This window comes from Diuraphis noxia, unplaced genomic scaffold (genome assembly GCF_037042655.1).
Source record: "Diuraphis noxia isolate RWA-SAM2 unplaced genomic scaffold, SU_Dnox_SAM2 contig0003, whole genome shotgun sequence".
NCBI classification, from domain to species: Eukaryota; Metazoa; Arthropoda; class Insecta; order Hemiptera; family Aphididae; genus Diuraphis; species Diuraphis noxia.
The window spans coordinates 47,274,795-47,418,973 of NW_028301713.1; the positions used below are offsets into that span (position 1 = coordinate 47,274,795).

General features: G+C 28.5%; 9 protein-coding genes across 14 annotated transcripts; 4 read left to right on the forward strand and 5 right to left on the reverse strand.

Moving 5' to 3' along the window:
• The first annotated feature begins 13,521 nt into the window (after nucleotides 1–13,521).
• On the forward strand, nucleotides 13,522–16,489 carry Usp14 (ubiquitin specific protease 14). Its single transcript, XM_015520414.2, has 11 exons — nucleotides 13,522–13,782; nucleotides 13,849–14,135; nucleotides 14,207–14,324; nucleotides 14,384–14,556; nucleotides 14,660–14,757; nucleotides 14,823–14,979; nucleotides 15,043–15,108; nucleotides 15,184–15,366; nucleotides 15,786–15,891; nucleotides 15,968–16,156; nucleotides 16,220–16,489. The coding sequence occupies exons 1-11, from the start codon at nucleotides 13,767–13,769 to the stop codon at nucleotides 16,294–16,296; spliced, it is 1,470 nt and encodes a 489-aa protein (XP_015375900.2). The 5' UTR covers nucleotides 13,522–13,766; the 3' UTR covers nucleotides 16,297–16,489.
• JMJD6 (Bifunctional arginine demethylase and lysyl-hydroxylase PSR) lies at nucleotides 16,443–20,320 on the reverse strand. 2 transcript variants are annotated; one of them, XM_015520415.2, is made up of 8 exons: nucleotides 19,939–20,320; nucleotides 19,483–19,536; nucleotides 19,208–19,413; nucleotides 18,990–19,142; nucleotides 18,097–18,293; nucleotides 17,891–18,038; nucleotides 17,380–17,744; nucleotides 16,443–16,719 (listed from the first exon to the last, which is right to left on the reverse strand). In XM_015520415.2, exons 1-8 carry the CDS (start codon nucleotides 20,012–20,014, stop codon nucleotides 16,695–16,697), a joined length of 1,224 nt encoding a protein of 407 aa, XP_015375901.1. In that variant the 5' UTR covers nucleotides 20,015–20,320; the 3' UTR covers nucleotides 16,443–16,694. The 2 variants fall into 2 exon arrangements, with proteins under 2 accessions (XP_015375901.1, XP_015375902.1); XM_015520416.2 differs by lacking the exon at nucleotides 19,483–19,536 and having other exon boundaries at nucleotides 19,939–20,318.
• Nucleotides 20,321–20,503: 183 nt separating this feature from the next.
• Nucleotides 20,504–21,943, forward strand: LOC107170325 (ankyrin repeat domain-containing protein 49-like). Its single transcript, XM_015520413.2, has 4 exons — nucleotides 20,504–20,710; nucleotides 20,974–21,134; nucleotides 21,203–21,347; nucleotides 21,435–21,943. Exons 1-4 carry the CDS (start codon nucleotides 20,578–20,580, stop codon nucleotides 21,629–21,631), a joined length of 636 nt encoding a protein of 211 aa, XP_015375899.1. The 5' UTR covers nucleotides 20,504–20,577; the 3' UTR covers nucleotides 21,632–21,943.
• On the reverse strand, nucleotides 21,340–23,462 carry LOC107170324 (WD repeat domain-containing protein 83). 2 transcript variants are annotated; one of them, XM_015520411.2, is made up of 7 exons: nucleotides 23,330–23,462; nucleotides 23,184–23,277; nucleotides 22,984–23,119; nucleotides 22,699–22,900; nucleotides 22,167–22,299; nucleotides 21,985–22,093; nucleotides 21,340–21,890 (listed from the first exon to the last, which is right to left on the reverse strand). In XM_015520411.2, the coding sequence occupies exons 2-7, from the start codon at nucleotides 23,248–23,250 to the stop codon at nucleotides 21,641–21,643; spliced, it is 897 nt and encodes a 298-aa protein (XP_015375897.2). In that variant the 5' UTR covers nucleotides 23,251–23,277; nucleotides 23,330–23,462; the 3' UTR covers nucleotides 21,340–21,640. The 2 variants fall into 2 exon arrangements, with proteins under 2 accessions (XP_015375897.2, XP_089078393.1); XM_089222267.1 differs by having other exon boundaries at nucleotides 23,184–23,348.
• Nucleotides 23,463–23,622: 160 nt separating this feature from the next.
• Nucleotides 23,623–30,251, reverse strand: LOC107170322 (SLIT and NTRK-like protein 4). Its single transcript, XM_089222268.1, has 2 exons — nucleotides 29,366–30,251; nucleotides 23,623–27,061 (listed from the first exon to the last, which is right to left on the reverse strand). The coding sequence occupies exon 1, from the start codon at nucleotides 29,873–29,875 to the stop codon at nucleotides 29,420–29,422; it is 456 nt and encodes a 151-aa protein (XP_089078394.1). The 5' UTR covers nucleotides 29,876–30,251; the 3' UTR covers nucleotides 23,623–27,061; nucleotides 29,366–29,419.
• Nucleotides 30,252–38,147: 7,896 nt separating this feature from the next.
• Nucleotides 38,148–114,348, reverse strand: Dscam4 (Down syndrome cell adhesion molecule 4). 3 transcript variants are annotated; one of them, XM_089222743.1, is made up of 33 exons: nucleotides 114,093–114,348; nucleotides 82,750–82,920; nucleotides 57,505–57,571; nucleotides 56,959–57,099; nucleotides 56,716–56,895; nucleotides 56,265–56,576; nucleotides 55,909–56,208; nucleotides 55,546–55,839; nucleotides 55,074–55,481; nucleotides 54,854–55,015; nucleotides 54,497–54,790; nucleotides 54,312–54,431; nucleotides 53,323–53,496; nucleotides 53,058–53,208; nucleotides 45,996–46,144; nucleotides 45,787–45,918; nucleotides 45,560–45,727; nucleotides 44,262–44,600; nucleotides 44,020–44,166; nucleotides 43,757–43,912; nucleotides 43,550–43,689; nucleotides 43,183–43,488; nucleotides 42,677–42,797; nucleotides 42,504–42,602; nucleotides 42,242–42,427; nucleotides 40,425–40,727; nucleotides 40,199–40,345; nucleotides 40,011–40,136; nucleotides 39,759–39,928; nucleotides 39,097–39,169; nucleotides 38,679–38,846; nucleotides 38,442–38,613; nucleotides 38,148–38,371 (listed from the first exon to the last, which is right to left on the reverse strand). In XM_089222743.1, the coding sequence occupies exons 3-33, from the start codon at nucleotides 57,557–57,559 to the stop codon at nucleotides 38,218–38,220; spliced, it is 5,847 nt and encodes a 1,948-aa protein (XP_089078869.1). In that variant the 5' UTR covers nucleotides 57,560–57,571; nucleotides 82,750–82,920; nucleotides 114,093–114,348; the 3' UTR covers nucleotides 38,148–38,217. The 3 variants fall into 3 exon arrangements, with proteins under 3 accessions (XP_089078869.1, XP_089078868.1, XP_089078870.1); XM_089222742.1 differs by lacking the exon at nucleotides 82,750–82,920; XM_089222744.1 differs by lacking the exons at nucleotides 82,750–82,920; nucleotides 114,093–114,348 and having other exon boundaries at nucleotides 38,679–38,777.
• An 8,265-nt stretch (nucleotides 114,349–122,613) lies between these two features.
• Nucleotides 122,614–131,543, reverse strand: LOC107168985 (retinoblastoma-like protein 1). The gene is made up of 17 exons (XM_089223824.1): nucleotides 130,894–131,543; nucleotides 130,668–130,807; nucleotides 130,391–130,591; nucleotides 130,110–130,297; nucleotides 129,881–130,041; nucleotides 129,684–129,816; nucleotides 128,499–128,578; nucleotides 128,262–128,437; nucleotides 127,991–128,201; nucleotides 127,711–127,914; nucleotides 127,439–127,619; nucleotides 127,170–127,357; nucleotides 126,676–126,855; nucleotides 126,504–126,618; nucleotides 126,060–126,184; nucleotides 125,805–125,981; nucleotides 122,614–125,264 (listed from the first exon to the last, which is right to left on the reverse strand). The coding sequence occupies exons 1-17, from the start codon at nucleotides 131,041–131,043 to the stop codon at nucleotides 125,091–125,093; spliced, it is 2,784 nt and encodes a 927-aa protein (XP_089079950.1). The 5' UTR covers nucleotides 131,044–131,543; the 3' UTR covers nucleotides 122,614–125,090.
• Nucleotides 131,544–132,818: 1,275 nt separating this feature from the next.
• LOC107168984 (uncharacterized) lies at nucleotides 132,819–135,308 on the forward strand. 2 transcript variants are annotated; one of them, XM_089223817.1, is made up of 2 exons: nucleotides 132,819–133,626; nucleotides 135,080–135,308. In XM_089223817.1, the coding sequence occupies exons 1-2, from the start codon at nucleotides 132,921–132,923 to the stop codon at nucleotides 135,109–135,111; spliced, it is 738 nt and encodes a 245-aa protein (XP_089079943.1). In that variant the 5' UTR covers nucleotides 132,819–132,920; the 3' UTR covers nucleotides 135,112–135,308. The 2 variants fall into 2 exon arrangements, with proteins under 2 accessions (XP_089079943.1, XP_089079944.1); XM_089223818.1 differs by lacking the exon at nucleotides 135,080–135,308 and adding an exon at nucleotides 134,520–134,669.
• Nucleotides 135,309–140,578: 5,270 nt separating this feature from the next.
• LOC107168987 (uncharacterized) lies at nucleotides 140,579–142,088 on the forward strand. Its single transcript, XM_015518561.2, has 2 exons — nucleotides 140,579–141,217; nucleotides 141,876–142,088. Exons 1-2 carry the CDS (start codon nucleotides 140,579–140,581, stop codon nucleotides 142,086–142,088), a joined length of 852 nt encoding a protein of 283 aa, XP_015374047.2.
• The last annotated feature ends 2,091 nt before the right edge of the window (nucleotides 142,089–144,179 follow it).

Below are 144,179 nucleotides of genomic sequence, written 5' to 3' on the forward strand. Positions count from 1 at the left end.
TTTTTAACGAACATTAAAAAATACAACGGCTGTTTCCAGATGACGTCGTTTGGGGCTAAAACAGTAAATGTAGGTGGCAATGTAGGTGGTTTTATGCCAACCTTCAAAATTCAAGGCCAAGTTTACTATAGAATAGGAAGTGTTTTACCTTCGCATGCAAACGAACCATCATTTTTACAAATATATTTTGTTGGTAACGATGAAAAAGAAACGGAACTTCGGTCTAATCTTTTTCCTGCCGTAAAGCCTTGGTTGGTTGGCCAACTTCAAAAAATGCTGCACAACCACAACCAGTACGTACGAGATTTTAAAACAGCTATTGAATGTGTTCCTAAAGGACAGGAATTTAAAGTTGTGATTCATGCCGATAGAAAACCTGTAAATCAACATTACTTTAGCTATTGTATTTGCGTCGTGTCTAGGTATCGGTATAGCAAGTGAATATTTGGTGAGGTCGTCTTGTATTGTGAGGATGTAAGAGTTGTTCTTATAGGACGTGGTAATTGGTCCAACTATGTGCATGAATATTTTCATTACCTTAAATAAATTATACTCAACTCTTGGTATATAACTACTGGTTTTTTATTGAACACATTATAATATTAAAATCGGAATAATGACACACTCGTAGCTCTAAATATTACAGACTGACGATCGTATGAACTCGCACGTCCGCTCACATATACTATGCTGAGTGAGCTTAACCGTGCGGCGCGTGCAGGGGTTCTCAACAATTGAATTTATAACACTATAATTCTAATACTATAACTCAAATTGTATACACCTTAATCTTCATACGCTTATTTCTTTTTGTAATTTTGTTGTAAACTATATATTTGTAATTTATATGTAATTATGTTTTTATTTATTTATTTATTTTTTTTTTTTTTGAACTCCTGGGCAACATGTATTATGTATTAGTTCATGGTTGAGGATTCTATATTTAAAAATCATGTCAATTTTTTTTTTAAATTAAGGAAGGTTTAAATAATAGTAAATCTATCTAACTCACTTCATAAGGATGTCCCTTCATGATTTCATTTATGGTTTATCCCTAAAAATCGATGGGTAATACAGCTAAAAGCTAATATAATACCATGTTATAAATTATTTTACATTTTTCATACTAAAATAAAGTGTTGTCTAGATTATTGTGTAGGCTAAGATGTACCAGATGACTGCACTGTTCAATTGAAATTGTTGACTTGCTAGTGAATTAATTTTTCAAGATACCTTCACATCAAGAGATGATTTTCCGGGACTCGCATTTTAAAGAGATGCTCACACACAAAGGATTTCGAGCTTTGAGATGGGAATAGAAATTTTATAAATTATAGTTATTGCATTTATATTTTAAAAATAACTATTGGTATCTGTGAAAGAGAGTAGTCAAGTCTCCACAATTCGGATTCAAGAATAAATAATAATATATAATAAACACTACAGACTGCAGTGAGTAATCTCCAGTTCATGGTAGGATGATTATTTAGAGGGCATAATATAGCTATTGAAGATTTAAAATTTGTGAGCACAACAATTCAGCAAAGTAATATTTAAAAATAATAAATGAAATGGTGGGTATTTCAGAAAGAAACACAATAATTTTAAATAATTATTATTTAGAGGGTATATGACTATTCAAGTTCAAAAATTGTGTACATAAAAATTAACAAGAGTTAAATTATGAAAATAATTGAGAAAGAAGCTTTTGACACCAGCACGCAAATGTACTGCAGTAGCAAACAATTATACAGTAGGAATACACATTAGGACCGAGGAGGAATTGAGTGTGTAATTGTAGATTACATTAGTAGAGTTCATAGTAGATTGAGTAATTAAAGGAAAAATGACAACTGACAACACGAAGACAGGGACAGGGACAGGGACAGAGAAGGGAAAAGGAAAAGGAAAAGGAAAATAAAAAGAAAAGGAAAAGGACAAGGACAAGGAAAATAAAAGGAAAATGAAAATGAAAAGAAAAAGGAAAAGGACAGGGACAGGGACAGGTACAGCGACAGGGACAGGGACAGATAAAGGAAAAGGAAAAGGAAAATAAAAGGAAAAAGAAAAGGACAAACGAAAAGGGCAGGGGCAGGGGCAGGGGCAGGGGCAGGGGCAGGGGCAGGGGCAGGGGCAGGGGCAGGGGCAGGGGCAGGGGCAGGGGCAGGGGCAGGGGCAGGGGCAGGGGCAGGGGCAGGGGCAGGGGCAGGGGCAGGGGCAGGGGCAGGGGCAGGGGCAGGGCAGGGGCAGGGGCAGGGGCAGGGGCAGGGGCAGGGGCAGGGGCAGGGGCAGGGGCAGGGGCAAGGGCAATACACATTGAAGACTGCATTGTGTAATGTCCAGATCATAGTAGAATGATTATTTAGAGGTCATTATATAGTTACTCAAGGTTTAAAAATTGTGTACACAAAAATGATCTAGAATTAAATTTAAAAAAAAATTGAGAAGTACCCTACTTTGGCGCCCGCAGGCAAATGCATTTCAAGAAGCAAAAATAAGTTTTAAATTATTGAACTTAGGGAAAAAATAAAAAAAAATGTGAAGGGGTGACCTGGCGCCCGCGGGCAAACGCATTTCAAGAAATAAAAAAAAATTTTTAAATTATTGAACTTAGATAAAAAATGAAAAAAAAAATGCGAAGGGGTGACCTGGTGCCCGCAGGCAAACGCATTTCAAGAAACAAAATAAAAATTTTTTTAAATAATGATTGATTAAGAGTAAGAATACAATTGATAAAAATGAGCTTATTCGGGAATGATTATTAAGAGAGCACCAGGTAAACCTTGTTGAAATTATGAAATGAAAAATTTACTTTGTTAAAATGATTTGAAAAAAAATGTGAAGGGGCACACGTGAGCCCGCGGGCAAATGTTTTCAAGAAACAAATAAAAATTAAATTTATTGAACTTAGAGAAAAGAAATTTAACAAAAATGAGAAGGGGTTACCTGGCGCCCGCGGGCAAACGCATTTCAAGAAACAAAAAAAAATTTTAAATTATTGAACTTAGATAAAAAATAAAAAAAAATGCGAAGGGGGACACGTGAGCCCGCGGGCAAATGTTTTTCAAGAAACAAAAAAAAATTAAATTTATTGATCTTAGAGAAAAGAAATTTAACAAAAATGAGAAGGGGTTACCTGGCACCCGCAGGCAAACGCATATCAAGAAGCAAAAAAAATTTTTAAATTATTGAACTTAGAGAAAAAATAAAAATAAAAAATGCGAAGGGTTGACCTGGCGCCCGCAGGCAAACGCATTTCAAGAAACAAAAAATAAAAATTTTAAAAAAAAATGATTGATTCAGAATAAGAATACAATTGATAAAAATAAGCTTATTCGGGAATGATTATTGAGAGAGCACCAGGTAAACCTTGTTGAAATTATGAAATGAAAAATTTTCTTTGTTAAAATGATTTGAAAAAAAATGTGAAGGGGGACACGTGAGCCCGCGGGCAAATGTTTTTCAAGAAACAAAAAAAAATTTAATTTATTGAACTTAGAGAAAAGAAATTTAACAAAAATGAGAAGGGGTTACCTGGCACCCGCAGGCAAACGCATTTCAAGAAGCAAAAAAAATTTTTAAATTATTGAACTTAGAGAAAAAATAAAAAAAAAATGCGAAGGGTTGACCTGGCGCCCACAGGCAAACGCATTTCAAGAAACAAAAAAAAAATTTAAAAAAAAAAATGATTGATTCAGAATAAGAATACAATTGATAAAAATAAGCTTATTTGGGAATCATTATTGAGAGAGCACCAGGTAAACCTTGTTGAAATTATGAAATGAAAAATTTACTTTGTTGAAATGATTTGAAAAAAAATTCGAAGGGGGACACGTGAGCCCGCGGGAAAATGTTTTTCAAGAAACAAAAAAAAATTTAATTTATTGAACTTAGAGAAAAGAAATTTAACAAAAATGAGAAGGGGTTACCTGGCACCCGCAGGCAAACGCATTTCAAGAAGCAAAAAATTTTTTTAAATTATTGAACTTAGAGAAAAAATAAAAAATAAATGCGAAGGGTTGACCTGGCGCCCGCAGGCAAATGCATTTCAAGAAACAAAAAAAAAAAATTATCGATTAAGAATATGAATAGTACAAAGTGCTGTGTGTAATATTCAAAATCTTAAACTGATTGTAATACTGTTATTACGCTAATTCGGCTTTAAAATCGTGTTAACTATTATGGTAATATTAGTCAGGTACCTATGAAACATTTCCTCAACAATATTTATATATTTTCTCCCGTTGTTATGTTTACAATGTCGAATACCTTGATAGTTAGTAGGAAAAGATCATTGCAAAGGTAACGACAGTGATGATAGTCATCTATCATCACATATAGCTTCAACTCACCATAGGTTTACAAATACCTTCCTATGACTTATGTAACCATCTGCTAGTCACACGGGGAAGGCAGTGCCGTAGCATCCTGGATACGGCACTGAGTTTAATTAGTATCAATTTGAGTGGTGTACAACAATAGGTTAGGTTAGGTTAGGTTAGGTAACAGTACCTACTTAGGTATCGCGTGACCAACAGAGATTACCTTGGACACTTTGAATAAAAAGATTCTTAGTTGGTTTCCGATATAAGTGTTTTTATATCAAGTTGATCTATTGATTGTTAACCTCTTAGAACTTAAATCATCCATTAATGGCACCGAACCCTTTTCCAATGTTTTATTTTTAAAATGTAGGATAGGACGGTATATTGTCCACTTTCCTCTACACGTTACTCTATTTTTGCCGATATTAGGACATTGGACCTCTTGTAATATTTTTCACCCTTTTAGATTTTTTAGGACTTCGTCACCATATTCATACATATAGTCATATATCATGTATGACATATTAAATATTGTCATACATTTATATATACATTTTAAATGTGACGACAAACAATTGTTAATGATTTATCTGCCAGTATTGTATCTAACTTACAAGTCGAAGTATAGATAGGGTTTAGTTGACCTATTGATATTATTGAAAACTAAGGAATCTGTTTGTTATCAAATTATGTCTGCTCCGGCCCATCATCACCATGTGGCATCATGATAATTTTTTTTTATGTTTCCATTGTGTCTATAAAAACGACCCTCAACACCAGAAATAATGAATCATTACAATCTTATGATAAATGATCTAAACATTTTTTTTTAATAACGATAAATTCATAAAGACAGATAATGTGTCCAGAAAAAATGTCCATCATTTATAATATATCAAATGGCATACGATTTGCTAATTAATATTCTTGAAATGTTTTAGCATGAATTAAAGTACTTTTTAGTTTATAGATTTAAGCAAAGTAAAATATTGTATTCGTATAATTTGTATTATTAAATAATACATTTTTATTTTCAAAAATAACTCCGGTAACTATGGCTACCTATTAGCATTCTGTAGATCACAGGTTGGTTTAGAAACACGTATGAGCATATGGGGCAAAGCTTCGTCATTAAAAACCCAGGTGGTCACCCATCCGGGAGCTAGTGACGCCAGACGATGCTTGACACACTTTTAAGATTACAGCCAATCACCGCGCCACACTAAGCCCCAATATGCACTTTTTGTGCACCCAATTATTAGGTGTGATTATATTATTTTTGGTATTGCAAGTACATAATATCTATAGTGTTGTGTGCATATAGCAGGCCAGAGGTTAATTTCCTTTTTTTAAGGCATACACTGCATGGTTATGTTTTTTACTGTTCGGTTTGAAGCACATGTAAATAGGACCAGGATTCGTCACTAAGAAGCCAGGTGGTCGCCCATCCGGGAACTAGCGACGTCGGTCGATACGTAACCTCAGAACAATAGTGACCAACGTGGCCAACCATCGTGCCTATGGCCTATCAGGCAGCAAATATACTTTATACATCATATAGAAACCATCATAAATTAATAACATAATTTTCTTATGTAAGATAAAAAAGATTAAAATTACAATACGTATGTTACTTAAAATATTAAATGATGGATATATTTATGTTACAACTTCATATCATTTTTAAAAAAAATTGTCCAAAATCTTTTTTAATTCTGTTATTGTATTTAAATATTATCGTCCTTCTATTTTCATAAGTCAATTAGCTATGGCAATAAAAAAAGTATAAATGGTCTGAGATTCGCTTTTTTAAGGGTATATGACTTGGAATAACATAAAAAGTCAGATCTTTGAGTTATAATATCCAAATACTATTTTATTATATTAATTACAGTAAATATCCAGTCTTGTGAAGACGTAAAGTATTTTAAGAAAAGTATACAAATAATATTATTTATGCCATAATTTATTTTATTTTTAGTGAATTTTATAAATCGCCATCACGCCCTTATATAAAAACTTAATTGTCCAATTGCTGAGTTTATCACTTTATGTATAACTATAATGCTATTATTTTGCATACGGTTACCCGGATATAATTACATATTGACTAATCTACCACAATAATATTAGCATATAATACTAGCAAATCACTTCTATGATTTAAAGTTGTTTGATATTTTTGTTTTAAAGTTTTATAATAATTTTATGTTTTTTTTTTAAAATTTCATTTTTTTTTTTTTTTTTTTTTTTGTTAAGATAAATAAAGCTATAGTATGTTTAGTAACGTTATAAATATATATGAAATTTGTTAGCTTTAAGATGTGAATAAAATATTTGTTTGATTTATCTGATATTATACTAACAAAATATGTAATAACCAAAATAATACTTTTAGTTGGTCTTTTTTATAAGTGCTTAAGTAATTACACTGTCAAGGGGTCAACTTTTATTATTAATTTAAATTAGTAAATTAAGATTTTTTAGTTTAAATAAATTTATGAAGATTGACTTTTGTAGAATGGTGTTATAATAGTTATACATGCTTTTTAAATATTCGTTAAGTTTTGGACGTATAAATCAATGATAGACATAATATCTCAAAACTACTAAAGTACACACTACACTTGGTTACATTTGGCATGATGGCGACATTATATATGTGGAGTGTGGAGTGTAGGAGCAGCGCCATCATAGCCTACATTTTCATGTTATATTAGGTTCTTAAATTTGAACACACTGCTGTACTTGGATACTTAGAATAGTATCTTGTACAAAACTCTAATAATACAGTCAACAATCAATAACCTGGCCAAATTGATAACACTTAAGAAGATGTCAGTGCATTCTGTTTTATCTTTCTGACTCACGCACAACATAACAAATTCTATGTTCAATATAATCAAAATAATTCCTAAAATTAGAGTGAGATGGCTTCTTTTAAAATTTAAAGGTATGATTATTATCTAGAACATCTCATAGGCTCAATTTTATTACTTAGTAACTCGCTCATAAATCAAAATATAGGTACTAAAAAGCTTATGATAAGCCCTAGATAATAATCCAAATATTCTCTTCACTCCAATTTTAGAAATTATTATGATTATAATGAACATAAAATTTGTTATGTTGTGAGTGGGTCAGTGAGAAAAAAAAGAAATGCACTGACATCTTCTTAACCGGCGTAACCAACCTACTCTTTTTATTCTATCCAATAAGTCGAAGGTTGTAAACCTATTGGTAGTTTCAGCCAAAAGGTCGAGTAACCTTTGCAATTCAAGATCCTTTCCTACGTATTCGGCATTGTTAACATAACTAATCTACCTAACTATACCCCCTCTCCCACCCAACCATACTAACCACACACCTTCTCACTCTCTCGCACTCTCTCTCTCTCTCTCGCTCTCTCTCTCTCTCTCACTCTCTCTCTATCTCGCTCTCTCTGTCTCTCTCTCACTCTCTCTCTCTCTCTCTTGCTCTCTCTCTCTCTCTCTCTCTCTCTCTCTCTCTCTCACCCTATCCCTTTCTCACTTCTCCTCTCATTTCACTCTCCTCTTATCACCAACCTTACTCTCATCTTCCTACCTTACCACCCTCCATCACTCTTTACCTCCTTTTCCCTCTCCTTCCACCATTCTAACTATCTATCTCCCTATCACTCTCTCGCATTCTCTCTCTCTCTTCCCCTCCTTCACCCCTATATCTATCTATATCTACCCCCTCTCTCACGCTATCCCTCTCCCCCACTACCTCACCAACCTTCTCTATGACTCCCTCTCTCCCCCTTCTCACAGTCCGTTACTCTATCTATTTATCTCCCTATCCCTATCCATCTGCCCCCTCACACGCCCAGTGTCTATAGTACCTACAGGTCATCGTACCTGATAATTGATGAAAATATTTAAATATCATTAAGGAAATTAAAAAAAATAAAATTTTAATCTTATACCTGACCAATTTCCTAATTTTTATCATGACTTTATTGATAAATAGTAACCGAAATAGTGTTATATCAGTAATTACAATTCAATTAATTGAAAAATTTCTTGTAATGTGTCCTATGATTAAAAATAATATTAAAAAGAAACCTAAGGAAAAATAGAAAAATACATACCCCATATCCTGATCAATATCTACTATAAAACTTCGTTTTTGAAACAATGCATCGTTAACACATTTCTTATTGCTTAATATGATATTTTATTTCCAGTTGTCAAATTTTCTCTGAAAAATAACATATCTGAAATTACTTGCAGTCAGTAAAATGTTCAGCAATATTTTATAACCTATGCGTTTTTGGCCATTACAAATAATCTATAGTTTAAAAACCCGTTTAATGTTAAATTTTTATCCTCTTTAGTCTTTGCCTTTTCCGTGACCCACTAAAATTCGGGTAGAAAAATTGATTAATTATGGGGAAAGTTGGATTATTTTTACTAAAAATAATTTTTCTGACTAGCTAAGTAATTTACTAAAGCATATGATTGGAAATATGTTTGAATGAATTCAGATGGCGTATTTATTAGAAAAACAGAAGGTGAACAACTACTGAAACTTCAATCGGTTGATGATATCTAAGATATTTTTAACGTTGATATTAATAATAAAATTGGTCAGCTTATAGCTCGTTAAAATGATATATCTAAATAATTACTAAGTTATAACATAAGTAAGTAATGTAATGTTGCAATAACATATATTCTTAAATTATGATATTAAATAAATATTTTGTAAAAGATTTATAAAATTTAAATTGTATAAATACAAAGTATATTGAAGACTGGTCTATCAAATCTATCATACCGACCATAACTTTATAGTAGTTGGTAAAATTTAAAGCCAAACATTCTCTTCTATTGTTAAGCACAAAATTAATATTTAATATGTTAATTTGAACTGTATTGGGTAAGGGTAAGTATATTTCATATTTTTTGATTTTAAACAATTCAAGATACTAAAAAATCAAAAAAAAAATCTAAGTTTAATTCCAATAGACATAAATAGAAATATATGTCCTGCATTTAAAAAAAACCTTGTAAAATTAAATACAAGCTTCCTCATAATATATTTGTTTATTATTAGCTTAAGTACACAGAAGAAATTTTCAAAATATTTAAAATTAATTTTAATTTTATTCAATAGCGCTTTTGTTACACAATACAATTTATTTTGGGTAATTTTTAAAAAGCTTATTTCATTATGTAATAAAACGAATAGTTTTATAAATTTGAAAATTATAAAATTATTTATTAATAGCAAAAAGTCACTATACTGTAAAATTTACATAACAGACATGTACTTCACTACTTCCACTGTTCCACTATTTTTGTTTGAGAGCCATTAAATATATACAATATTATACGTTACTCGTCAATAGGTACTGAGTTATATGTATAAGTGAATTACAATAATATTTTATGATAAAAATAAATTATAGGGCTGTCATATAGTATATGATATTATAGTTTAATATAAGTACCATTTTGTTGGTAGAAGTAAACTCAACATACTTTATACAACCTTCTATATTCGGTACCTTTCTAATATATATATGTTACCGGAAATGTTGACAATTTAGGAAATTATGACAGTTCCTAGGAAATTATAACAATTTCTAATAGTGGAAGGAAATGATATCATCGCCTAGGAATTGTCATCAATTCCGTACTTTTTTAGGCAATGTTATCACTAGGGCTCGGATGTTTATGAAATTGCATATTTTTTTCTATTTATTCAATTTAATGCTAACCTAGGTACAAATTTAATTAATGTTTTACTGAATCAAATAATACTATTTTTATTTTACATATTTTTGTGTTTTTATTGGCTAAAAACACATATTTTATAATTTTATTTATTTATATTAGAGTAGTTTTAAGTGCATAAACATACGAGATTCGAGCCCTAATTATCACATATCGGTTTCTTACACGAAAGCATTGGCGATTATGATGTTGCAGGTCATGTGGCTTTACAATGTATAGCTATTATAACGATTAGTCGATAACTATTAACTAACTCGGAACGGTGAGATGCTATATAAAAACTATTATACTGTCATTACTGTCAATGATTGATATCGTTAAAATGGTTGATACATGATTGGAAAATGTCATGGCTATCACATAGGTATCGCATAATATGTTTAACGTACCATCTACGGTCCGCTTAGTAGTGTGTGCCTATCTTCTAAGTGCAGTATTTATTATAGGTATAATTGCAGTTTAGCTACCACGCGATTTTTTCAAATTTTTTTTCGAAACATATGTATTTCGACGAGTTAAGAACAATGATGCAAAAATTAATTTGCGCAAATCGTTATTTTGGAAGTACAGCCTTCCAAAGTTTTCGATTTTAGTTTTAAACGCATGCGCGCAACGACAGCGTGCTTGCTGCATTGCCGCGCGGAAGTCTTCGAGTTTATACTATACAAATATTAGTAATATAAAATATAAATACTTATGTTAGGGTTAGGATGTTTATGACCTTAAAAACACTTATAAATATGCATGCAAATAAGCACAATAAATAACAAAATATGCCCTTTAAAAAAATTAAACAAGTCATTTTAAAATTTTATTTCTAATCCAAAATGTATTTTAAATTATTTTACAACTTTTTTATAACTTTAAACTTAAATACAAATATATAAAAATATGATATTTTGAAATTAAAAACATATAGGTACTTACAGTGAATTCGACACACTATCGCAATCATCGGTCGTAAACTTGATTAATAACGTAGAGTCAAAGTCAAGATAACTATAAGTAATAAAGATAAGTTAATTATATACTACGGGTTTCATATTTTCTAATTTTCGTTAAATGTGAAACCGACTGTGCCTACCTATGGGTTTTTATTGAAGTTATTTTTTGGCGAAATATGCATTTATTTATTATTTTTTGGTTAAATATGCATTTATTCATAAAAATCCCTAAATATGCAAAATTAAATTAAATGCATCTGATTCTATGTCGCACAAAATGAATTTATAACTTGGTCTACAATGTGCACGACTAAAAGAAAAAATATAAAAAAGTCATAAACATCTTAACCATTGTAATTACCCTGTGACCTACTCGAGGTGGTGTTGCATAGCAAGTCGAGGGATATTTTCGATTTGCGGAGCGGAGCGACGGCGCCGAGGAGCGTAGCGTCGAGTGCCGCAAATCGTGTGATCACTGTTCATTCTACGACATAACTTTGATTAGCTATAACTAGGTAAATCGACGTTTTAAAAATGATGGTGCCATAAATATATATAAATATATTTGTGTAACAGATATTCTCAGTTACGGGATAACTAGGTGGATAACGGATAACTTATTATTAAAAGAACATCAAAAGATATTAAGATAAAAATTGTAGGTCATAAACTCATAATGAGTCTGATGAGAGTAGTTTTGTTACAGACGATGAATAAAATTATATTATGTAAAAAAAAAAATAATAATAACAGTTTAATTATATGCATTTTAAAAGTTTAATTATTTCAAAACTAATTGTAATAAACATAAGCCCCCCTTTTAAAAAAAAAAAAATAAGTTCAAAAAATTCAAAATTTAGGAATTTTCGAATTTCAAATCGTTATAACTCAAAAACTAAGTGTTAGCGCAATTTTTTTTTGGCACCATCATTTTTAAAACGTCGATTTACCAAGGTTTCGAAAAAAAAAAATTGAAAAAATCACATGGTAGCTAAACTGCAATTGTTCCGGCAATGATATCATTTCCTTCCGCTATTAGGAATTGTCATCATTTCCTAAATGTCAACATTTCTGGTAACATATAATACTGGTTAAAAATTAAATTAAACGTATTGATTATTATTGACTATTGTAACACGTACTTAGAAATGGAAGTTGAAACTATCTTCTTTCAAAATCGTTTTAAGTGAAGATAAAATAATAAACTATCGAATTCAGGGCATCCATTACATATTTACATCCTACACACTGACAAGGTACACCAAAAAACTTGATTTCCCTTTCGACTTTCCCTGCTTTACAAAATTATTTAATGTTTGATAAATTACAACTTTGCTTTAATTTAAGGTTTGTTTACAGCAGACATCATGTCGTAATATCGATTTATTTAATAATTCAGTTATTATTCAATTTGTCCAAGTCAATTCAAACCCTAGAACTTTACGTTGGACTTTGCAGCGGAGGGGTAGGGTTTAAATATTATAATATTAGGTACTAAATTTTATAAAGTATCGATGAAAAAAAATTTAATTTATGCAGGTTAGGTGGGGGTGTAATACGGCAGTATGCCAGTATGCCTAGATGTACAACACTATATTTTAAACCTAGCCCGACATAAGTACCTACCTATTTAGTTGTTAAAATATATTGTTATTTTACAATCTGGATATTGTGTCGTCATTATTTTTGCCTGCGTATTTTATGCTTAGCAAGCTCGGAAATACATCACCCGGGTAGCAAATTGACCCAACAATAAATATTAATCTAACTTTAAAAAGTAAAATATGTAAGCCCCAAAAGAATATAATATAATCTATTAATCTTACGTATAAATCGACTCTTCGGGTTAAAAGTAGCTGAGCTATTTGTAATAGAGTTCATATCAAGGAACTGCTCTCCTCTTCATCTGTCTTCATTTTACTCTGGACTGAAAGTATCAAATTATTTTATGAAAATAATTAGAGTAGAATGAAGTATGGAATTAAAAAAATTGTGAATCGTCCCCGACAAATGCCGAGTGACGACGATTGACGTTTGCCATAGATAATTTAGATATACGTACTACCTATAATACATCGTCATCGATTTTCAAGTTTATCACTTTTTTGGATGACAAGATTGAAGATACATTTTTATTTCATTTTTCGAAACGGATTATTATTAGGAATATAAATATTATATTATAATAGTACTTATATTATACATCTCAATTCTCAATTCGGAACTCTGCGTGTAGGCTATTAATTAGCTGAAATTAATGTAATAATGTATTAATGTCACAAGTGTATAACTTTTTCATTACGTACGCGTCGTGTTAATGAGAGACCATTATTTCTTGAAATCAACTCTTACTATTTTTTATTTAAAACAGCCGATTTGCTATTTGCTATTTGCTATTTGCCCGGTAAAAATATTCTGAAAGCCAATAGTGGCTGCACTGTGCAATAGTGACTAGCGATAATTTCGTTTGGCCGTTATCATCAATAGATTTGGGCGATTTGGCGTGATGGTCACAAGTGACGAGCACATTTAGAAGTTCTTCACAGTTCTCACGTTTCTAAAATTAAGGGTTTTGAACGTCGTCACGTTCGCTAGTAAACAAAGGCGATTTACAATAGTTAACAGAGTGAATCGTTCGCGTTGTGCTTCATGACAAAGTAGTACAATTGTCGAATTACAACGGTGATAATTATTTCCTTGAACACAGCAACAGAAACTTCTCGCGGAGCGATATGCCGTTATTCACTGGTGAGTAAAACGACTATTCGGTTCTAAAGTCCATAATGGTTAATTCAATATATATTTCTGGTTCAGTGAAGGTAAAATGGGGGAAAGAAGTATACCCAGATGTGGAGGTAAACACGGACGAGCCGCCCCTTGTTTTCAAAGCTCAACTGTTCGCCCTAACTGGTGTCAATCCCAACCGCCAAAAAGTAATGATGAAAGGCGGCACCCTCAAAGACGAATCATGGGACAACATACAGATAGTTGAGGGCCAGAATATACTGATGATGGGCAGCAAGGACGAGGATGTACCCATTGAACCCACTGTCAAACCAGTGTTTGTTGAAGACATGACCGAGACGCAATTGGCTACAGTTGTAAGTCATTGCTCTTTAAAATGTCAACATTATCATAGGTATTAAAACTGTTAAATTTAATTCACCTTTAGACCAATATGCCTGCGGGTCTTACCAATTTGGGTAACACTTGTTATTTGAATGCTACAGTTCAGTGCCTTAAGACTGTACCTGAATTACGACAAGCCCTGGCCGATTTTAATGCAGCATGTGAGTATATAGAAAAGTTTTCTTATTTATATTTTATACATGTTCCTAATCTATTTCAGCATCTTCATCTCTATCTAATTTTGCACCAGCAGAGAAAATCACAATTGCAATGAGTGATTTATATAGAACCATGGAATCTAATCAAACAATCCCCCCTCTTGTACTTTTACAAGTATTACATCAAGCATTCCCCAGATTTGCAGACAAAGTAGAAGGACATTATATGCAACAGGTAAAAAAATATTCATTCTGCTACATCATTTTGATTGTTAATCAATTATTTGAATTACTTATTCAATTATATTGGTAAAATATAAACATTTCAAATTCTTTAGGATGCTAATGAATGCTGGGTAGAACTTGTTCGTATGTTACAACAAAAGTTACCAGCGTTGAAAAATAAAAATAATGATAGGTCGACTACTAATTACAAGTAAGGTTATTTATTCTTTTAAAGAGTGAATACATTATTAAATACAATAATTTTAATGTTTATAGATCTGCAATAGATCAATTTTTTGGTGGGTCATTTGATGTTGAATGGAAATGTGTAGAAAGTGATACTGAAGTAGTAACCAAAACTACAGAATCATTTCTGCAGTTAAGTTGTTTTATATCTCAAGATGTCAAGTATATGCATTCTGGTTTGAAAAATGTAAGTATTATTATTGGAGTTATTTAAATTTTACACGTTTAATATTACTATACCCTATTATAGAGAATGCAAGAACACATCACCAAACACTCTCCTATCCTTGGCAAAGATGCTGTTTATACAAAGACAGTAAGTTTATAATGTATAATATATTAATTTACTTTTGCATATTTCAATAATTAATATTAGTTTACTTCAATTTAGTCAAAAATCAATAGACTGCCAGCATATCTGACTATTCAGTTTGTGCGATTCTTTTATAAAGAAAAAGATAAAATTAATGCAAAAATCTTAAAGGATATTAAATTTCCAATTGAGTTTGATGCATTTGACTTGTGTACCCCAGAACTACAAGGGAAACTTGAACCAGTTAGAAGCAAATTCAAGGTAAAACTATTTCACTTTTATTTATAGAATGATTTTTTTTTTTGTAGTGCCTACACAGTCATTTCAAAAAAAAAAAAAGTAACTTGCTATACTTTTTTGATTTTGGCATGTAGAATTCAAGTTATTGTCAAAATATACAATTTTTTTCTCTTAAAACTCAAAATAGTTTATGTCTAGGTATTTAATACCAGAATATAATTATCAAGTATTGTATAATGTATTAACTTGCATCGTGAATACTGAATTTCTAGTAATATAATTCCAAAAATTCTCAAATTTAAAAGTTAATTTTAATTATTTTCAAGTAGATTTTTTGTGCTGTGTGTACAGAGTACACTTTTAATGTACTACAATATTTTGAAACTTAGCCTATATTATTTTCATTTAATTAATATTATTGCATTATTTATAAAATAAAGGAGTTAGAAGACAAATTGGCTCATGAAAGTGTTAAGCCAACTGCTAAACAGCTGGCAGAATCAAAACAAGAAGAAAAAGCTACAGCCCCATATTGGTTTGAAAATGGTATCATGATAAGCTTATAAATTATAATTCATGATATATGTCTGTTCCTTAACTATTGCTTTAATTTTTTGTATAGATTACGGTTCAAATAACTCTGGTTACTACTCCCTTCAGGCTGTCTTAACACATAAAGGTAGATCAAGCTCTAGTGGTCATTATGTTGGATGGGTTAGACAGTCTCCAACATCTGAAAAATGGATCAAATGTGATGATGATACAGTAACCCCAGTGACAACTGAAGATATCCTTAAATTGTCTGGCGGAGGTAATTAAATATCTTTGTCTGAGTAATATTTTAACACGGATTTTTAATATATACTTTTGGCAGGTGATTGGCATTGCGCATATGTTCTTCTTTATGGTCCAAAACTCTTACCAATGGACACTTCATCAGTATCTAGCTGATCCTGTCAACAATTAGTTTTCTTTTATTATGAAAAAAAAAGAAAAAGTAAAAATATTTCTTGTAAAAATTGTATTTTAAAAAAAAAAGAAAATGAGTTTTTAAAGGAATATGTATATCATTGAAGATTATCAAATAACATTCACAATATTGTCAAAATAATTTATTTAAAATACAGTTTTTTTTATATTGATACTTAATGTTGTTATAAAAATTGCTATTATCATAGTCATAATGTACTTCATAACTTATATAGTCTGCACTTAAGGTTAGTAAACATAAAATTAAATAAAAAAATATGTAAGGAATAGAATACTTTGTTTACAATTAACAACCCTATTTGAAATATAAATTCTTGCAATACAGTTTCTTGACCTTGAAACTTAAATATTTTTAAAATTTAATTCGGCGAAGACAATTTACATCTGAAAAAAAAATTTTAATACATGGTACTTGTATAATGTTAGAACTAGTAATTCATTGACATTAATAAACAATATTCAAAATGAATTAACAAATAATACTGTCCATTTAGTATCAATTTTAACCAAAAAGATAGATTGATGGAAACATTTTATGATAACATAAATATCTACAAGGATTATAATCACAAAATTCTATTTTGCTAACCATGTACATTTAAGTGCAATGTGTGTGTTGTTTAGTTTGTTATTATGTACTTAATATTCGGGTATTTGTGTTAAGTCACTTAAATAGTTAATTGGTGACCATTTGATAAACATACACGCTACAAGTATTATTGGACAAAGTAATTAAATATGATTGTCAAGACGCTTATAATAGTTGTTTAAGAATGAAATTGTCATGCACAGAAAATAATATTTGTTTTTTAAAACAAGTTTAAGGCTAGATTTATTCTTAGCCTATAGAAATTATTTTGAGTTTAGATTTGATTTCTTACAAAAAAATTAATAAAAATATCTTTTACTTCCATAGAAAGATAAAGATATAAATAAAATTGTAATGCGGGTTTTTAAAATTTACAAGAATATTGTAACCATCAAATGTATCATTTTACAATAAGTTATTGACAAAAAAAATGTAATTACAATAATAGAACTAACCTTTTTTTATGTGCATGCAAAGATTCTTGTCCACTATCTTCTTCACTAGAATTTCCATCATCAGAACTGCTAGAACTACTAGAACTACTTGAACAACTTGAACTGTCCGATGCAAGACCCGTATTGTTTTTTAAGTCAACAGAGTCCGCTACTATTGCTAAATCAGGTTCTTTGTTTTTCAACACTTTATACCACTTACGTGATAATTTTGGTCGTCCTCTAACTGTTTTGTGCCATACTACAGGAAAATTTGTACGGCTACAAAAATTTTGAGTTACTGCAATAGTTGTATCCAAATTAAGCACTACATGCCACCATCCACCGGGTACATAAACAGTTTCACCAGGCCCTTGAAGTATCTCTATCTAAATTTACAAGATATATTTTTAATATTTAAGGTAGATAAATATGTATTTACAAATTATGAATAATTTTTTTGTTTAGATGTAAAATATATAAATGTAAACTGTAAAGATACATAAAAATATCAAATTATAAAATCAAAACTAACTGGTGAGCATTCCTTAGGCCAAGTTGGTAACTGAGTACGAGGATAGATGATTTTAAACCAAGTTATAGCTTCATCACGTTGTTTACCTCCCTCAGCTGAAGTGACTTTAAGCAGTTCTTTAGGAGTATGAGTAGGAAACAAACACCATCTAATTGAACATTCCATAATTAATATGCTCATCATAAAAATAATTCAACAAATTTTACCTCTTGTGTCCGGTAATTAAAGAATTCCAGGCACTGGTACCTAATGGGTCTATGTGAATTCCAGTTCCCGATCTAGAAGGACCCATAACAAACCATCTGTATGGAGGTCTTTTTTTTTCACCTGCATATTTAAATAAGTCATCTTGAAAGTATATGGGTATGTCATAATCGTCCAACAATTTTTTTCTTCGGTGATGCTGTATACAAAATGTAATAATTAAATTTTTTATTAAATAATTATAGGTAAATCACAAATTAATAAATTCAATGTGTTTGTCTTGGTTAAAATAATTGTTAAACAGTTGATTTTTATACTTTTTAATTATTTGGCTAGGATATTAAATTTGTTTAGAAGTCTATTTTAAAGAGCTTTAACAGAAGACAATTGTAAGAATTGTTTTCTACATAATTATAAAGAACATAAAGAGGAAGTGTACATGTTGTTAAGGCAAGAAAATTTTTTATTGTTACCATGCTGCATATGATTATAAGAAGCATATTTTCCTTGAACTATCATATTATATATAGCAGAGGTATTCAAACTTTTTCATCCTACGGCTCTTTTGGATGGTCACAACATTTTGACAAATCCCAAATTATTTAAAAATTGAAACAACACACGGCAAATATATTATATGAGTGATAATAACATTAGTACTAAAAATAAAACTTCAAATGGTCACGTGTCACGTCGTAAAGTGTGTCGTTTTCATTTCCATAATGATTGCAAATAATATTTATAATAATTATACAAGACCAGGGTATGAGGTTGGTTTCCGGTGCTTAGGCGTGGTTTCTTTTGCAAATTCTCTAGACGTACAGTTTGAATACCTCTGTTATATCTTATATAGTACAGAGTTTACATGTTAATTGAAAACATAAATATAACTTACATCACCATAACTACTGTCAAATATATACAAAGGACTGTCGTCTTTATTATTATTCATATAATGAACAAAATATTTCATTTTCATCTTAACACTGTATCCTTGATTGTCTTCACCACATTTAAATCTTTGATTACGGTATTTTTTTCCTATTCTCTAATTGAAACAAAAAAAAAAGTTGAAACTATAACACTAAAAATAAACCAAATATTATAATATACTTCTAATGTCCATTTATAAGATGCTCTCCAATTATTTTGTAGTCCTCTTATAACAACTGGTTTATAGGGTCTTTCATATTTCTCCACAAATACTTCGGGACTCACACTTTCTACATCAATGCGATCTACATTATCATGTACTATTGTAAAAGGCTTAAAATTGTCAGCATAACCAAGAGCATGCCATGCATATTTATCACTCAGTTCTAAAAAAAATAAATTGCAAATTGTTAATATCATGCTTAACCTAAGACATTGTATAAACTACAATGTACTCATTGATTTGCTGAACACCATTTTTCTTTTGCTGTTATGTTTTGGTTGATTATCTAAAGGAGCAGTTTTAAATTCAGACAAATACAATAGGTAAATTTTAAACTTTGATAATAATTATTGATTAATAAAGAACAATTATTTTTAAGATTATTATTATTTGTAGACAAAAAATGAATTGTATTCACCAACAAGTAAAAATATTCAAATAATCGAATTTTTTTAAGTGAGCGTTACCTAATTCAAGTTAAATAAATTTGAAATGATAAATGAATAAGCAATAATGTAGTTAAAATAAAAGATCTGTAATACCAATGTTTTAAGTACATGATCGATTATTTTTTAAAAATATAAATTTATTTTTAAAAAAAAATGTGAAGTGTTAAACTGAAACTTTTTATTATAAGGTTTACACATCATTATACAGCTTAGGTATGTTTCTAATTAATTCTCAATACCTGGTCTAGCTTTATTCTTAGCTTCTTGTATCCTCTTCCTGGTTCTGGATTCCGAGCTATTTGAAGAATCACTCATTATGTACTAATATTTAATTATTTTTTTTGCTGCACAAAATTTTTTACTTAAAAATGTACTAAAAATAGTCGGCAGTAAAAATAATTCTAACAATAATAACTTGAGCTTCTGACTGGTATGCGTTACAAAAATGTAATTTTATCTGGATCAAAATACTGTAACTAAAAAGTAAAAATTAATATTCAGATTGTGTCTAATATAGTAATATAATATTAAACATTGTAATAATTGTTATGGTATAACAAATTACAAAAATAAAAATTTGTAAATTACAACTTTTGAGTAATGTCAGTATTGACTATTGAGTCTGAGTTATCAAGTTTTAATTTGAAATAAGAACATAACCTTATATTTTAAGACTTACCTTATCCATATAAGATAGAACAATGCCTTATCGGATTCGATTCAACCACCAAATATGTTTATATATATATATACGTCCGTGCACCAAATTAAACTTAACGGCTTCAAAGAGATTACATTGATAATGACCACGGAAAAAGATAATACTGTTATGTAAATATTATACTATTTTTATTTATCGTGCATAAAATTCTCTTGAAATGTCTGACGAGGAAAACGATCGTTTTGAAGAAGAACAAAGTTTGTTAACTGACAATATTGAAAGTATACCGCATACACCAAGTGCTTGGGAACAAGATATATACGATGTTGATGAAGATCCTGACCCCCATGGTAAGAATATTAACAATAATGTTTGATTTTGAGTCTTAATATTAGTTTGAAAAATGGATGTTGTAGACATTTTTAAACATGTACAATTCTTTCTTAAAAGATTGTTAGTTTTTCTTTTTCACATTCTCACCATTTATTTAATACAATTTGAATTAAAGCTTATTTGATACCGCATAAGCAGTATTAAAATAAATTCAGATTATAAGCCAAACCAAATAAGTAATTTTTTTAATTATTGATATTTTAAATTTATATATAATTAGCTACCCCAGAAAGGAAAATTTTATGGGCGGCTGAACAAGGTGAATTGGATATAGTCAAGTCTTTGGTATCAAAACATACTCACTTGGTTCATATTCATGATAAAGATGGTTATACAGCTTTACACAGGGCGTGCTATAGTAATCATCTATCAATTGTTGAGGTATTCTTAAGATATATCTATTATGTTTATTAAGCTTTCACTTTATTTACCTATATATATATATATAGTTTTTATTGGAAAATCATGCAAATCCAAATGCTCGAACAGCAGATCAATGGACACCATTGCATTCTGCTTGTAAATGGAATAATGTGGAATGTGCTGAAAAATTAATAGAAGCTGGGACTGACATAAACGCTTTAACTAATGGCGGTAATTGTTTAATTACAAATTAATAACAAATATCAAAATATGAATTTATACACATATATCTATTTAAATTACACAATATTTTTACAGGAATAACACCTCTACATTTAGTAGCAGAGTTGGCTGATTCACATGGTCTCCTTGAACTTTTATTGTCTCAACCTAGTATTCAGCCAAACATTAAACTAACAAACAGTACAGGTGATACACCAAAAGATATTACTGGTCGTAAGAGTACGAATGATCGGCTTTTTGAATACTCTGAACCATGTTTCAATTACATATGAATTGAATAATTATTCGGACCAAAGACTAATACAAGGTCCACATGATGCTACTAGTACTTTTTTACTGGGATGTGTACTAATCGAATTGATGGACTGTGTGTATGAAACATTTCCATTAGGTTTTAACTTCTCTATAAGTTTTGCACTGACAAAATCCCAACACCACAGATGTCCACAGGTTGATCCACTTATTATTATGCTATCGTTATGAAATACACAGTTTTCAATAAAATAATCACCGACTGTATGACCTGTGTACCTGTGTTAAACATTATTATATAAATTATAATATATAATATTATCATATGAAAATGTTGTTGGAAACAATTAAAACCTAAAACAAAATGTCATACTCATTTAATAATTCTCCTTTTTGTCTGTCCATTAACTTCAATGTACTGTCTGTACAGCTAACTAATGTGCACATATTGTCTTGTGTTGAACTGATACATGATATTGGCTCTATAAGCATAACATTTTAATATGCATGGTTATAATTTTTAATATAAATTACAAGAATAATAAATTTATTTACTTCCAATAAAATCAGCGTCCAAATTTCCCATTCTTATGTCATAAGTTCTTAAAAAACAATCTAAGGATCCTGTTAGAATTTGATTGCTTGTCACCAAAACTTTAGTAATACTATCTTTGGCTTCTTTTAAAACCTATAATAGTTGTACAACTATTTAAATACAGATCTTTTAAAATTTAATAATTTTAAACATATTATTTTATTTTCTAATTATCATAACTGAGAAAAATAAAAATAAATATTTTATTAGATAAACAAAAATTAACATTTATTTAGTTGTTAAAATTCATGTCTATTATTTTTATACTGGTTTTTAATGTAATCATTAAAATTATAAATAAATTAACTTTTTTGTAAAACAATTTTATTAATTTTTTTCATTGGACTAAAATAATAAGATATTAATTAAGTAATCTACTTCAGGTATATTAATTATGCAATAAGAAAGTTAATATTATGATCTAAAAAATAGCATAAAACTATTAAGAAAAAATAATGAAACTTAGACAAATGGTTGAAATAAATATATTACTTGTATTGGGCTATTATTACGACTTCTAGTATCCCAACAACAAACAGTGTTGTCATTTGATCCTGACACCACAACTGAAGAATCTTCATTATATACAACACAATTCACTGCAGCAGCATGCTGCCGTAATCTGCGTTTTACTCTCCCATCAGACACATCCCATAACACAACTGATTTGTCAGCTCCACATGATGCCAACTCACTTGAAAAAAAAAAGTTTAAATGTATTTGATTTCGTAAATAAGCACTGACATTTTCATCAAAACTATATGCAAATCTAGGCACCTGCTATCACATGAGCCACATGCATCCATTACACAGTCTCCATGGCCAGCATAGGTTTTCAAACATAATTCCTTGAATGGATTCCAGAGTTTGATTTTCTTGTCACTACCACAAGTAAGACAATATTCACCGTCCACTAAATAAAAAAACTACACTCAGCTATACAAAATCTAACAAGTAGTCTCAATAATATACTTTACCATTAAACCTTACAGAGCGTATCGCTCCTTGGTCACATTTTATATTCGATATACATTTCAAATCCATTTCACAGGTTCTTGAAATTTACTGAAACTGAAATAAACAATTAGAACACAGAAACGTCAGAAACTTCGACAATCATTACTTGTTTTGTAAACACGGCGGAATCTTTATTCGTTACCGGTAGCATTACGAGATAAGTTGATAACATGGTTATCAAGAGTAGATAACAATATAATTATTGTCCCTCCCACAGACATTTAATTGTAATATAATTCTATTATATTTATATGTCTATGGTCCCACCTAAACAATAATAAAGCATGACGGTCCCAGTTCACAGACTACTACACAAACTGGATGAGGTACTCTTATATTATTTGCATATTGCATTGTTATTAAGTGATGCTCGCACGGGGAAGATCGCCGTTATGTTGGTTGGTAGTTGGTATACACAAAATGTATAAGGAATAAATGGAATTATATATTTTTTAAAGGTGAAATAAAAGAATAATGACAAAATGATCTATATAAAATAATTTTTTTCGTTACAAACAGAATGTCTAAAAATAATAAAATACAATACATCATAAATTAATATTTACCATAAATACATAATATTATATGATATACCATACTATTTGCCATTCAAGAAAATGGCGGAACCCGGCTTCAACTAATTCCCAGAGTTTCTTATCTAGTTAAAGTTTAGAATTAGAAATCTGTGATGACATCATATAATATAACCTATTTATGAAAAAATACTATACTAGATACATTGATTTATATAACAAATTTTTCCTGGGATTTAAGGACCTGGTTTTATATGATCGGTACATTACTAAAATATTATATTTAATACGTTGGTATAGTTCACCCAGAGCCCGTGTCGCCTAAAAGTTACGTTTAGATGCAGTATACATTAGACATTAGTCAAGATGTTAAAGTTAACATCTGTTTTGTATGCCTTTTGATTTGTATTATAAACATAAATTGTATTGTAAAATAAAGTAGGTATTTATCATAAAAAATATTGTAAATATTGTAGAATTTTACTTAATGTTACTAACAATGGGTATAGCTTTGTTTTATTATTTATAGTGTATAATAAAGAGGATGCTACACCTGCATGTGTTATTCTTATTTACGCCTTACAAGTGCATAACATCGCAAATTTTACACTCAGTATATAACATTTAGCTCCGTTAGTTTAAAATTTAGAATGAATTGACTTATAAAATACAGTTAGAATTATAATCGTTAGTACTTTTTATAACTAATCATTACTCTTTTGTACATTTAACATTACCACAGTATGACTTTCTTTCCACTCAAATATTATTTTTATCAATATGCATATATAAATATTAAAAATCAAATTATATGATATAATATTAAAAATTAAATAAATAATGTTACAGCAATATAGGTACAGAACTACAGAACCACAGAAGTTATGAACGAAAAATATAAATAAATATAGAATGTAACTTTATAGAAATAAAAGGTATGTATAACACAATTAAATTATGATTTAGGATGCATTTTAACAAAATATTGATACAACATTGATTTAAAATGAATAATAAATATTGTAAGTCCATCAAAATACATTTTTAACAATTTTTAACAATTGTTTAAATATAAAATTAAATTGTAATTGTTAATGTATTTTGTAATAGCACCTGTGCTGAAACATTTTAAAATATTAATAAATAAAAAAATAAAAAAACATTGTTAAATAGCGTTAAAATAGATTTCAGTCTTATATTGTAATATATCTATCGTAAATTTTTGAACTAAGATTAAGTTGTTCATTCAGATTAAACTACCAAAAATCGATTAAAAATGAGTATTAATAATGAACACGATTTAAGATAATATACTGGTTACACATCGAATTATAATATAAGGAGACCGTCTAACTGAATCCCTATATTAGCTGTGAAACTACTGACTGGCGCAATCTAGCGATAAATGTATTCAACCGATATATAGAAAAGTATATCTGTATATTGCGGGACATCGTTATAAATGTTACAAAAGTACGTTTTGGATTGTTGAGTTTCCAACTAAATTCTGCTATATGGCGCCAATCAGTAGTTCCATAGCTGATTTGGAGACTCAGACAACCAATACCTCAGCCATCAGTCAGAAGAAAGAGCCAAGGAGAACCGTGAGTCCAAATAATTAAAAACTATCAAAGCATCTTTTCCTTATTATATGTGTTTTTTAGTAAATGTCAAATCACCACTGTGTGATGTAATTATTAAAAGAAAAATATTGTCATCTAATAAATATTTAATGTGTGTATTTCAATAAAAATATTACAGTAGGGTCTCGATTATCCGAACACAGGCTAATCCGAAAGACGTGGTAATCCGAACGGGCTTGAGAATTATCTTATCGCCATAATATGTACATACTACATAATATGTACATATTATGTATGTATTTATAAATAATATTTTCCGGTAATAAAGTTTTTCAATTATGTGGGACAAGGCTACCAATTCATAACGGGAACCAATGTACAAAAAAAAATCAATATTTTAAATGGTAAAGTTCATAATTAATATTAATATTTTTATGTATTCAATGTCTTTTGAAATAACGAGTTTTTACACGATTAATACAAATAAAAATAAAATTTCATATTTTAAATAAAAATAAAATTGATGTTTTTTTTTTAAGCCATAGGTAATCCGAACAAATCGCTAATCCGAACGACCCCTTTCCCCAATCTCGTTCGGATTATCGAGACCCTACTGTATTATTATTTATGAATACCAAAATTAAGAGTTACGTTCATTCATAATCATAAGTATTACAAATTATCTCAATTTAAACGTAAACGTCAATAGATAAATCAATATTAATTATTATATTATTATATGATAACGCGGTGATATTTTAAATACCGTTGAAACTCAAAAGGTTCAACAATCAATGTGGCACATTAAACAAATATAGATTTATAGATACCTAATTAAATAATATTATAAGCTCCTCAGCTGACTTACACGGTTTTAAAAACAAAAACAAACTTAAAGACTAAGTACGCTATCTTCTTCTTCTCTACTAAAGGCCTTGCCTTGTACGCTATACCTATACATATACTATATTCTGCGGAAAATCGATAATTCCGAAGTGCTTGACGGACGCCCGTGGTGGACTAAATAAGTTCCGGTTGGATCGGTGGTTAGTTTCTGGAGGGTGGATGCTGATCGACCGCGGCGTGAACTGAATTCCACATTGACCCACGCTGTTTAGGATGGTGGTGGCCTGAAGTTTCACGTATTACCTGGATCGGTGGGTGCCGACAGTGACGTTATCGGTCGGTGGCACGGGCAAGAAGCACTGGTGCGTTTGGACGGTTGTTCGCACAGCCAGAAGGCTTCTTGTTATTGGTACACGCTCGGCACACGGTTCTATACACCAACAACGAACAGGAACACGATGGCCGTGAACGTCGCCGCCACCGTCTATACTTACGTGCACACCATGATCTCTTCATCGTTCTTGGAGAATTTTGAACCGATGCTGGCACACAATCAGTGGTCCAAGGCGCCATGCAGTTTAACCGATGGTGGGCCAGGGGCCTAGACACGGACACCGTTATCGTTCACTTGCCGACATCCGGGTGAACGGTCGACATGACGTGTATGGCCACGAATAGTGATGACGGTGGTACGAATGTCGTGGTCAGGTTTTGGATGTCAGGCGAGTCCACGGTCCCAGTTGCCGCCGCCGCCCGATTGTTGGGCTTGGGTTGATAGCGTTCGGCACCAGAGCGATAATGTCGCTGCAGCCCAACACCATAGCCGATTCATCCGATTTGTCCGTTGCGAATCCCTCCACCAATACCACACAATACCTACGAAAAACAAACATATATATTATTAAGAACCGGCAGAATAATTAAAATAATTTTTTCTCATTTTAAAAGGTCAGAATTATTTTAAACAAAAATAATATTATAAAAATGAATAAATAAATACTAATAGTTAAAAAAAAATGTATAAAAATCGAAAATATATCTTGGCTATAAATAACGTATAAAGTTGATAACCGAAAGAAAAAAAAACACACATCATTGTAAATACAAATAATATAACACATTCATGATTCATCGCTACAGTCAAAATCTAAAATATATAAAACAAGCCTTTTTAATGATAATTGACATTTGACAACGGTTTTATATTCTCATATTTATAATTTAACAATTTAAAGTTTAGTTCTACAGGTCTTACCCATAAATTATTATTATTATTAATTATTATGTGTGTATGTTTTTTATATTTGTGTTATCGCTGTGCATCGTGTAGACCACGACGACAATCACAAGCTATTAGCTATTGCCTATTATTATTATATTTTGTTAACGTTATCGGCGTGCATCGGCCGACGATCTTGGCCAACCACAACGACAACGGTGACCGTTTTTTATTGTTTTAATGTCTTGTAATTGAAATACTAACCGCCAGTTTTATATTTCATATCTGTCACCATTCGCCAAGTTCGACGCGTGCAGTATGTTATAAAATATAGACATTATTATGCTCAAATGCTGTCATTGTTTACTCTTCTAAATTTACATTCTGACGATCGAATGATAAATCTTACCACTCTCCCATCAATAAAAGATGAGTAAAATATTATTGTTATAATAATGGGAAATTAATGCTTAGCAAAAACATAAAATATAAAATTATTCAGTTTCTTAAGTTTAAATTACATTTATACATTCATATACGCAAGACATTTTTGACATACAGGAAAACTGCAAATATTTCACCCAATATAAAAAAATAATAATAAACCTAGAGACAAATGAGCAGAACCGCATTTAACGAGGGACAATTGCCCCGCGGGTGGCAAATTTTATGGTGTTTGATGGAAAGTGTTTGAAATGTCAAATGAGTGATCATTAGATCTATAATTTATCATTGATTTATGATTTTATAATAAACATAAAATATAATATATGTATATTATAAAATCAATGGATCTATATTCTATACACACGAAATGTATTGTCTGCGGGATAAAGTCGACTAATGCATTCAATTTCGACGTGACCAGTGGTACTCAACAACTGGGCTCATTAAATTTTTGTAATCGTTATAATTATAAATAGGCAATCTATTCGAAATTCCTATCAATGGGCAATTACTGATTTTTTAAACATTCCCAATTATTTATCATCAAGTTTACAAATCTTAATCAAATATCTCGATGTTTTTTTTTTGCGTACTTCACTGAATGAAATAAACAATTTCCATCACCCACTTTCCGAAAACGACGATAACGCAACTACGCAACAGATATAAGGTTGTGTGCGTCACAAATGCACATTGCACAATTTCAAAATGAAAATATATACACCAGGGCTGTAATGCACGTCACTGCTGGGCGATGATGAGTGTGTGTGTGTGCATGCGCAGCAAGCAACGCGCGGAGCTATGTATAACAACTAACAATACGTCATTTACGGTATAATTTATACATCTAATAACTACGTTTATAAATAATTATTTATTTTTGGTATTTTCTGTTTTGATAGCTCATCTGCACACTGAGTACTTGCGTTAGAAAAATAAATCATGAAAAAATCGGTCTAGTAGGACTTTAGAGTTTAGGTATAACTGTCGTGAGAAATCGCCTCATGTTTTAATAATATATATAAAGAATAAAGATAATATTTTATACTATTATGATAAAAACATAAAATATACCAATTTATGACATTTATACTATTGTTTATTATGATTATCTAGTATTCTAGTGACCTATGGTAAATATTTTAAAAAAATTGAACCAAATCGTTAATTCCCATCAACCGTAATTCGTATGGTCTTATTATATGGTTAGTTCGCATTACAGGTGACAATATTTGACAAGTATAGGGTATTTAATGGAGTATTTAATTTTCAGCACCTATATTATACAGTTGAGTGACTTTGTGACGAGTGAATCATTGGGAATGATGCGTGCCTATGATACACGATGACAGTGCAGATGAACCATTCGGTGTAAATAGGTACGACTATAATACAAGACAAGTACATTATACATGTGTAGGTTCAAATACGGTATCGCGGGGTGCATATTGCGTACCTAATATATTATAAATTATAATATTCTCGCTGCAAATATTAATTATTATAATACCGACCTGTTACTGTACGTCGGTTGCAATTCGCTAGCTGATAGTGAAAGCGTCAGACTCTTATAGCGCCGGGCAACTATGGGACGAATTGGATCTGGCTTCGAGTTGAGCAATATTTCTTGGTTGCCGAAATCCTCGTATAATTACTAGCCCGTTGCAGTAGTAGCATATGACCGGCGCTACGACTGTCCAACCTATAGACTGATGCGGTTTCCGTCCAATTGAGCGCAGCGAAAATTTCGTGCCCGATGACGGGTACATCGAAGCGAGCGGATCTTCAGGTGGTACGTTGTCCTCGCCGCCGCGTATCAGCTTGGACACGGACAGATCCTGAAGCAGACCGTTCTCAAGTGACGGTGGAGTGGCGCACACGGCCGTGTCACCGACCGCATGGGTTGCGCTATGATTGGACAGCCAACTGGCGAAGTACAATAGACTGCAGTTGCAGTTGAACGGGTTGTTTAAAAAGTATAAGTGCACAATGGAATTTAATCTTACCGTCAACTGTGTTGCCATTGTTGACACGCGCCGGCCCAGTTGTCTAACGTAAAGCCGTGTCCAAGCTGATTTGCATGCACGCGGTAAAAACAAAATAGCTTATATTAGTGTTACACTGTTGCTGGCGATTTTTATTCTGACCATGCTGTTCCGAACGCAGTACTTACGTTACACATATGTGGCAAAATACAAGCTATTTTTTCTCCCTCATGCGTGCAAATCAGCTAAGATATAATAAGCTTAATATAAATTAACTAACATGCAGTGTTGAGACCAGATAAGTAAAAATTATCTAGATATAGATAAAAGATTATTGCTCTAATATTATCTAGATTAAGATAAGATAGCATGTATTTAAATTATCTCAGATAAGATAAAATACAAACAAAATTTATCTAGATAAAAAAAAAGATGAACATTTAAATGTTTAAAATAGTTTAATTTAACCAACAATTAAATTTATATTTTATCGTGGAAAATTAATATATCTACTAATAATTGAAATCTTAAGATTAAGAATACAGATTTTTTAAACATAACATAAATAATGACCATCAATATTCCACAATTTTCTTTATATATGTTTACCCATTGGCCATTTGTCATTCTTACTTACATAATTTCAAAGATTAATATAAGTATAGTTTGTGTTTTAAAATGAATTAAAAGTTGAACAATGAGACTTATTAAATTAAGTACTCTATCTTATAGTGCCATAAAAATTAATCAATTTTGAAGTTTAAATTGTTAATAAATAACTACTTCCATAAACCATTTTTAAAACATTTATATTGTATTTAATGACAATACAAAATAAAATGTATGCATAAGAAACATTTTAAATTTTAAGCATTATAATTCAAAACATAATTCTTCCAAACAAAAATCTCTTTTTATTAATAACATAAAAATTCCAAACTAAAATTTTACATAATGCATAATAATAATGAATATTTTTAAATAATTAATAAGTGTAATATTATATTTTATACATAATCAGTTATTACTTTTTAACTTTAAAATAAAAAAAAAAATAATAATAATAATATATACATGTACATATACAAATGTTGGGATTTTTCGATTTACTTATATTATCTAGATAATTACTAAAAAGATAACGATTTTTTTATCTTAAATAATCCTTAGATACTTATCCACATTTTCATCTAGATAAGATAAAATATAAATAAATATTATCTAGATGAAATATCTAGATAAATTTATCTAGATAAGTCTCAACACTGCTAACATGTTTCGATTATAATTATTAAAACTTGTTTAAACTAAAAATCTTGATCTTATTAGTAACTATCAATGATTAAAAATTTATAAATATGAGTTTTTTTTTACCAAATACCAATATTCAGAGACCGAATTTGACAAATCAAAAACACTGCAAAATTGGTACTCTAGACGTCTAGACATAGGTACGTAGACATTTTTAAAACTGCCATTATACCTGATTAAAAATTATATATAATTTAGTAAAATACATTTATAGATATTATTGTTCAATGGTTCTGTAACATACCTTAATTATCTAGTTAGATCAATGTCATCGCGTTGAAGATCAATAATTAAATCACTACCAGTAGGTATATTGTTTTCTCTTTGGATGAATCCAAAATCTCTTTTTTTTATTCTAAGCTTAAAATTACGCAAGCTGTGGCGGCTATCGCAACGACATCTTGAAATCAAATTTTAGTGGAGAATAAATGTTTACAAGTTACTCCATCACTGATCTGAATGCATGTGTTTTTAATTTTTATCGGATACTTTTTGTCGATAACAATGTTTCAGGTTTTGTTTCTTGGTGTGGACCGGGCTTAAATCATGTTGAAATGTTTTTCTCGATAATTAATAAGTTATGAATGATGGACATTTTACAAATAGTAAAATATATATTATTTAACGGCGAATTTAAGTATTATATTAATTCTAAGAATAATCGTCGGTACATGGTATATATTGCTGTACACGTTACATACTCGTACCAGTCGTACCTATAATAATGATTTTCATAACAATCACAGTTACAGCCAGACCGTCCCAGTCCTACATCATTATTGTTACGCTGACTCTGAATACTTTTAAAAATATTTTTATATGACAAGTGACTGGAAACAAGTAAAAAATTAACACATTAAAGTAAATTACATTTTAAATACAAATTTACCTATAGTTAAACACATTTAATATTGGTATTATTAAACATAACCATACATTTTAGGCTAATTAGTAGGTTTTCTTAATTGTTTAACGATGCGACAAGAATAGTTAAAGCGTATTTAACTATTTTAACTTGTGGACTCGGAGGTTTCACATCCCACCAGGATTCAGCTTACGTACTTTTCGTAAGCAATAATGAAAAGAATATTAACCGTAACAAAATACCTTTAGTTTTTCAACAATATAGCATTTTATTCAAACAAATTGTAATAAACCAACAATAAACAATTCACATAAATATTAAAATGCTATTATATATTATGCATAATTATGAATTACAGATTTAATTTACATATTATTAAAACTTATAAGTACCTATTGATGTATTATTATAATCTATAAATCAAAAAATCATACATAGGTATATTGTAATAATGTTATATATGTTTATATTTACTTTTTAATTTCAAGATATAATTTATGGTAACACATTTTAATTAATGAATTACTGTAGATAAATATGGAAAAAAGCACTATGTTTAAAGAATAATATGTGTATGTATGAATTAAGTACATATACATTATTATTATAAGTACCTAGTGGACAGTGGCGTAGCTATCTTAGAGCAAAGTAGGGCAGTGCCCCGGGGCCCCAGAGCTTAGGGGCCCTTGTCGCTTTGAGGGTTTATCGTAATTTCCCCAAACGTTTTATACCTACTGGCTACTACTACTATTTATTAAAAATAATTAGGCTATTTTTAATAATTTCGTTCGTAATAATTACGATACCGTAGTGTATATACTCGTCCATATTTTCATGATTACAAATTACAATATGTTTAATATTTTAAATTTTGATTAAAATTATATTGGTCTAAATTAATTACTGCCCCGGAGCCCTTTCCCATCTTGCTACGTTACTTCTAGTGGCTACACACAATTATAGTAAATAATTTGGTAAGAAAATAAACAATAAAATATATTTTATAAAAACGACTTGCATGATATATTTATGATAAACAAAGATAAAATTAGGTATATATAAAATTTTATATTATTATTTATTACAAATAAATAATAGTAGTGTATGCTTTAAAATAAAAGTAATGTTCAATGGCTTATTAAAAATAAAACATAAATTAAATGGGTATCATTATTGGTAATTTATTAATAATTTTCAAAAGTAAAAATGTCATATTATGATCAGTCTCAATTTTTAAGTATATTCAATATATTCAGATGAGACAAATATGAATAGTGAATATACACATTTTACCTGCAGTAAATACTTAAATTAAGAAATATTAACGTTAATATTAATTGTTTGTTGAATTGCAATTTGCAAAGGTTCTTGTGTTGTAAAATCGATTTATTGATTTAATATCTATAATCTGTATAAAAACAATAATGTACTTTTAAGTTTTTATTTAGTGTTACAATGAATATTTAAATTAACATTTATATACAATTTTACGTAACCTGCAATGGCCCCATTCGCAGAGACAGTTATTATCAATAAAAATAAAAATACTGTACTTTCAGGTATAATAAGTCAATGGTCGTACATTAAGTACCTACTTATTTTAGTAAAATATGTTTTTGGATATATCTGTCATCTTTACAGTAATTACAAATGTTACAATATAAATCAAAATAATTTAATTTTTATAGTAATTAATTAAATAATGGCGGCCCAACCTTTTTTAATTTGAGGGCCAATTTACACATTTATAAACATTAAGGGGGCCGCCATCGCCAAGAGAAAAAAATATATGTATTCTTATTTTATTTTATAACAAACGTATCACATCACTACAAAATATTATCACTGACCGTTCTGGCAGACAAACGTATAAGAAGAGGTAATGTGTGACGCAGTCTCAAGAATGACGATACTCGGCGATCGGCTAGTTCCCTATGCGACAACAGCAGTGGTGATGACGATGACAAAAAAATATAATAACAAATAACAAAACGCGAATCGAAGAAGTGGTATTGCGTAATCGTCGGCGACTAAATTACCATCCTCTGATACACTCTATATGGTTTTCGGCGTTGTTAGTATCGGTGGGCCTTAGAGAAAACGAGTGATGGGTGACTTACCAGTTACCATCGAACACCGGAACACTATACGTAATCTATCACGTATATCCACGTTATTTTATTTTGTCTGGTTGCCTTCGACTATAAGAGCGTGAAGCTGCGGCTACCATTACTATATATTTACCTCAGGAGCAACGACAACTGAAGAACAGCGCTGTCTCCTCGTCGGATCGTATGGTGCTTTGCGCAGTTCGAGTATTGTTCCTCCTGACATTTTTAATAAAATCGTTGAACCACGATAGGATATATTACACAATACGACATAATATCGGTATATACATGATTATATATACCAATATAATATATATAATAATTATTATAATTACCATGTTAACCTTTGTACAGTCCACCAATAGCATCGGCCAAACACAGTTTTTTATTTTTTTTTAAATAATTATTTAAAGTTAAAATTTGAATGAAATTACATATTATTAAATAACTCGCAAGAATAACAATTTTAGTTATATTGTCGTAATTTAAAAATATTATTCATGAGTACTTGAAATTTCTAGAGTATACCTACTTTATATTCTAATAATTTTAATAATTTTAATAGCTAATGTAGTTATAATGACTTATATTAATACTTTATAATGTCTCCACTCTGAATCGTTTTTCGTATACAATGATATTATATATTTATATCATTGAATTAAAATTTTATACCATCCATTACAATAACTAACTTTTATACTACTGTACAGCAGATCGACATCTAATTAGCCGCTTTTTTTTGCTTCTTAAAACGTATTTGACTGCGGGCGCCTTCTAACCCATTCTCATTAAAAAAAAAAAAATAATTGAATGTTGTTCATTTTTAAAATTTTATATTTTAAAGTTGAAAATTTGTAATTTTAACGGAGGATTAGTTATGATGAAGAAACATGTTGTCTATTGAGGTTTTTGTGTCGTTAAAAAAGATAAAAGTACGAAGAAGATCGACTTTATCTGAAAAACAGTTGAAAGAAGATTGGTGAAGATCACATCATAGTTCATATTATATCCATGGATAAATTTTTGGTGGTTTTCTTATAGACTCGAATAAAGCTTTTTTATACTTCACTTAAGGAATAAATTATAATTATACATAGCTATTAATTATATTAGTAATCATACCTAAAATTAAATGAAAAATCCTATTTTAAAATGTATAGCTGACTTTATTTTATATAAAAAATTATTTAAAACAAAAAAAAACAGAACCTTTTATTAAACTCTTCTACATAAATCATTTTTCTATCAATACAATAAACGTCATTTTAAAATAACAAAATCACAACAAAATATACATAATTAACATTTTATTATATTATAATTTTTAACTGGAAATAATATTGATGGAATTTATCTAAGTACTAAACTTATACAGTATAAGTAAATGATTTATTATACATACCATAGTGAATAATTATACTAAATAATATTTATACTTAATAGGTATAGAAATCGTTTGATCCAAACAATATTCATTCCATATTTTTAAACCAGTTACGTTAATATAATTATGAAATACGCATTTTAATTTAATTTATTATTATAATATTTAATATACTAACACAATTGTAATATAATTCATATTATAACTGTGCAATTCGCTGCTTTTGCTAACAGAACAAAATAACAGTTAACTCTTTAGTTTAGTTTTATATCACTAAAACTATTTTTTGATTACTTGAATAACAACATAATAAACATAATATATTTTTTAATTTTTAATTTTTAAAGAATACTATAAAAAAACATTTATATATAGGATAATATATTGTGTTGCATATTATATTGTAGGATCCTACACGAATACTTTTTATAAGCATAAAACATATATTACGGAAATTATAATAATCCAAATATAACATTTTATAATTTATTATTAATCGTTTTATTATTTATGACTAGTTAAACACATAAATTAATGAATAAATTATTATTAAATTCTTAACTCTATGTATTAGATATAGTGCATGATATTATGATGGTACAATTTTGAGCTAAAACTTTCCAGTTGACATTGCATTAAAACCATAACTCATGATTCGAAATATACTTAGATATATGTAGGAAGATGCTTAAGATAATTTATGAGATTTATTCATCTATAGTCTATACATATGATTTTTGGTTGCCTATTTTATATTATACAGTTGTGTATGAAAAATGTATAATATTGTTAAATTATCCAATGATTTAATATTGATGAAACAAATAAACAAATTGTTTAGGTGGAAAATATTATGATTTTATTGTTTAAATTTATATTTAGATAATATAGTGGATTCATACCAACTAGGTAAATTGCAGATTTTAGTTTTGACGTTTAAAATATTTTAAAAGTAAAGAAGAACTCAAAAAATGTATGTTGTAGACCAGAGGTTTCCAAACTTTTCATACTCGTGGCGCCCTTTTAGAACGGAAGTTTTCTCATGGCACCCTTAATACAATTTACGACCTTTTTTTCATCGTAAAATATTGTTGTTTATTTTTAGACCAGATAACATAGTCGGAAGTGAGGCACAGCCGCGACTCCCCTGACAACACACCGCGGCGCACAGTTTGGGAACCTCTGTTGTAGACAGTTGAAGTTGCTTCTAAGAATAGTAACTTATATTGGATTTTCAATTATTTTGAGCAGCTTATGGAGATGTTTATAATTTTATTAATTTTATATTGGGGGCATGGTAAAAGTCTGTACGTGGCACCCCCTGTATAACGATATTTCTAGACCAGAATTTATCACCACCGAACGGATCTGAATCCTTACTTCTGCCACCATGTCAACCTTGTTATAGAATATAAAACAGCCGTTTTCAGGACTAACTGTTATAACAACTTCAATAATCATTGAAGGATTTTCAAAAACACTAAAAGTGTTCCATTAGGAACCCTGCGTTTCATATACGTTGACGATTTAGCACTCATTGTCCAGAATAATTAGTTTGAAAACATAGAAATTACTAAAAGAAATGTCATATTATTGCAAAGATTACTGGTTAAAACCAAACCTAAAAAAAAACCACAGTATACACTTTTAATTATTCAAACATCACTGCGGAAACGTAAGACGCAAAAAACAACCCGATTAGGAAGCTCACAGGAACAACGCGGGGAGTTTATTCAAGTACAGTTAGAACATCGGCACTAGCTCTATTCTGCTTAACAGCCGAATATACTGTCTCTGTGCGAGTCAAATAATGTCACGTGGAAAAGATCGACATTACTTTGAAAGAGACATGCATGATAATCTCAGGATGCCTTTAACCAACATTTGTCGAGGAAATACTATCAGAAATAGCCCCTCCAGATATTAGGAGAGATAGCGCATCAGAGATAGAACGACACAAACAACTATAAATGATCCCCGTCACCCGCTACATGGATAAAACCTACCACAATCACAACTTAAACCCAGAAAAAAGTTTTCTTGCTAAGATCTAACCAATAAAGAACTCACCAGAAAAAGAAAGAATCCACAGATGGAAAGAGAGAGAATGAAGCACCACGAGAGAACTAATAGAAGAGCTACCTATATAGGGAAAAACTGGAAATGAGAGAAATGGAAGGATTTAAAATCGCTTAAGAAAAGGGTCTGGATGATGCAAAACTACACTTAAGAAATCGAATTTATTAGGAGAAAAAGACACTATATCAACTGAAAATGTAGTTAAACACGACAATGGATTATCTACAAAAATGCCCTCTAAAAGGGACTACTTGTGATAAAAATGACTTCAACCTGGCAAATGACAAAGTAGCAACAGTCGTAGCTTTTGGATGACCCAGATCTAAACGATATGAAAGAAGAAAAAGAATTATATAATCTCTTAAACAATACAATTATTTATAGAAATATGTAATAAGGTTATATAAATAATTAATTTTATCGATAAACTTACAAATTAAAATATTTGTGAAAATGATTAAACTTCAATAATTGTTTAATAAGAGGTATAAAACTTTTTGGGTATTAAAGTAAAAAATATTACACTTTGAGTCTTACAATAAACAAAAGTACAAAATGTAGGAATAAAAAAATTGTTTTAATCAAATGCAAATAAATAAATGTTTCGTGGTATATATAACTAAATTGACTAGACATCTATTTGGAATGAAGTCTCTTGTGTTAGTCTTCTAGGTGATCTTCGTTGATGAGATGATATTTTTGGGCGTCGTTCATATTCATTTCCCTCGTTTTGTCGCATTGGTCTAGAGTCGGAAAACCTAGCCGGAGGATTTAAACGCTCGCTAAAACCCAAAACATATATTATGTATAATATTCTATCTAAAACTTATAAAAAATTATTATCATCTGTACCTAAAGTTAATTTCATCATTATGATTTGAAAACCCACTGTTATTCTTCAGCGACCTTTTTGTAAATATTTGGCTTTTTGATTTAGGCTTTCGAAGAGGAGGAATTACAGGGGGTTTTCTGACTTCTGCTATCGAGGCTTCTGACGAAGAGCTGGTGCCTTCATTACTCACTTCTATAAAATATATTCATTATAACTGTGTAATATTAACATATTTTAAGGTAAAATTTCTTTAATACCTCTACTCATTCGGTGTCTAAAGGAAACAAGTTCTTGACTTGCTGATTGATTTCGTCTTGCTTCACCATTGTCAGAGTCACTACCGTGAGTATCATACTCTGAAATAGGTAGGTGAAGTGTTAGTATCCGCTTTACCTCAGAATCTGTACTACCTAAATTGTCTGATTCTGTAACAGACCAATTCTTAATGTTTAATTTGTAATCCTCATTAAATAACTAGTAATTTTTGTTAAAAATTCATTTTAAATAGCGACTGATAGAATAGTTTTAAACATAATTTTAAATAATGTATAACACACGCACGCACGCACGAATGCACACACAAATACAACACACCTACACACGCACTCTACAAATATGTACTAAGAACTAAAAATCTTAATACCTAGGTACATTATATTTTTAAATATTTATCACCTTGACTTTCAGAATGAGGATCTCTAAGTTTTCTTCCTTTTTGACGAACTTTTGTATACTCTGGCTCTTTTCTCTAAAGCAATAAAGTTTGTTAAAATTTAAAAAAATTTTTATTAGTGTACAAGCATATACAATAGTAAAAAAAATTAAGAGAAGTAAACAGCGTATACAATAAAATAATAGCCCAAGAGCTATTGATGGGTTGACCTTATATATTTTATTATAAGCAATTTTAGCATGTCTTCACCAACACTAGATGATTCTAGGTTATTTAAATATGTTTTAAAACATCAGCAGATAAAAAATCGGAATCAAACGTATAAAATAAATGTTAAAATCATTTTTTTAATCTATACAATTTTGTTTTCTGTTGGAGTCCGACCATCTAGAATCATTTGGTCTTAGAGGTAGATGCATTAAAATTGTTTGATTTTTTATCTGCACTCCCCTGAGTTGATCTACAAGTCCGTCAATTTTTTAAATATAATCACGAAGCCCTATAGATGATAGACCGCAAAAAAATCAACTGAGCTTAAATGGGTAATACTATACTTTTAGACTAATTTAATTAGTAGCTTCTGGACTCTAAGGTAAACTAAACAACCTACATTTGTTGAATTATTATAGTTATTATAATTGATTAACTATGATATTTTATTTACTTGAACAAAATTATAGGGTTCGGAAGTTGATGCTTTTGGTTGATGATATACAAACGAACCTCTAACTGAATGGTATGGACCACTGTAAATATTACCACTAAACGTACTTTCACCTTGTGGCTGTTTGGCAAGTTCAAATGTTGCATATGGACAAATTTCATCCATATATTCTTTAAAAAAAATAATTTAAAATGTTAGATAACGGTTCAATTAGGTATCTATATGTAATGTTATATCATGGTTAAAAAATACCAGTTGAATCGGTTTTAAATGTTACAGAATCGCAACTTAAGGTTTGTTGCGATTGCCCTCTGACTGAGTATCGTTGATCACGGCTCCGTTGGCTTTGATCTCTAACCGATTCTTCATCTGAGCGTTCTGGTATAAAATTAGATTTCAACAATTTTGGTCATATAATATTATTGCTGAAAGATACTTACTCATTACTTTGTAATAGTAAGTAAATGCTGCAATCGATGATACAACAATTAAAGCTATTATTAAGGAAATTGCAGTTGTGATTGATGTAAATACTGAAGCTTCTTCAGGTGTTATTTCAGTATATAAATCAAACGGTATAACAGTCGCTGTGTAAAAATAGATGAAAGAAGATAAATTTTTATATGTTTATGAATTTTAGTTAGTTAATAAAGTATTCAACAATACCTCCATCAATAGTGAGCGTCGTGAAATTATACAACGCATACGATGAACCAATATTATTGTGTGCAATAACTTTCAATTGATATTTAGTTGCCGGCTCAAGACCGTCAACCGTATACATACGTTCTGTTGGAGCTATTGGTTTATTAACATCACTTAAAATCCAGTCATCAGATTTTTGTTGTTTCCATTCGATTGTATAATATAATATATCACATCCTCCACTTCCCCATAGATCAAACCAGGCGGTTACTGTTGAGCTATTATATGTTATTGCTTCAGTTGGCGATTCAGGTGGAATAGGCACTGTAGAATTATAAATGTACGTGTTGTTATTGCTCATTTACATTTGTTATTTGTTAATTGTTATAACTATTTAAATGCAAAAAAGTTGTCTAGATCAAGTTGATACCTATAGGTAATATTCCAAAATTTTTTTTTAATATTGCATTGGACATTCATAATTTAAGTATTGGTGAGTAATTAAAGCTTTTTATTTCATTAGAAAAAAAAACTTATTAGGTTTAGTAAAAGACGTTAATTTTGATAGTAATTTAATCATATTCAATGATATAAATGTCAAAATACCCAATTTGGTTAGTCGATAGTATAATAAATACTGTTTATTTTTAATCAAAGTCTTTTTTTCAATGTAATTCTTGATCAGTCTCTGATGCATAGTCCCCATTGATTGGTTTTTCGATTTTCCTACTAAGCTTTGTTTATTTTCTCTTGTTGTAAGTCTATGGGCGCTATCTGCCTCGAATAATAAAATATTCTTACATGTCCGGATTACATCCCTGTATATTTGCTTTTTAATTGCAGTTTCTTTCCTAGTTTCTATTGTAGTCGTAGTTTAAAAAATCGTTATAATTTAGATGAATATAGTCACACTATGTAATGTTTGAAAAATTTACTGTGTCACATCCAATTTTACATCTTGTAATGATTCGGACGTCACAAAATATAAACTTATGTATCTATTTATTGTTAATATATTTGAGCTCGTTCTTTAACAGAGAATCAAACATAAACTTAATCATGTTCTTATCGATGAAAAGTATGGATTAAATCTTAGTAAACCTACTGCCCTTTCTTTACCACTGAGTATGTTTAGGTTTGAAAAGACATCATAACCATGAATTTTAAATTCTGGTGTCGCATCACTTAGTAAAAAATCTTTTATTGTTCCCCAAGGCGAGTATCTGAATCCTTACTGTTTTTACTTTTTATTAATTCTCTGACTCAATATCTGAATAAGGAGAATGTCTTCTTTTCACTAATTTCAAAAATCTACTATGTAACTGATTTCAGATTGTTTTACAGGAAAATTAAATTTATTTTTTCTTTAGACTTTCTTTTATTTTGGAAAGATTTCATTAAATCACGTATTTATAAAACTAATTTATAAATTACTCTGTACTTGTTTGTTTGACTCAAATTAAAGATCTATAGGAAGTAGGAACCCATTATAGTATATTGCATTAATTATTGTTAACACATTTACCTCGCAGTAATGAGTGTTTTAAAAGTTTTTGGATTCATTAAACGTTGGTAACAAGAAAAATAAAACTAGAGTTATACATCAGCATAGGTAACTAATAACCTTCAAGCACGATACTAATTATAGTACCGATTAAATTGTGTCTTAGTTAATAGCCCAGGCGCCCAGCTCTCTAGTTACTTTTTGACTTTTAACATATGTACTTGGTTCTATGTTTTATTATTTTATTACTTGATATCACACGATTTGTTAAGTTATTATCTTATGTAATTTTGTCAATTGCCATTTTGCGTAAAATATATGAATAAATAAATACCTGATCCTTTAGTATATGATGTTAAAATGTCACATGGTAGACCCGTTCCAATTTTGTTATAAGCAGTAATATACAATTGATATCTTGTGCCACAAAGTAATTTTTGTAATATATGAAAATGAGTCTTTGCATCAATATGGATTTCTTCCCAATCGCCATGTTCACGTTTAAAATTGATTATATAGCCTACAATTCCATTAATCAAAAAGCATTTTTAAAAATTATACTAAGCAAATAAATAATAATTAACACATTAACTTACCTAATATTGGTATGTCTGGTTCAGCTGTATCCGTCCACTTCAGTTGTAAGCTATCAGTTTCTTCTAAATATACAGTTAACTTTGGAGGTGATGGTGGTACTATAATATTTATAATATTTATACAAATGATTATATTTTTTACCAATACAAATTTAATTTATTACGTGCATTACCTCTAACATTAACTGAGTATGAAATTTCATCTTTCCCGTATGTATTCTCCACAGCACACGTATAGTTTCCTCGATCTGCATGTTGTATATCATTTATAACCAAAGACCCATCTTTGTGTATCTGATACAAAAGAGGTAATTGTAAAATCAGGACAGTTATAAAAATTTGCATACACATTACTTTATAGGTTTAAGTACATATAAAGTAATATTATTAATACATCTATATAATTTCACTATGCTTTAATAATATGAAATTGACATTACATTTTGTAATTGTGCATTAATAAATAATATTATTGTCCCTAATAAAATATATTGAGGGTACATTTTTTTAATGAAATGAGACAATACTAAAGCATGGTTTAAAAATAAAATAATTAGTCATATGAATCTACTTATCAAATCAAACATACCCTAAATGGGATAAATATGAGGATTATTTAGGTAGCTTAATATTAATATAGGTATCAAAATAATTTATGACAAAATGTGTGTTGTGTAACCTGATATCTTCCACTTGAAGTGATTGATCGTCCACCTTTTGTCCATATTGGTTGAGGATACGGTATTCCTACTCTTTTACAGCTTAATGTTACATTTTTCTTCCATCGTATAATCAAAACTTGACTGAATGATACTATCTGAGCGGAGATTTTAATCGTCGGGAGTACAGTTATCGTTCTAGTGCTCTCACCTTCCCCAACTTTAGTTAATGCTTTAACCCAAAACTGATATTTGGCACTATCAATAATTCTTGATGCTTCAAAAACCTCAATAGATGGGCTAAGTATTTTTCTTATTGGTTTAGACTTAAAAAACACATTTAAGTTATTAAAACAATTTAGAAAATTAGTAAAGTATAAGACTTACATCTTTGTGACCGCTTAAAATTGATATGTATAAAATATAACCCGTTAGTCTCCCATTTGGACGAATCGGTGGAAGCCAAGATACAACAATGGTTTTTATGGAGCTTATTACTGCTTTGATATCTGCTGGTACGGAAGGGGCTAAAAATAAACATAACACATAATGAGCTTTATGTGTAAACCGATAAGGAAAAAACAATTGTATTACTATCTTCTTCAGTTTTGCAGTAGATTGGACCACTTTGAATCCCGTCTCCTTTACTCGTAAATGCAAGTACTGATATACTATAGTTTGTGTATTTCAATAAAGCTTGAATTGTTGTGTATTGTATGCTAGTAATTTTCGTTTCAAATTCATTCTTTTCTGAAAAACAATACCACGTATATATTGTGTAATGTATAACAACTGTAAGATTGTATGAATAACCAATTTAAAATGTAATTATATAGTAGTTTGATATATACACTTACCATACCAATCTTCTGCTGGTTGATACGATACTTTGAAACCTTGTATTTTACCATTGCGCCCCGTCGGCAGAGGTAAATCCCAAGATACTTGTATACTTTGTGATGTTAAAGATCTACATGCCAGTTTTTCTGGTGGCATTGTGGGTACTGATTGAAAATTATGATAAATATAAGCAATAACATATTTTTATCATATTATGATATCTTATGTATCTAACATTTAATTGGTAATATATACTCACTTCCTTCCTCAGTCTGCACTGTAATAGGCTTTGAAAACGGTCCAGACCCTTTGCTATTAAAAGCTTTTACTACAATCGAGTACGTCGTGTACGGTATGAGACCACTAATAACAAAGTCTTCACCATATTGAGAATTTATGTTAATAGTTTTTATAATGTAACGACTGTGCGGTACCGTTGGTGTCGTAGGATCTTTTGCGTCATCCGTTGGCAGGTATCCAATGTGATAACCAATTAAAATTCCATTACAAGAGTCTGAAGGAGGTGGTTCCCACATTATTAAAAGTTCTGTTTTGCTTTTAGCTTCAGCACGAACATTTTGAGGTGCCATGCTGGGAACTAATCAATTTAATTTCAATAATAAGTAAATAAATCAGATTCATGAATATTAGTTTAATAGAATTTAAAATTATAGACATGTTTTTCCTTACCATCCCTTATATTCTTATCATTATTTCCAGTTTTGTTTTACTCAATGTATATAATATTATAACTCTATATAATATCAAAAAATCATGAGATCACTTGTTTTTAATATTAAATAACTATTAATTAAATCGACTCTTCATAAAATTTAATTTTCAAACATCTAGGAAATTTCTACATTGATTTCGTAAATTTTATTTAATATTTAAGATACACATAAAACATCAGTTTTACTTATCTTTTTCTTTTATATGGAATATAGATTAAAGGCATATAAAGCCTTATATATAAGTACAATGTACATATAAATCATACACGTAAACATCTTATTTATGCTTAAGTGTGAAGTATGAATAAACTTACATTTTCTTTCCAAATATATCTTATAAAATTAAAATACAAAGTGCTTATATCTTTTTAATTTTAATAATTTGAGTAGTATAGTATACCTTATATCTACTAATTTTTGTAAAGATTCATAATTAATGTATGTTATAAGGCATCTTTTAGTTAACGAAAATTTACTACGGACCATATTAATATTATACATTTTTGCTGTCTAAACAAGATAAAAATAATATATTTTAATCAAAAATAAGATTAGTGATAATTTTCAATAGTTAATTTCAAAACATTTTATTTTGATATTACGAGCAATTACAATACCTTATGATTAGGTATTATCATATAAATTTTAAATTATACTCTAATATGTATTGATATAATGAGAAGAAAGTCCCGTACGTGATTTATTATCACAATTATTCAATTCAAAATTTGTATTGATACAAAATTATTATCTTGGTCACTGATGTCAATACTATGGGTTGTAAGAAATATAACCATAAAAATTATTTTTAATATTATTATACCCTCTTCTTGTGTAAAAGCTTGTGCTTCGTCACTAGGCTCACTAAATCCCATGGAATTTTCTGCTATAACTCGTATATGGTAAGACGTTGCCGGTGTTAATCCCTCGATGGTGGTAACGGTTTGCGTCCCAGAAACAATTACTTTTGCTGGGTCAGTTATCCAAAATGCTATACAATAATCGTTTTCAATGTAAAAAATATTCTTAACCAAATAACGTTAAACTTACATGCAACTAATTTGTATTGGACTATATAATTTAATATAACACTATTTCCGTCGTATGGTTTATTCCATGTTATCTCCAATGACCGGCTTTGTTGATTCAAAATTCTAATATCTTTTGGACTTTCCGGCGTTTCTGTTTAAATTATTACCAGATAAAATTAAAAAACCAATGTTTATTCATTATAAATAGTATTAATATGTATCACATACCCTGCACTATCAGTTCAATCAAATTTTCATCGTGTCCATAATTATTACTCCCGGTACATTTAAAAAAACCTGTATCGTGTCTATACACAGGCGATATTCCAAGTTCTGACATTATTCCATTGTCTTTAGATTGTTCTCTTATATTGAACCTGGAAACCACCCAAAATAAATGAATCATAGTACGAATAAAATATAAAGATATTTTTTTCAAATAGTAGACATTTTTTTTATTGTTTTTTACTTCTTGAATTATGTTCTAAACGTTAAATTAAAATAATCCATTATTTTTAAAAGTTCAGAATTAATTATGCTGTATAAACAGGTAAAGATAAAATATTAAAATACTATGCATAGTTCTATATATCATTTATATTAATATAACAATATATAAATGAATTATAACACTATACAGAAAAGTTAATTATGTCAATAGAGATTACAATTAACTTAATCAATATTAGCTTATCTATAGTAAGTTGGTCATCTAAGAATAATATATCTAAGAAAAACTTGTAATAGAAATTATTTGTAAGGGTTTTGGGCATACAAGTAAAAAGATATATAGTTTGGTTTTTATTCCTTTTATTTTAGTTCCGTGTAATGAGTATTAGTTTTAGCGTATTTATTCTATAAAAGGGCAGGAAATTACATTGGTAAATTTCTTTAGAGGTTTCATTGAAAAATCTTATGTTTTTTTAAAGTATACATTTAACTATTGAATCCACATTCCTGAGTCTCCAAGGTCTCCCTGTATCTTTTTGTTCTTTATCACATTTATCTGCTTCTGAGAATTAATTGTAGATATGGATAATAAGTAATTATAATAAATTAACAAGCAAACCATTATATAACACACTATTTTAGGTTCAAATGCATGTGTCACTCAACAATTTTCTGTGAATAAAATTAGCATGTATTCAAAATGTCATCTATGTTTTAAATGTGTTATTTTATTTCTAATTGCATTTGAGTTTCATTTATTATTTTGGTTAATACTAGTGTATAACGAACGTCTAGGGTTAGGTAAGTACATGTTCTATTGACTATTATTATTCTAAGCCATGAATATAATGTACATTTTTTTCAGTAAGGACGAATAGCTAAAATAATTTAATCAATTTGGTTAAGACTTGAAAGTATAAATTAAATTAAAATCAACTTTAACACTGATGGCGAACTTATTTTTCGCCTTTAAGTTGGACATCCTGTCATGGCGCGCCTCCACCGTCAAGGCGGCGGAGACGTGCAAGAGTCAGTTTTCTTTTAGTTTTAGCGCAGTCGACGTTGCGATGCGGAGCTCTAATAATATCAGTAGATCGCCGTTCGGATTCTACTGATATTATCACCTCGATCGACGTACGATCGACGTATCATTTAATTATTTTATTTTGTTTTTCTAATTTGTTGTGAATAGACGTATTGTAAATATAAGTTTACGAGTATATGTTAATGAAAATTAATATGTTAATGACAACTTTTTTTTTTCTTTCGGTTTGTCTTTTCCTTATTATATATTTATACCTAACAAATCAGAAGTGGGATACGCCGTTTCTCGTGTTGCGTTCTGCCGTATGTGAACGGAAATCGAAAATACGGTGCTCGTACCATCGTACACCCGTTTGTCCGAAATCGAAAATTCGGAAACCACGTGACTTTTTCCCAGTGCGCTGAGGAAAACCGTTAACGACGCCGTTCGTGCGAGTGCGTTCGCGTACCGACGCCGCCGTATCGCCGCCGTCCGTGCGAGTGCGTTCGTGTACCGATACTGTTATTACCGCCACTGTCTGCGAGAGTGCGCGACGTCTGAGGAACAGCTGACTAGTTCTGTGATTATCGTGGTGAAGGTATCATAGTCATGCCGAACGGGGGTACAGATAATACCTCCAACGCTAACCAACGTTAATGCTGGCGCGAACGCTTCGAACCAGTTGGTAGCCGCGCCGACATATGTAGTACTCGTAAAAGAAGTCGAAGAGCTCCGTGAGAAGCTAAAAGCGCTTGAGGCCCAGTCGCCTGACGGAAATCCTTCTGAGGTTGGGAATTTGAGTACGCGATCCACGACTCAAGTTAACGATACGAACAATTACCGAATATTACCGGACATTGGTAACATCGTGCCGAAGTTTAACGGTCGTGAGTCCGGTAATGTCGCCGAAGATTGGATAGCGAGTGTTGACGGGTTGGCTGGTGTGAATGACTGGCCTTTTCGCTACCGGCTCCAATATGTGCGAAATCGCGTAGAAGGCGCTGCCCGAAGCTGGTTCCTGTACGAGAATTTTGGGGATTGGGACGAGTTCGTTGCCAAGTTTCGCGTGGCGTTTGTTCGAGTGCTGCGAAGGTCAGACCAATGGCAAATGTTGGAGAATCGAACACAAAACGTCGACGAGCCCGTAGTCGATTACTTTTACGATAAAGCGGGAATGTGTCGCTCCCTCGAGTTGACGTTCTCGGAGGTGAGAGACTACGTGCTGGAAGGACTCCGATCTCAAGATGAGGCTTATTGGACCTCCAGTCGGTACTATAAAAACCTGACCGAGTTACTGTCCGACCTACACGATTGGGAACGGTTACACGATAAAAGAAGAGCGATATTCACGACGAATAAAAACCCGACCACCAGCTACCCTAGGAAAACAACAACCTCGACGTCAATGGTTAAGTTTAGTACAGACGCTAGGCCGATGACCGCGAAGGGTACAACTCTGACTTCAACAAAAGACGACGACGGGAAGCAGACAAGAAAATTTGAACATAAGGCGCCGCAATGTTACAACTGCCAAACAGAAGGTCACATTGCCCGGGATTGTCTGAAGCCGAGACGACCGTGTTCGAACTGCGGATCGACACGACACACGCGCAGCCATTGCACAGCAACCGAAGAAGCTGCTGAAACGACGACAGGAAGATCGGACGCCTGTCTAGCCGAATCCACCACCACAAGTCAAAATCCGTTTTTAAAAACGGTACAGCTGAACGGGAAATCGGTCGACGGGTTAATCGACAAAGGTGCGTCAGACGTGCTGGTATACGAGCGTCGATCGCGCGTGCATGTGATCTAACTATACCGTGGGAAATACATTGCAACCAGGCGCAAAAACAACGGGTGAAGGTACGTCCGACATCGTTATCGACGGGGTAACCGGTGCAGATCACCCGATTCTGATCGTACCCGACCAATCGATCCCAGTCGACGTTATTATTGGTAGGTCCTGGCTGGACTTGACCCACGTCGTGTATTATAAATATGGATCAGAACTTGTCTTCAATTCACTCGGACCGGTCGATCCGGATGTACTATTTACCGAAACGCATGATAAAGACACTCAAGTGTACGCTGTCGAAATCTAACGACCAGATTTAATCGAAAAAGAGCCTATCACCTTAGACGAGGTCAAGGTGCGGCCGGAGATTGGCGTATACGATCGTCAACGGCTGATAGACCTGATAAATATATAAAGAGACGTGATCGCGAAGAATGTCTTCTTTGAACTTGGCTGTGCAAAGGAGGTACAGATGGATATCATTGAAAAACCGGGAAGTGAACCGATTACTTCGAAACCATACCGCACATCGCCGACAGACCGGAAACGGATAGCTCAGATACTACAGGAGTGGAGGTCGGCCGGGATTGTTTCAGAATCAACGTCCCCTTATGCCAGCCCAGTACTGTTGGTGAACAAAACGTCCGGTGATAAAAGATTGTGTGTTGACTATCGAAAGCTCAACCAACAAACTATCGGCCAAGCTTTTCCGATGTCGGACATCGACGGACAGCTGAACACCCTAGCCGACGGCGTTATTTTTTCTACAATGAACCTGTCAAATGGCTTTCTCCAAATACCTCTTAGTCCGAGAGCGAAGGAGAAAACGGCCTTCGTGACCGAGGACGCCGTAGCAAAATTTGAACGTATGCCCTTCGAACTGAAATGGGCGCCGGCAACGTTTCAGCGAGTAATGAAAAATATTTTTGAAAAATTAAAAAACAACGGCTTAATTAACGTATATATGGACGACATAATAATGCCATCCAGAGACATCGATCACATGCTAGACGGACTTGAGCAGGTGTTTCAGGTGCTGCGTAAGGCCGGGTTAACGCTGAAACCTAACAACTGTACTTTCGGGTACAATCGATTGGAGTACCTGGGGTTTCAGATAACGAAAGGGATGATCCGACCCGGTAAGAAGATGGAGGTCATCTCTACATTTCCACGACCGAAAAACGAACATGAAGTCCGACGCTTCCTCGGGTTTGCTGGGTATTTTCGACGCTTTATCGTTAACTATGCCGAGATAGCGACACCGCTGACAACACTCACCGGTAAGGATACGGCATTCTCGTGGGGAGACGTACAACAAGAAGCGTTCGACGAACACAAACGATTACTGTGTAGCGAACCGGTGGTCGCTATGTACAATCCAACAGCTCCGATTACACAGGTACACACCGACGCTAGCAGTGTGGTGCTTTCAGGTGTTTTGCTACAAGGGCCGACACCAAAGAGCTATATGCAACGAGCAAAAAGACCACGGAAGCCGAATCGCGTTATCATGTCAGCCGTCTTGAATTGTATGCGATCATATGAACACTCGACCGCCTGAGACTGTTTTTATTGGGCATTCGGTTTACTATCATCACCGATTGTCAATCACTCGTCTACCTCAATGTACATAAAGCTACGAAGCCACAGATAGCTAGGTGGTTCGAAACGCTACAAGAGTTCGATTTCGAGATCAAATACAGGCCTGGGGCCCGTATGGCGCACGTAGATGCGTTAAGCAGAGTACATAACGACAGACAAGACGAAATCAGTTCGGTGGAGACCGATCTATCAAAGAGATTTAATGTTTTCGTCGTGTTGTTTCCGGTAGACCGGGTCAGATTCATGCAACAATCAGACGAAAAGACAAAGGAGCTCATCAGTTTACTTCAGATCGAATCGAAGTTAACCGCCGCAGAAGAGAAATTGGTGCGCGATTATCAACTCACAAACGGAGTATTGTACCGGCTCTACGACGGAAAGGTGCTTCTGGTAATACCAAAGTCTATGAGGAAAGGCGTGGTCATAGGCGCACATGACTACGGTGGACATCAGGCTTTAGAACGTACGGTCGCGATTATTACTAAGGACTACTGGTTCGCCGAGCTAAGACGTTATATGCGACAACATAAACGTATATGTGTCTCGACTGTTTAACACACAAGCGCCCCGCTGGTAAGAAGCCTGGTCTGCTCCACCCGATTCCAACCGGTCGGAGACCGTTTTAAATAATACATATTGACCATTTAGGCACATTCAAAACAAGTGCCAAGTCCAATAAATATTTATTAGTAGTTGCCGACTATCTAACGAAATATATTCACCTATACGCATGCCGAACGACGGATGCCGCCGCAGTGATACGTAATCTAACTACGTTCTGTAACGAACGGGGGATACCCGAGCGCATCATAAGCGACCACGGTTCGTGTTTCACCTCCAACGCATTCCAAGAATTCTGTCGTGTCCGTGGAATAAAACACACTCTAAATTCAACCAGACACCCGCAGGCCAACGGTCAGGTCGAGCGGGTAAATCGAACAATAACACCGATACTGAGCATGTCCACACTAGACCAGCGTAGTTGGGATACAAAAATCGGCGAGGTCGAGCGACATCTGAACTCCGCACCGAATAAGACGACAACAAAAACACCATTCGAGGCGTTACATGGTTATCAACCACGATTTCACGGAGGTGCTCTATCCAACCTTAGTCTAACCAGGAATGAGTGGACAAAACCGGACAAGATGCAACAGCTAATACGACAAAATATCGCGGCTGGACAACAACAAATGAAAAATTACTATGATCCAAGACACACCGACAACATCAAATTTGATATTGGCGAAGTTGTGGTGATGTTACGTCAGCCGATACCCGACCAACCTTCGAAACTTCAAGGAAAGTATCGCGAACGACCGCTTCAAGTAATTTAAGTTTTACCGTCTGACACATATCGAGTCGCCGAGATTTCCAGCGACGGAAGAGAACTGTATGCGACTACCGCGCATGTATCACAGCTCAAATCCTGGAAAATCTTCAACGAATCAGACGACGAAGAAGACGAGCTGGGTGACGAGGAGGCAGATCAACAAGACCAAACGTTTATAGAGAAACCACCTCCTCAAGGTAAAACCATCGAAGGGGGGTCGCGTCCAACTCGTCAAAAACGCATACCGAAACGTTTTGACGACTTTGAACTTACATAAATAACGTGTATTGTCACTATGATGTTATTAATTTGTATTTGGTTGAAATTGATTTCTATTTTGTTTTACTTTAATATTTAAAATTTTGAAATTTTGTAGCCATGTTGTTAACTATAAAAGACTGTTACTATTATGCTATTTACGTTGGTTCAAATTGATTTCTATTTTGTTTTATTTTAATATTTAGTTTGTGCAATCAAAATGTTGATTAAAAAAAAAATATATATTATTTGTATTTGAACCTTGTTAAAACTGATGTATTATTTTTTTAGCAAGTTATTTTTTTGATTTGATTTTGTAATCGCATTGTTAATCGCGCAAAATCGAAATATTGTAATTATTATTATATTCATTTATTTTTATTTTTATTTTTTGTTTGTTTATATTCTAACCGACTCGGATCGAGCGCAATCCTAGGGTAGAATGGCCGAATGATAGCGAACTTATTTTTCACCTTTAAGTTGGACATCCTGTCATGGCGCGCCTCCACCGTCAAGGCGGCGGAGACGTGCAATAGTCAGTTTTCTTTTAGTTTTAGCGCGGTCGACGTTGCGACGCGGAGCTCTAATAATATCAGTAGATCGCCGTTCGGATTCTACTGATATTATCACCTCGATCGACGTACAGTCGACGTATCATTTAATTATTTTATTTTGTTTTTGTAATTTGTTGTGAATAGACGTATTGTAAATATAAGTTTACGAGTATATGTTAATGACAACTTTTTTTTTCTTTCGGTTTGTCTTTTCCTTATTATATATTTATACCTAACAACACGTGCAATTAATAACAAATTCTTATTTCATTACCTTCGATCTACATCCTTCAAAATTGGCATATTATTTGATCCCTTCCAAGATATTTGTAATGGTTTATCTCCTACAGCAATACACTGTATATGAGCATCATCATTAAGTTTAACCTGAATTTGCCTAGTTTTTTGGATAAACTTCACTGGAGCTATGTATAAAAAAAAAACGAAATAAACAACAGGCATTTGTGAAATATCACTATAACAAAACTATGTACCAAATCGTATCATATAAATTATGAAAGCAAAAAATATGATTTTACCATTTATTTTTAATTGTATGACTTTGCTTAATCCAGGACTAATATCGTTTTTTGCCTCACACATATACTTCCCTTCATTAGCCTTACTAGTATGCAAAAACTCCAAAGTTCCGTTTCTAAAGAAATTCACATTGGGTTCATATAAAAAGTCCTTATATTCACCTATTGAATCGCCTAAAAAATAAAAAATAAAAATTATTTTATTCGGTTACAGCGTTAAACGTACGAAGCTATTTTATTATTTCATGAAATATATTTTGTTTGATATTATTATCATATAGTTTTATTTTCAGCTGATATTTGCCAACAGAGCTTGTTCCATATGAATCACCATTTGTTTTACATACTCCCGCTTTCAGTAATCTTAGTGTATGATTTAATAGACTCAATTTTGGTACACATATCACTATAGATAATATTTTAATTTGCTAAAAACTGTATTTATTTCCATGTAGTTAAAAAAAATATTCTGATATCTTATTTTATCTACATTCTATAATTAATTTATGTGATTCATTGTAAAATTGAATACCTACTCGTATTGGCGTAGAATGTGTAGATACAAGTATATGTATGGTAAAATACCGAAAAATATATATTATTTTTTTTTTTTTTTGGTAGATTACGTAGATTGGGTAAATTTATTTAATAATTATATTATACTGTATAGCGGATAAATGTCCAATTATAAAAATTGTATTTTCAATTTCTAATTACTTCCTGAAAATAGTTAATGCTATATTTCACAGGTCTTCTGGTTTATGTTTTGATAAATTTCCAAACTTAGTCACTGGGTCATTATTATCAAAATATCATACTTATACATGATTTAATACGATATTTACTTATCATTGAATCAAATTTATTACGAAACTACAAAAATAATAACTAAAAATTTAATATTTTTAAAATAAAATATAATAACTATTCACAATTCACAAACCATGATAAATCAAAACCAATTAAAATACTTAAACAATGTAAAATACCGAATGATTTTCTCCAAACTACCGTCGGGGTAGGATAACCTTCTGCTTGACAATGTAACATGCACGGATGACCCATAACCACATTTGTATCTTCAGGTTCAACCGTCCATTTTGGAGGAACTAAATCCATTAACAACTTATATTATAAAAAAATATTAAATGCAATTTCTATTTATGTTTCTCACCGTTTACTGTTAGTGGTACCGTATATTTTTCTTCGCCTGCTGAATTTGTTGCTATACACGTATAGTTTCCCGCATGTTCAGCAGTGATACGCTCTATAATTAATGATGACGAATACTCATCATGATTTCTTGTAGCTGTTCCAACTCCTAAGCCATTGCTTACGCCATAACTGTCTTTTGTCCAAGTAAACATTACAGGAAGATCACCTTCTACAATCTGACATGAAATTGCTGCACGCATACCTTCAGCTAAAAGGTTTGTCATAGGAGGAATTGGTAAAATTTTTGGTCGAACTAAAAATTTAATCATCAGAATAATGAGTTTATATAAAATTAACTATTTAATATTATAAATACTTAAGACTTGAATTTCCACATCTCTCCTAGAAGAATGGCCGTGATGATTTTTTGCTTGACAAGTATAAGTACCAGCATCTGTTTGCCGTTGAACTTGTTCTATTGTTAGAGTCCCATTATTGTAGACTTTTTGACGAAGATTAACTGGCAATGTTAATCCATCTAAAAATAAGTGTTAAAGTAAAAATATGAATTGCCAATTTCAAAATATATACCTTACCTCGTTCCCAATTAATTGATTCAATCGGATAACCTGCTACAGGACACTTAACTATAAGTTGTTTTCCAGCCACAACATGGACACTAGGCATTTCCCTTACGAAGGGAACTCCATATACATTTATTCTAGAGGAATGTGAAACTTGTGCTATTTCATTATGTGCTGTACACGTATACTCTCCACCATCTTCGACTTTCAATGAAGATATGTTGACATGAGCGATAACATCATCATGTGCAGTCACGTACTGGCCCACCAAAATTCTATTCGATTCAGGTATAGGAAATCCATCTAAGGTCCAAGTAAACTGTGGAAGAGGATTTCCTGATGCAACACACTTTAATGATAAAGATGGCCCGGGTTGTAAAGTTTGCTCCGTAAACCAATATACAAGTTCAGGTCCAATATCTGTTGATTCGTGATTAAAAATAAATTCAACTTTACTAAATTGAATCTAATTTATTTTACTTACCTCCAAGAAGTAGTTGAGTGTTATCATGGGCCATATCCCAATCGTTGGTTCCAAAACATTGGTACATTCCTTGATCATCTTTATTCAAGGGAGATAACATCAATACTTGCTTATGAAGTGAAGATGTCACACGTACTCTACCATTTAGTTGCATTAAGGGTTGGCCATTCTTATACCACATAATTCTATTGATTGGATGGCCATTGACTGTACATACAAACTGGACAGATTTTGTAGGATCTAAGAGTGAAGAACCAGCTGCTTTTTGAGGCATTATATTTACTGAAAGGGGCTCTTAAATAGAAAAATTTAAATTGATTACCTAATTAAGTATAATCCATATAATAATTAAATTTAATCTACCAGTGACAAAAACACTATGATGAACTGTTTCTTCGCCCACGCTATTATTTGATATGCAAACATATTTTCCATCATCGTCTAAACGAATTTTTTCGATTTTGAGAAGTCCAGGAATGGGTACTGATAAACGTGGATCATGCACTAAGGCTTTAAGTACGTCTCCATTTTCCCTATACCATCTATAAGTTGGTATAGGAAATCCTTGGGATAAACAAGATAGTGTAAGGTCTTCTCCCACCTTAACTTGTTTTCTACTATCAGTTTCCACAACAACTCTTGGTCGTTGACTTCCAGTAGGGTCTAAAATTATTTTTTATAAGTACCAAAAAAATTCTTTAAATGTATAATGAAATTACCATTCACTGTGATATGTCCAGGAAAAGAACTAGCTTTGATTTCACCAGTCAACTTATGTACAGTTCTACATGTATAACTTTTAAATCCATCGCTAGAATCAACATTGTTAATGTATAAATCACCATTTCCTAGTACAAGATATTTTCCTCCAGAATCAACATTAGGATAAAAGTGAATAATATCATCCTGTGTCCACGACGTTACCATTACGTAGCTAGAAGCATGTGCAGAAACATGACATCGTAATAATGCTGTATTTCCGATACTGACATACTCGGTATAAACCTGGACGTCATAGTCTTGATTCATGACTGAAAGTTAAGTTTATTTTAATTAAAAAATACCATAGATACTATAAATATTGAAAGCTAGGTTAATTTCTAATTTAGGGCATTATAATACCATAATTTATAATAATAAATAACTTTAAAAATACATATATAATCATACCAGCATTAATATGAACAGCTCCGCTAATAATTTGACCAACTGCATTACTAGCTTTGCATCTGTATTGTGCACTATGTACATCATGCATGTAAGAACTTGGTCCAAAACGTAGAAATATCAAGCTACCATTTTGATGTACCACTCTGATTTTTGGTATTGTCATTACCCTCGTTCCATCCTCTAAGAATTTTATTTTTATTGTATAATTTATCATAATATTGATTGAATATGACACAATCATACCTAAGTACCATTGTACTTGTGGCGTAGGATTCCCAAATGCAGTACAATCGATTTTTACACCAGTATCGTTAGAAAACTGGACGTTGAAAGGTGGTACTAGACGAAATTCTGGTCCTATTAGTTCGTTATTTGCCAGACACGCTGTAAACACATTAATTTTTAAATAAATCGTATAGCTTGGATGTTAAAAGTAATAAAAATATTATAAATGTAAGATGCTAAATTGGTCTAAAATTTGTTGATGGATAAAACCATCTAGTGAATAGTGATTGATGATGTTTCTTAAATTGATTGTACTATGGCGGTGGACAAAAATAGTGGCTTAAGAATTGAAAAAGGATGTTAAGACGTTGCTGACATCACAAGGAAATTGACTGCGGGTAATTTCCTGTCGACAAAACTTCAACTGTGGAAATCCTACCGCAAAATATTGATTAATGTTTAAAGCAATTAAAGTTTAGGATATTCTAGTTATCCCGTTCAGTTTGGGTCTTATTAGTATGGAAATAATCAATTGTATGGATTATACTATGGCAGACTACTTACATGATAAAAGTATGATGAAGATATAGTAACTGACATGTAGGCACACAGTCTTCATTATCAATCCATTCTGAAATGTAAATACCTATTGTTAAAATACATAGTAATTGAAAAACATAATATTTTCATAATATAGCAAGCTACACAAGATTTTAACACACTCAACGTACATTACAGTTCATAATGTTATTGGGACTTAAATTGGATTGGAATCAAATCTCGATATTTATACGAGTACATGGGTATATAATACGGTGTCTTACGAGGATTTACCTATTGCGATATCTCTCGAAATAATGGAGAAATTCTGGTTTTGTAATAATGCTTACTGGGATAATACATAAGAACTACAGTTATTTCATATTTTAATGTTTTGGTAAAAAAGTTAAAATATATATTTTTCTATTTAATTATTTCCGAAAAATTCACTATAGCTATTTTGTAGAGTTTATTTTTATGAAATATTTACGTTGCAATATTTTTTTTTCGTTAATTTTCTGATTTTTAATTTTTTTTTTAGTTTTGAGAAAAATTGCGAATTATTTAACACCGTAGTGTTTGATAATGATAAAATATGTGAAACGTCACGCCGCGCCGCGCGCGTGCTCGTACGACCGTACTGACCAGCCGAACGATTTCGGTATGCCTAGTTATAATCATATTTTATTTCTTGAAAACTAGAAAAATATTAAAAATCAGGAAATTAATGAAAGTAAAGTTTTGAAACGTCAATATTTTCAGAAAAATAAACTCTGCAAAATAGCTATTTTTAATTTTTTTTGAAAATAATTAAATTAAATTTTTTTTTTATTTTTTCCAAAATATTAAAATAAATTAAAAATATAATAATTGTAATTCCTATTCCCTGTGAGTCTTATAACAAAACCAGAATTTTCATATCTCCATTATTTTGTGAGATATCACACTGTATATATGGTCCTAATCGTTTTATTGAGTAATTTTTTTCAAAAATACATTTTACTCGATAATAAAAATTAAATACAATTTTTTTGAGTGTGGGCTAACTATATTTCAGAATTTTTCAATTTTATGAATAGTATTGTAAAAAAGATATTATTTATTTATTTAAGTGCACAATCGGTTAAATACATTACTTTTGTTGAAAAACCCTTTAAAAAAAACTTTAAAGGATTGTATTAATTGTAAGTTGTAAGTTTCACTATAATATACGAAATATAATGTATTAGTTTCAGCTTACTATGCCTATTTTCTAATGACATATTTTTAGTAAGTAATAACAATGTGTTATTATAATTTCTATATAATTTACTCTTTTATATTCTCATACATCTGAATGGTATGTCTTGTAATTGGTAAACGTAATTAAATGATCTATATATTTATAAATAAGGTAAATAAGTTTTATTATTTAGATATTCATAATATATTGGACAGGCTTAAAATAATTATAAAATTTTTGGAAACAAAAATGTTAATATTTAAAGAAATATAAACAGAATACTTGAATAATATTTGCATATAATTTATACCAACTGTTTTTAATTGAGACTTTTAAGCTCCCACAGTTAAATAAAAAGATAATTAGTAGGTACCAAAGTCACTAAACTTTTAATTATTTAAAAAATCCTTTCTTGTTTTTTTTCTTCAAAATTGTAGGGGATAGTAATTAATTGGATTTATACAAAATTATTAAATAACTATAATGAAATACAAAAAATATTAAAAAAAATCTGATCATTTTATTTATATTATATGAACAAACTAATTATGCTTATAAATATATAAGTATCAAAGATTAAGGGAATAATTAATGTTTATCATTTCATTTTTTATGATTGAGTTAGATTTAAATAAAAACATAAAGCCAAAAACTGCGTTTGCGGTTTGCTTATAATAAAACTATTAATTTTCCAGTTATCATGATTGTAATTTTAGTTTATTTCATAAAATAAATGTAAAACTGCACTCGCGTTTTAGTAAAACGCCTATTTAAATTGAACATTATAATGATAATTGTTACAAATTAAAACACATATTATCTTCATTAATAAAATTAAACTAATAAAATGAACAATTTTGTGGATAGTCAATTATTAATTTTTTTTAAATTATTTATACAATAAGAATAAATGATCGATGGTTTTTATTCAAACGGGAATTATATTTATAGTATTATTTGACTTAATAGGAAATACATCTTATGTCCTGTTTTATAGTTTATGGAACAAAAAAAATGATAAAAAAAAAAAATATTTATTTTAAATCAAAAAATTATTCAATGTTATTTGGTACATAAATACGCATGAATGGATTATTCTTATATAGACATATAGTTATATATTTTTAGCATGCCTTATTATGCATTTTATAATTTATTAAAATCATTTCATATACCTACATATAATTTTTACTTATAGTTTTAAGTTAATAGTTCTACTAATTTAAATATAATATTAATACCTTATAAATTATAATATGCAAAGTTTACTTAAAATGTTACACTTACAGCCGGCAGAATAATAATAATAAAAAATAAATAAATATTACATGGTTTATTATATTTCATGGAAATGAGATAACTATGTTGTCGTAACTGAGCAAATATTATTATTATATTACACAGAAAGGAATACGGGGAAAGTAAATTTAACTGTGATAAAGGCAATGTTATTCAACCATGTTCTATATTATAAATATGATATTTAACTAATTTAATCACGCTTAATAATATAACAGCACGGTATAAAAAGTCATATTTTTTTATTGCCTTGACAAACCACAATTATAAATTAATTAAAAAACTCTATCAAACAAAATATTTTATAGTCTAGCGGCCGAACAAACAAAAATATAGATAACAGAATCAAAATAAGTCTGACGATTCGTAAAATAATGTATTATTATAATTTAATATTTATATTGAAGAACTACAGTATATTGCTTGATAGTATAATATTATTTAACATTTCATAGTATTTGGTCATCAAATTTTGAAAAATGTATAAAATTAATCAAAACAAATTTCAAAAATATTTACCAATCGAGGTAAAAAGATAAATTTATTGTGATCGTACCCCTATAAAAAAATATCATGTCAATGGGCTTTCAAAAGTAATTATTTTGATGTGGAAACCAAGACTGCGTAATTGCTTAAAATATATGTGATATATTATGAAATATTTTTTGAATAAAGTAAATATTTGAATTTAGTTTTCAAAAAATTTGATGACTACATAATGCATCATAGCAAATACATCCTAGAAAATCAGCTAGGAATCCTGTGAAAAGTTTAAATTAATTTATTACTTAAATTTCTAAAATTTAACTTGTATTTCTAATTGTTTAATATTGATTTTGTTTAGATTGTAAGTATATTAATATACTGTTTAAGATTTATTGTTTTTCATTAATAATTACAAACAACAGAAGTTATAAAGTTAACTTTAAACTAATTAGTTAATATTAAGTTTTAGATTTGATTATATAATGTACTAAATGATAGTTTTATTTTCATAGAACCATAGGCGCCAGGTTTTCAAAAAGCTATTGGGTGCTCTTACCAATGTAAAACAACAGTGGCGCAAGCATTGGCGGGGAGGGAGTAATGGGTTGTACCCACCCCCAATTTTTTTTTTTCTAATTTTGACTTCCGAGGTTTTGCCACAGAATTATAGATGAAATAGATTTTTATATCCTGTGGTTTTTCTTTGTAGCCACTGATATCATACAATGAACGTGGTGATAACGGTTTACCTATTTTAATTATATTGGGTGCTCCGCACCCAATGAATATTTTCAATGGGTGCTCGAGCACCCGAGCACCCGAGCACCCATGTACTTGGCGCCTATGCATAGAACTAAATTTATTTTTTAACTTTTTTAGTAGGTATTATACACTTATACTATACTAATTTAAACAATTTAAAAAATTATAATAATCTCATGTATTTTGTACTTCAGTATAACTACATATTATATTTTCAATAAAATTATATGAATAAAATATTGCTACTAATTATTATTAATACTTAAAAAATGAATAAAAAAAAATAAAAAACATTAAATTGTATATATTTATTTAATATTCATAATTTATAATGTATTAATATTTTATAAATTTAAATAATATCGTATTTTTTTGATATTTTCTGTAGATATCTATAATTACTATAGTACTATAATCTAGATTAAAATAATAACTAAAAGTAGAAATTAATATTTTAGTTTTAATATTAAATTTAACTCTATTGAAATAAATAAATATTTAATTCTATGAACGATATTTCAATTTATTCGTATATTATGACCTAATTAAATAAATTTGCCAACAATAGAAACCATAAAATTAACGAATACAAACAGTTGATAAAAATATATTGATCAATTATTATAAAAATTAAATAAATATATAAATATTTATTCAAAAAACAGCTTTTCAATGTTCCCGGAATTATATGTACATTTTATGTTAACTTTTAAATTAAAATTCTATAAACAATTTAAAAAATTAAATAATTTGTTTTTAAGCATATATTATGTGTTTTCTCTCTCTTTATCTATGTGTCGATTTTCAACCAATATTTCCAGATGCATAATTTAGGATTGATATAAGCCATCCTTAAATTATTTTGTATTTGTTGATCCCTAATTTTGAGCAACGATGGTATGTATTTACTACTTCATTATTTTAGACTTGTAAATTAATTTAAACAATTCTAATTTCAACTAACAATATTAATTATAAGAATTTCCTTAACATTCTTCTCAACGTTATTTCACTCTGAGTATTTTACTATGAAATCAAATTTATCAAACAATGGGTATTAGGGTATTAGATATCATATTTAATTAGACTGAGATATCCAAGACTAGATGAATTCACCTAGATATTTAAGGCCTGTAATGAAAGAAATATGTTAAATTAATTTTAAGGTTTGATGTGAATTAAAAGAACCAACATTTTAAGTGTAACTCAAATTTAAAGTTATCCAATTATTTCATTTTAAATAATAAAATTAGTGATCAGTGATATCTCTAATATAATATACATAATTATTTATGACATAATTAATTCACATTTCTAAGTCTAACAAGTAACAAATAACATTAATTGCTCTTTGTATTGTAATTTGGTAAGTCAATTCGTGAATCAAAAGACTATTCATATACCTAAAAGGCATTTATCTTTATGTTCAATGGTCGGACGGAAAACGGTCCTGAGCATATTTTATCAAAAATGGATAAATCACTATCTCTGTATAGAAATCTGTAGACTTGGATTTTCATTTGGAGCTTAATGAAAACGAATTTGACAAGAACGTATTAGAAAAAAGTGTTAATGGTTACCGGCGAAAAAGTATACTATATTCAGTATATTCGGCATTTCTGTTGTTAAAACGAAAATATCTTGTGAGCCATTCCCTGACCAGTTCGTATTGTTGTGGAGGGATAATAGTTATAAATCAACGATAAAAAATTCCTTTTATACTGTTAAGAATCTAGTTAAATGTACATATATTTTAGTCACTATACCTGTAAAGCACATTGTTATTAGTTGCACAATGTTTGTCATCACTTTTATAAATCACGAAATTGGGTTATACGATATATATAAATATATTATTATAATTTCAATATAAGTAGCTAATTTTTTCATTTTATTGGATTATAGTTGACCAAGTAAAAATTTTAAAAGTATTTTATTGAATTCAATTTAATACATAGGTATATTAATATATATACGCACAACATTTATGTTTGATATTTATAGAATTTTTTCACGAAATATTTGAAAGCAATCTAAATTTGTCAGTAAAAAAACACACACACACACATACACAAAAGTCAATCTGCTATAAAGACCATATTATTTCGTTTAGTATATATCACTGCAATGTAAGTAATAAATTTTAATTTAATGATAAATCATATAAACGCAAAACAATTGTTCGCAGACTGTATAAATATTGTCTATATTATATGCTCTACCTTTAAAAACTAATATATCTAAGAATTACTAATATAAAATATGTATGGTGAAATTTTCAATTCTCTACAATTATACATTTTTAAATTACAAAAAAATAAAAATAATTTTGTTATAAATATAATTGTGTAAAAATTCTTTTATTTTCTATTTTTCCCAATTTGGTTTTTTTTCTGATTATTTTATAACTAGTAAGAATTTTTATTTTTTATCACTTGAATATCACTATACCACTAATACTATGCTATCACTATATCAACTAGATCCAATTTGACATCAGATACCATCCGTTATCACATTTCAGGGTTGAAGATCAAAGGAATTTTCATCTAAAAAATGTGTCTCAGACACTAATAAAGAAACTTTTTATTTTAAAATTATTTTGTTCAATAAAATATATGTAGTTCCAGTTGATCAGTTTTCAAACATCAAAATTATATTATTATAATTAAAGAATTGAATTTCACAAATTGGTTTAAAATACATTAACATATGGGCTGTATGTAAACTGCGGCAAAATTTACCTTTTTCTAAAAGTCGATGTGTATGCTGCGGCAAAAAAAATTAAGATTATACAATCTGCGACAAAACCGATAAGATACATCATACAAACTGCGGCAATGTATTTTATATACTTTCTATATATACTACGTATACATATCGTTACGATAATCTATATACGCGTTTATCGTTTAATTAGGTATAATACCTATTACGTGTTATGACAGCTATAAGTATCTCTTAGAGTATAAGGCTTAAATATAAAGAAAAACCAATTTTTAAATATTGAAAAGTATGTTATTGTTAAAAAATATTTTTTTAAATCGTATAATCAAAAATCAATTTTAAAATTAAAAAAATATTATTATTATTAAAAATTATTTAAAAAAATCGTATAATATTCGTAATATTCGTATAATCAAAAAAAAAAAATAAATAAATAAATAATAATATAATATAATACGTATTACGTGTTGTGGCAGCTATTGGTATCTCTTATTAGAGTTTAAAAATACATTTGGATTTACCTTACCGATTTGTACTCAAGACGAAACATCACATAATTAATTTAACGATATACGTACATAGGTATGCACTATATATAGTATATATATAGAAAGTATATAAAATAAATTGCCGCAGTTTGTATGATGTATCTTATCGGTTTTGTCGCAGATTGTATAATCTTTATTTTTTTTTTGCCGCAGCTTACATATCAACTTTTAGAAAAAGGTAAATTTTGCCGCAGTTTACCATCTCCCAACATATGGCAAACATTCAATTCCGATTTCATAGAAAAAAAAAAAAATGAATAAATAGTTATAAAATAAATAAAATTTGTTCGACATTTTCAATAAAATATTTAATATTCTTTAAATACTATAATCTATGTCTCTATGTGTGTTTTTGTAATATAATTTTTTGTTTAAATTAACATTTATATATTAGCTGGAATACTATAATCTCAACTATGAGCTATAAAAATAAATATTCATTATTACTGTTATTACTATAATAATCATTCAAGTTTTATGTTTGGAATAAAAATCGAAAAACTTCGTTCATCTCGAAATCAACGTATACGTTTAAAAAAGTCCAAGATTGAACCAACTGACAAGAACGTGCGTTGGAAGAACCTAACTAAATAACAATCAGATATCAGATGTTTGAATTACAATAGTAGTATAACACGCCATGGACGTGACAACCACGACCGCCGTCGTAAATATAATTGGATTACTATACAATCCTTGATGGCGAATCGCTGCAACCGAACAATAGTTTAATGATATCTTATCAATAAGTGAAGTGTTATTATATTTTCATCTTTTCAAGGTACCTATTTATATTTATTGCTAGTGAGTTTAAAAAAATATGTTTCTTTTAATTTAGATAAAAAATTGTATTGCAATAAAATTCAATTTTTTAATTTATTTTTTATACTTAAGTGAAATGTTGGTATAGTTTAAATATTAATGAACTCAATGAATAAAATAAAAATTGTAGCAATAATCAATTCATATTCATATAATATATCTAATTCTAAATTTTTTGAATGATGAAATACAGTAAATGAAAGGATTTAGAGGAGATTCGAACAACAATGATCATATTATATACGCTTCAATTATAACTTCCAAATTTAGACTACAAAATCAATTAGTTAAAGTACCTAAAAGATTATTTGTTATGCTGTACAGACGGCCGATTACCAAACTTTTTTTCCATCATGGCACATTATCATTAGTTATTTTACGTCACGGCAAACTTTGAATATTATTATATAAATATAAATATAATCATTTTATGATATTTTTTTAATAAAAAAAGTTTTAGTTGTCACGGCACACTCATTTAGAAACACTGATGTAAGCAATCATTATAATATTTAAAACTGTTTTGCCTAATAGGTAATACATTTTTTTTCTTTTATATAAAAATTTTTTAATTTATTGTTTCAATTTTTGTACATTTTAATTCAATTATACTTCACTGCTCTATTTTAGAATCTTTGATAATTACAAGCAGTGAGTAGATTCACACTTCGCTGTCACTAACATGGATTTTAGGATTTACCTATTCCGATTTTGGGTACTATTATACCGAATATTATACCGGCTGAGGGTGAGTTGCGGCCCGACCTTTCGTTTCCGGTGTCCGACACCGGTGAATTGCGGCACCATAATATTTTAGGTATATATAGGTTAGTTGCGGCCCGACAATATTTTAGCGATAGGTGAGTTGCGGCCCAAGTAATTATCATTACATATGTACCTTATTTATATAATATATATTATATTATATACCTATTACCTATGTACCGTATAAAGTTTATACTATAAACGAATAACGATAGACGAAATGTTCAATACGTATGGAAAGTTATATTTTTGTATATAATATAGATTGTTTTATCGTATTATCTGTCATATATGACTTACATTATGAATGCTTTGATTATTTTTGGACATTATTATCATAATATATTACACCAATTATACTTTTTTATTTTTTTTATTTTTTATTATTTAATATAATGTCATAATATTAATATATTATATTATATTCTATAATTTTATGAATACTTTTATTTTCTTTACGACCAATATAAATATAAGTACGACAATTTATACTAGAAAATACCTACATAATATTGTGATGTTTATATACTATATATAGACATATATACTTATCTTAACATTCTAAAATAGCAATTTTTATAATATTGTATTACCTACATTATGTTATTAGTTGTTGCTATATGTAATATATATTATGTAGTATGTAAGTTAATATAGTAATATGATATATAAAATCAAAATCTCAAATTCTAAAATTCATATTTTTTTTTTTAACACCGTTTAAAAAAGTATGACTTATTATATGCTTTATACATAATATAGAATATCGCATTAATTCATATCTATACGTGTTAATAGGTTATAAACAATGCTGTATAAGTCTATAGCTTTGTGTTTACGATGTTCAATATCTTATTTGTACAGTGTATACCTATAGGCTAGCTTACGACTACTATAAAGCATAATTTTAGTTTTCCTGCAGGAGACCAATCCTTTTTCAGTAGAAATGACATCTTTAGTCACTCGATGCACAGAAATATATGTCAGCGCTTGAGAGGAGGAACGAAAGGGGACATGAATAATGCATATTATGTGATATCACATAAATATAAAAAAAATCTAATATATACTGCCATGGAACAAAATCACATAGAAATGTAATTATTTTTGATTTTTTTTTTTTTTTAACCTTTGACAGTTTGACTCTGACAGACGCGCAATGTTCCATGACGGAAATCAAGGGACGTTGTTTTTTACGAACTATCGAAGCGTTGCGTATACACCATATAGCGCACGAAACCCGTCGATTATATACAAGTTACGGAGAAGGACGACTAAAGGGTCTGTGTCCTACGACGGGTGTCAAACATTGAATCGAATCTCTAAACGATTTTCCACATACTATATACCCGTGATAAAACCAAGAATATATACATAATATTATGCATCGTGGATTCGTGGATGTCGCTGTTAATAATATATTCGTGCCCGCTGTATAAAATATGCACATCGTTTTAGACAGGTGCCTCCTAATAGCCTATAATTTGGTCGGGAGAACAATTCATAGATCTTTTATTGTTTCTATTAAAAATCAAAATCATAAAATGACGCGGTGCGGCGTTATTCTCGTAAAATATGAACATTTTATTGATGTGGTTTATTTTCAGACCTCCGGCTTGAACGGCACTTATTGCGAGAGGAGTAGTGAATACCCATCTAGTCATACGCAGTCACCGCCCACCGGGATCAAGGAACGTTTCGATGTCCGGATTCGATGGAAACAATTTTATATAATGTTATGGTGTTCCATTAACTCAAATACGATTATCATTTTCCTTTTCTCAGAATTCGGTACGTTGTATTTTTATCGACGATCAATTATAAGAATTATAAAACAAAATGTGTTTTAATTATTTTTTTACGAAATGTATTCAACTTAAAATTATTTCTGTTTTTAATATTATAGTTATAATAATTATTAAGTATACAACGGCGTAATTATTTTGTAACATTTTTAAACTTCAATAAACGTGTATATTAATTATTGATTATTTTTAATTTAAATATAATATTTAAATTTGTAGCTTGATTTATTTAAGCTAATATCAAACTAAAATAACTACTTTAATATCAAAAAATCACAGAAAACCTTAGGAATCATTTGAATGACATTATTATTAAGGAAATTTATTAAGGGTTATAAAATGAAATGTTGTGAATTCGGAAGTTAAATTGATTTTATCTTAACATCAATTTAAATTTATATTCGAAATATCTTACAGATTAGTTCAGTTTTCAAGTTATTCGTTATATCTATACTTATGTATAACCCTATTGGTCTTATAGATAATCTAGTGCTGGATTATTGGCTGAGGCTATGTAATTATTGTAATTATTGTCAACGTGTATGTAATGTGTATACGATATTATGGTTAAATAATATATACATAGGTATCTTGTGTAGAGCAGATTATTGATTAAAATTTAAAATTTTGTATTTGCTTGATCGTAATCAAATTTGTTATTACGCTTTTATTATTCAGTATATTATGGTGTATAATAATAAAATTGGTCAGAACTTTAATGATATTATTTTTATTTTTAATTTACATGAAAAATAAATCACACAACAGTTTAAATCCATTTAACATCATTTTCATAAAACATGAAATTTAATTGGGAATACTACATGAGATAACCTTTGGTAGTTTAATTTGAGTAGTTTCTCGTGTATTACCATTTTCCACATAGATGTATTGAATTTATGTCGATATAATAAAATGGTTGGTAGGTTTAATAATTAATAATTATAATGTATACAATACTACAATACACGTCGATGGATCGATCCTTTTATATTACTATGTATATGTATACTTAAGGCTTATTAAACCTTTTAGTATATTAATTTAATTTAATTTATTATTTTATATTGAACAGTTGTCAGTTAATTCAATTTCTTTGTTTTAGTAAGGCAATTGTTCTTACTACTTATTATTTACTCTTCTTGGAAAAAAAATTAGTTTTTATATTATTTTATATTTAAGAAGATTGACGCTAATAAACTGCACGTGCAAGTGCATAAATATAACTGAAATGTTATTAATTTATTTCAAAAATATTATTTTTACAATTAACTACCATTGGTAATATATCGATCCATCGAGTGTCACGCGCTCTTGCTGAAAAACACTATTGAGCATGTATCATTTTAGTAACACGATTGAACATAATATGATTGAGCATATTATACCTTTTTCTCAACACGATTGAGTATAAAATATTTTATGAGGCGTCGCAATATTCACATTGCTGAAATGTTAAGCTTTATTATTTTCACATATTATTATACCAAAATTATACCAGTCGTGAGCCAACCTCATAGTTTTATCGATAATTGTATTGATTAATGAATTAGTTCCGGAACAATAAAATTAGTATATTACTTATATCCATAATATAAGTATTGACCGTTATAGATGCGATGTTTTAAATATATTTTATAGCAGTTAGCATTAAGGAATATTAGGATCAATAAAAATTTCAAAATTACTATAGAATTAATTCAGTTTATGTAGTGTTCGATCACGACAGTAAATTGTGTTATATGCTAAGTTAAAAAAATTTAGTTCACTATTCTAATATATAGTTATAAATAATAAAACAATAATTGTATCGGGAACTTTAAACTCGTACCATATTTTAAATTAATTAAATTATGTAAATAAATATTGCTTGTATAATATATTTCAAAATTGAAAATGGCAACATCGCAGTTTTTAAGCACAATCATTTAGGTTTTCTTTTATACATATTTCTATATCTTTTGATACGCCTACAAAATTGTATCGTAAAAAATGTATTTTATGCTCAATCGTGCTGTAGCCATTTTTAAATGGGAGGGGTTATAAGTTGTGTGTGTGTGTGTGTGTGTATACATTATACATTCTTGAATTTACTTGCAGGTTAATTATAATAATATATCATTAATCATATATGTAACTGGAACTTGTATATTTGTATATAATATATATTATATAAGAGTTATAGTGACACCTTAGTGTAAATTACCTCATTATGGTTATAAACATGCTTCATTTTGTATACAGATTGTACATTTTCTTTCTTAATAAAAAAAAAACATGCTTCATTGCTTGATAATATGTTGTTGTTATCGATAAACTTAATTTATTTGAAAATTTAAAATCAGACAGAAAAATAAATTTAAAAACTTGATTTTAATTTCAATATTTGTTCATTATTGTTTTAAAGTAAATGAACAAAAAAAAAAAGCAAATCTGAAATATGATACACTCATCCGCCGTAAGCACGCTCATGTAACCCTCCCTTATGAGTTATGACTTATGAGTAATAATGGATACAATCCTTAAGAGTAGTTAAAAATAAAAATTAGATTTAAGAAAATAATTATAATTTGAGTTGTTATAAATTGTGTGGAAACCTGCAACAGTTTTAAAAAAGTTTAGACGTTATTTATTTATTATTAGATATATATTATTTACTGTGTAAATTGTTTATATTGTTATATTAAAATATTTTTTTTCTTCTATTTGAATTAATATGAAGTACCTACTCTATTAACATTTCTGGTTAAAAGTCGGTCGCATCAATCGAAGACTAAACGTAATCATCCTAAATTAGATTATCTTCAATGAAAATTCTAATGTAGATCGTTCATTTCTTGTAACACTATCTTAAATCTATTAATGTATATCACTAATTTGTTAACCTTGTTATTTACTACATACTCTCGTATTATATTAATATCGTTTTTATAAATAGCTAAAAATTTTGTAATTTTGTACATTATACCTAAGTTTAGATGACTTTGTCAGGAAAACTTTATAAATAATAATAAAAAAACCTACTCTAATTTTCTTAAGTTAATCAATTTTAATAAAATCATTGTATGCGAAAAAATATTTTGAATGAAAACAGTCTCAGCATAATATATTACTAAGTACCTATATTAATTTATGATATTATATCGCTGTTAAAATAATTTATTTTAATATTAGACATTGGTAATAATATATATTGAAAAAATTACATTTCAAAATGTCATTGTGGATATTAAGTATAATTTTATAATTAAACATCTCAAGTGCCCAATAATAATATTTTTAAATTTCAACGAAACAACAAAAATCGTTATTCTTCGTTTAAATATCAAATTTAAGATAAAATACTCATGAAAAAAATTTTGATTATGTACTTTTGATATTTTTAAACTGTTATTTGAACAACTTGTGACAAACCTGTAATTACATTTTTAGGCTTTTTTAATATTTAAAATATCTGAAAATGGCTCAAAACGTGTCAAAATATTTTAATAATTATATCATGTATGGTGAAAATTATAAATATTTTGTAAAAAATATCGTGTATCAACTGTTATTCTTTTGGAATTATAATAAAATTAGATAACTATTCAATGAGAAATCATTAATTTACGGGTGAATGTCAAATGTTCCAGCAGCCATGAATCATTGCATACTCAAATAATATTTAAAATCAATCTAAGTAAGTTAATAAGAGATTGCCTATTACTATAGTTGGTTTGTAGGTCTTCGATCATCGTTTAAAAAGTAAACAGATCCTCTCAGTTACTGATTTGCATTAAAAATTTATTAAAGGAAATATTATATAGTTTATTTTATTTAAGATCAATGATTGCTTTATTTTACATAACTGTTAGATACTAATTCTCTTTGAGTTTTATGTGTAGTCGCTAGCTCACACAATGGTATAGAACACAGCAAAAAAATATTTATTTTTTAAAACATTTATTGGAATAGATACAGTTTCTAATGATATTCACTATAAGCATATCTGTGCGTAATATATCATACAAAGACCTGAAGATATATGAGGAGAGAATTTACTCAGCAGTTAACACTCATACACGATTGGCTACATTATATACAAAATATATTAGATTTTCATTTTTTTTTTTTTTTTTTTTTTTTAAATAGGTATTTATAAAAATTGGACCAAGTCATAACTCCAGCACATTTTAAGTCTCCTCAGTGTATTACCAGAAATGTTAACTAAGTGAAGTACAATAATAAGTGGATTTAGATAATTCGCAAGGCAGCAGCGGGAGCGCTTGTTGTAGGATATGATCATATCGGCAACAGTCTGTGTACCAAAATCTGAGTGCAGAGTATGATTTATTACATAGAAGGACGCGTTAGTAATTCTACGAGATGATATTGATAGGAGTATTTGTATTTTATAAATGTTGGATTTTTTCCGTTTCCCATATTTAGACGCCTTAAGTCCAAATAAGATTCAGTAGACTTTTTTATAAACAACAATTAAATATTTAATATAAATAAAAATTTTTATTTTATTTTATATAATATATTCAAAATAATAAAAGAGTCAGAAATAGTAACACGTATTAGTTGGCAGTAAAGTTTTAGTTTTAGTTGCCATATAATGGGGCGTTATTTTTCTTTGTTGTGTGAACAAAACAGTGTAGTCAGCATTACAAATGTTTACGATGCAAAAGTTATATACTCTATTTTTATAGTTACAGATCGAAGCCGTCATACACCCACTTTTTGTTATACTATATAAGACATTGTCGTGGCTTAAAGTTACTAGTGCGGAAGTGCCAATGTGCCACTATATCTTATTAAAATGAATGCGCCTACTGAAAGATGTATGCACATAATATAGTGTGTACATTGTACATTTGAATGTTATGGTGGTTGGTGGATGTAAAAGTTCCATTGAATAGAGAAAATATTTTAAACTTTCAAGTGCGGAACAATTAAAAATGCATATCCATTATACGCATATATTATTATTTATTATAATATAAAATACATATCTTGAATTTAATAAATGGTAAAAATATACTACCCTATAATACCATATTAAATTATTTTCAAAATACCCTCTCATTTTTTCGGAATATTATATTCATTTGCCTAAGTCTCGCTGATTATAAAGCAAATCGGCCATTCTGTCGATGATTACGTTGCAACTTATTTGGGACCCTCTTTTTCTTATTCATAAATAACTATCATAATTTGGATTCCATCTAGTGTACATGATATTCATCCACAAATCATAATTGTATTATTATTAAACAGCTAAATGGCGTCTAAAACAAAATAAAATTACATAGTATTCTGCTAAGTTAATTCTGACTCAAGGTACGTAAGTCTTATTTACGGCAACAAAATGTACCATAAACAATTATATAAGCATGCATATATAAGCATTATATTAGGCTACTTGGTATTCAACGATCAAAACATTTAATTTCCATTAACAATTTTATCATCTATCTAGGTGGGTGAAATAATTTCCGAACAAACCAATGCAGTAGAAAGTATTATTACTATCGGTTATTTTTCTTGTTACGCGGCGTATTATATAGGCAATAAAGGTACATTTCTGCGTAGAGGAACAACCTATTTAAAATATCTAATTTACTTGTATGACAGTATTACACATGTAAAATATTACAGTTTTATATCCGTTTTATAACTACTGATATTTATTAATTGCATATTTTAAATTTTAATAATATTCATATTTACCATTCATCCATTATTATGACAAAATAAAATAAACAACTGTTATACTTTTGCATTTATATTAAATAAGTTACAGTTGTCGCTCTTTATTATAAGTTATACAAGTAAATATATAACTATATAAGTGACAATAGTATAAATTGTATTCACTAATCATGAAGTCGAGCAATGTTTTATATTTTGTGTAAAGTAGTATAATAAAGATATATAATCTTCAAGTTTTTCTATTAAATTTAAGTTTGAAAACAACAATGATGACGGACAATATACGATATTGTTTTTTATTGAATACAATATAGATTTGTATCAAACTTTCAAGAGATTTATCATTACATATTTTGGTGTAATATTCGAATTATTTATATCATATATTATATCAGTATAAATGTATTTATACAAAAACGTTCTAAGTGATCCACCAGATAATGTAGATGTTAGTTTCTTTAAATTTTATATCATACATTTAAATTAAATTTAATTTAATATTTAGATAGTAAAGCACTTTTATTAATCATAAGTTATTTAAAAATCCTAAAAATCTGTTCTAGTTTTTACATATTTTAATTGAGGACACAAGAAGACCACTGTAGATCAAAGATAGTTAGCTTGTTTCATATTGTCTGTAGGTTTTTAAGTATTTCTAAGTTATTCAACGCGCCAGCACAGAAGATCAGTGACCATACTAGTGTATGCTAGACTTCAGTTTGTTGATTTTTGGAATTCAGAAGTGGTTTAGGTTGATGTTACGGAAGGATTGGGATGAAATAGACCCGAGAGACTATAGGTATTCTTGCTACCGATTAGTCATTGTTTCGTGTTATCGCTCGTCTACAGTCGCCGTCAAAATGTGTTAGGTATATAATATTATGATATATCACAAACACACTAACACACTCATATTTAATATATATATATGTACATACAGTTACTAGTGGAGCCACCGTATAACTGCACCGGAATTATATTATACGTGTACTCGCTGTATGTCAGTTCCGGTAGAAACTTCAACCACAGAGGCTATAATATCGTTCGCACCGAAGTCGTATTATTTTAGTTATAACTAAATAAGTTATAACAAAGTTTACTGATTGTGTATTTATATAAACGTACTATTGTGAGGCGCCTAAAACGAGATAAGAAAATCACTGGTCTCCTTCTATAATATAATAGTGTGCAACGACCGTGGTTAAATATGTAAATAATGACACTATCCTACGACGACGACGTGACGATTGCTCCGCAATCGTCAGCCGGGTTTATATTATACCTATAGCGAGACCGGAAATGAAAACCTTTCGAATGGCCTGATTTCGGTCGGTGATTGGATGTGTTCTCATGCAGAGATGGATGGAAATAACCCGCAGAATTTAGTAAATATGTGTTCACTTCTTCACTCGTTGCACACTCACACACCGCTACCAAGAACAGGTAACAAAAAAATAAAAACGTGAAATGCGTATCGAACTTCCAGTAGTCGTCAGTGAGATGATTTTAAAAAGGAAATGTTGTCGGTCACTAGAGTTTTTGCTGAGATAGGCGATAATAAGTCAAGAGTCGTCCCCATTCGCATAGCCGTTGCTGTCAGATATTTTTTATAGAGGACCAAAATTATGTGTCAAGGAAACTCGCGAAAAATACGTAGTTAGCAAAAATAGTATTAATTAAAAATATAATATACAATATTATTTTTTTGTAAAAACATAGCACATAAACCTAAACACATATGAATCTCAACCAGCTTATATTACTTGGATTATATAGTCACTGCAGTATAGCCGTGGTCTGTACAGATCTGGACACACGTTTTACTATATGAATTTACACACACATACTCATAAAATATTAAACATATGTACCTATATAATATATTATACATATATTTTGTTTCTTTTTTCAAAAAAAAAAACATGTTGTAAATAAAATAACTCCTATTTATCTACACGAGTTTTAAACGCAGTAAGGCTTACTAATCTTTTTTGATGTTAAATAAAATTAAAATAATAAATAAGTATTAATGGATATCGTTTGTAGTAATTAATGTGTATGGATGGCAGGTTTTCTGTGACGCGTAAGAGAGACGTCGGTCGTAGCTTGCAGCCTGCAGCTTGGGTACTCTCTCGCTCGGCGATCACAACGGTTGATTCTTGGCTTTGGAGTAGGGATGGTGGGTGGCGAAAGCGGTGGTTGTCACGCAGCATCAGAGCCCGCCATCCCACGACGACCACCTCACCACTACGCACCACCCGCTGATGCACAAACGCAACCGCCGCTACCCCCCGCCAGCCACTGAGATAGGCCGCCGGGCCCACCGATCATTATTATACATGCGCACGGCTCGTTCATTTATTTATACGTTTGTTCGATTTTTTTATTTTTCAGTTCACCCTCTCACCACGCGGCGACGTGTATAAACACAACGTCGCGCGTTGCCGCCGGAGTAGTCTTCGTGTAATAATGCGCGCACCACCACCACCACCACCACTGCAGCCACCAGCAACAGCAACTACCGCCACAGCTACCGAGTGCAGCGGAAATGACAGTCGCCTAATAGACGACGGTGAAAAACAAAACAAAAATAAAAGTATAAAACGAAAATAATAATGAAGGAAACAAATGACGACGAGAGACGATGGCAGAAAAACTCCAGCCCTTACAATGCCTACCACGCCAATTAAAATATTATTATTATTTACATACAACAGCTGCGTGGTACACAGCATCAGCACCAGTTGTGTATAAAACGTGAACCACTGCAAATATGACGGATCGTGATTATGTATAGGTATACAATATAATATTGTACATACAGAATAGGCCACAGTGTGTTCTCCTTTTGATGTGTTAACCTTTACGGAAAAACGAGAATACTATTTGTGCACCATGATACACTCCGTATAGGGACATTATATATTATAATACTATTATATAGCTGCGAGGTATATAATTACGTACTACGTACAAGGGAAAAAAATATTTGCCGACGTTTTTGCACACAGTTTAATATACTGTTGTATGGTCGAGCACGTGACACGTGTCTGCTTGTGTACTATATATTATTATAATAATGATATGGTAATAATAATCACCTACAACACAGTCTTCCCGAGATACAATGCACTGACTCACAAACACTTCGAACCAGCAGAAGGAGGAAAACAATACGTGCGTACATCACTATATTTTGTAATATACAACACGAGAAACGCATACTATATTTTACGAGTATATAAAGCTAGTGGCACCGCTGTGACTCGTAAACACAAGCTAGATCATATTACTATTTGCTGAGGTTCAATAGTAGCCTAGTCAGTTTTGACGATTTCGAGATTAAATGATGACGTAGACAATTTTTAAAAATAATGCAGAAACAATTATTATTATCATAATATAAGAAACTCGGGTTAATTTAATAATATATATGTATTATATATGCATGTAATGTATTCAAATATTTAAATAATGTTTTAATTTTTTAATATAAATAATTGAATAAAATAGATTTTGTGATTATTTTTTGATTAACTATACATAATATTAGGATTAGGGTATACTATTTCTGTAAAAATAAAGCTTACATAATGGACACATTTGAAATACGAGATTGAATTTACAAGATGGAATGTTGTACATATTATATAGGACGTTCACGTATTCAGCAAACCTTCACGTTTTATTTTACTGTAGGCAATAAATGAATCGAAAAGACATCAATCTTGTTTCACACAACATCCATATAATATGAAGAATAATGACGCATTATATGTGCAGCATACTATACACGTCCGTACAGTTTATATTGTAAATTGCACTTACTTATTCTCCAATATCTTACAAGGTAATCGTCATTTTAAATGAATTGGTATTACATAATGACCAAACACGGCAAAATAGATAAGGATCTTAAACTTCCGAATTATAAATGCATATTATATCGTCATGTTGGGCACCACTCCAAATGACTACCGAGAGTACAATGCGTTTTTGGCTCAACATTGATAATCTTTTGTTTGGACCTAGGTATGTAAAATCTTGTTCAATTTTTGTATACATTGGGTCAATTAAATTGCATATAAATAGTTAAAATAACAAGAACATTATATAAAATTATCTTATTTTATTCTTATCTATGTATTTAATTAATTAATTTCAATCTATGTGTATAAATGGGTTATTATTATATATATATAATGTTAAATATATCATATTATACAAATAAAAACTATGAATTTAAGTAAAATTAATTTCGACCTTTATGAACATTTACTATGGTTGTTCGATTACATGTGTTTAAAAAAAAATATTATAACTGTTTAATTTATATTAAACTGTATTATTTTAGATTCTGAGCGGAGCGATAAATGTATTGATTTTATCATGATGTGTGTGTGTTTTTTTTTTGTGTCTGTTATCACGTTTTGGAGCAGTAAAAATGCTTCGACTTTTTACTTCAGTACCTCGTTCGATCAGAAAGTGAATCTAGTTGGTACTTTGGGGGGTCAAAAGTAAAAAAATTCTTAATACTTTTCTAAATAATCGAGAAAAACAAACTAAAAATTAAGGGAAAAACGGGAAATTTTACGCACACTCATTTTTCGACAAAATCGATTTTGGTTTTTGATGTAACTTTAAAACGAATGACCATTTTCACCGAATTCCACAAAACATGTCAACATTGAATAAAAGTTAAATAAAGATACATTTTTTAATATTGAACATAATATGTTTATATAAGTATATTCTATCCACCATGCAATTTTCAAAAAATTTCGACTTAAGTTGAACTATTCATAGGCATTTGAAATTTTCGATCATTATTAGTTTTTTTAAATTAATATCGATAAAAATGTATTTGTTAGGCAGAAAAACTTTAAAATTTAATACAAGGCTCTTAACATATTGTTACAATAGCACTTGAAAAATAAAATAAATTCATAGTCACATTTTTTTTTTATAAGCATTCAAAGTTTAAATTTTGACAAAATACGTAAAAATCACTAAAATTCACAAATTATTTTAAGCTAGAAATTCATAAAAAATTTTCTTTTTAAATCTAAGATTTGAAAATTTAATACAAGATTCTTTACAAGTTTTTCAATATTTATCATAAATAAAAATTCCACCGGAAATTCAAATTAAATTTTTATGAGCATTTGAAATTTAAATTTTTACAATATTGGATTTTCACTTTTAGCGACTTCCTTATTTTAGTGTAACTCTAAAACAAATGACCGCAGATACTTGAAATTTTCACTGATACAGTTTATATACGCATTTTCTATATTTGATACAATTTTCAAAATATTTAGATTTGTTTTGAACTGTTTACTGACATTTTAATTTTTCAACTTTTTTAGTTTTTTTTTCTATAAATATCGATAAAAATTTATTTGTTCGGTAGAAAAGCTTGAAAATTTAATACAAGGCTTCTAACACATTGTAACAATAGCATTTAAAAAAAATTAAAAATTTGTAGGCCGATTTTTTTTATAAGAATTTAAAGTTCAAACTTTGACTAAATACGTAAAAATTACGGCAATGTTCAAATTATCTTAGATAGAAATTCATAAAAGTTTTTCTTTTTAATTCTAAGATTTGAAAATTTAATACAAGGCTCCTAACATATTTTTACAATAGCAGTTAAAAAATAAAAGGAATACATAGTCACAATTTTTATTTATAAGCATTTAAAGTTCAAATTTTGACAGCATATTATGTAAAAATCACGAAAATTCGTAAATTATTTTATGCTAGAAATTCATAAAAAATTTTCCTTTTAAATTCTAAGATTTGAAAATTTAATACAAGGCTCATTATATATTTTTACAATAGCAATTGAAAAATAAAAGAAATATTTAGTCACAATTTTTTTTTTTGAAGCATTCAAAGTTTGAATTTTGACAACGGCAATATTTTAACAATAGCAGTTGAAAAATAAAATAAATTCATAGTCACAATTTTTTTTTTACAAGGATTCAAAGTTTGAATTTTGACAACATACGTAAAAATCACGAAAATTCATAAATTATTTTATGCTAGAAATTCATAAAAAAAATTTATTTGAAATCTAAGATTTGAAAATTTTTCATAATCTATAATATATCCTAGACCGATAAACCGTCTTTGCTCAGAATCGTTTTTCGTATACAATGATATAATATCATTGGATTCAAATTTAATTCCATCCATTACAGTAACCCACTTTTAACCTACTGTACAGCAGAGCGACATCTACGACTTACCCGCCTTTTTATAATTTGTTTTAGATTCTGAGCTGAGCGAGTAAAAATGTATTGGTTTTAATATGATTTACTTTTTTCTTTCGACTCTGGCACAATGCTTTTGATAGGTACTGCGTTTTTTCTTATTTTTCTTACTTAATTAAACAATTTAATTTGAATATTAAACGGTCATGGATAAAAATAATTTTGGATATTGCTTTACAATACAATAGGTGTTTAGAGAGATGGGTTGCAGAAACGGATGGATTAAATTTTGATTCAATAATCTAAAACCATTGCATGCGAAAAACAATTCTGGCAGAATATGGTCTTTTATAGCCTATAATATAGTTAAGAATATTTAATGATATAATTGCTACCTATTTAAATAATTTACTATAAGACATTAGTAAGTACAGTAAGTTGAATTAATTTTCACTGAAAAAATTACATTTTAAAATTTCAATGTGTGTATATAATATAATAATATTTTCAAATTCTAATAAAATAGATAAAATCATATTATACTTCGTTTAAGTATCTAATTTCATTTTCATCCAAATTTGAATTTATAATTTTTATTTAAAAAAAAACCCATGTTTATATATTAGGTATTATGATTTATATTTTTTGGTTACAATATAAACTTATTAAACTACCGAATAGATTATTTTTCTTATCAGAAAACATAAAAGCATTTTTACTGCGCCAAAAATTGATGACAGGCCAAAAAAATGTATACAAAATTATCGTTGAAAAATCAATGCATTCATACCTCCACTTAGAATCTTAATTAAATATACAGTTATGTACAGTTAATAACTAATATAAAATTTACCCGAGAAGTAAGATAATGATATAATATCATATGATATAATATTGTGTAATATTCATTTATAAAATTAAAATTAAATAAGACAACGTGATAAATAACCTCTCATTGAAAAAGTTTTAAACGGCTTTAAAAATATAGATTGAAGAAAAAGTCCACTAGCTCAATACAACAATAATGGTAAAAATTCAATTATGCATTAATGTAAGTGCAATGTAATATTTAATTTTCAATACAACGTTTTATATTCGTTGAAAATAAGTTTTTTTTCAACAAAAATAAATACCTTATTCATCCTAACTTTTTACCGCTAGAAGAAAATGATTTATTAAATAACAACAAATAGCGACACAATAATAATAGTATTTACAATAATTGGTTCGTTGGTAATAACTCTGTAATAATTTATATTTAGCCCCATTGGCTATTATTATACTTCAATTTGTTTTTCGCATTTTTCAAAGATAGAAATTCGATCTTGAACAAACTTTTTAAATGTCTTTTGTATAGTATGAATATGATCCGAAACCTTTTACTACCTACCTTAGTAAGTGCATGGTCAAAAAAAAAACCTAAAGTACTAACCAACAAAGTATAATTTGTTCCACTTGTGATCCCGATTGGCTGTTTCTTGAATATTTTTTATTTTTCAGCGATTATGTAGTCTAACAAAGATTTTCAATATTCTAAAATTAAATTTAGACTAGAGATCAATCATATAATCATATAATATAACATAATATAATATGGAGTTAAGAACAGTAATATTTCATTATGAATAATTTAACATTTTCTTAGATTTATATGTATATGTACTTTTTCAGGTAAAAATTTACAATAAACTTCAATTAAAATATTTAAACCATTAAAAATGCAAATTAAATTAGTTTACACAATATACAACAGTCAACAATAAATAAAAATCTATTCCGATCTGCTTTTATTATTTATTTCATACAATAAGTAATTAGATTTAATTACAACTTTTTACCAAAGTCTCATTTCTGTGAACTTTATGAATTTTCTTTCGTGCATCAAAATTATAAAAGTACCAATAGGTACATATTTTATAATTTTTTTAATTTTTATAATTTAAACTTGACACCTTATTTTTAATTTATTTTTTGAACCACCAAAGAGACTAAACATTCTCAAGTGTACCTCTAGAAACATTTATAGTTAGGCATACTTTTAAATCGTTAGAAAAAAAAGTAAAACACGAGAATTAGTAACCTTAACATAACTTACGAATACTAAGTGAAAGTGAGATCTCTTAAGGATCCATGAGCGTTGTAAGCATGTGCATTGAAATTCCCTCGTCTCTCCATAATATATTAAAAGAGTTATATTATAATCTATTTATAAGAATATTTTCAAACATTTTTGAGTTGATTGCAATAATAGAGATAGGTATGGTAGTAGTTTGATATCAGATTATTATCCCCAGCTTTAAAAATTAGAGATTCATAATTTGATTTCCATTAGTTGTGAAAAATATCAGATTTAAGTTATAACTTTATATATTAAATAAAGAAACGAGAAAATCACCAAGATGATCTAGGTGAAAATATATTGGGAGTTTAATCTGAACCAAGAACTCATTTTATTATTAATTTGATCGAGTTCATCAAAAATATATTTTAAAGACTAAGTATTTGAATTGAAATGCATAAAATATATAATATTAGTATCCGGTAAGTATGTGATGTAGTGGCTGATGGATTAAAGACACTGGAAAAATGGTTTTTAATTTCGAAAATTATATACAATTATGTGATATGACCTACAGTCGAGAGAAATATTTCGAACATTATTTTTAAAAACTTCTAGGAGTATGTTATGTTTATTGAGACACAATTTTTAACATTATTTATATATTACATTTAAAACAATGTATATTGATTTTGCTTAACACTAAGTACGTAAATCAAATCATTTATTATGTTAAAATTACATCTACTATAGAAAACTATTTGTATATTTTGTGATTTATCTTTTTTGAAAATATTTAATATTTTTTTAACTTGTCTACTGCTAAACTATATTAATACTGATAAAACAACTTACATACCTTAGAGTCTTAGAATCTTAGAACGCGATCGCATTAATCGATTATTTTTGCAACAATAGATTAGAAGATGAAGTGTTGAAATTAATTCATACATAAATTGTTGAGTTTTAAATTCCAATCCACTTCCTTTACCAATAAGTGATATATTATAGTTATAATTACAGAAGGTACCTGAAATCATAATACCATAAACAAATTTTTTCTTCGTAATATAAGTAGTCGATTGACATAGAATGCAAATTTATATCTTAAGCTGGATAATACTTTAAAATATAAACTAATGGTTCAAATGAAGAATGGTAAAATTCAGTGAAATCAATAATAAGCTTATTATGTTCCAACTATTTAGACGCATAAATATATTATATTGAAATTAATGTCCAATGCAATTGTGCATTTTTTGGACGGATTTCAATTTCTAGTGCTAAATAAATTCGTATATACGTATTAAATGAAAGAAAGAACACATCAGGTCGTAAAAACAGTCATAAACTTCAAACTGTTTTCTACTTTTACCTGAAAGTTTAAAAGTTTGGACGGCCAGTATTCAACCGAGAGAATTTCGTTGGTTTTACGAGCCAAATGGTAATATTGATCGAGAATTTAAGATATTCCGAAACGAGAAATAGCAATAAATAAGTTTTAAAAATGTTGCGTGTACATACAAAACTGTGTATAAGGCTGAAAAGTAAAAGAGAGATAGATTAAGGTGGCGGGAAAAGAAGGATAAAAAAAACTAAAAACAATCACGGAGTTCTTGGATGACTTTTTGGCAAAGTTTTGGAATCTCAATAGCTATTTTAAATGTACAATCAGCTTTTTTTCGGTGATTTTTATTGTATAAATTTATTCACTATAGGTTCAAGACAGTTGTAAAATATTTGTTGATTTATGCTATCAGCCTCAACAACTTATGATACTTTATTATCTTGTACAAAATTATTCATTAATAATTATTATTAAGCTGCAGCATCTAATCAATTATTTTCAATTATAAGCGTATACCTAATAAATTTTCCATGAAATGGTACCAATGTAATAATAAATTATAAATACAATTTATACCATCAAGATTTCTTATGTAAATGGTAATCAATGGCTGGATGGAATAAATTTTAACACACAAACAAAAATTGTTTCATAATAAAATATATGTCCTGTTTCAATTTAACTATGTATATACATATGATCTTATAAGATAATTCTCGCGAATAAATCTTGATTAATCAATATTTAAAATATGTATTAAAATTTTTATAAATTTGATAAGAAACAGTTTCAAAAAGTTGGTTTGCTCGTGACAAAATTAATTTATATCCATTAAAATATTCTTTACAATATCGTCCCCAACATAACTAAGTAATATATTATAAGTATATTGTATATAAATTATATATGTATAACGTTTATGCTGACATAGTTAGTATGAAAACCAATTATAATGAAAATGTAAAAACTTTAGTTAGTTTCACTGGAATAAACGAAACGTAAAATCGAGTTAATTATATCTCATTTTTTCTGAAAATGCTTATTTTTTAATGAAAATCCATTGTCTTTTATAACTTTAAATGAGTTTGTTATTGTTGTTTAAGGTCTCTCCATGACTTTATATTATCACTATTAGTTATATATTTTAAGTATTTAACGATTGGTTAGTGGTTAGTGAGATATACTATTTAAAAGTTTTGAATAATGAATAAAATATTAACTCCAAAAAAAGAGTTTTTGAAACCAAAAATCCCAGTTTTTATAATCAATTAATTTATGTAAAGCCTTAATTTTTATACAGTATCATTTATAATCAGCCTATTTTAGCAAAAAAGATCATTGAAAGTTTTGCAATAAATCTAGTAGAATATATCATTGTTCTTATATCCCTATTTATATATATTTGAAATTACAAAAATGTATCAAATGCACTAACATGGAAGTATGTACAGTTATAAATTTAATGGGAATAAATGCTATGTTACATGCTTACTTTTTATAACTAGAAATTGCAGTTGTTTATATTATCTTAATGTATATACTGGCAATCATAATTTCGTATAGGTGGGTACACGTGTAAAAAATACAAATGTTCTATAATATTGATAAATAATATCAATATGCATGATATTCATGTATTATTATATATTACATTATACAGGGTGATTTTTTTATCATGAACCACTCATTATTTCAAAAAGTATCAATGTTTTTTAAAATATTTTTTTACAAAGTTTCATATTGTTAAAAAAACAACGTTTTTATGAAAAAATTATATTTTTTAATATTTTTTATCCTTATAATTTTTTAAGTTTTTTACTTTTTTGAATGGCAACCTAGAGTTTTAATTTCATATTCCAAAGCAGAATATTTTTCTAAGTATTTTGATACGTAAAAATCGAATTTTGGACGAATAGTTCATGAGTTATAAGTATTTAAAGTTTAGACAAGCGGAGTAGTGGACAAACATTTTGCGGGGTAACCCCGTACCACTCCACTCCGCCAATCTAAACTTTAAATACTTATAACTCATAAACTACTCGTCCAAAATTCGATTTTTACGTATCAAAATACTTAGAAAAATATTCTGCTTTGGAATATGAAATTAAAACTCTAGGTTGCCATTCAAAAAAGTAAAAAACTTCAAAAATTATAAGGATAAAAAATATTAAAAAATATAATTTTTTTATAAAAACGTTGTTTTTTTAACAACATGAAACTTTGTAAAAAAACATTGATACTTTTTGAAATAATGAGTGGTTCATGATAAAAAAATCGCCCTGTATACTAATGATTTTATACATATAAAAAACTCTTCTATATTATAACTTCTAATAGTATTCATTATGCATCAGATACAATTTATATAATATTTAGAACTTATAAATTGTATCATTATTTTGGAAATTACATTCCAAGAAAACAGTTCTTATACAATCAAGCAATGTTGTTTCTAGTAATATTTAAAATTAAAACACCAATAAAATTGTTGGTTTTGATTACTATTTGCCATTTAATTTGGTCGTTTTTTGTTTGATTTTCTAATATTCTTAATCTGTAAAAATCATGTATGGCTGTTAAGTTAACTACACATAAATAATTTAACTCATTTACGGCTAACTCATTATTAAAGTAGGTATTTAATAAAAGCCTGATTTTTAATACTATTATAGTTTAGTTTAGGTTCCTAATATTATTCACATACACTACCACCTATGTATAAAATGTATAAAATATGTAAATGATGTACAATATGTAAATATGTAATGTATTCATTATAAATACTAATATTATGCTTTTATTAATCATTAAAAATAAATCAAGTAGAAACTAACTTACCAATACAGTTTTTATTTAATTAAATTTTTTTAACAAATCATTTTTATATTTATTGTGAAGTGATTATTTATAATTCTTTTATGTTGAAAGAATAAAAAATGTGCTTAAGTATTATTATTTATAAATGTGTTCACGTCATACTATTTATTGGTGAAATTTTGTACTTATTATTTTTAATTAAAACACGATTTTATACTTATTGTTTGCACAAAGTAACTAATTCTCGTGGATATAGCCTAATGTAGTAATGTATGATAATTATGACTGCAATACAGCCAAACGGGGATTACTTAATCAGCAGGAACTGTTACATTTTGCCATGACTGTACCTATGTTATGTAGATACAGAGTTGATAAGCATATTTGCAAGTGAACTGTTTTGTACGTGCTTAGTAATGATATTCAACAATTTTTGGATTAATAAACTTTAAGAAGCCATTTTATTGGTAATTTTATGCACTACAAATTATTTATTTTTGTAAAAAACGCATACCTTTTAATCAAAATTAAATTAAACAAAACAAAATAATATTAATAACAGTTTTCACATGGATAAGAATTGAATTATTAGCATTTGTTGATAATTACCAATACTGAGTAAAACGTGTTATCATGTATCAGTTTATTTTAGCCAGCTTAATTAAAGAGGTAAGGGTCATTTAAAAACTCACCAAAAAGTAAATACATGTACGTGTCTCTTTCACCATAAGAAGCATACTAAACAAGTATAGGACCTATTCATGTATAATTGTAGAAAATATATTTACCTATAATATGAAGTTCCTTGATAAAAAAAATGTCATCCAATTATATTACGCAAATTTATTTCCCTAAAAAGTAAAAACTAACGACGGAAACTTTTATACGTAAAAGTCATATTCGTTAAATAATTAAAAACCTTTCAAAAATATTAATAAGTATAAAAAATGATAGGTCACGTTCCAGTGTTTGGGTACCCTCATAAATATACAACACTAAATTATTTTCTAATTACTATTGTTATTACTTTTATTAAGAGGGAATGTAATATAATTTATAATATTAATTCATGTATTTTATAAAATTAAAAAAAATTGTATCAGATATTTATTGGTGTGTTAAGAGTTTGACTAAATAATGTTGTATTAATGTTAATAACAATACCATATCAACAAATATAACTCGAAAATTGTGTAGTCTCCGAAGTTTATCAAATAAAGATGAACTATAGTTTTTATTTTAAAATTAAAATTACATATAATTATTAAATAACCATAGTTTAGAAACGCCATACAATATTTTATAACATTAAATTATCAATATATTTTACTGGTATAAACTATAAATAAATGTAGATTATGACATAATCTATATTAAAATATGTATGTAATAAAATTTAAAGAATAAAAGTAAACTTTTTGATACAGCAGCAGTATTATTGTTGTTATATTTTAGTTCTCGTTATAATATTTAAAATCAATTTTACTTTGTCTTTTAAAAAACAACATAAATATTAAAACAAAAAAGTTATTATAAAACTTCAAAACAACCAACAATTTTAATTATAAAATTTACAGATTTAATAGCTCAAATGTATACCAACAATACAGCGAATAATTTAAAATCAAAATTACAAACATCCATTATTTTGGTATAAGGTTGTTGGGAAAATTTTCAGCTTGCGAGTCTTGCAAAATGATTGATAAAAGAGTAAATACTATAATAAATACATTTTAATATTGGGAACATTTATTTCAATTAAATATTTTGCCTAACACCAATGTATTATGTATAACTAATAAGTAATAAAATAATAACTATTATATTACAAGGCTTATACCTATGTCTTGTTTTAAACTTTAACCACCATAAATTTTTTTTGTAATTTTCAACTAAATAAAAAAAAGCGGGTAAGTCGTGAATGTCGCTTTGCTGTACTGTAGGTTACTGTAATGGATGGGATTAAATTTGAATGCAATGATAGGTATCATTATTGTATACGAAAAACGATTCTGAACGGAGATGATTTGTCAGTCTAGGATATATTATATTTAAATATTGTCATATATTCTATTTTGAAACAAATATTTTATTTTTCAATTAAGACGCATTTTGCATATGGCATGGTTAATCAATTAGTGTAGTTATCATGTAATTATCATAATTCATAATACTTTATATTATCATAGATATACATGTACCTGGTTTGAGAATAAATCGTTATCATTACGCGATTTCATAAAAATTTAAAACTCAAACGCTCAAAACATTTTTCCTATAATGACACTTCAAATTTTCTTGAAGCAAAACTTATGGAAAACTTGGTGTTAAATTTTATAACCTTAGATATAAATACAAACAATATTATGAATTTTGAACTACAAAATAATTTGCAAATATTCATGGTTTTGACGAATTTTTGTTAATATTTAAAATTCAAATGCTAATAAAAATTTAATTTGAATTTCCGGTGGACATTTATTTTGTGATAAAAATTGACAAATTTGTAAGGAATCTTGTATTAAATTTTCAAATCTTAGGTATAAAAGGAAAATTTTTTATGAATTTCTAGAATAAAATAATTTACGAATTTTCGTGATTTTTACGTATGTTGTCAAAATTAAAATTTGAATGCATGTAAAAAAAAATGTGGCTAAATATTTATTTTATTTTTCAACTGCTATTGCAAAACTATATTATGAGCCTTGTATTAAATTCTCAAATCTTAGAATTAAAAAGAAAAACTTTTATGAATTTCTATCTAAGATAATTTGAACATTACCGTATTTTTTATGTATTTAATCAAATTTTGAACTGTAAATTCTTATAAAAAAATGTTGTGACTATATATTTATTTTATTTTTCAACTGCTATTGTAAAAATATGTTAGGAGCCTTGTATTAAATTTTCAAATCTTAGGTATAAAAGGAAAATACTTGATGAACTTCTAGTTTAAAATTATTTGCGAATTTTCGTGATTTTATGTATTTTGTAAAAATTCAGACTTTGAATGCTTTTTAAAAAAAATGTATTCATGTATATTTCTTTTATTTTTCAACTGCTATTGTAAAAATATGTTAGGAGCTTTGTATTAGATTTTCAAATCTTAGATCTAAAAAGAAAAATTTTTATGAATTTCTATCTAAGATAATTTGAACATTGCCGTAATTTTTACGTATTAAGTCAATATTTGAACTTCAAATACTAATAAAATAAAATTGTGCCTATGTATTTTTATAAATTTTTAATTACTATAAGAATAACTAATGAGGAACTTTGTATTCAATTTTCATGTATTTTGATAGGGCCAAAAAAATTTTATCAACCCTTCAAAAAAATTTTTCAGAAAAATTGAAAATTTCAGTTGTCTATAAAATTTGAAAATTAAATCATGTAAAGAAAATGCCAATCTAAATAACTGATAAAATTTTCACGTATCTACGACTTATACTTCTTGAATACTAACAAATATTTAAAATCGTTTCAGGATAAATCGTTATCGGAACGCTATTTCGTAAAAATTTAAAATTCAAACGCACCTCAAATTTTTCCTATAATGACGCTTCGAGATTTCTCTATAGCTACTTGAAAGAAAACTTATGGAAAACTTAGTGTTGTATTCTTAATCCTTAGTCATAAACACAAAAAATTTCATGATTTTCCAACTTCATAATTACTTGCAAATTTTCGCATTTTCTACAGATTTCGTAAAAATTTGAACTATAAACGCTTATAAAAAAAAATTGTGCCTATGTATTCTTATAATTTTTTAATCACTATAAGAATAACTTATGGGAAACTTTGTATTAAATTTTCAAGTATTTTGATTGGGCCAAAAAAATTTTATCAACACTTAAAAAAAAAAATTGAAAATTTCAGTTGTTTATAAATATCTCAAAAAAAGTCAAAATATTTTGAAAATTAAATAATGTATAAAAAATGCCAATCTAAATAACTGGTAAAATTTTCAAGTATCCATGACTTATACTTTTTGAATAATAACAAATATTTAAAATCGTTTGAGGATAAATCGTTGTCGTTACGCTATTTCGGAAAAATTTAAAATTCAAACGCACTTAAAATTTTTCCTATAATGATGCTTCGATTTTTCTCTATAGCTACTTGAAGCAAAAATTATGGAGAACTTAGTGTTGTATTTTTAATCCTTAGTTATAAACGCAAAAAATTTTATGATTTTTCAACTTCGACAGATTTCGTAAAATTTTGAACTATAAACGCTTATAAAAAAAATTGTGACTTACGATTTATAATTTTTTTTAGCTACAATAAGAACAACTCATAAGGAACCTTGTATTAAATTTTCAAGTTTTTTTGGTCGTCCAATATTTTTTTACCGACACTTCAAAATAAAATTCTCAAAAAAATTGAAAATTTCAGTGGTCTATAAATAACTCAAAAAAAGTCAAAATTTTTGAAAATTAAACTGTATATAGATATCACTAACATAAATATTTGGTGAAAATTTCAAGTATTTACAATGATTAGTTTTTGAATTACAACCATATAAAAAAATCGATTTGGTCGAAAACTGGTTTTGCGTAAAAATTCCCGTTTTTCTGTCATTTTTTTTTTTGTTTTTCTCAATTTTTTTGAAAACTATTGGGAAATGTTTATTTTTGACCTGTATAATACACCAAGGATATTCACTTTAACATCGGAAACCACCCCCAAAGTTTGAAATCGAAGCATTATTTCGACTAGTTATGCTGTACACAGACACAAAAAAAAAAAAAACTCACACATCATTGTAAAATCAATACATTCATCACTTCGTTCAGAATCTAAAATTATACAGCTTGTACACACCTATTTTTTTTTAAAGGTAACAGTTTGCAATTTGGCCATTTGATTTACTGTTTTATAGTGAACCAACATACGGTGTGAATTCGATAATTACATTAGTCCGCGCAGTAGGTAACATCTGTCTGATCAGATTATTTTGTGGATCCCTTTTTAATGGCATTAAACGCCATGCGTGACTCCTGCTCCTTTAAACATAATATTACTGTAATAACACTAATTGGTGCATACTCCCATGACTCTTTTGAATAAGCATAACATATTTATATATGGACTACACAATATTAATTTAGAATACTTTATAATTACTAGGTATTAATACATGGAAAACATAGAAAAATATTTTTTAATAAGACTCAGCCCATTCAGTAATTGTCATAGGTACTAAGTTAAATGTGTTTTAATTTAAATTTCATCCAACAAATCAACTGAATATAGTTTTTTTCTTTTTATGTATCTATGATCTGAAAACAAAAATCTACTATCTATACCTAGTATAATTTTCAGACACTTCATTTAAACATTTCAAATCACATTATGTACACTTTATTATTTATGAATTAAGATAAACTGCAAGTCAAATATTTAATAAATTTCGCATTATTTTACAATGTACATTTGACATTAAAAAAACGATCTTATAGAATATTTTTCACTTTTCCAAGTTAAAACACTTTTGAAAATTAGAACACACCCAACTATTTTGTACAGAAAATTATGTAGATAAAAAGTGTTATCGTGAAAAACACATTCGAAAAATGTTATTATATTTCAACACACCAGGGGCGATAAATAAAACTATACTACATTATATACCAAATGTAATTTCCTATAAATGCCTTATTCCAGTCAAACAGGAATTATTGTTAGTTAAATTTTTTTTTTATCTGTTATTAAATAGAATAATAATTCTTGTCAGCATATGATGATAAACTATAAATTTGATACAAAATCTTTAATTATCTTGTATCAGTAAATAGTAGTAATATTTAAAAAATATATCTGATTCAATTTAAAATTATAACAAATATCAACTTAAAAATGTGCCTCATAACATCATATAAAACAAATATTGAATAATAATATATTAATGATAAAATTTATACGATTAAGTGGTTCCATAAAACTTAAATTCCATCAGCTTAAATGTGAATGTCAAATGTTTCTCTAAAAATTTTACATTTTTTATTAAAGTAAAATTGACTTCAAAATCCACTGCTTATTGAATCTGATATATTTGTAAATATTTAACCCATGTCAGCTGTCTGTCATTCGAATAGGAATGTTTCAAAAATAAAAGCAACTAACATAGTATAGTATAAGTATAAATAATGAAATGTTTTAAGAATCTAATTTTATTTGAAAAATATATTTTATTTGATTATTATACAGTACAATAATATATTTTACATGACACAAGAATAAATAAATAATGGGTTATATATATTTATATTTATACTAAAAATCAAAATTAAAATACACATTGTATTCAAAACTATTACTTAATAACACAATTTTTTTTTTTTTTAATATTATTGAATCGTATACTTTTTATTTTCAAGTCTTAAATGTTAATGTTCAGTTTATGTTCTATTATATAAAAACTTTATTTATTTAATATCTACTGATAGTATTTAATGTTATATGTACTTTATTTATATATAAATTGAATATTAAAGTTGTTGGTATATATATATATATATATATATATATCGTAATAATAAGAAATATCATTTATACCATAATATAAATCAAAACAAAAGCTTATCAACATTTTAATATCTTTAAAGATTAAATATTTGAGTAATATAATACAATTTCATTACCTACTCCATGGATATTCACCAATTGTTGGTTTTGTAACCATTCGTTATTATTATTATTACTTATTGTTAAATTATAAAAGTATATAGTTTCAAGTTATCAAAGTTTCATTCGTATATCATTTATTGTTATTTTTTGTATTAACTACCAAAATTTAAATTTTATTTTTAGATTTAGAGTGAATCAAGTCAAATGAATTTATTGGTCTAACAGATGTATTTTTTTTATGCAGACGATATTTTTAAAGCTCATAAATGCCGTAAAAAATATTTTTTTTAAGTAAGTAACCGCTCTGTTGTAGGCAAGGTACTATATCCTCATAAGAATAAACGATTACATTTCAAAATCTAAAAAAAACCAAAGAATGCCCTTTGTGCATTTTGATGATTGGATTGAAAATATCACATACACCTCATGGATTTTAAACAAATATCTATGTTGTATTTCAAGTTAATCGTTATAATGACTCACTATACCATACATTACAACTGAAAGCGATTAATTTTTATTTATACTCGCGCGTATACACAATATTATGCAAAACGTTTTTGACCAAAATGAGTTCAACCTACTACATGACTAATAAAAATTAAACTACTACCTAATAAGCAATATAGTACATAATATAATAAAGAAATATCCGCGAGCATCATCACTCAAAATCGTTTTTCATCTTATACATTGATATATAATTGAATTTAAACTTAACTCATCTATCAGTTATCACAGAGATCTACTTAATGACAAGATTTATTCAACACCCAGCTATACTATACAGCAGAATGATTTCCCCAGTGTTTTTAGCATTGTCTACTTAAAATACGAATAGATCATAATTTCAAAGAAATCATGAAAATATTCGAAATGAAAAATATTGATGGATATGAAAGTTGTTTTTATCAATGTATACATGTATATACGAGTACTATATATGTACATTTTATATGATTGAATAGAGCCGATACCATAGTCTCGGATTTACATTTTTCACATCGTTTAACACAATATCCCGAGCGCGTGCCAAAATCAGGTAAAAATATTTGATTGGGATATTTTTACTATATAATACAACTTTTTATCGTACGGAGTCGGTAGACTAAAACAATTAAACAAAAGCGACGGAAAGAATTAAATGAAAAAAAAAATAAATACTATAATACTATATATGACACGAGTATCAGTGGGTTTTGTTTGTTATTTGTTTCTGCAGTACCATCTGGGGCCAATATTAATTAATAATCGCCATATTCCGATATTCGCAAAGCAGCTAAGGGTAATATAATTTTTTTAAAGAAGCATTATACAAAATATATGATTTACTTTTGAAATATATTTGGTATATTTGTAGAGATTATATATTATACAAGGATCGTTCAAAAGTGAGATTAAAATTTTTTTTAATCATCGACATTTTTTTTATTCATATGAAATGTATAGAGTTGTACATTATCATCATTTAAATCAATTCACTTATTTATAGACATGGTACCTGCATATTTTCAACATTGTTAATTTAGGATTATTTACTCTAGCAGATTATTTTAACAAAAAACGCTCATTATCTCAAAAATGTTTACATTTAAAAAATACTTTTTTTCATTTAATTTAAGTCAATATAAAACAATATTTTTGAAAAAACAATCTTTATTTTTTTAATTGTTATCATTTTTAAACTGTTTTACTTTTTTAAATAACAGTATACCTATACATGTTTTTCTTACAAATCAATTTCCTGAGTATTTCAACGTACTTATAAAAATCGAAATTCGTCCGAGAAATTAATTAATTTTATGCATTAAAAGTTTTAATGAATGGATAAGTAAACAAACATTCGTAAAAAAATCAATCAAATAAATAATTGTTCTGTTATGAAATATGAAATTAAGAATGTATTCAAAAACAATAGATAGCGAGTTAAAAATTATAAATAATCATAAAAATAGTGAAAATATTGTTTACTTTTAATAAATTAAAATGAATCACGTAAATTACGTGAAACATAATGATTTCAAATTATGTGAAAAAAATATTTTAAAACTTTTCGAGATACCTACTAAGTGTTTTGTGTTTAGTGTTTAACCTAACCTAACCACTCTCTGTATATACATATAGTAATATATTGTTTTTTAAATTTATATATAATAAATAACATATAAGTATAACCAAGGGCTATAACACTCTGTAGTACTGTACTTTTAACATATTTGGCGAAAGAGCGAGTACAAAGTTTGAGAGGCAAAAAATGAATAAAATATGATAAGTAATAACTAGAGAGACGTCAAGCCTTGATATAGTAAAAAGTGGCCATCTCAATAGATAACAGCAATTTTTAATCCAAACTATTCCCGCACGCTTTATATTTTAAAATTTGTCTAATTTAATATCACGGAAAATAGAAATCGTATAATGTTAGCAATTTTTTTTTTTTAAATACCTAATTAAAAAATTTTGATTGCAGTGCAATATTGTGTATTCAAATTGTAATAAATTTAAATCAAATGCTGTGCCTTACTTGTAGTTCGATACATGATTATATCAAAACACCCTCTATAGTAACAACCATATAACATCATAATATTATATAGCTTATAGATGGTACAAAATATGACATCGAGGTACCTAGTCGTGGCAGTGAATTGGTGTATTATTATGTATAATTACATTTATTATTTATTGTTTACATATTATATTGAATAATAACTATACATTTTACTATATACTCGTTAATATATCGGACGCGCATTCGCAATTCTTGACGGCGAGTAATGAGTCTGCTGTTGTTGAGCAATGGAGAAAGAATATATAGCGCTGCCGGACGGCGGACTGAAGTTAAAACCACATAATAATATACGCGTGTACAACAGTCAACAGTGTTAGGATGGGGTGGATTTGACCGCCGAGGACAAATGAAATAACAAACGAGTACACATCGTGTCTAGTGTAAGTCGTCACGTCGGTGAACGCCAACAGAAAAAAAAACAACCCATAGCCCGAAGATTGATGATGTCCGTTAATCCTGTGCCGTCTCTTGCAATTTTCGAGCTCGTCATTTTTTCCGCGCGTATAAAATAAACGTCGTTGTCCACCGCGGGACCACAGGTCTCTATCCCCGGCAGAGTGAATACAAATAACAAACACATCATTTACCTATGCTATATAGCCTATATATAAATAAATATACCAATATATAACCTAATTTTCCAAAAGTCCCCTGTGACGATATCGTTATTATTATTATTACCATCATCCGAGTCGGGCGTATATTAATAATAATGTAACATCAATTTCGCTTTATAGCCACAACGAACAAGGTTTCCTACTGTTGTTATACGTATATATGCAATATGCATAGTATGATATACAATTTAATAACTAATAAAAAATAATTATGTTACAAAACCACAGTATGATGTATGCAGTATATGTGGCCATAATGATAGTGTTCATACAATTATACCCTAAATACCTATGAACGACGAGGCACCGAAACTCAGAGGTATTTGCTAAAGGTATGGTATGTTGAATGATACAAAATATCCCATATATTATATTTTATTGTAGGTCTTTTGAAAATTATAAATTTAAAATAGACTTTTTGAAACTGCACAGACCATGTCAGTCTATATTACAATTTACCGTCATTGAAAAACTGTAAAATATTAATCACTTTCAAAAATCAAAAGTTTTATTTTTAATAATTTAATTAGATTTTTCCTTCAGACATAAATTGTAATAAGCTGAATAATCTAACAGTTTTAGTGGATCCCAAATGCCCGTAAATAGGTAATATTGTCAAAAACTTTTGCAGTCACTAGCTGTAATTATTAAGAGTGACTTTAGAATTCTAGGACTACCTTATCTACTTCATATGACAACTGCTGCAAGTATTCACCATCACCATCTAAGTACGAAATACGCCGGTTGACGTTTGTAGGTAGTAACTATACGCTCTCAGAACAAAACGCGTAAATCACACGAGAGGCATCTTACAGCACGAACTGACGGCTAAAAACCCTGTTATAGTGTTATACGTGCTCTATTATTATTATTACTTTTTCCGTTTTCCTCGCTTACCCCGGCCGGAAGCTACGCGTTAGCGGTGGCGACGGGTGGATGGTTTCGGGCCGTGGGTATTATTATATAATCGTTTAAAACGGGCGGGAGAAGTAAAATCGTCTTGGAGGAACTTTATCATAAAACATCTCGTGTAATATATACGTACGCGCCATGGCAAAACATAAATCATAATATACCTTTAGACTTTCACGGGCAAAGGTTTGAGTATCTCGCCGACGCAGACACAATAAAATTATAGGTACATTTATAATAGGTAGGTATACACATTCGTTGTGATTGTCTTTCTATTTTTTGGTGTGCCGACTCATTTTCTTCGTTAAGTATTGATAATTAAACACTTATCTTATGTATAATACATATAAAGTAATGTGATAATACAACTGTACTTACTATGAAAAACGTTTCTAAAGCTTCGTCAAATTAAACGAAGTAAGTACTCCCGCCCCCCTCACCTCTTGGAAAATTCTCGTTGCAAGTTCTACTAAATATTGTGCGTATGACGAAATTCTATTGTATACATTTTGGCTATTATTGTATATTTTGATTTTTTAATGATCTAGGTAGTCGGTGTCTACTTATAATATACCTATAAAATATAGTTATACCTATACCTGTTTGCCTAGAAAATACATGCATGGCTAAATACACTGATATGATCTTAACTTAGATGAAATATCGTATTATTTCCCTAGAAACATACAGTGCAGTGTTCAAGATATGAGGTACCACTTAATATTTCTTCTGGATGATCTTGGATTGAAATGGGGTTTTTGGGAAGTAATAGGAAGTACCTAAACACACATTGTCAGACAAAATTCAAATTTGTAACTCTCTCGATACGTGCATTCGCAATACAACTTACTTTTTTTTTAATGGCAACACCAATTTTTTTATACGGATTCAGGTAGAGTATTTTTTTTCAAACAATTTTTGTACAAAAAGTTTTTTTCTAATTATAAAATTGGCAAAGTTACAGTATGGTAAAATTTAATATTTATGTAGCTATAATTTGCTTTTAACGACATTTTAATAATGTTGACAGTAGAGTGTGTAAATAAATGCATGTTATGTGAATAAATATTTTTTTTAACCAATTAATCTCAATTACATATTAACAAAAATTTAATCGATATATCTACCCAAACCTAATACATACAGCATACCTAAATGACGATAAGTAATGGCAAATATTTTATACGATTATTCAAGGTGCTTAATAATAAACTATTTATTTTCAATTTTAGCTTGAAAAAGCTATAATTACATATTTTGTGAGTAAATCAATATTTAAATTGTTAAAGCTCATATTTATATTTATATTATTAAATAGTTGGAAAATCCTGTACAAGTTAACAAATATATTTAAAAAAAAATCTATAATTCATTTCATTGAATATATTTTAATTTAGATCAACACTTAATCAATGAACTAATTTGGTTTTATGTTTTTTCTGGTTAAACAAGTTGAAGCAAGTTTCAAGAAAAAATGATCAAAATAGCTTTTACCTAACAGCATAATTATAATAAATTATCTGAATGACTGAATATCATCATACGAAAATGTCAAACGTACTGTATACTGATGACGAGCCATAGTATACTAGACCAGCGTACTATATAAGATATGATGAAATATATCTATAATGTTTATACAATATTGAATATAAACGCATGTAAAATTAACAGGTTCTCTAAAATGTATGCATAACTGCACTTACAAACCACTGTAATTGTATCGTTAATATATGTGGCTATAACTATTATTAATTAATAACTAAACTTCGGTTTTTACTTCTAGATTAAATCCAAACAACATTATACAGTTCCAGTTATCGCAGCCTCTAAATGAATTGGATGTGGTTCGGCGTATACCTATAATAGGTTTTAGACATTTCGGGGTGAACGATTCCATTGAGCTATTTTTCATTATAAACTATATAAGTAGCTTTTTAAGGATTTGCCGTATTATTTTATGCCTGAAAGCTTATAATATGTACGCAATATGTTTTATAGATTTCAAAGTCGGTTTACAATATTCAATCATGGAAACCGCAGGCGCCGTGGCTCGTTAACTTTTAGAATAAAGCGGGATAAACGAAAGATGAATAAATACTACAGGGATCGTATTATAATTATGTAGAAACGCACTCGGTCGTATTATTTTTATACAACAGTAATAATAATAATAATAATAATAATTGCATGTATATATATATAATATAAATGTATAATATGTTTATACTATACAGTATACATCGACTATAACAAGTCATTGTACTGTAGCGTCAAGGTATACAAACGTTTATGATTTTTTAACCGCTGAAATCTCTCTGGGGAGTGATACGCCTTCTTTGTTTCCCGGTTTCGAATTACATACAACAACCGCATTTGTGGGTAGTATTAAAAAGCCGTTTACCGTTAAGGGTTGCATACCGACACATACGCAATCGCTTTTAAGGGTTAAATTGGACGGAATTCCGAGAACGTAGATATCTTGGTGGTTCCTATGGCGTTTGATATTCCATGCGTTAGTTTTGATTATTTACACAAGCTTCCTACGCTTTTAAACGTTTGTTTGAATTAACGATTATCAATAAATTAAAAATGCTGCATAGTAGAAAAAATTATTGGTACGTCGGTTAGATATCTAAGTAAGATTGTATAAACAACATTTAAACACAATTAGGTGAAGTGTATAAATGAACTTTATTATTGGGCTACCGCAAATCCCCTTAAACCGTCTGTTTTAATATGTACATAACGAATTTGATCTCATTTACAACAATAACGCCAAACTATCATCAATTATGTAGGATAACTGCTTTAAAATTCTTCATTCATCAATCATAATCTACATGCTTCACACATATTATAAACTCAAATATTTTATTATTATTGTCTCAGAAATTGGTTTCCTGCACGATAAACACAACAATGTTATTTTGTTATTCAATTTAATTTACTCACGATCGCGCTATAAACTGCAATCATTTATTCATGGAACGTGGAACGATGTCAGCTTTTATATTGTGATCGAAAAAGTAAGTTGCTTAAAATGTATACATATTTATTAAGAACAAATAAACATACAATCTATACGAACGAGCTACCCAAAAACAATTGAAATTTGATAAAATAATATTATTTAATTAATTGTCATAACTCATAATCAATTAATTTGTTATTTCAATAAAGTAAAAGTGCATTACGTCTTTCGTTAAACTTAATAGAATTTTAATAAGGTTGATGCAACACTTTTTATATTACGAAAAATCCATAACTTATTTGGGTATGTAATAAACTTTTTACTTGCAATTTATCAAAAAAAAAAAAATACAACATCCATAAATTACTCTGAAAAGAGTTATTAGGTTATCCAGCCACCCTGTAGGATGATTTTGTCTACGTCACTGCCAAGACAAAAGACATACTTAAGTTTCACAAATTGTGAGCCACCCGTATAACTAGATAACCATAATATCTTCTAAAGGTAATGCGAGCGCCGCGATTGTTTCAGTTTATTAATGACTAGCGAAAATATCAATTTATCAAATGCTTTTCACTACTACATTATATTATGCACCATTCTTCATGTCCCTACTCCATCATATAAGCGAACGCAATGTTTAAAAAGCATAAAATTAGTAAACGTCACATTATGATGAGTTAAATTAATGTCAAACATAATATGTACTGTACAATTTACCAGCTACGTTTAACTTCACGTCATACATGCTATATACTATTGTCGAAAAATCATGTACCTCTATTGTGTTGGCACCGCACTGACCAAAGTTGATAATTTTTAATCCTGTCGTTCGTGAACATAACGAATGTCCCGAGAAAACCGACAAAAATATTTTTCTGTTTCGCCTAAAATGTAATTAATCCTCCAGAGTTTGTAAATACCATCGTGTTAAAGCTAATTACTTCAAAGTCAAATGGTAATATACAACAGTTAGTAATTTAGACTTTGATATCTAAAATCTAGAAGAAAACATACAAAATAAATGAAATTACTGGTTTAATTCAGGTTTAATCCATGTATTAAAATGTATAAACGACAGCATATATTGAACTTAATAACATTTCAAGATGTTATTGGACAAAGTACGAGTACCTACCGGATATAAAATATGTGTATAGGTATATATAATTAAAACTAACAATCAAAAATAATTATAATTTTAATGTCTTTATAATTAATAACAATAATTAAATAAGAAATATTAAAATAAAAACAATATGGTAGATAAAAATAACATATTATTTCATTTAGTATATATACAGAGTGATTTTTTAAGTATGCTCACCCTACTTCAATGCTTAAATAATATATTTATTCAAATTCTTATTTTAAGAATTTTAAAATACACCCGAAGACCGTATTTTCGAATATTGCGTACCACCTAAGGGCTAAGAATGATTTCGGTTTTACAAAAAGGATCCTCTTTTTCATTTTTAATTATTCAGCATATTATATTTTATTTTTTTATTTTTTTGAGTAACTATATAGATTATAATGTGTCTATGACAATGGATTATGTCTTAAATAGACATGGGGGCTTAGACGATTTTAAAATGTTGATAATTATCTTCTAATTACTATATATCTATCAATATAAATAATTTCTAAAAATGATCTATATTTAACAAACATTAATCTAATATTTCATAAAGTTTTTATTTTTGTAAAACTATTTTTAAGAATTATTATTATTATCCTTAGTACAAATATTTTAATTACTCAGATACTACACTTGAGAATTTTGATTAAAATACATAAGATGTTCAAAAAAATCACCCACCAAAATATTTTAAGTTAAAAATAAAGGGGAATTATTATTTAAAAAATAAAAGTTTACATCGTCATTGGACACTCTTTAAGAGGTACAAAAGATATAAGGAACTTTAAATATGGTCTTTAGATAAACTTAAAAATTATAAATCAGAATTCAAATAAATGTTCTAGGGGAATATGGTGGTGAGCATACTTAAAAATTAGTAAGTTTATTTTTCATGTTAATTGCGTATACATAAAAAAGAAGGTATATCTAGTTTATAAAATTAAAATACAACTATATATATATATATATATATCGTATATTACGTACATTTTACCTATTATATGGATACAGATTTGGTTTAAATCTTTTAATACAAAACAAAAAAAATAATGAAACAAATATTTTGAAACTTTTTAATTAAAATTGTTTATTCAAATACATTCCAATGATAATTAATTAATTAACCCATAGTTAATGGTTAAATAATATACCTTTTTTGTTTGTATACTCAATACTCATACATAATATAATATGTAATCTGTAGGTAATGTTAATACACTAAATAGTATAATTTATTTTGCGGTCGTTAATATGAATGCTAAGTTTTGTTTTACACTTATTGTTTGTTATTCGCATGCGAAACTTGTAAGTTTCCGTGTTTTAAAGAAGTCGTGGTTGTCATTCAACAAAGTGTTAAGTACACAAAAAATATTGGACCTAAATTGCTTAGCGTACACAAAAATAATAATAATACCTCACAATAGAATTGTCGAGACAAATCTTCGGTATTATGAAACACTGATGACAACACATTGTCCATTTCAACCTCTTTTGTGTTCACGAATCCGTTGAGCTGTTGAGCACCTCCGTACACCATTGATCCGGCGATCATTATTTTATATTGTGTGAGTGGTGCGTCTATGTTGGCATTTAGTCCCATACGGCCATACGTTTGTATGTGATATAGTACACATTGGATACGAATCGAATTGTGTATGTGATAATTGAACAATTTTTTCCCCTTTTCATGACGTATAATAACTAAAGATATAACAGAACAACACCCCTAGTGTTTTTCTATGCTATATAATATTATATAAACCGTGTCTGTAAATTTAATATAATTACAATTTACAAACAATAGTCTTACAAAAATCAAAACTATTCGAAACCTAGTAGAACTTATTTCAATATTGATTATGTTCAATGTATATTCAAATGCTTAAAAACATAACTTTGCAATGGTCAATGATATCCGTAACTAGTATATCCTAACTTTACTCTATATTTTCGTAAGCTTGATTTTGTTAATTTTATATTTTATATTATATATGAGATGAAAAACTTTGGTAAGAGATCATCTAAATAAATTATAGTAACTACCTATAAGGCTATAACATTAGATAGAAAATAATTATAAAAAAAAAAAACAATTCACGTAGTAACTTAGAGAAATAACAGGCTTAAAATATTTTACCTGTCTATATAATATTTAAGTTATATCAGAAATATTATGATTTGAAAAACAATATATGATCGAAACAATTTGTTTGTTTAAGTATATTTCTAAATTTTATTGAATTTTAAAAACGTTAAAATATTATAAATATAGGTAGTAAAAACAGTAGTTGGGTCAGGAAATTTCGAGAGTTTCGACTATATTTTGTTCTAGGGCAGTGGCGAATTTAAATCGAAGGTTCAAGAGATCATCATTCAGCTGACTCGCAGTTAACATTTACTAATCAAATTGACTTCTTAAAGACTTGGAATTTTTTCAGACCTAATAAACCACGGATTTACTTGAAAAATTAATGCCATTTATGTACCAAATGAACACTATTTTATATACCTACGGCTCCCTAATTGTGGATCCATCCATGTTCTAGGGATCATCTAAATTTCAATAATAATGTATTTTTCTCTTACAGGTTAGGTAATTAAGGTAACTAGATACGTTTTATAGGTGGATTTCGTAAATTTTAATATAAATTACAATGTTTGTAATGCACTAATATATTGTACTAATATTTTCTAGACAGTTATGTTAATAAAAAAGTATGCTACATATAGTCACTAATCGAACTGTTGAACTAATATTTGTTTGTAGTGTTAAGTCACGAGTCGTTATCTCTCAATATGCAAATAATTGATAGTATAAATTATAACAATAACTGCTATACATCAGCTATACACCTATACCAATACCACATTCCAATACCGTTCTGTGCAAATAGCAATATAACATTATAGTGGACATTCCTAGACATTTGCTGAGCGGTCATTCGTCATCAACATACAAGTAGATAATACTATAATAGACATAAATATTATTTTATACAATATAAATAATGATATTTGATCATTCAATCCATAACTATATAGAATATAATATTAAAAATGTACCAACTACTCATTTTTACGTAAAATATAGTGGTTTTCTAGATTAATTACTAATTATAATTTAATATGTAACTTTTGTTATAGACGGATTTCTGAAAATGTGTGTAATAAAAGAGTGTGATAAAAATTGCGGGTGAAACTATCTGTTTTGTATAATATCGTATGTCCCGACTCACAGATAAAATTTTCATGATGCCGTTCATGCGTTTGGTGACTATCATTTAAATCGTATAAGCAACATTATTACAACAATCAATATTAGATTGTAAAATGGTAATACATTTTCGATAATAATCCTACTAAAAATGATTCCTGGATATAGTAGGTTCCCAAATGTTTATCTTGTTTAAATTATTCAATATTTATTCTATTATTTATAAAAAAGAACTATAACTGCAGATCTTAGAAGTAGGTACTATAATAATTTCACACTCATTTGTTAATAACTATCTAGTTCTACCTAAATGCAATTATTAAAATACATTATTATTCGTCCAATGTTTATTTTTTAACTCTAATATAAAATATTATATATATATTTATATGAGTATTGACATACGTAGTGCACTCAAATGCATTTGCATATTGACAAATTTAATTTTAAAAAGTGTACTTTATCAGCCATGGAACAATTAGATCAAGCAGGGTGAAATAAATAAATAAACCTTCGTACTGTCATATTAATTTTTATAGTTAAATTAACATTTCAAAATTAATATTTTATTTTATTATTATAGAAACTATAAAATAATTGTTAAGAATTTTAAATTACTTACATAATATTATTAAATATTATTTAAATAATAAAAAAAAATTAACACAATTAATCAATTTCTTTCAGTATGTACATGCGCATCAGAGTTTATTGTATCTATTACATATAGGCAATAGGCATATACTATATAGTTCAATACTTGTATAATATACATAACAAAGCTGATTATAGAATAATTTAATCTAAAATATATAAGTGTTAATTTTAGTTTACCGTAATTTATCCTGGTAAATGTTATTATATAGATTAAATTAATCAAAATATTTTAATTATTATTACATTATGTTCCTACATAATATTATACTGGCATTTAGTTTTCACTTATTTAGTATAGTAAAATACATAAATTTAGGCACATATTCACTCAGGAATAATCCATTACATTATTTTAAGTGCTTATTTCAAGGAGCATACATTATGTAAAACATATAAAATTAACATAATCTTAGTTTAATTATAATTTAGTGCCCATCATAAATAATAATATTGTACAATCAATGAATTCAAGGGAATTGAAGTAAATGGAATTTATTTGTGATACATTTTAAAATTTTAAAACTATAAATGTGTTCTTCGGCCAAATAAAAACCGACGGAACGAACAAAAGTGATCCTTTATCCACCCATACTGGCATAGTGAAGTTATGCTCCTGAGTATTCTAAAAGAGGTTGACAATGGTTTACACAGAATTTTAATGAATACACAAGAATGGAATGCATTATATACATATTGTAAGGTAGATAATGAGAAGAGATTTTTCGTACACGCCATTAGCTTGGGCAACATCAAAATAAATGCAAAATACAAATGTTCAGACAAATAAATTATATTTAATCATATTTGACAGTGTAAATAAAAAATAGCTTAATATATTACAATATATATTGCGTGGATGTCACATATGCAATTGATTTACTATTATATTTTATAGGTCTTAAATAAATAGGATGATTAATGAAAATATTTTTAATAGCAGTTACAAACTTATTACTTGAAAAATATTTATGTTTTGGAAAATATAAGGTGACACATGAAATTCTAACATAAAATGGACAATATAAAATTGTTTATATTTTGTGTTTGTGTACTATCCGTACTTGGCGAACACACCATAAACTTTTAATATTTAAATTACTACCCATATTTATAATATTTTAACGTTTTTAAAATTCAATAAAATTTAGAAATATACTTAAACAAACAAATTATTTCGATCATATATTGTTTTTCAAATCATAATATTTCTGATATAACTTTAATATTATATAGACAGGTAAAATATTTTAAGCCTGTTATTTCTCTAAGTTACTACGTGAATTGTTTTTTTTTATAATTATTCTCTATCTAATGTTATAGCCTTATAGGTAGTTACTTTAATTTATTTAGATGATCTCTTACCAAAGTTTATCATCTCATACATAATATAAAATATAAAATTAACAAAATCAAGCTTACAAAAATATAGAGTACAGTTAGAGACAGTGGTGACTACAGGAGGGCTGGGGTGGTAATGGTGCTACAACATTTGTTTTTGTTTCAAATTACTGATCAATAAACAATAATTTTAATAAATTACCATGCTATTTTTTTATATTAATAACTATTTTGATAAAACTATACCAGTAGGTATATAGAAAGTATATAAAAACTTTTTTTTTTTAATTAGATAACGTTAGTAAGTAAGTATAAATTCAGGATCGAATAAAACATATTTTAATGTTTCATTAAAAATTCAAAGTATATTAAATTTATAGAAGAATAATAAATTAGTAAATAAGTAAGTTATTTTCACTATTTCATATACTTCATTATTTTAAAATAAAATCCTTAATCTTTTTTAAAACGTACAAATTTCTAAACCTAATGAATCATGAGAGTTAAAATGTTATAAATAAAAAACATAATGCATACTAGACTAGCTATACCTATACCTTTTGATAACTCTAATAATTATGTATCTTTAAATAACTATTTAAGAAATAATTTAATTTGTGAAATTTTTTCAATTTAAATTATATTTTTGTTTCATATAACTTTTAATTTTATACATATATATCTAAGAATTGGTTTATTTCGTAAGTATAAATTATAAATTCATGACTATCTTACTAATTTATACTTATAGGTATAGTTTAAAGTACTTGCTCATGAACAAAATAAGTAGGAAGACGGATCTTAAGGTATGTGGATGATTCTTGACATGTTAAAAAATATGAATAATTTTTCTATTGGGGTATCTACACTTTTATTTTTAAAATATTTTCAGTAAAATATTATTTCATATTTCAAAAAGTTGAATAAAAAGGTCCAGAGCTATATTATATAAATAAACAACTAGATACTTAAAAAAAATTGCACATTCACTTTGAAAATGAGGAAAGTTCATGTCACCTCTTTACCGCTAGGAACAGTAATGACGCGAAGGAAGTGTATTTGAGAAGCGGTTGCCTCTGGCGTTTTTTATGGAGTGAGTTAATGTGTGTATAAATAATATATGTTATGAATAAAATCACATTTGTAGAATTTTTTAAGGAAGTATGACTTAGGGTAAGTAATTTATAGATATAGCTATGAGTAGTCGTTGAATAGAAATGTTGAAAATATATATTCCTTACCTAAAAACATGTTCAAATGCCACGACATTAAAATAATATTAAGTTATATATAAAATGCATATTATACTAAGTGCTAATTCTTAATTATTAATTTAATTTCTTAAAATTAATTTAATAATTTAAAAATTTAAAAATTATATTAATGATAAACTCATTATCAACACATATATTAACTTATAATGATAATACCTATGGTACATGTAAAAAAAAAATTAGAAAATATGGTTTTTATTTCTGAAAATGTGCAATAACAATTTTTATTATTTCTATATAACATTTAATAATTTTTATATAAAAATAAGAAACTACTTGAAGCATAACCTACTTACTACCTAATTATTAATTATTTATATAAGTATTAACTATACTGACAGCATAGTTAATAATACATTGAATATTGCTGTAATTATATGTTCTTTTAAATTTCGAAACACGATTGTGAAATAACTAGTGATTAGAACGATAAATAGATTTATTGATATTGAATAAAATCTGTCGTACTGATAAAAAACGAAAATAGTGTATAGGTAATCTAATCGTTCGTCTGACCAAGATAAAATTAGGTACTAAATTTATGACAATTTGATAAATAAGTGACCTTATAATTATAATTTATAAAGGTTCGATATATACCATTTAAAATTTATAAGATTTTTTTTCAACAAAAAAATTAGTTTATCAATTATGTTAAAACATAATTGACAATTTTACTTTAAAATATAAATGTCTTATTTTTTTTATACAAGCATTTTGAATAAAACTTTTTACTTAATTCATGAATAACGTGAAGTGCCAATTATTTGTCATTATAATTAGTATACAAACAATATAATTTAAGTGTCTTAGTATTTTAGATTTTATCCTAATTTAATTTAATAATATCATAATTTATTGGTCTTGAAATTTATACAATTTCTGCTTCGACTACTAGGTCATTAGCAAATCACTATAAACATACATTAATTATACTTATAATAAATAACAGAGCAAAGAAATAAGAGAAAAAACAAAAAAATGAAAAAAAAACAAGAGAAATAGTTAGAATTAATTAGTTTGGTATTTTTATCATAATTTAGTTTATTATAAAATAGTATATTTTACCTTTATTATCTAAATTTTTTAAATAAAAATAATTACTTTATAAGACATTACCAAATAAATAAATATTTTCATTTAATATTTCACAATCATAAAAAGGAAAATGTATTATTTTAAATATATAAACTAAATTTTTATCGAAAATTTCCCATTTTTCTTTTTATATTTCATTTTCATCTCTCGGAAATAGGATCCTACATTTTAGTAATGTATAACGATGTTCATAATCAATTTGATTTGATTTTTTATAGGTTAACTGTACTCTCAGAATAAATAGTAAATTACTCTTAAAGAAAAATGTTCTATCCTTACTTATTAAGTTTTGTGTCGTTCTTTATTTCTAAACTTCAAATTTTTTACTCATAGCAAACATAGCTTTGACATTGAATAACTTTTTAAAATCAATTAACTGTTAAGTATATCAAAAATGAATCCAATCATAATTAATTTATGTAACTTTTTTTCAAAATATATCCCACATTGAACACTATTTATACAAGAAATGTGTATGATAAAATTAATTTACTAATATCTATCTTTCTGTTTATTACAGTTTCATTGTGTACCTATATTTAAAAATGTCTTAAACATTTTACGCACCAAAAATAAATACCTTATAAATGTATTAATTTATATTCAGAAAATAATTAATTAGAATTAGATATTAGAATAGAATTTTTTTTATTTTTTTTTATTAATTTTTTTTAAATTTTTTTTTAGGATTTTTTATCATAAATCATTTTCATTCTGGGGGTCATTTTCGATTACTACTAATAAAAAATAATATTCAAAAGTTTAATATTTTATCGTTTTCTGAACTCTTAGATATAGATATAAAAATTTTTTTTTTACGTAATATATATATATATATATTACATAAGTGAATAAATCATAAATATATGTATTTTAATTTAGAAATAAAGATGATTGTATTGGTTTTTAATTTCCATTTTAATACACTATATTATACATTTTATGATTAGGTACATTTTTTTGTTTATAACTTATTATAGTTCTTTTATCAATATGTATACATATATTATAATAAATTAATAATTGCTATCAATAATTATAATGTTTTTAAATTATTATTAAAATATTATAATATGCTATACCTGCAGTATCAACATATTTTCAAGATTTGTTTCAACAATAATATTTAATAATTAAAAATCAATTTTAAAAATTAATATTACACTCATAATATTCTTATTATATTCCTAATAGCCTAATATACGATACTAAAAATGTTGTATTATAGAATAATATGAACCATTAATTCTATATTTAGGAGCTTAAAACAATTTATATAATATCAAGTATATTGCATAGCAATACATAAAATAACTTGATAAAACATAGCAATACAGAATATAATATACACAGTCAATGACCATCGTTTATATAATAGATAACCTCTCGTGGTTTATTTGATCAAATCAAGACACTCAAATACGTTGAAGTTTGAAAACTATTTTGCTTAAACTTTTCGGTCGAGGTACACTATTATCATCATCTATCTACAATCTACACCCACTTTAATTGAAATGTTCTCTAAAGCTACAATTTTTGATCAAACTATATTTTGTTCTAATACAATTATAAAATTATATGGATAACATAACTATTTAATTTATAAAACTTTCAAAACATGTTTAATTAAAAAATCATAACAACCGATAACAATAAAATGTCCATGGTATAAATATAAAGTGTAGCTCCTAATTAATTTACTTGTAAAATCATCCACCAAAAATAGATACATTTAAAATATACAGTTGATTTAAATATAATCTAGATTCTAGATGTATTCAAACTAAAAGTTCTGGGTAATCAATTAAAAACTACTATACAATAAGCCCAATAAGGTTTTAACTGTTTTATCACTTAGATGAAAATTTAAAAGAAATTGCGACCTTGTAAACAAGATTTCAAATTTCTTGGAATCATAATAAACAATTACTTCTATTTTTTTTTTTTTATCTAACTTTAGTTTTTTTATATAGACTAATACCCAGGATTATTTTTGGCGTGTTTCTTGATATTCTAAAGATTTGATATCTACGCCTGCACACATTAACTACTTTCAATCTTTGATTTTGAAAAACAATCAACTAATAGATTTTATAAACAATAATATAGTTTTTAAAAAGACATCAGCAACTTTATAAATAATCAAAACTAAAGTATAGAGTATAAAATAAAATAAAATATGGTTATAAAAATATAGTTTACTTTTTTTAAATAATCTAGGAACATAAATCATATAGGGTGTATTACAAGACGTAATAATTTGTATTTGAAAAAAACCCTAATTATATTAAAAATTTAGATAAAACATTACTGGACTAAGATGATATACCTACTTCATAATTATAATATTATTGTCCAGAACTCTAGAAGTTAATTTTTATTAAATTAATAAGTCTTTTATAATATTTATTAAAATCCACTATACCTATATATTATTGTTGATATTAAAAACGGTGAACCTACCTGTTATTAAAACGTGACTAGAAAAAATGAAACTAAAATTAATATTCCACTATACACTATATACGGTTTTAGTTTCATCATATCTAATAAAATAAGTATATATAGGTATATGTACCTACTATTATTTTAGTTATTAACACTTAGAGGATAAAAAAAAAACTATCTGATTTAAATATTAAAATGATATCATAATTTACATATATGTATATATACGTAATACTATAGGTTTTCATTATTTACGTATTATGGGAATTGGGTATTATATAAATACTATAATACTCATATGGATTATATACGTTTACAAATATTATTAAGTCTTGAATGGGAAAATTTAGTCATATGATACAATAATATCGAATGTAAAAAAAATGCAGCCTATAGACGTTACGATGATGGCAAAGGCTTAAGAGATTTTAATGTTTTTTATGGGGCTGTGGATAGGGGAAAAGAAGACACAAATAACGATAAATCTCTCGTATGACAATGCCGGTATGGATATCGGACGGAGCACTTATTGATGCAATGTCGTATATCTACTGCCATTATGCGAACCATTATACCATAAACATGATGTACGGTAAATATGTAACATGAATTAGGTATATGTAATTATAAATTAAATATATATAACCTGTCATACGAAATATTCGAAATTCATTTATACCCATATACGTGTATATTAGTATATTATATGTTATTATTCTGAAGCGGTGCTATCATTATGTTTGCAATATATATATATATAAAAAATAGTGGAAAAACAGAAATTCCACGGTATTCAAATCTCTTCTGAGAAACACGATCGTTTTCATTAATTCTACTGTCGCCTCCGATGCTGCCACCTTTATTGTGAGCGATATTACTGAGTCCGCCGGGAAGGAAAAAAATTACAACGTCGTGGGCCAAATTATTATATTAATATTATATTATGTACAAACTACATACACACTACATGTGAACATTGTGAACTATTACGTACACGTCTGATGCATTAATACTAATACTGCTGAACTGTAGTAACTATAGTTTACATTCGTAGCGTTAGGCTTTATTATAATATAGGTACAACATTAATAAATATAAATCTCCGCTTGGAAAATTAATCGAATTCATTTCTAACACGTAAAAAGAAACACTATATTATAATACAGCGAGTAACATGCACGTGTAGTGTAGGTACCTACCCATAGTGAAAGTGCATTGTGGTAGCAAGAGTATTATTTGTTGATCATAAATTAAATTTAGGTATAAACATAAATTTCAATACAATCCGTTTTAAGTTGTATATAAATATAATATTATGTATGTAGCAGTGTGAAGGAACCGACGTTATTTTTGTTTTCTATTGAACATTGTAATTTATTGTACTACGCGATATATGGTGTACCGTATACATCTTTTATTTTAAACTCAATACATTAGTAAAGGTATACATATTTTAGAGTTTCAATAAATTAACGTGAATAATGAAGTTTTATCAATTCGTGCAGAATAAAGTATGATATATATGTATATTAACAGTTATAACTGATCAGTGATCATTTCCTTATTTGGGTAAAATGAATATAATATAACGAATACGCGTCTACTGAAAAATATAGCAGGTAGGTATATATATTTGTGTACATTAAATGCAGTACGAGTATCTGTAATAAAATGACACCCAATGGCCAATTGTCTCTTTAGTGATAAATCATATAAAAATCGGTGCACTAAGCATGCTTAGGAAATTTACTAAGCCACTGAATACGTGTAGGAATTTTTAAAGTATAGGTAGAGCCGGTAGAGGTATAATATATACTATAGATAAACTATAAATAGTGTACACCCTTTGTCCCAACCAATTTACCAACTGATCCCTAAAGAGATCCATATCAATTATATTTGTTTTATATCAATAATTTCGTTAAATAATTTTATTATTCAAATTTTAAATTTGAGATATGAATAAAATATAATCAAATACAGAGATAAAACATAAAAATGAGACCAGTCCCCGAGAGCACCCCCTTTATTGCAGCACTGATACAGTATATAACTTTACCAAAACTGGTCAATCATCTGCAATATATGCCATAATATGTATGATTTTAATATATTATATCAGATTTAAACTACATAATATCAAAAAGGTATGTTTAAATGTTAAACCAATTATGTATCATATATTGATATATTGTAATATAACTATTAAACTATTAACTACCTGCTATATCATTTTTAGTGAAGATATTACACAACGATTTTAACACGTTTTATTACTATTATAGAATGAGGTGGTTTAACTTCGGTTTCGTGTTTTAACATTTTAATATCTAACTAAGTTTTACTCGCCATAAAATTAATATCGATAAAGCCTATATATAAGGGGGCCTAGATAATATGCTTACCTTTAAATTTGATGAAATTTATTTCATTTCATTTATTAAATTAAGCCAATTCGTAATAACATATAAACGCAAATGAATACTATTTTGTACGTTTACTAATATTTGTAAGACAAAAACAACAAATGCAAGTCTATAGTATTATAGCATCCTATTAAATACCTACTTTAAAACCTAATCCTTCCTTTATTTTTAGTTTCAAAAGTTATATTGATTTTCAAACGTCAAAACTTTATTTCCAAAACTCGCCAAAAAGGTTGGTTATAAGTACTTATAACAAATGACAATATTGTGAACTGTCCATAAAATATAACATAAAATAAATTAACAAAGACGAGAACTTCGATAATTCAAGACATTTTTTTTTTTTTAGGGTATCTGCAGTATGTACCTATTTTAAGCAAGCAACACACGTTCAAGATTTAGCTATAATTTTAAAAGTTGTTGTTTAATAAATAAATGTTTTAAATACCTGATTCGAGTGAAAAAATTATGGATAGCATAGTGATCGCAATTTTTTTAATTTAAATTTGCCCACATAGTGGCCACGGCCACCCCTAACAAAATGCATAATATAAGAGAAATAACAATACATCGACACAGCCAATAATAGCTCTTTAGACAAAGTCACGTAATAAAACAGTATATTATAATGTTGTTGTACCGGTCAGACACGGTACGACATCGATGGAACGAGTGTGCGTTGGGGACGGAGAAAAAATCCGATTATCGAGACACGGAAAAAAGTCAGACTTACCTGCGCGAAAAATCGGCTGCTGCGGTCGGCGCAGATTATAAGCTCGACGACGACGACGACGACGAGAAAATTGCAACTACTTACAACAAACCACCTCCACCACCAGCAGCACAACCGAAACGGCCGCCACCACCGCCGGTACTACTAGTGTACGACTACAACACGAGCGCGACTACTAGTGCAGCGGCCACCGGCGTCGACGCGACAACGACCACGTTCGTTCGGTCTCGTTTGCCAGTCGCCGCCAAGCGCCGGTCCGGCCACTGCGGCGACGGCACGGACGGCGCGCGTCCGACATCGCACGCGACTGTTCCCCGTCGGACCGATCGCTCTGTCACGTCTCTATAACAGTATTATTATGTACCTACCGTAGTGCATGTGACATTACCAGTGCTGTAGTATGACAGTGCGATATAGACAGTCGTCGGGGAATCGATGCGGTCCGACCGCTGAACGACGTCGTCTCCCCGGCCGACCGTAACACTCCGCATGAATGGGTACTTGACGAGTTCGCACACGCACGCACGCACGCACGCACGCACTCGTATATTCGTCGTCACCGCGGAGATCCGCTCGCATCCTGTCCCGTCCCGCTCCGCGGCCGGCTACACGCCCGCGCCATACACCGAACGTATACACTCGCGGCCGCCGTGAGGGCTCTTCCCGCGCGTATAAGCCGCCAGCCGCCGCGCGCATTTATCCTTTATAACGATTGTCAGCGATCATTTGCTGCGCGCGCGCACACGCACCGCGGCCAACTCGCATGATGGCGTTTGGACCGCGGAAATCGCGCGTGTACGGCAAAATATCACAATATCCTACACATGTAAATTATAGGTGGCAGCCGGTGTCATGCAAAAGCGGCGAAGGAGTGGGGAGAAGCGAGAGGTTATCTTGGAAGTAAAATTTTAGTGGTACTTTTTAAAAATAATATAAATGTATTAAAACGATATTTCTCATTTTGGTCAAGTATATAATAACCGCGAACGTTGTAAACTTGTAACCATGTATGCTTCGTAAAATCGATCATTTCACGAAAAGCCATTTCGTGCAGAAATGGAAACAACTTATTGAAATACGAAAATATTTTATGAAATGATTTATCTAATTTGACATCGTGCAATTTGTTTCACAAGTTATGTGGTCGTTCAATTAGGATTCTATAATAGTTATAACCACGTGTTCGCGTCAAAATCTTCAATATTACCTATCTTTATTCTATATAGATATAATTACCTAACTACCTATTTGAAATGCGTGGATTCTATTGGTTGTGAATTGTAGTAAAAAATACCATAATAGCATGTTGACATTACATTGATGTATGGATGATTATTTAATCAAAAAGTGAATTTTACAGAACAATTTGAAAATTTCAATCTTCTTAGAAATTACTGTGATAAATGAAACGCATAAATACTTACTAAATAAGTGCATTTCCCTGGCATCCCATTTTGGATTCAAACCAATAAGCCTTTCGTATTTGTGCTGGTTTGTGCTTGAACTCCATCGTTTGTACTTCGATTTTATAATGTTAGTTTTTACTCTTTGTTCCGTAGTTGTTGCTATACTCATGATAATGTTATTCATCTTTCTTACAAAGGGATGCTTCGAAAACAAGTAGGTATAGAATATTGATACCTACAATCTCAATAAAATTTTATTCGAAACTGTTCGGGTAAATAGCACAAAATTATCCACAGGTGTCTTTTTTCATTAAACATGCCTCATAGTTTTATGTTCAAATAACTTAGTTGTATGAGTATAATTTTTTAATAAACGTAATCGTAATAATTATACGATTATTACGAACATCTATATAAGTTCCAAGAATATGTTTTAAATCAATGGTGTATAAGATTGAAGTTTATTCAATTCCAGAAAAATTCTTCATATCGTCGAATAATAGATCGCTCTCCACATTAATATAGCATTAGGTATTTGGTTGTGATCCTTAAGTTTAGATAAGAGCTAAAGAGGATCTTGGAGAAATTACCGGCCAATTGAAAGAAAAAATCTAGAATAAGAAAATCTTGTTAAAAATCGCAAAATATGTAAAACCGAATCCACAAAAAAATATTTGAAGTTAGTGACTAGTGTAAAACAAATAAGACTGTATTTATTGTACAAGAACAACGTAAAGTGGTGTTAGTAAAAAAAAAGCCACAAAATAAATATAACAGGTGTGAGTTCTTACGAGGCAACAAAATCGCTTGATAAAATAATAATATTAGGTACGCCAATCGTACATTAGTCTTACCTCTTCACCGCAATTACGCCGATTGGTTATCTGAATTTATTGGAATATAATAATGTAAAATAGTTTGAATAATTATAAAATGTATGAAATTTACTTATTATACGATGTTTTCAATTTTTCAAAATATCTTTCATCATTCTGCAACAGTTTGATAACTTATGATATTAATTATAAATGCAAGCTAATACTACTTATAGATAAACTTATAATTATAACCAATGCTAATAATATATTTCTGCCGTGAAGGAACTTACATATCTCATTTTTCTACCGTGCAGGAACTATAGTAACAAACACATATATTTTTTCTACCTGCTAGGTCTCGTGTAAAGACTTACATTTTCCAAGATAATTAATATTTCGTTAAACTTTCCGAGTTCAAAGTTGTAATTGGAAGGTCTGAGGTTTCTATAAGTACTTGTAAAACTTAAAAATATATTTATTAGAAAGATCGCATGAAATGTAACATCCGTTTCATAACTAATTTTAATTTGTCACGCTCAAATACATAAAAATTAATACAAATTATTGTATACTTATATAAACCTATTTATTTTTCCCTTTTTTTTGAAAATAAATATTAAATCTTAATAGATTTAATATATTAATTAAATAGTTAAAAATATTACTATGTATATCTATTAAACGTGTCATAAATAAATAAGTACTCAATAAATACTTTAAGAAAATAATAATTAGATATTATTTATAAGTATTATTAACTAATTATGTCTTATTTTATAATAATCAAAAGTATATATGATATGAAAAAGGTTACACCATATCGAATAATAATTTGTGTAACGATTTCATAAAATATTTTCGTGTTCCATGTCATGTAGGGATCGGTTTCACTAAGTGACTACAACACATTATATACTTAGCTGATTGTTAATTTATAAGAAGGTTCAGAAAGGGTTGTAAATATTCATATTAATTATTACAGTGAACTTACTAAATCGTTTTTCAACGAGCCGGGCATCCTTAGTTTACGCATTTGAATGATGGCGAGATGTACCTAACCATAAGGCCTTATGGGTACGTTTAACGTTTAATGACTAATGAGCAGTGTGTAGACGAGGTGCCTACAGTGACCACTGACCAGTGATCAGTGGAATTTCATGATCAACACTTGGCAGCATAGGTTAAATTATATATAATATGATATAGAGGAATAATAATAATAACGTAATAATCTTTACTATATACGGAAAAAAAACTCCATTAGGTTGTATACATATTATATATAGATGTGTTGTATGAAATTTAAGTGTCTACCCGCTAAACGGGCTTGAACTTTTTATGGTTTATAGTTAGAGTAGGATTTAGAGCCATTTTTGTGGATTGGTAAACTCCTATAATACGTAACATTTCACATAATTTATTGATTACCATTAGAATAGCTCAAAGGGTTTATAATAGAAAGAGATCCGTAGAGTACTATATAGGATAGCATTGTATTTAAAACATGCAATGCGTATAAATAGCATACGTCATTCTTTGGACAATGTACACTCACTGCATACATAAACTTATATAATAATTGCATACTATAGCATTTATTAGAGTCGGCAATATTTCTATCATACAAAATAAACGATATACCTGCAATTATTAAAATTACCTAACTGTATATTTATTTAAACTTTAAACCATGAATTCTAATACAATAATTCGATTTATTTTGTATGTTTTTAAACAACAGTTATATTGAGTGGGTACAGAAAAATACAATGAAAAAAAAGCGAATTTATAGTAAATATCCACCAATAATAATAATAGGTAAATATAACAATAAATCATGAAATATAGTATACAACTACGTATATATATATTACTGTATTGTATAGCTAGTAGTATTGTATAATATAATATAGTATAGGACATAGGTATAGACATGTATACAATCGTGAAGGGTTAACAGACTTGCTGAGAGGATAACTGCAGTAAAGTTTACTTAAGTGTCTCACTCCTAAAGTACCCCTACTGTCAGCCATAGGCGTGCACAAATTTCTTTCGCAGGATACTCTATACAGGTATTTTTAAATATACCCAACTCAATACAAGAAAATAATTCACCAAAACTTAAAAACGAAATCTAAAAAATATATTTTAATTTCTTATCGATACTCAATGTTTTCATAAAAAAAATTACAAAAAATTCAAGTTCTAATCATAAATTCTATGAACTATATCTTATTATAGTTCATGATGATGATCAAAAGATTTACAACTAAAAACTATGTATATGATAATAACTTTGCACACGCTTATCAGCTAGTTTTTGTATACCACCTGTAAACGTATAATATTATAAGATGTTATATTGTTTTCGCACAAACGATAATATATTAAATATACAATATATATTTATATATACAGTGGTAAAGCAGTTAAATAAATTCAAAATATGTACAGACAATTTTAATTTATCAAATATCAACTGAATAAGTATACCGTGTATGAGTACTACGATAATGCATAGTCTACACAAATTTACGTATTAAAAAATCTAAACTTTTCTTATGTACCTATATAATATAACTACCGAGTATTCATAATTTATTTCATGATAAATTCAAGAAAACATTTGGTACTAATATATCTAGTGCAAAATTAATTACAGTTGACTTGCACTACAATAAATACCTCAACAACTGTCCAAGTATAGTCATCCAAATCACCTATTTAAAAAAAAGCGGGTAAGTGGATGTCGCTCTGCTGTATATTAGGGGCTGGGGTGGACCTCTGACTAGGGTAGGTTAAATTTGAATGCATTGATAGGTATCACTGTATACGAAAAACGATTCTGAATGGAGATGATTTGACAGTCTAGGATAATATATTATATTTAAATATTGTCATATTATATTATATTTTGAAACAAATATTTTATTTTTCAATTGGGACGCATTTTGCATAAGGCATGGTTAATCAATTTTTCAAAAACATTGCATGTAGTTATCATAATTCATAATACCTTATATTATCATAGATATACATATTCCCAGTTTGGGGATAAATCGTTATCGTTACGCTATTTCGTAAAAATGTTTAATTCAAACGCACTTAAAATTTTTCCTATAATGATGCTTCGAGTTTTCTCTACAGCTGCTTAATGGAAAACTTATGGAAAACTTGGTGTTGTATTTTTAATCCTTAGTTATAAACACCAAAAATTTTATGATTTTTAAGCTTCAAAATAATTTGCAAATATTCATGGTTTTGACGAATTTCTGTCAATATTTAAACTTCAAATGCTAATAAAAAAAAATTGTGCCTATGTATTCTTAAAATTTTTTAATCACTATAAGAATATCTTATGAGGAACTTTGTATTAAATTTTCAAGTATTTTGATTGGGCCAAAAAAATTTTATCGACACTTAAAAAAAAAATTTTCAGAAAAATTGAAAATGTCAGTTGTTTATAAATATCTCAAAAAAAGTCAAAATATTTTGAAAATTAAATAATGTATAAAAAATGCCAATCTAAATAACTGGTAAAATTTTCAAGTATCCACGACTTATACTTTTTGAATAATAACAAATATTTAAAATCGTTTGAGGATAAACCGTTATTGCTACGCTATTTCGTAAAAATTTAAAATTCAAATGCACTTAACATGATTCCAATAATGATGCTTCGTGTTTTCTCTATAACTACTTGAAGGAAAACTTATCGAAAACTTAATGTTGTATTTTTAATCTTTAGTTATTAACACAAAAAATGTTATGATTTTTCAACTTCAAAATTACTTGCAAATTTTCGCGTTTTCGACAGATTTCGTAAAAATGTGAACTATAAACGCTTATAAAAAAAAATTGTGACTTACGATTTTTAATTTTTTTTAGCTACAAAATATTATATAATAAGAACAACTCATAAGGAACCTTCAACCATTAAATTTTCAAGTTTTTTTGGTCGTCCAACATTTCTTTACCCGCACTTCAAAAAAAAATTCTCAAAAAATTTCAGCGGTCTATAAATAACTCAAAAAAAGTCAACATTTTTGAAAATTAAACTGTATATAGATATCACTAACATAAACATTTGGTGAAAATTTCAAGTATTTACAATGATTAGTTTTTGAATTACAACCATATAAAAAAATCGATTTGGTCGAAAACTGGTTTTGCGTAAAAATTCCCGTTTTTAACTGTCATTTTTTCGTTGTTCTTTTTCGATTTTTTTGAAAACTGTTGGAAAATGTTAACTTTTGACCTCCATAATGCACTAAGGATATTCATTTTTACATCGGGAACCACCCCCAAAGTTTGAAATTACCCGAGCTATAACCTAACCGCAAGGGTGGATTCAGAATCTGTGTACGAATGAGGCATTTAAATTGAAAACATATTTACGGTCTTAGTTTTTAATAATGAATGAAAAATTATGATATATTTATTGTCAACAGGGAAGAGGGGATAACTCTCACAATTCTCCCTCTGGGTCCTCACTAGCCTAACTATTTCACAGCTATTTTAATTTCGCCAATGTCAAAAAGTCAAACACTGTTAACAGATAAAATAATCTATAAAATATAATCGTGTCAGTCATTATTCTCGACAATAAATTTATTATTTTTATAATTTAATCGTACAAGAATATAATATGTAAAAGACCATCATATTATGTTTAATCATGTTTAAGTTTTATTATAATGGTGATCTATTCTTTTGATTTGTGACATCTTTTGAAGGGTTCTCTACAGTAATGGGCCCTTAGCTTGCTGTCCATCATCATGCCGCCCTATCGGTACCCTACTGAATATACCACACGTTATACAACACAGAAACACGCGTGTAAGAAGGAACGACAACGTAGAGTTATTTGAAATTATTGTCGCTGCTATCATACCAATAATATTATATAACTATTACATAGACTTATAATATACTTATATATTATAAGTCTATGAACTATTATGTGTATATCAGTGCCGGCCCAAGATACGGGCGAACCGGGCGGTTGTCCGTGGCGCTTTTAATATACGAATATTTTATAAATTTTGGCGTAATATTTATTCAAATTGACAATAATATAGCTAAATGACTAAATTATCCATGACGGAATATTCTGTTATATATATTTTTTTTTTTATAGATTTTACTCCACTTTCCAGTTTTTATCATTATATTACAAATAATTAAAAAATAATATACAATGATATAATATAATCATTATCTCGGGAAAACCAAAAAATTATGTGTTACAGCCGATACGTCTATAAATTATATCCAAATAAGTTTTGCCGTCCTTTACCAATTCATTAAATATATAAGAATTGTAAACAAAATATGTAGGTAAGTATAAAAAGTATTAAATGTATTATGGAGCATTTAATTTAGGGCGCCTTTCAAAAAATTGCCCGGGGCGTCAAAATACCTTGGGCCGGCCCTGGTGTATATATAATATAAAAATTTTATATTATAATATATTAATATCCTTTACACGATGATGCAGTTTCTCAATGAAGTAGGGATCGTGTAAACAATTTTCTATCCTAATCTACGCTTAATTTAAAATTTAAATCTTAAAGTAAGCCAAATAATTTCAGACGAATGGAGAGATGTCTGATACCCCGATGTAATTGGATGGCTAACGGATTGACATGGAGATCGAGCCACGTATTATGCGTTTTCTTTAGAACTGGTATGGGTTGTAATTAGTAATTTAGTGCAGACGCCAAGACAGTGTTTTAAACATTTTGAGCACATAAAAAATGGTCACAAGACTAAGTTGAAGTCTTTTGATTACATAAATAATCATTAATTATATATTCTATGACTGTGTTAACAGTTTTTTGGTACATATTGTCTTTATCACGAAGTGTTATTGGGTTGGAAGGGCGAATTTTTAATATGATTATTCTACTATTATACAATTTTTTTATCATATTACCATGAACGGATAGAGGTAAAACTAAACGTGGTGATACTAGTATATGGTACAACTGCTTATAATATTTAATAATATTGTTAACCGCTATTAGTTTTTTAAATGATCAATATTTTTTAAAAAAACATCCCAATACCATAATGAAATATTCTTATATTTTTAGTTTAATGTTACATTTTTAAAAAGAAACATGAATTATAAACCGAAGTCTCAGTAAATAAATTTGTGACATATCAATAAAGGTATAATTATTGAAAATATAGACTAAGTGTATACTAAGCCACATATAAATAATAAATTAAATGTATCAGTGAAGCTTAGTCTAATTTAGGTCATCTGATGAGTTGGAAATAAAAAGACAGTTTTTAACAGTAAATCTGTAAAATATATTAGCACACAATCAAAAACTAAGTTCAATACACACGAAAATAAAAGCTTGTGTAATGAAATATAATTATAATTTAATGGTCACAGTCATAAAATCAAAACAACCTTAACTTAAATAATATAGATAAATTGCATTTTCAATAAATTAATAAAAAGAGAGACAATGTTGAATTGTTGAATAATATAATATCATAGTTACATAATGTGACTAAAACTAATTATTAAATAATTAAAAATAACTCTCAAGACAAATAATTGTACAATGTATAATCTATTAATAATGTAATCAACAATTTTTAAAAATAAATAAAATAATAAATATTATGAATAAGTTGATGAAAAAAAATAACTATAAAATATTATTGTAATTTCTAAGCCTAAAACGTAAAATCATATCACCAAACATTTATTTTTAAGTTGTAAAGTGTTTATATTAATCGACTTAATAATTTAAAATATTTAATTTTGAAAATTAAATATTAATCATGATACCTACAATGTACTTATAATTTGTTTTAAAATCGATCAATACAATTTATACAAAAAAAAAAAAGACAAGACACATATAAAGGTGAAACCAATACTCTGATGTTAATTTTTCTTATTTTTATACCATGAATAATGATATTATCTAAAATGTATAAAAGATAAAGTTACAAGAAACAAAGAAACAAAATTCGCCAAGAAAAAAAGTTATATTTTGGACAAATAAGTATATTTTTTTAAATTTAAAACTTGCAAATTGGATGATTTTTTGAAGTAAAACATTTATTTATTTGTCTATTCTTTTTTAAATGGATCAACATAAGGTTGTATATTGAAAATGTTCATTAAAAATTTAACTGTATATCAAAATATTATTAATGATAAAATAAACATTTACTACAATCTCTCAAAAGTAATTTTAGTAAGGTTCAGTTAGAACATATATTATGAAATTTCTTAATTTGATGTCAAGAACAACTAAAATAGTATAATTATAATGTTTTAAAAGTTAAATGTATTATGTATTAAAAAAATAGTAATGATAATTTTAAATACACTCATAAAGAATTATATAGAAATTAATAAGTAACTATGTATTTCGAAAACAAGCACAAAAATAACTAGGGACTAAAAATAGTACAAAATATGTTAATTCTGTTTTAAAGATTATATTAAAATTAAAATATATAGGTTATAGATATCTAATTATGAATTATCAAATAAGAAACAAAATACCAAATAGTTGTTTAAAAATGAATATTTGATTTTGATTTTCAAAATTACTAATACATCATTTAATAATTTGTATAATTCATAGTTATAAAGAAATTGATAAAAAAAAATTTTATTTTATTTCAAATTATTTCTTAAAGTAATTATACATGCAATAAAAAATAAATGCCACTAATCATGTTGTGTTATCATAACTTATAAAATTACTTTAATCTATTATACTTATTATTAGTAACTAATAAAAGTTAATAATATTATAATATACAGAAATTAATGAACTAAAATGAAAAACTTTAATTTAAAACTAAACAATTATACTATTATATCATTCTATACATATTACATAAATTCTTTTAGTGATGGAAACACTTTAAAATTTTTTAATTCTTGTGAATACATAACTTTAGTAATATTTTAATCTATTGTTCTAATTGCACCTCCACAAACATTTAGATTCATTCATAAAATAATATTTAAATACACTAAATAATTTTAAAATTAAATTTTAATAGTAAAGTTAACATTTAATAAAAAGGTGTTTGTTAATAAATAAAATTCAAAATATAAATACTAAAAAAATATTATTATGTTAAGGCTATACATCTCTAAAGTGACGAATAAGCAATAAACGTGGTTTGGATAAAACCTCAAATAAATGGTCTAGGAAAATAATATTTAACATGTCTTAATTAATTAACTAATACAAATAAGGATTTTAGTAAAAGATGAAAAATAAAGATTTAAAAAAAACATTGTAAATAACAAGAAATATAAAATGAGAATGAGATCCAGAGTATCAAACCAGTTTTAATGAAAAATTGAGATGTTTTCAAAACAAAATGATGTATTAAATTAATACTAATATATAGGCTTAAATAAATTATAAAATTAGCAATTTTTTTTTAATTATTACTCAGCCAAAAATATTCATAACATTGTGCCCTGCATTTAAAACTAATTTTAATTATTATTTATTTACTTAATGTCAGATTTTTAAATTGAAACAAATAAACACATTTCGTTAATTAATAAAATGGAAAAACAATTTTCATGAATTAGTATTAGACTATACAAAACCTAAAAGAATTATAAGGACACAAAGGTTAAAATTAAAATGTTAGTTTTTATCAACTGATTCACAGTTATATAATATAATTTGTTAATTTATCATTTAACACTTAAGTAAAAATTCACAAGATAGAAAATTGAAGATGAACATAATATACTAAATATGTTACTTATCAGTATTATGTTCCATTCTTTCCTCTAATAGACCCTGTAATCGTTTGGTTATAACAGGAGGAGAAGGAGTTTTTTGTTTTGCAATTGGCCCATCATGGTGGCCATCAGAAATATTTCTTTTCTTAGCAATTGCTCGCATCGTTATCATATTTATATTTTCTAGATCCTAAGAAGCAAAATCATATAATACATCAAATAACAATAAATAAATATAATATCATATCATAACCTAGTTATTAATTCTTTGTATATAATTGTTTTTTTTTTTTTTTAATTAGGTAGAAAACCCTTATTTTCATTTGTTGATAATCAACTTTGAGAGAGGTTCTTGTGAATAATTGGATCAAGATTGTACCTAAGGGTATCAAAATTGAAATCTCGCAGTATTTTTTGAAATTATTAGGAAAAACAAACAAGTCTTAGAGTGTAGACTTTAAAATGTTCAACAAATGTTTACAGAATAATGCATTTCTAACTTTTTAAGACATGATGCAATGTTATTATTTTGACAATTTTTGAGCTGTTTATATAGATTTTCTAAATGACAAACATTAAACCCCTTAAAAAAGCATATTATTGTGAATATGGGGTATGTTAATGAAACTCATGTTAAACTATAACTATCCAAAGAGGCTTGACCAATTCGATCCACCAACAATTTATAATTAAAATTTATATTCATGTTATTTATAATGAATTTACTTACTTTTTTAGGACTCTGATTTATACAGTAACTCAATGGCCTGATTGGTGATTTTATTGGACTAGCTTGGGCTTCCAATTTACGAATGAATATTGGTAATCGATCATTGACTCGTCGTGTAGTAGGTGATTGCAACTGTGTCTTAGTAGCAGGTAAAGGAGATAGAGTGAGATTATCATTCTAATCAATAAAATAATGAATAAAAATATTTACTATTCTAAAAGTTTAAAGATCAAAATAAAAAAACTGTTAACTTACACTGCTGTTACTTGAATATTTTAAAGCATTATCTCGAACTATTTGAACAAATATAGTGTTATAAAATTTAATAAGATCGATACGTTGTTCAGTATCTCGCCGTGCTCCTTCATTTTCTGTATGTTCTACAAACAAAATCAATTTATATTTTAACTGAATTAAACATATGTCTATTTAGTTTTAAAAATGTAAACAAAAAAAATTTAATTTGTAATGATGAACAGAAAGACATGGAGTTACAATATTGAACTTGGTAGATTTGGGTATATAACTATTGGTGGCGCCGCGGAAACAATGCAAAAACAATTCCCGCAACGTCGTCGGTTAAAAAATTTTAAAAAAAAGGTATATAACTATTAAATACTAGTCGTTCTCACTCTCTTAACTATAAGAATTATATTCATAAGTTAAAAAATAATAGAGCAAAATGAATATTTAGATTACCTTGACTAGGATTGCGAGGAGTAATTAAAACACTTCTGTATATGTGTGACGCAGATTGTGGTTGAGTTCGATAACATTTCATGATTGCTTGAAAAGACAAATTTAAGTTGACCACCTAGAACAATTCATTAAAATGATAACCAATATTTACAGCAAAATAAATTTATCTTACTCGACAAATAATGTAAATGGTACACATCAATATCTGATCTAAATGTCTATCACGCATCATATCTGTATGCTCAATAATAACATGTTCAAAACATGTCCAAATCTTTCGCATTAAATCTTCATCATTTATACTCAATTGATAACACAAATCTTGCATGCGTACTGAAGCCAAATTATAAAACTGAAATTACCAAAATGTAAATTAGACACAAGAAGAGTAAGACTGCAAATAAAATTTATTCTAGACGTTATTTACTTTTACATGTGTAATAAATATACAACCACTTTGTTTAACATAACATTAATTTATTAATTATTTATATTAATAAATTAAGTTTAATAATAAACTAATGGTTGGGTGGAAAAAAAACTGAGGAGGGGAAGGTTAGATTCATAATCAATATAAATAATAAATTAAAAGCTATAACTTCTGATACGTAAGTAAAAATATTTTCATGATTATAAGTGGTTTTTTAAACTAAGAAAATATCTAACCTTTCTGAAAAACAATCCTAAAGTACCAATTTTTTTTAATGGACCAGTTACAGTAGGTAATGAAACACCATTATTCTTTGATGTAACTGAATAGTATTGTCTATTTTCATTCACAGTTATTTGTTTGCCCATTTTAATATTTGGTTGGCCAGGTGCTGGAGAAATAAATCTATCAGAAACTGGACTATCTATAAATGTAAAACATTATGAAAATGTATTTGAACCACACAATGATAAAGTTAATATTATAGTCATATCAAGAAACTTACCTTTATGTGCAAAACGATTATTTTCAATCTTGTGATTCAAACTGGACACTGGTGCCCCGCCAACTACAGAAACCAAAGCAATTTCATCATAGTGTGGAATGAGCTTATTGTTTCTATTAATTAAATCCCATAAAGGACTTTCAGACTGCCATGATAAACTATCCAAAACTTGTTCTTCAACCTAAAAAACATTAGAAATGAGAGAAAATATTGAACATTTATCATAATAAAATAATAAAAATTACATATAAATTATACATGTAAAAACATACTCTATTCAAATGTTTGATCATATCACGAGGTAGTTTATCTTCAACACGAACAATTACTTCAATTACTTTATAGAAATGGTAAGGATGGATTTGAAGAGCATTAAGTACCCATGGAAATGCACGTTGTGAATTATAAGCAAAGATTACCATTTCTAAGCAGCATGCAAAAAGAGTCTCGTGAAATACAGCATGACAAATTAAATTCTAAAAAATGTAAATGAGAAAGAATATAATATATAAGTTTTCTGCAAAATAAATTACTATATAATGCAATACACACTTTAATATCATATTTAGGATTTTTTGCCTCTTTGGCAATAATATTTTCAAACAACTTGTAAAACCATGTCTTGGCCATAACCAATCTTTTTTCAGCAAAATCATTATGCAACGCAGAATTATGATCTACTTGACAATATTGAGAACAGAATTTAATGCCTAACATATTAATTAGATCTTCAATTTCGCTTTTCAAAGTTGCTGAACATGACCTGTTGAAATAAAAATATGTTAATGAATTTTATTATTTTACATTTTAATATATAGTTTACTTTAGCAAAGTGTATAATTTGTCGGACGGATAAGGTGAGCAATCTGCTAAAATAGATTGTATTTTGAATACCATTTCAGAAGCATTTTTCACAGGTACACTTTCATCAGATAAGTCAATTTTTGGTTTTAAATGATTTCGTCCCGTAAGTGGTGTTTGTTGATTAAATAAATTGTTCTAAAATATATCAATTATATAATTATTAATTAACCTAAGTCATTATAATCAATGTAAATACTTTTTTGTTTTTCATTTCTTTAGCTAAATCTTCTGTTGTACATTCATTTGATGCTCCAATTTCAACATTAGCGTTTTCAGCTATAAAACAAAAATATTTACAATATAATACAACAATGTTAAAATTACCAAATAAAAAATTAACTTAGGTAAATTAGAACATAGAAGTGCTCTCTATCAAAATACCTATCTTATGAGAATTGTACAGTCTGCTATAATAATTGGATAACACTTCTCAAAGCATATTTGATATTCATATTAATTTTTAAATGCAAGTTGTTTTCTACTAAGCTTTAAGGACAAATTTAAATTTGGTTTCAAATATTATATTGGATAATTAATTAAGGAAGTCAATAGATACAGTTGCCCGAAAAATAATAATATTTAGGAAGAATGATGCGGAGATGGTTGAAATAATTTAGTTATAACTTTCCTACTTTAGTATTTAAATTTAAATAAAACCCTAGATTTCTAAGTCATGAGATTTTGGTTTGAGAATGGAAAAATTTACTCAAACATTAAAGTTAACAACAATAGTAGAATTATTGGCATCTGTTTAAAAGGATATTTTATTACAATATATTTTTTCTTTAGCATAACAGGTGAAACTCATTCATGTGAAATTGCCTTTTTATGATTTTTGAGTTATTTTAAAGAATCGCTAGCAACAAAAAAAATAAGAAGGATATTTGGAAGGTTTGAAGACCAATAATATATTATTATTTTTATTATTTGACTTTATGTTGTAACTTTAAGGTATTATACCTACATTTTTCTTTATAATAATGCATTTATTCAATATTCATATTTTGATTTTTGTTGTTTTTAAGAATACTATAGATAACTATATTTCTAAATATTGTAAGTTTCATTTGTTAAACTATTTGAGGAATACAAAATTATTGTTATTTAATGAGAACTTACCTTTATCCTATGCATCTACCCAAGATATTGTTTAACTATATCCAAATATAGAGAAGTTTTATAAATAATTAACTGTGTACCTACTAAGAATAATGGGTTGGAAAGACATGTGGGCTATAATTTAAAAACATTAGTCATTAATAATAGCCTATTAAATAAAAATCTTCAGCAAATTTAGAAATATAGTAATTACAGAAATGACAGAAAACAGTAAGATAATTATATTAAAATATTAAACAATTGCATAAGTATCATTTCTTACAAAGGAATATTCGTTCATCAAATTCCCCAACACTCAAGACATATTGTTCATATCGTTTATTGATCGCCTTATAATTGAAGTCAAAGTTAACAGCATCTAAAAGTAAATTTAATTCGGAATCTCCTTTTAATACCTGAAAAATAGTAAAAATAAATTTTTAAAGTTTTAGAAATTAACAAAAAATCAATAATATTTACTTTTCTTTCAATTAATTTTTTTAGATTTGTCTTCCAAAAGTACTCTTTTATCACTTTTGCATCGGTAGTTATACCATCATATTTTTGACATAAATAATCAATTATACAAATAGGTTTTGAAGGTAAAACATAAGAAGTAGATTCAAAATCCTGGGGTAGGCCTGAAAAAAATATTTAATTATTATTCATATTCTACAAAACTTAATATTTATAACCCAAAAATATTTACCTCCAAAGGATTTATTCAATAAGTCTCTTAAATCAGCTATAAGAATATTTGTGTACACATAATCACAACAAGCTAATAGCAAATGATAAGAGTTGACCAAATTTTCACTCAAATCTGGAAATTCAGATTTAGCAACAACAAACAATGTCCAACAAAACTCAAAAAGTTTAGAAGCTGAACATGTCACCCTGAAAAAAATGATGAAATAATTAAATATATATATATTGTGTTATAATACATAGAAATTATTGATAAATTATTAAAGTAGGTAATGAGCATACTTTTGCTTTTTAGAACAACGAGTTTTTGTTTGTTCATCTTTGGTATTGTTAAACATAGCTCCAAAGATTGGTTGGAATTTTTTAAATATAACCATTGAAACAGCAAAGTTTTTTTCCAATTTATCTATTTTACGGCGTAATTCTGGAGGCATATTGATCATATCTGCCCATTTTTTGCTTTTTCCAATAAAGTGTATAAGACTAAGGAAAAGGAACAACAAACAAACATTGCATAAAATGATTTGAACAATTTTATCAGCCTTTTAAATAAAGTTACCTAATATTGCACAAACGGAGAAGTCGTGTTAAGCTAACTAAATTGCCTTCGATCAATGTTTCGCTGTCTCCAACTGTATGTTCAGTGACATTACGACACGCCACATATATAGCACAAGCCAACCAATGACTTGGATCACCCTATAGCACACAAAATCACTTTGTAATTACAACAAATGGGAGAAAAGGTTACACTAAGTAGATAAGATGTATAAGCAGATGCATACGTCCAAAGAATAGTTCTCCTTGACGGCCAGATAGGTTTCCCATGCACGGCTGGCAGCATTCTTGTCCAAATTTAAGCCTTTGCACAGATCCAAGAACTTGCTGTTGTAGATGTCTTCGTCCAAGACGTTTGTTCCCACGGGTACACCCATGGCGACGACGAGCTTCTGTCACTGCCGCAATAAGACAAGCGGAGTGTCCGTATCTGCCAGTAACCAGAATAATTTATACCTACTACGGGTACGACGAGGAGAGCATAACTATTGCAGGGCGTGTAATAACTAACAAGTGGCAATTATTATGTTATGCGTATAAACACTGTAATTGGCGAGTTATTGTAACACCGAACCACGACGAACTCGAATACAATATACGGATCGGTAGCGGTGATGACGACGCGATGCACACCAAACGCCGAGCACGGTCTGATTATGGATCGTTGGTGCTGTTGTTACTATTTAATTACTGTACGTGAATATCGCATCTGTAAACAAATATGAGCGATGGATTATGAACGAAGGAAAACAAAACGTTGATGGTAGGTACACGCACGATTGCACGAAAGACGATGTTTTTTAGTAGATGGCGGGAAACCAGACGGACAACAAAAGCCGACGGGGGGAAGCGCCGACACACAAGTTACGGACTGTTTTTACGCGCGCTACAGTAGTACAGTGGGGAACGGTGCAGTGGTGGTGGAGAAGGGTAGACGGACTAGACTGCTGGGCAGGCGGGCGGACGGTGACGTCACATGGCGCCCCGCCCGCTAGTCGTGTGATTACCGCAGCAACAATGATATAAATAACTTGGTGTGATTGTAACCTCTCGGCAACCAGATCTTCGGCAATACGGAAAGATGCTTGACGCATAAAATATAAATAAGTTTATTGGTGTGACGTATGTGTCCACTGACCAAAGTTTTAAAGTATAAAGTTTATAGGTTCTTGGAACGTTGGAAAGTCCCTAACATTGTATGTAGTACGACACGCTTTGTGTAGTACGAAATTTAAAAGTGTGTTATTCACATTAAACCTTTATAATAATATTCTATAAAATTTTAAAATAACAATATGTATTAATACAGGATATCAGTAAGTTCTTCGACTACAAAGAATAAAAAAAACTTTAATTTACGTATTTAATATAGATAATTTAAATTCATTTTTATTTATTTACTGAATTATGTATTATTATTTTCATACATTTTTTACACTTAAAATGAGTTTTATATAAACAAAAATCTTTTTTTTTCAACAAAAACTCTATTTCACAATTTTTTTTAAAAAACCTTTAAATTTGTTTAGTAGAGGTTCTATACTTTATTTAAATAAAATTATTTATTGTAAATACATAATATCAATATTATTCATATACAAATAATTGTCAAATATAAAAATAAAAATAATTAACCTGCAAATATAATAATAATTTCAATTGCAGTGAACATTTTTAGTATTATTTAAAAATGTTAAAAAAGTATTTTGTTCACCAAAAGCCAATCTTTTTTTTTTATCACAATGTTTGTTTCAGGATCTGGAAGGTTAGATCAGAATTTGAATATTTTAGGGACTGTCTTGGAGTTAGTACATCGGTACATATGTTATCAGCACATAACTACTCCAGGGGCGTAGCCAGTAGGTAGGCCTGGTACTACCCAGGTTTTCTCAAAAAAAAATACCAATAATATTAAAAATAATATATCAGACACTTATACACGTTTTTACAACAGTATAATATTATTATAACACTATAATAATTTGTTTGTATCAAGACGGCGACGTCATTAAAATATCATTAGGACTATCGCACTAGTCGATAAGTAAAAATAATATTGAAAAATAGGTAATCGATAAAATCGTTGCTTACAAAATTCTTAAGATAAGTAAAGTTTTGTTGGAAATTTAGTTTCACGATTAAACTCATAAACATTTAAAGTATTTACCAAGTATCTACCGCTAATATTATTAGTATTGTGCGATTTGCAATCCCGAATGGTCGTTGTCGTTACAGTGTACATTTAATAAATTTTATGAAACGGTTTTTGATTCCTAATAAACTGAAATCAAATGATGTCACTGAAAATGTTTCAAGTGTTTTGGATCCGTCGAAAATTGATTTTCCTTGTACATCTACTACAGTAATTGGATCAATAAAACCAGATTCGAAACAAACAAATTCCGATGAACTTTTTAAATTGAACGTTCTTGATTTAAGTTCAATTTGTGATGAAAGTGCCGTACAACCTGTTATTAATTTTCCTCGTACAGTTATTTCCGGAAAACATCGATGTTTTCAAAGCAGTTGGTATAGTAAACATCCTTGGTTGGAATATTCAATTACACTAAATGCCGTTTTTTGTTATTACTGCCGTCATTTTCCTCCTCACCTAACGGTTTCTCAGTCTCATACTGAAAAAGATGCTTTAATTAATCGTGGATATTCTTATTGGAAAAATATTAGTAACCTGACAAAAAAACATGAAAATACTAGTTCGCATAAAAATGCTTTAATAAAATACAACTCATGGCTGTCAACAAAAAAAACCGGCTCAGTTTCATCTCAAATTAACCAACAAGTTAAGGACCAAATTATAAAAAATAGAGAAACATTAACAAGTATAATACGATGTATTTTGTATTGTTCTCGACAAGACATCGGAATACGAGAACATAAAAAAATCAATTCTACCGAAGATACAGATAATCCAAATTGGGCTTGTCATGACGTAAACGAAGGTAATTTTTTAGAAATGATTAAATTACTTTCATTAGAAAATTATAATTTTAAAACTAATTTTAAATCATTACCAAAAAATAGTAAATATACGTCACCTGATATACAAAATGATTTAATTAAAGCTGCATCGAATCTTACATTACATAAAATAGTAAAAGAAGTTAATCTTGGGAGTAATATTTTTAGTTTAATTGTTGATGAGGCTAGAGATGAATCGAAAATTGAACAAATTAGCGTTTGTATAAGATATGTACACGATTTAAAAATAAAAGAAAGATTTTTAGGATTAAATGAATTAAATGCCCAAGCGTTGTGTAACGGATTGATATTATTTTTAAATAACACAGGTTTAGACATTAGTAAATGTGTTAGTCAATCATATGATGGTGCTTCAGTTATGCCGGGAGAATTTTCAAGTGTTCAAACAAAAATAAGAACTTTAGCAAAAAATCCATGCCCATATATACATTGCCATGATCACAGGCTAAATCTAGTTCTTGTTAATGTTACACAAAATGTTCAAGAAGTAGGCGAAATAATAGGCTTATTAGAAGCTGTTTTTGCATTTCAATCAGTATCTACTCTTCGTCATCATGCTTTTTTCAAAGAAACAAATTTCAAAATCCCACAGCACTGTGATACTAGATGGGTCTCAAAATATAAAAGTATACAATTTTTCAAAACTCATTTTGGTAGTATTTTAAAAGTTCTTAATACATTTAAAGAAAGTTCTAAAAAACGAGAGGCAAAGGGATTGATTTTACAGTTTGCCAAGTTTGAAGTTATTGTCATACTTGTTTGTTTAAATGAATTATTAAACATCGTAAACTGTCTTTCAATTAACTTACAGTCATCTACTTTAAATATATGACAGTGCACTATGTTAATTAAGGCAACAAAAAAACAAATTTTGGATTTACGTGAGGATAAAAATTTCTATGAATTATATAAACAGTCATTGATAATTGCGCAAAATGCAAACGTATCTACACCATCAAATAATGATGTTTCCTCAAATAGGATGTCTCAAGGCCCAAGTAGAATGACAGATTATTACATAACTTCTACTACTGGTAAAAGACGTATTTTTTCAAATAATGAAAAAAAAACTGAACTTAAAATAATATTTTATAATATTTTAGATGTCATATGTGTTAAAATGAACAAGCGATTTGATGAAAATGGTGAATTTTATGCAGTTTTAGGTGTATTAGACCAAACTTCAAAAGCATTTTTAGACTGTGAAACAATATGTAATTTTGCAAAAACTTTTCCATTTTGTCGGTCTGATGAATTTCTCAGTAAACTAAAATATCAATGTGCATTAGGGAAAACATTATTTTCATCTAGTTCTGGTCTTTTTGAATTGTTGAATCAAGTACAAAGTTATAAAGTTGGATTTGAAGAATTAAAAAAAGTAATTGAACTTATTGTTGTAATTCCTGTATCTAGTGCTTCAGCTGAAAGAAGCTTTTCAACAATGAGAAGAGTGAAAACATACCTCAGATCAACTATGAAAAGTTCTAGACTAAATGATTTGACATTACTTTCCATAGAAAGAGAAATAAGTGGACAATTTATGGATAATCCATCACCTGTTATTGACGAGTTTGCTGTTATGAAGAAAAGAAGGTTAGAATTTTTACTTTGAAAATATATTATAAATTAACAATAAGTATATTATTAGTCACAACTTTACGAGTATATAAATTAATATTTATAGTTGTATTTTGTAAAAATATCAGTATTTAGGTACTATTAAATAAAAATTGCATCTTTTGAAACTATATGTTCCCTATGCTTCTTTTTTGGTTCAATTTGTTTTAATTTTTAAGTAATTAATTATTCATTTATTGATAAGAATAATCATTGAAAACTTCGAAATTACGGTAGGCTAATAAAAAAAATCAGAAAAAGTCCCAATTACCGTCGGGTGAGTAAAAGTTTTATAGTGGGCCTACCCAAAAAAAAATCCTAGCTACGCCCCTGAACTACTCGTTACTCGTTAGTCATTACTGATATATTATATTATCATAATATATTTTTAGGCACATATGCGTGGACCAAACCCAAACCATATTTTTACGATCCTAAAATTAATATTTTAGTTTTCTATATTATCATAAATTCATAGTATACTATATGAGCCAGCAGCTGCTATATTGTTATTTTTTGTATGCTAAGACCTAAGCGTAGGTGCCTAGACTATAGTTGCTGTTGCTACCGCATCTATAAATAAAATATATTTTGATATTCAATACTCTTAACGTCTAAAAAAAAACCGTTCTTTTAGTGGAAAAATAAGTTAAATTATAATAAAGTAGTTATTTTAGATCAAAATTATACACAGCATACAGCATAAAATTCAGACAGACCTCTCTAAGAGATGGCTTAGAATTTGAACGTTCCAATTAATTTTTATTTTTTTAGCATGCAATTCGGATGCACCGTAAAAAATAATAACAGGGAAACTAAAATTTTCCACTTCTTTGGGTGTCCGATATTATCCTTATATATTTTTTATTATATCGTTATATCTTGGTCGTCATAAATCTGGTAACAAATTTTCAGTCGACATTACTATACCATTGGAACTATTCCATGTTCATCGCTGTGTTTGTCTATAGACCGAATATTTTAGTGGCTGCGTACGAGATAATTCCGGGTCATTAAATATTTTTTTCAATATTTAGTCATATATATATATATATATATATATATATATATATATATATATATATGTATTCTACCTATTAGCGTAACCCAATAAACACTACGAGGAGTTTGGCTAACGAGTTTCTCAAAAAAGTTGTTCTTTTTAGTTTCTAATAAAAAATGATCAGTAAAAAAATATAATACGTAAAAATTATTATTAAAAAAATTTATTAATTTGGTAAAAATGTATAACATATTGTTTTTAAAAATTGGTAATGAAATTACCAGAATACCATGACAATACTTCTCTCAAAAAATTGACAGCGAACTCATTACGGTCGTGCAGTTTATTGATTTAAAACAATAGAGGATCAACTAGTACATACCTCTTAATGACCCAGGAGGCCAGGAATCAGCTCATACATAAAGTAGGTTTCGGGAATCAACTCACTTACTATACGATTTTATTTGGGCTTTGTATCCAGGATAAGGATAACCAACGTTTAATATCAACTATTGGTTTGATAAATATTCGGGAAGTGTTCAGTACTTTTAAGTCTATGGTTTTAGAATAACACGGCCATCCAAACATATACTATTGCTTAGTATTGCTGTTTATTAATTGTATGATATAGATACTATTCGCTTAATTACCAGTTTCATCACGAGTACCGGAGTACCTACTTACTATTTCATAATGTATTTTATTTTTTACAGGTTTCAAAGCATAATACAATATTCACCTAAATATTATTATTATGTAAACCTAGGTTAATTTCGATTATTGTTCAAACTATTATAATTATTACAAAACAATGTTTGAAGTTTACAATCCACAATTGTGTTTACAATTCGGTTAACGTTTAACGAGAATTGTATTGGTCTATAATTAAACTTAATAAGTATTGGATAATAATAAATAATTATTATAATCTGCATAACTTTTCCTCAATTGTTCACGATTTTTAGTAGGAACTTAATTAAACGTTTCAAGTTTTAAAATATTTATCTTTATTATGAAACCGGTATATTATATTTTATTTACTATAGGTATCTAATATATTGTGTTAAATAAATTAAGGTGGGCAATAGGGCAAACCCTCACACTAAATTATTCACTGCGGACCAATGACACATTATCATATTGAAAAATAAACAAAAATAAAATAAGATATTCTATATTAAAAATTACAGCAAAATAAATAATAATTAATATATCTAAGCAAGTATATAAGTATTTAACAATTAACATTATATGCATACAATATGATGGGTAGCTTACGAAACACATGCACTTCGTTGCACGTAAGTTATGTACGACTAATAAATTAAAAAGTGTCTATGAAAATACTTTCTTTTTTTTAATTTCAGTAGGTAAGCATAAGCATAACATGACATTGTATTGCGCGAAAAAAAATATTCGAACTTTTCAAAAGATGCGTTTAATTAAAATAATTAAATGCCTACCGTTTACGAAACATCATATTAAATTACCAACTTAAGTGCCAGTAATAAAATGTATGTTCACGCATGAGATAGTACAACTCCGAAGTTTCTGCCAATTTCAGACATGTTTGTGTATGAGATTATTATACACGAGACACTTACTCGGCTTGGAGCGAAGGATGCGTCGGAGACGATATCGTACCTACTACAAGAACTATGCCTGAAAACTCTCCCAGTTGTCTTAGAGAAAAGGCGGTACAGTTATTAGGTATTCCAATTTAAAAATGACATAAAAATATATCTATGTAGCCAATATAGATGATTGTTTTGGAAAAAGCAAGCTATAATATTGCTATGTAGTGCCTATGTTTTATATAAATGTTAAATCCAGAAGATAAAAAAACATTATTCCTTAACGAAATATTACAGGTTCAGGCAGTAGTGCGGTACAGCTATTTTTGTAGGTTGGTTGGGCTTATATTTTTTGATTCAGACAATTGGGGGAACAACATTTTGTTACATTATACGAGCTGCAGCATGTGTTAAATACATATAACATAACATTTTATGATTTATCGTATCAAGTTTTGGTTAATAACTAAATATAATTTTTAAACTCGTGTGATTTTTAATCGAAACTTTTTTTTTTGGTTCATGCAAAAAGCTTGTTTGTAGTTAAGTGTGGTTAGTAAAGAGAAATTACGATTATTTTACCTGCTATAATATGGCCTGTAAAATATGTATTTTTACTAGGCATATTAATAATTATATTATGTAGCTAATATTTTATTGTGTGACCGTTGCATGCCGAACACCTGTAGATTTTAATACAAACCTCTAACCATTAAACCATGGTTTATCTGCTGTATGATCTCTATGTTAGTCACTAGAACTCTTTGCTTCGTGTAACATGTATTTTGTGTGTGCTGGTTGTTATAATTTGAACTGATTTTGTTACGAATTTCTTGCTGTTTATTTGTACATTTTTGTTTTTTTGCGGGTTTTCATTATTTGTGTGTGTATATTGTTCAATTGAAATGCTAATCAGGCCAGATATACATTCTAAAAAAAACTATTTACAACGTGTACAATTATTTTAAAATGTTGGCCAGTATAAAGAAGACCAACCGGTAGTGGCAAATTTTTTCTGACTATGTCAATAGCGTACGGCTGATGCTTGTGGGGTAAATCGGTCTACTGTACAGATAATTTGTAAGGAAAGCAAAACTATATCTCTTGGTGTTGAAGAAGAGTTAGGTGTCGGGAGTTCTATATAGATATAAAATTTCAATCACCTAGAAAACGTTACAGTCGTAACAAACCTGACACTGATCTTGACGATTTCGACAGTGAAGTGGTCAGAAGGGTGGTCCACAGCTTTTATGACAAGGGATAATTTCTAACATTTGAGTATGTATAAGTATTTTTAATAGCATTGCGAGAAAAGCTGATTACCGGGGGTCGAAATCATCAGTAAAAATCATTTTGAAAAAACTGAATTTTAAATATAAAAGGTGTAATGACGGTCGCAAATTTCTAATGGAACGGTCGGGCATAGTAGCAGCGCGCGTAAAATGTTTACTAAGAATGAACGAGCTTCGTATAAATGGTGATACTCGGCCAATAATTTATTTAGGCGAGACCTGGATGAACCAAAATCATACTCGAGGATATATTTGGCAAAACCACGAAAAATACAGAGGGCTTAAAAGTACTTACAGGGAAAGGCAGTCGCCTTTTAATTTGTCACGCTGGGTCTCCTTCCTTTGAATCCTTTGGTTTTGTCAAAGATGCAAAATTAATTTTTCATTATAACTCTGGCAATACCAAAGATTACCATTCACAGATGAATGCCGCAATCTTTGAAAATTGGTATTTGCAAATGTTAATGAACTTGGAAGAGCCCAGCGTTAATGTTATGAATAACGCGTCATATCATTCTGTATTACTCGAGGACTACCCGAAGTCCCGAAGTCAAATAGTAGAAAGATGGATGTTCAACAAGAATTGTGCGAAAAATATTTAGTCTTTTCTCCCGTAGAAACTCTTGATGAATTACGGACGAAAGTCAAACTTGCGATGCCACGTGGAAAAATGTATAAGTTGGATCAATTGGCACATGCACCAAATGGAACATGAAGTGATAAGACTTCCACCTTACAACTGTCAGTTAATCCCATAGAATTAATTTGGGCACAATTTAAAGGGAGAGTGGCTAAAAAAAAATTAATAATTAAAATTGCTGATGTTGAGGCACTTGTCCATAAAGAAATTGACGCGGTAACTGCAGCTGATGATTGGGTAAAATGTGGAGAACATTGCATGAACATTTAAGAAGAAGATTTCTATAAAGCAGGACTGAGGGACGAAATATTAGAGCCGATTATTTTAACAATTTATACATATGACAGCAGTTCGAGCGACGACGATGAGTAGAATTTTATAATTATTATTAAAATTCGAAAACAATATTGCAAATATTTTAAATGCTATTATTATTATTTTATGTTTAATAATGTAATAATAAATTAATAAATACGTGTATTACAAAAATATAAAATGTTATGTCTCTATAGTAAAGGCCCGTTTCATAGCCACACGTAAGAATATACGATACGAATGCGTACCGTACGAGTAGCTGTGAAACAGGTCTATTTATAACAAGTGTAAAAGTATTTGAAATTATTTTACGCGGGAAAGCATTCTTTGTAGCCCTAATGAAAAACGGCCACTAGGGCGCGTGATCGTCAAGCTTCTTTTAAATTTGTAATTATTTTTATATAGCAACCAAATATCTGTTAACTCGCCAAAATATTATTTTTTTATTTACTTTACCAGAAATAAATTACAATGTTTTGCGGAACTCAAGAAAAACCTTTACCAATATTCAACAAAAAATGGAGAGCCACTAAAAATTGTGATCGAACAACATTGCTGACTCTCCGTCGTCCAACAGCCATATCAAAATTCAGAGACACTGTACCAAGACCCTATTGTCAACCAATTAAAAACTCTCTTCCATCATGGAGATACAGAAAATTGGACGAAAAAATTCCAATGTATCACGGGAACAGTCCATCTGGTCCAATTATCTTTCATAGAGGACCTATGGGAAAGAATCCTTTGCAAGTAGATACTAAATTAAGTTTTGTGTTAAACGATCCGCATAAAATATCGCACAGATATAACCCATTACATGATCCGCATTTAAAATACTGGCTTAACTCTTCAATTAATAAAAAATTTCTACAAAAGCAAGGACTCATTACTAAAGACAATCATGTGATTTGTAGTTTAAATGAATACAATGAGTACAGACGATTTTTATCCTTCGTACACAATGATTTAATAATGCATAAGCAAAAAATCAAAGACGCAGAAAATACAGATCGCAAAAAAATAGCCTTGGCAAATTTTAATCATAGAAAAGAATTATTAAAGACATTTAAAAATGTAAAGAACAATGAATCAAAAAATAAACGACAATCTGTAAGTTCAGTGATAATATCATTATTAATTATTAATTTTAAATCACCTGTAAAGAATTATTCAAAATAATCATCTACATCAGCGGTTCTCAACCTTTTTACAGTCACGTACCACCTACACAATTTGAAAAAGTTTATGTACCACCTGACCATTTTTTTGCTTACTAATAATGTATTATAGTGTATACGTTTATGTTATATATGTATAGAATTTTGTCAGTAAATTTTTTTTATAAAGGTAGATTTTCCGCGTACCACAGGTTGAGAACCGCTGGTCTACATAAATCTATATTTTTCTATAATATTTATTTAATTGTCTCAAAATGATTAAAAGATAATAGATACATTTTAGTACAATTCAACTTTGTAGTTATTATAATATCTACAAATATTTACCGTCACATACTTAACGTAATTTTTATTATAAATTTTAGCTTTTAAAATATTTCGAGGTTTAATTAAATTAGTATTTTTGTTTAATTTCCATTAAGAATAATATATTAAGTACCTATGTATATTGCAGTTACTTTTCAAATTTTTCTTAGTATAACTTCGAATTAAATGTATCAAATAAAAAATATTATTAAATACAGGTATTTCAGTATTGGATAAAATTATTTATATTTATATATTTATCTATGTATTTAAATATTATATAGATGCAAAGTAAAATAAACAATGGTCAGTTTACACGTAAACCATCAAATAAAGAAAGAAAACAACCATTAAAGAAAATCGAAACGTATACTGAATTTGGAACGGGCTTGGGTGGTGTAATTGACCAGAACAAATACAAAGGTACCTTTATAAAAGGTTCCCCGAATGATTTCTATTTATTGGGATTGTTTGATCATTTTTTTAAACAACATTAAACAAAATTTGAAACATGATATTTAAATATAAAATATTATAGTAACATTTTACATCTTAAACAATTTGTCTATAAAATTTTAGAAATAAAAATAGCTAAAATATTCAATCACTTCCAGAAAATAGAAGTACAAAAAAGACTAAAAGGTTAAAGTATACAGGGTGATTTTTTAAGCATGCTCGCCCCATTTTTATGCTTAAATTATGCATATATTCAAATTCTGATTTTTGTAATATTTAAGTGTAGTTAAAGGCGATATTTTTGAGTACTTAGATTTTTCACAACTTTTAAGGAGTATCCTGTAGCGATACCAACTTTGGTTTTTCAAATGACAACCTATATGTTTTAAAGCAAAATGTGATTCAGATAATTTTTCTGAAAATGTTGACATATTGCAATCAAAATTCGAACGAAAACTTCCAGAGTTATTCTACTTGAAATACTAAGGAATAAGGATAAAAGTCTAATACTTAAATGCCTACGTTGTAAATGGATACGATAATTATAATTCGGTATACAATATAAAAATAAAATATTTCTTAATAATCACTACTTATTACTAAATGGCCAAATATTGCATCTGACAATTTTCAAAACAAAAGAAAATATGAATAAAATAGTATCCTTTTTATTTTATCCATGTTACCTATACCTTATAGGCAACGTTAATATTTGTATAGCATAGTTATACCTACTTATAATAAAATACCGAACAATAGTGTACAATGCGAAATATGTACGTGTATCCATTTAAAACGTAGGCATTTAAGTATTAGACTTTTATCCTTATTCCTTAGTATTTCAGGTAGAATAACTCTGGAAGTTTTCGTTCGAATTTTGATTGCAATATGTCAACATTTTCAGAAAAATTATCTGAATCACATTTTGCTTTAAAACATATAGGTTGTCATTTGAAAAACCAAAGTTGGTATCGTTACAGGATACTCCTTAAAAGTTGTGAAAAATCTAAGTACTCAAAAATATCGCCTTTAACTACACTTAAATATTCCAAAAATCAGAATTTGAATATATGCATAATTTAAGCATAAAAATGGGGCGAGCATGCTTAAAAAATGTAGATAACCTGCACTCTTTTGTATCGTTATAGTGTCGAGGTATCCCGATCATTTAACACATACAGAGTGATTCATGAGGCGTAAAACACTCATTATTCATAAAAAACTATTTACTTTTTTCAAAATTTTAGATACATGCTGTTCTAAAGCTATATAAATTTTTAATAATTTTCAGATACCAGAACCTTTTTCTGGATCAACCCCAGAAAACATAGATTCTTTTCTAAAAAAATATGATAGAGCGGCAAAAATAAATGGGTGGACATCTGAGGACAAGGCTCAATATATAGTAGCATTCTGGAAGGACCCGCATTAACTTTTTACGAAAACTCACAGCATAATAAAATTTATAAATTTGGCATTCCTAAATGGGAAGAATTAGAAAAAACCTTTCAAACTTAATTTAAACCTATAGCCCAAAAAGATTTAATTCGTAGTATGTTAGAAAAACGTAAACAGTTAGGCGACGAACAAATAGTTGCATACATCAATGAAGCAGAGTCACTATGCAGACGCGTAGATCCTCTTATGGCACAAACTGATATGGTACGAAATGTCATGAAAGGGCTTAGACCAAATATTGCTAGATATATAGGAATAATGGAAAACTCCACAATTAACGAACTTAAAAATAACATTAGAAAATATGAAAACTTAGAATTCATAATAACGGGCCAAACTTATCAATCACTCGCGGAAATAAAAGAATCCATTTTTAAAGAACAACTTAATCAATTGACCACTCAATTTAATGACAAAATTAACATTTTAAATGAAAAAATAGTAAAACAAGATGTGGAAAATGCAAAAATTCAAACACAAAATCTCAATAACGATAATCCTAGATTTCGAAACAGAAATAATAATAATCTCCCTTTTTATACACCACCTAGACAGCCAAATTACTCACAACGTAAAACAAATAATTTACCTCAACAAAATTTAATAACCCTCGAAACAATTTAAATTATAACTCTCGGCCATATTTTAATAATTTCATAAAACCTCAATGTGAA

Excerpts from the sequence above, each read along its gene's own strand:
- LOC107170325 (XM_015520413.2), top strand. The coding sequence starts at position 20,578 with ATGTCTGACGAGGAAAACGATCGTTTTGAAGAAGAACAAAGTTTGTTA. Across the intron at positions 21,135-21,202 it reads ATCATCTATCAATTGTTGAG|TTTTTATTGGAAAATCATGC; the intron begins GTATTCTTAAGA and ends ATATATATATAG. Across the intron at positions 21,348-21,434 it reads AAACGCTTTAACTAATGGCG|GAATAACACCTCTACATTTA; the intron begins GTAATTGTTTAA and ends ATATTTTTACAG.
- Usp14 (XM_015520414.2), top strand. Across the intron at positions 14,136-14,206 it reads AGACGCAATTGGCTACAGTT|ACCAATATGCCTGCGGGTCT; the intron begins GTAAGTCATTGC and ends ATTCACCTTTAG. Across the intron at positions 14,557-14,659 it reads AAGGACATTATATGCAACAG|GATGCTAATGAATGCTGGGT; the intron begins GTAAAAAAATAT and ends CAAATTCTTTAG.
- LOC107170324 (XM_015520411.2), bottom strand. The coding sequence starts at position 23,250 with ATGGATTTGAAATGTATATCGAATATAAAATGTGACCAAGGAGCGATA. Across the intron at positions 22,901-22,983 it reads TGTGGCTCATGTGATAGCAG|TGAGTTGGCATCATGTGGAG; the intron begins GTGCCTAGATTT and ends TTTTTTTTCAAG. Across the intron at positions 21,891-21,984 it reads AAAGGAGAATTATTAAATGA|GTACACAGGTCATACAGTCG; the intron begins GTATGACATTTT and ends TGTTTAACACAG.
- Dscam4 (XM_089222742.1), bottom strand. The coding sequence starts at position 57,559 with ATGAAGACTGTGTGCCTACATGTCAGTTACTATATCTTCATCATACTT. Across the intron at positions 55,016-55,073 it reads ATCAATTAATTGGGAACGAG|ATGGATTAACATTGCCAGTT; the intron begins GTAAGGTATATA and ends ACTTATTTTTAG. Across the intron at positions 46,145-53,057 it reads TTGAAGGATGTAGATCGAAG|GTTCAATATAAGAGAACAAT; the intron begins GTAATGAAATAA and ends GGTGGTTTCCAG.
- LOC107170322 (XM_089222268.1), bottom strand. The coding sequence starts at position 29,875 with ATGGCAACACAGTTGACGGTAAGATTAAATTCCATTGTGCACTTATAC.
- LOC107168985 (XM_089223824.1), bottom strand. The coding sequence starts at position 131,043 with ATGGGTGTACCCGTGGGAACAAACGTCTTGGACGAAGACATCTACAAC. Across the intron at positions 130,808-130,893 it reads AGGAGAACTATTCTTTGGAC|GGTGATCCAAGTCATTGGTT; the intron begins GTATGCATCTGC and ends TGTGTGCTATAG. Across the intron at positions 128,438-128,498 it reads AAGAAATGAAAAACAAAAAA|AACAATTTATTTAATCAACA; the intron begins GTATTTACATTG and ends GATATATTTTAG.
- LOC107168984 (XM_089223817.1), top strand. The coding sequence starts at position 132,921 with ATGAAACGGTTTTTGATTCCTAATAAACTGAAATCAAATGATGTCACT. Across the intron at positions 133,627-135,079 it reads TTGTCATGACGTAAACGAAG|TGCTTCAGCTGAAAGAAGCT; the intron begins GTAATTTTTTAG and ends TCCTGTATCTAG.
- LOC107168987 (XM_015518561.2), top strand. The coding sequence starts at position 140,579 with ATGTTTTGCGGAACTCAAGAAAAACCTTTACCAATATTCAACAAAAAA. Across the intron at positions 141,218-141,875 it reads CAAAAAATAAACGACAATCT|ATGCAAAGTAAAATAAACAA; the intron begins GTAAGTTCAGTG and ends AATATTATATAG.
- JMJD6 (XM_015520415.2), bottom strand. The coding sequence starts at position 20,014 with ATGAGTGATTCTTCAAATAGCTCGGAATCCAGAACCAGGAAGAGGATA. Across the intron at positions 19,143-19,207 it reads CTTATAAATGGACATTAGAA|AGAATAGGAAAAAAATACCG; the intron begins GTATATTATAAT and ends TGTTTCAATTAG. Across the intron at positions 18,294-18,989 it reads TTGACAGTAGTTATGGTGAT|CATCACCGAAGAAAAAAATT; the intron begins GTAAGTTATATT and ends TTTTGTATACAG.